At 54.4% G+C, this 118,178-nt stretch overlaps 5 protein-coding genes across 7 annotated transcripts; 3 read left to right on the top strand and 2 right to left on the bottom strand.

Annotated features, from left to right (window-relative positions):
• Window positions 1-10,291: 10,291 nt before the first annotated feature.
• CTNNBL1 (catenin beta like 1) lies at window positions 10,292-51,724 on the top strand. The gene is made up of 16 exons (XM_034066915.1): window positions 10,292-10,321; window positions 16,089-16,277; window positions 18,116-18,222; window positions 18,488-18,627; window positions 21,839-21,936; window positions 23,902-23,995; window positions 24,881-24,972; window positions 26,737-26,809; window positions 27,080-27,138; window positions 27,566-27,714; window positions 32,172-32,353; window positions 40,291-40,388; window positions 41,387-41,467; window positions 46,697-46,834; window positions 47,320-47,392; window positions 51,510-51,724. The coding sequence occupies exons 1-16, from the start codon at window positions 10,292-10,294 to the stop codon at window positions 51,596-51,598; spliced, it is 1,692 nt and encodes a 563-aa protein (XP_033922806.1). The 3' UTR covers window positions 51,599-51,724.
• Window positions 51,725-56,775: 5,051 nt separating this feature from the next.
• On the top strand, window positions 56,776-67,773 carry VSTM2L (V-set and transmembrane domain containing 2 like). 2 transcript variants are annotated; one of them, XM_034067229.1, is made up of 4 exons: window positions 56,776-56,978; window positions 63,733-63,902; window positions 64,719-64,769; window positions 66,532-67,773. In XM_034067229.1, exons 1-4 carry the CDS (start codon window positions 56,870-56,872, stop codon window positions 66,823-66,825), a joined length of 624 nt encoding a protein of 207 aa, XP_033923120.1. In that variant the 5' UTR covers window positions 56,776-56,869; the 3' UTR covers window positions 66,826-67,773. The 2 variants fall into 2 exon arrangements, with proteins under 2 accessions (XP_033923120.1, XP_033923119.1); XM_034067228.1 differs by having other exon boundaries at window positions 64,716-64,769.
• Window positions 67,774-69,700: 1,927 nt separating this feature from the next.
• Window positions 69,701-84,121, bottom strand: TTI1 (TELO2 interacting protein 1). 2 transcript variants are annotated; one of them, XM_005141266.3, is made up of 7 exons: window positions 81,752-84,121; window positions 81,110-81,295; window positions 80,190-80,338; window positions 79,259-79,399; window positions 77,656-77,860; window positions 76,848-76,935; window positions 69,701-71,037 (listed from the first exon to the last, which is right to left on the bottom strand). In XM_005141266.3, exons 1-7 carry the CDS (start codon window positions 84,042-84,044, stop codon window positions 70,827-70,829), a joined length of 3,273 nt encoding a protein of 1,090 aa, XP_005141323.2. In that variant the 5' UTR covers window positions 84,045-84,121; the 3' UTR covers window positions 69,701-70,826. The 2 variants fall into 2 exon arrangements, with proteins under 2 accessions (XP_005141323.2, XP_033923067.1); XM_034067176.1 differs by lacking the exon at window positions 79,259-79,399.
• Window positions 84,122-84,225: 104 nt separating this feature from the next.
• RPRD1B (regulation of nuclear pre-mRNA domain containing 1B) lies at window positions 84,226-101,084 on the top strand. The gene is made up of 7 exons (XM_034067177.1): window positions 84,226-84,479; window positions 85,739-85,868; window positions 86,889-87,022; window positions 88,957-89,069; window positions 90,533-90,659; window positions 91,207-91,382; window positions 98,701-101,084. The coding sequence occupies exons 1-7, from the start codon at window positions 84,329-84,331 to the stop codon at window positions 98,848-98,850; spliced, it is 981 nt and encodes a 326-aa protein (XP_033923068.1). The 5' UTR covers window positions 84,226-84,328; the 3' UTR covers window positions 98,851-101,084.
• Window positions 101,085-102,949: 1,865 nt separating this feature from the next.
• Window positions 102,950-113,900, bottom strand: TGM2 (transglutaminase 2). The gene is made up of 13 exons (XM_034067203.1): window positions 113,667-113,900; window positions 111,857-112,036; window positions 109,735-109,977; window positions 108,558-108,676; window positions 107,857-107,985; window positions 107,195-107,375; window positions 106,303-106,438; window positions 106,117-106,220; window positions 105,801-106,040; window positions 105,431-105,703; window positions 104,321-104,481; window positions 104,026-104,162; window positions 102,950-103,666 (listed from the first exon to the last, which is right to left on the bottom strand). The coding sequence occupies exons 1-13, from the start codon at window positions 113,674-113,676 to the stop codon at window positions 103,510-103,512; spliced, it is 2,070 nt and encodes a 689-aa protein (XP_033923094.1). The 5' UTR covers window positions 113,677-113,900; the 3' UTR covers window positions 102,950-103,509.
• Window positions 113,901-118,178: the final 4,278 nt, after the last annotated feature.

Below are 118,178 nucleotides of genomic sequence, written 5' to 3'. Positions count from 1 at the left end.
CTACTATGCCCATGAGACTGGACCCCACTGGGGACAAGGCACGGGGGAACTGGGCTGGGCTGGTGTTTCTAGCCCGGGGGCTGATGCTGGGACTCCATGAATAAAGGGTGTTGCAGCCCAGTGGCCCGCAGGCCAGGGCCGGGACACAGTGCTCCCGTGGCAGGGATGGGATATGGGTGGTAACATGGCTGCTGAAAGCATGAGCCTTGGCTATGGCCTCCATCGTCTGGGCTGGACGTGTGATACCTGTGCAGTCCCTGCCGGATCTGTGCAGGGACAGAGCCCACCCAGATCCTGGAACAGCAGCACTGCTGCCATTCCAGTGCTGCCAAACCTGTAGTGCTATCCCTGCTCCCAGGGCAGGGGATGCCCCATGTCCCATTGCAACTGAGCTGCTGCTCCCGTGCCAGAGGCGCTTCCCTTCGAGGGCCATTGCCCCGATCTGACAGTGTGATTGCAGTGCCCCAGAACGTGGCATGGCCTTGGTGCTGGTGGTGAGCAGCCAGCACAGGGACACTGTGAGGATGGATGCCAGCAGCTCAGCTGCGCTGGGGCAGCAGGATGGGAGCAGGTGGGAGCCCAGGAACAGGCAGGTGGCAGGAGACGAGGGGGAAACCACAGGGAAGGTGAGATCCGTGGGGAGCAGTGTGGGTGTTGGCGGATTTGCCCAAGGTTGTACCTTGGCCCCAGTGTGCCCAGTGGCTGCTGAGCGGCCGATCCGGCTGGAGCTTCCCCCAGCCAGGCAGAGCTGTTGGGGAGTCGGCATCACTTTCCGGAAGACAGAAATGCTTTGGCTCCTGTCCCCAGTGCGTGGCATTCAGGATGCTGCCGTCCCCACCCTGGCTCTTCCAGGCACTTCCTTGACAGAGGCTAAGGATGGCTGTAGGGAGCGCAGGGCTCTGCCAGCACAGCACTCCCATCCCAATGCCTGTCCCAGGGGGGATCCTGCCTGGGGACGTGGGATCAGCAGCCCTGAGCCCAAATCCAGAGGCTCTTCCCTGCAACATCCCTGGGTGGCAGCACCTGCCACGGCTGAGCCTGGTCATGAGGGTTGCACCTCAGCCCTGCGGGTGACTGCAGCTCCTTCGTGGAGTCTCCCTGGGAGGGAGTGTGGTCAATGATTAAAAGGGCCAGGGAAGGTGCCCCCGACTGGGTAACCAGCAGGGGAAGCTGGGAACAGTGGCAGAGAAGGACACCCCTTGCTCTGGGAGACATCAGGCCCCGGCAGTCACAGCTCAGGGTCCCCACTCTGGATGCATGGGCTGATGTATGGGCATTACTTGACCTTGCCCAGTCCCAGGGGCCCCTGCTGGGGCCCAGACAAGCACCCACTGGCAGGGGAATGCTGGTGCACACCACAGGCTGGGGGGGGGTCCCCACCATGCTGGTGCTGCCATACCCCCTCCTGCCTGTGTTGCCCGCACCGTGCAGGCCACGACAGCCCCTCTTCGTGCTGCAGAGCTGGAGCCTTGGTGGGCTGTGGGGTGCCCGGAGCTGAGGAAGTGCCTGGCTCTGTGCTGGTGTGATCACTCTGACCTGCTCATCCCATGCAGGATCCCAGACTCAGCCCCACAGCTGCCCCGTGCCCCTTGAGCACTCACCATTTTTGGCAGGAGCCGCAGCATCCGGCTGTATGTGGGTGCACAGGGCGAGGATGCCCAGGAGCAGAACGATGGCAGTCTTCATGGTGCTTCCTGCAGGTACCGATGGGCACTGTGGGTCTCTGGGGTTTATATGTGCGTGGGGCTGGGGAGGGGCTGCGCACACATAAACCTTCATGTGCCGAAACTCGGCTGCAGCTCAGTTGTGCCCGAGGCAGCGACAGCCCCACATGTTACTGCCTGGGAATCATTTACCAGAGCCCCGCGCAGCTGCAGCAGCCGGGCTAGAGCTGGGGTGGGGATGGCAGCACCAGAAACACTCTGCCCAGGGCACAGGGAGATGGGGCCATGAGCTGGGGCTTCCCCCATGGCCATGGGGAGCCTGGAGGAAGGGGCTGGAGCTCTGGGGCCTGGGAAAGAGGGGGCAGGGGGAAGGTTGGTACATTCAGAGTGGCCCAGAGGGTGCAGATGGGACTTCTCCTGTGACTGCAGGAGCTGGGGTTGCTGGGGCAGACCTGTAGGTAGGGGTCAGAGGGTGGTCGGTCCCCTCACCAAGCTGTGGGACTGAACACCACCAATGTGTCATGTGTCACAAGTGATTAGATGCGTTCATGGGGCAGGAACTGAGCAGGAGAATAGTCTTGTGTGGCAGTGGCCGTCCTGGCAGCACAGCACAGAGCAGCTCAGGGTCTGTCCGCAGCCATACCCACACACAGACCCGGTGCCTGCCTGCCCGATCCCAGTTCAGTGCCCGCATCTCCCAGAGCTGCAGGTGAAGCTGACGTCCCATGGGCGAGCCTGGCCTCGGGGAATGCAGCCTGCGTGACGTGACGTGCCAGGCTGGGTGCTCCGAGCACCATTCCAATGTGGGGACAGGTGGGTGGCTGCTGCCGTCATGTCCCAGCAGACGGGTGCTCTGGCGGGGTCAGCACCGGGGCTGCCTTTCACCTCCCCATGCACGCATCTGTGAAGTCCAAGGTTAACACCAGGAGCCCTGCGCAGTGAGGGGTGGCTGTGATGAGGGTGAGGCTGCTCTGTGCCCGCAGGGAACCTGCGGTGCTGCCACTGCCGTGCCCTGACCCCACCAAATGGGTTTGCACCTCTCACCCTGCCCCACCGAGTAGCTAAGGTCGGGCAGAGGCAGTGGGGAGACGCCGGGGACGGTCCCTGCCCCGGGGCTGTCACAAGGCCAGCCCGGCTGGAAGGAGCTGCCTTTGGGCTGAGGCCAACGTGAGCTCTGCGGTCTCGTTGGGGGTTTTACAGCTCAACGATCGCATCTCCCCACTTGGGGAAATTCCTGTTTGCGTCATCCCTGCTCCGAGCGGCCAAATGCACTTCTCGTTACTGAAACTGTGCATGGAACAAAGGGGCCGTTGGCCAGAGACCCAGGGCTGTGGGAGCAGTCCTGTCCCTGTGTATGTGCATGGGGTCTCTCTAAGCGATGCCTCTGCCCTGGCGTGGCACCTGCCGCGGTGCTGCGGTGCTGATGCTGGGAGCCACCAATGTCCCTTGAGCAGTGCCCGGTCCTTTGGCTGGTGCTGGTGGCTCCTGGCTCGGAGGGGCTTCAGCCTCCCCCCGGCTGCGTGCGCTCATCCCGTCCATCAGCCGCGGTCCGTGTCCCAGCGCAGCACCCGGGTTGCTGCCGGCAGAGGAGGCTCTTGCTCCGTCAGAGAGCGCAGGGCTCCCGGCAGGTATTTAGGCGGCCACGGAGCTCAGGCTGCTCCCTCGGGCCGGTTCGGGGGCGGACGGGGCAGAGGCTTCAGCAGGTCCGAGCGCGGCGCTGCCCTCATTGCATGGGGTGAGGAACCACCTTTGGAGAGCCCCAGCTCGGGCACGGCTCGGGCAGCCCCGAGGAGCTGGGGCCGGACCGGTGGGTGATGCCTCCTCCGGTGCTCCCGGGCAGGGCTGGGGCTGGAGCTGGGGCTGGGGGACCTCGGGCGGTGTTCGCTCAGGTTCTATCCCATCATTCTGGTCAGTTTGTTCCCCGGTTTTCGGTGGGAAGGCGGAGCAGGGCTCAGTGCCAAAGCCGCGGCACCCTCCCCATGGGCCCCTGGCAGCTCTGCAGGCACAGGCAGCGAGGAAACAGGAGCAGGGGAGATGAAAAACCTCCTCAAAGTGTGGTCCATTTTCCAGCCCCTTCCTCGCCTGCTCTGCTCGGTCCCAAGCGGGCGCTGCCGAGATGAGAGCCCCTGTGTGGGGGAGGGATGGGGCCAACATCTCATCCCAGCACCCTGATCCCCATCCCAAGCATCCTGACTCCTGTCCCCAGCCCCTGTTGTGCTGTGCCCCACAATCCAGCTCTTGGGGTTAATGGCACCAGTGATACCATGGAGGCTGCTGCTCTGTAACAGTTCTATATTAGAGCTCTGATCCATAACCACCGGCTGTGGTGGTGCCAAGATGCTGGTGTGGGGAGGCCGGGGCTGGGTCGTGCCGATGTTCGAGGCCTGGCAGCAGCCCTATGCCATGCATGGTGTGCCGGCTGGCGGCACCGGCAAGCAGCCTCCCAAAATGGGGTTTTTATTACAGCCATACATCACCGCAGCGCCTGATGCGGGCAGAAGGCAGTGATTTTTCTTCGTGGTTTACAGACAAATGAGGGGAAGGAAAATTGATGTGAACTTTGCTACAGCGAGAGGTCGGGTGCGGGCAGGGAGCTGGTTATGGATGAGCTGGGGGTTGCCTGGTCCCTTCTCCTGGCTGGGAGCACTGCAGCGGCAGGGCCGGGGGCATCGTGTCCAGTGTGGGGACTGTGCTGCAGCTCCAGGGCTGCAGGAGGGGGAGCTCCGGCTTTCCCAGCCCCCATTGCCCGCACCATGTCCTGAGCAGGCAGCTGTGCCCGTCCCTGGCTCTGGGGATGCTCGGAGGGATGCTAACGGGGAGCATGTGGGCAGGGTGATTAATTCCAGCCGGGATTCATTAGTGCTGCAGACGCGGTTTGGACGTGCAGCGTCGGGTGAGCTGCTGTCAGCGCCTTCTGGGGACAGCTCGGCTGCTTTTACCACGGTTAAAGCTGCCTCCAAACGCCACAGTCCTGCCCAGTATAAGATAACAGTTAATACCCTCCAATAGCACCTATCAGCTTCTCCATGAGGTCCATAAATATTAATACAATTCTAATTAGTTCCTTTAAATTACATTACCTAAGTGAAGCGTTTCCTGGGCAATAAATCAGTGGCTGTTCAGCACTGTTAAGCAGATCATGTGCTCTCCCCTCCTGTCCCATGGCCAGTCCTGCTTGCCAGGGGATGGGGCCCACAGCAGCCTGTGCTGTGCCATGTGAGGGCTGATGGTGCTCCTGCCTTGGGAGTTTCCAGCTGTGGGATGGGAAAGGGGGTGGGTTTTGGGGCTGGAACAGCCATGAGCTGCTGTTTGCTGCGATGCCTTCCTGCTGTGCTCGAGGGCTCTCCCAGCCATATCATGACAATGCAGCTCTGTGTGGGGAGGATGCATCGTGCGGTGGTTGCACTGGAAAGGAGCAAATACCAAACTCATTTGCTTGAGGAGAAATTAATACAGTGTGAAACACGTAGTGGGTGATTTAAGAAGTGAATTTAAAATCCCAACACAAATAGATTTTGTTATAAGGTCAGAGGAAAGATTAAACTCTCCAGACAAGCACAGCACTTGCCATTTCCAGCTTCGTTTGCACCATGAATATTTGGGGCTGGTGCCATGTCCCTGCGCTGCCCACGTGGGTCAGATCCTGCTGACCGTGGAGAGGTGATCTCAGATCCAGGAGAGGTGCTGGGCAAGCAGCAATGTCCTGGCGTGTTGCCATTTCCGGCTCTTCTTCCCACTGCCCAGCAGGGACCGGGATTGATGGTAAGAGATTTGAAAGGCTCCGAATGTGGAGGTTGTATCACGGAGCCACCCCATCCATCACAAGGTGTCCATTATTCAGTAACACCCTGCACGCTGGGCTGATTTCACACCTTATCTGAACCCAGCAGCTGTGCCCTAAATCCTGAGCAGCAACTGTCTGGAGGAATTCGGCTGCCTGTGTTCAAAATTAGCGTTAGCATCTATCATTTCCCCACACCAAATGGCTTTTGTGTCGGCACTTGGCAGCACTCATCTGTCACCAGGGCTCTGGCTGCCCAGGTCTGTCCCCTCTCTGTCACTGTTGCAGGACCCCTCAATGGTAAAACATCACCCAAAGGACAAGTGAAGCTGTTTGGCCTCTCCCTTCTGCCCGGGCTGGTGGCACCACCAGCGGTGAGCACCTCCTCCATCCCCTTTGGCATGGCCTGGCTGTCCCCATCCCTCCATCCCCAGTGCAGCCAGGCACAGCCTGCAGACCCTGTCTGGGCACGTGGTTCGTGGTGCTGTGATGCTGTGGTGCTGGGTCCCTCCTGGCTGCTGCTGCCTGCAGCTGTCCCTGGCGAGGAGCTCCTGCCAGGCAGGCAGTGCTGGAGCTGTCGGTGTGATGAAAAGCCTCCTGCAGCAATGCAGATAACATACAAGCACAGGTCAGGCGAGGCCTCTGTAGCCCATCCATCAGGCGCAGCAGCTACAGGCGCTCCCTGTGCCACCATCTGATGCACGTTATCCGGCACAAATGTGTTTCTTCCCCCAAGGTTAAACGGATGAGTGAGGTTGAGGCACTGACAGCTCCGCCTGCCCCGGTGCGAGCGATAAACGAGCTGCAACAACCAGAGGGAGAAAAAAGGGTTTGTTTTCTGTCAGATTCTCCTTTTGATGGTGCTGGCACGAGGACAGCGGCAGCACAGGGACAGAGGACGGGGATCGGCTCCTGGTGTGGCTGTGGTGGGTGTTGTCACAGCCACGGTGGCTGTCACCGGATCACCGGTGGTGATGGACGGGTGGGAGCGAGGACTTGCCGCAGCTCTGGAGCGTGTGCTCAGTGCAGCCCCAGCCCGGTGCCAAACTGTGCCCACTGTGTCCCTGCCTGCTGCCGGTGCTGCCGCCGCTGGGGCTGAGCACGGTGCCGCGGTGACGCCAGGCCGGCGTCCTGCCACGCTCAATGTCACACTTGGAGCCTGTCAATGTGAAGGTTTGCGGGCGATAAGCGATGGCGCTGTCAGCCCCGGTGCTGATTTACCGCAGCGGTGCCACCGGAGCGAGGATCCGGCTTAATCTAAATTGAAAACTACTCAAGGAGAAAAATAATTTCATTGCTTCACGTGGAAGGGGAGGGGGAGAGGAAAGGGGAGAACTGCACAGGGGGGGGGCCTGGGGCTGCCCCTGCCCCCCACGGCTCTGCTCCCAGTCCAGGCCAGCACCCCCAGCCCATCAGTCTGGATCTGCAGCATGGAATACTGGGGTGGCTGGGAGTGGGAATGGGAATGTGTGCTGTGTCCTGTGCCAGTGTGAGGCTTCTGGAGCACGGCCACTTCAGTATGGGGGTTCCATGCTGAACCCCAGCGTTCAGGAGGTCAGGATTCAGGTCCGCAGGAGTCATTTTCCATTAGCCAGGAGCTGGGAGGGGAGGCACAGTGTGGTCGCAGCCCCACTTGAGGCTATGGCACAGGCCCCTGGTGCTGGCGCAGGCCCCTGGTGCTGGCACAGGCAGGGATGTGCTGCCTTGCAGAGAGATCGGGAGTGTGAGCAAATTCTGGAGCATTTGCTGAGCTGGGTAATAACGCGCCCAGTGAGCTGCAGCCAGAGCACACAGACAAATTAAAGGGATTTTTTTCCCCTTTAATTTAAAAGTCACCGTTGGGAAATCTCCGTTGGCCACGGAACTGATTTCCCCCCGGCCGCCGCCTGCAGAAACCTTTAATTCTGATTGTCACACTTTGTGGAGTTTAACTCGAGGAAGCAGAGCCATAAATAAGGTGCTGCTCTGGCTGCGAGTCTCCAGCTGTGCAGGGATGGTGACAGCACCAGTATGGCAGGATGGGGATGGGCCTCCCACCAGGACCATGGCAGGGGTTGCCTGGACCCCTTTGGCCTCGGAAGGCAGTACCAGGGAAGGTGTCAGAGGCTGCAGGTTTGGCTCCTGGCTCTGCTTTGTCACTGGGGTGCTGTGGGGCCGGAGGAGGTGCCATGGGCAGCCTGGGGCTGGGGCATCTCCCAGTGCCTCTGGTCCCTGCAGCCTGGTGGAACGAGTGTGTGACCTGTGCTCTCCCTGCTGGGGGTTTGGGAGGGAGCCGCCTGGCAGCCTGACCTGGTGCAGAGCTGCTGTGAGCTCTGGGAGGTTCCATCCGATTGCATTTCACTCTTCAGTAATTTCACATTTACAGGTGCAATTAAGAGGCCAGCTCAGCGTTATGGAGCCATCAGTGTGGAGAGACCTGAATCCTGACCGGTTCCCATGTGTGTTCCCATCCCTGGCCATCCGCCTGTCCATGGTCACACCACGGTAATGCTGCAGTAACAGGCCTCGACTACATTAGATGTGGGTTGTTTAACTTCAATGCTGCCTGAGCCCTTCAGGTGGTGGCACAGGGCACAAGCAGGGGGGAGTGGTGGTGTTGAATGGTGGCCACAGCACAAGCAGAGCTGGGTTGGTGTCGTGTTTGTCACCCCAAAACCCTGTGTTTTACAGGCAACCCACTGATGTGGCAGTGCTGGCTGGACCACGATGCCCAGGACAGCACCAGCAGCACATCCCTCCCTCCCGCTGCAGTGGGACATGGCTGAGAGAAGCCATCTTTCCCTTTAAGCTTCCTCCCAGTTTAATTGGATAGCTCTGAGCCCTGGCTCATGATTTCTGCAGCAATTTGGTCTGAGATTTCTTCCTTTGCCTCCATTATCCACTCTGATTAACTGAGCTGCCCCTGTCAGCTCTGCTCGGTGGTGCGGGGATCGCCAGCGAGAACCTGTTAAAATGCATGAGCCTCTCCTGGACAGTGATGCCCAACTGCAGGGATGGGGTTGGGGCTGCGGGGGGGCCCTGTTCGGGGCTGGTGCTGGGGTCCCGCGGGGTGTAGGGCTGCAGGCAGGGCCCCCCCATCCCCCGTACTGCGGCTCATTTCACATTCCAGCTCCAACTTGGTCCCTTTTTTCCATGTTAATAACCCTGAAAGCATCCGGAAGCGCTGCAGCACCCGTGGAAGAGAGCTGACATCATTAAAAAGTGGCTTCAATCAGCCTGTTTTCCTAATGGTTTGTCCTATCAGCCCACCCGGCCCCGCACCCCCGTGCTCCCAACCCCCTGAGGCGTCATTTACATTCCTTAATAACCCCTCATCACTATTCATGACGTGGGGAGGGCAATAACGGCTGAGTGCACAGCACTAATTCAATTTCGGCGAGGCTCGGTGTGTTTAGTTAATCACCGCGGGGCCCGGGTTACTCCGTACAATTATTTATTCAGAATTAGATCTCAAAGCATCTGGATTGAAACCTGAGCTCGGGATGAATGCAGCCGGGATTGGGCTCAGTGCCGTGCTCGGGGCAGCCTTTGAGGGTCACTTCTGGGTGCAGAGAGGGGCTCTAGAGCAGGTGTATGCGGGCTGGGGTCCTGCCTGCAGCAGCAGCACGGCCGGGGGGGCTCCACCTGCCCCGGCTTCGCCCCCAGCTGTGTCCGTGGGCTCGGGGTATCCCCCGGACGGGAGGCGCTGGCCCCGCTGTCCGGTTCCCATTCCCGGCTCTCAGCGCCGCTGCTTTCGCAGCTCCAGCTGCCGGGTTTGCAGCCGTCAGGGTGAGAAACGGCTCCCGAGCTCCTGCACCTTCCCCCCGAGGCTGCAGGCTCCGGCGATCACGTTGTATTTAGGGCAGTTAATGCAGCAGCCGCTCACATTCCTGACTTGGTTTCTCTGAACGTTCCTCCCCTCCCCAGTCCTCCGGGAAGCGAATCACGGTGCTCCATCCCTTTGTCTAACGAGGAGGCTGCAGGCGGGAGGTGCCGCCCTGAGCGAAGAGGATTCATAGATCATGGAATGGTTTGGGTTGGAAGGGCCTTAAAGCTCCTCCAGCTCCAACCCCTGCCCTGGCAGGGACCCCTTCTACTGGAGCAGCTGCTCCAAGCCCCTGTGTCCAACCTGGCCCTGAGCATCCCTGGTGCCTCCTGCACCTGCGGCCTCCTGCCACACTCTGCAGGTTTTACAGCCATGGGGTATTTGTTGCCTGGGTCAGCGCTGCTCGAGGGACTGTGGCCGTGTCCCGGCTGGAACGATCCCAATGCTCCCACGGCAGAGGAGAGGATGTGGTGATGATCCCATTACCCCATCATCCACACACCCCCAGAGCTGCGGTGTTAACTGTGCATGACGGACACCGCTGCTCTGTAACGGAGCCACGGGGCACAGGGGGCACCGCTCCAAACGTTATCTATGTCCTCATCCCACCGGGATGTGCTCAGGAGCTGCGGGAGGTGCAGTGTGGAGCATCGCGGCTCAGAGCCGGTTCTAACGCTAACCCACAATAAATCCGGTCAGACTCGGGCCAAGTCCCTTTAATTGCTCCCATTTGTTAAGCTGATTAACAATGATGAGCGTTCGAACGGTTCCAGCGCAGCCGAACCCGGGACTCGGCGGAAGGATACAGGAACACGGGGTTACCGGTGGCGCTGCGGCCCGCGGAGGCCGCCGGGACCTTTGCCCTCGGCAGCCCATAATAAGTAGCCCCGGCTGCTTTACGGCGGTGTCGTGCTGTTGGCCTCTCGCTTTCCGGCAGAGTGGCGCTCTCCCCGTTCTCCCGTGCTCCCTGCCTTACGGCACGGTGTCGTGCGGCCCCGGTTGTTGGCGACAGTTCCGCGGCGGCGGGGCCCGGCCGGTGCCATGGACGTGGGGGAGCTGCTCAGCTACCAGGTGAGGGACGGGAGGGACGGGACGGGCCTGGCCGTTGGTGTCGGTACCGCCGCAGGGCCTGGCCGTCGGTGCCGGTACCGCCGCAGGGCCTGGCCGTTGGTGCCGGTACCGCCGCAGGGCCTGGCCGTCGGTGCCGGTACCGCCGCAGGGCCTGGCCGTTGGTGTCGGTACCGCCGCAGGGCCTGGCCGTCGGTGCCGGTACCGCCGCAGGGCCTGGCCGTCGGTGCCGGTACCGCCGCAGGGCCTGGCCGTTGGTGCCGGTACCGCCGCAGGGCCTGGCCGCTGGTGTCGGTACCGCCGCAGCTCCACGGCTCTGCCGTGCGGAGCGTGCCCGGTCACGCTTGCAGGACCCCGGGACGGTGCCGAGGCCTCTCCCCGCCCGGGGCACGAGGAGCCCCGGTGGGCGCCGGTTACCGGGGCTCCCGAGGGCCGCGGCCGTGTTGCTGCCGGGCCCTGTCCCGAGTGAAACCAGCGCCGGGTTCTGCCCTGTGCTCTCGCTCTTCCGTCCCCTCTTCCCGGACAAACCCGTGCGGTTCTCACCGGAGCCTCGGGACAGTTCCCGTGTACCCTGTGTGTGTTCCGCTCCCGGTGTGGGGCTGTTCCGTGTTCAGAGCCCGGTGCTTTCACTGCCTGGGGCTGGGTTCGCATCCCCGGTGGCTCGGGGCCGGTGCTGCCGTTCTGGGTGGCAGTGTTGGCTGGTACCTTAGTGCCGGGCGTCATCCCAGCACCGGAGCTGTGTGACTCCATCCATGTCTTGATTCCATACACGGGATTCCTTATGGAATCCCTTCCTACGTGCCCCCGGTGTGTGTTGTGTGGACACCGTGTGTGGTCAGAGGTGGAAGGAGCCTCCTGCTGCAGAACACGTGTGTGTGTCCGGAGGGTGCTCCTGGGAGGTGCACGGGGGGGGGGGATGTTGGAGGTTACCTTTGAGCCTGGGAATTTCACCATCTCTGAGTTCAGACCTCCCAAATCGGGTTAGGGTTGGGGTGAATACAGGTGAGGGGAGTGAGGAGCAGGAGGTGGATAAACGGCTGTGCTGGGAAATGGGATTCCCTTCTGCGAGGGCTGAAAGATGGGAACGGGAATTGGAAGGAGCAGGTTTTGCTGCTTCTGACCCATCAGGTGTCTGCCATGGCTGGTTCAGGATCTCCTTTACCATTGCTGCAGGGGTGGCACTGGCTGTTGGGGGCGGGTGTTGTGCTCCTCAGCCCTCTGATTTTAATCTCTTGCTGCAGATGAATCTGTCTCCTCAGCACAACCCACAATAATTGCTTTACTCTTGCAGTGGTTTGAATTTCTCTCCTCTAAATGCCTGATCTGTGCCCTTGCTTAATCAAGATGATGTTCTCCCTCGCTGCCAAGCCTGGTGTGGAGGATTTTGGGCACTGTGCCACCAACTCAGCACCACATGTGGGGAAAAGGAGCCTCTTGCAACAAAAAATACAATTAAACAGCACCTGGCAGTTTATACAAGCTCAGGAATCCATAAACTTTATGTGTTGCTGCAAAACAGTTGCAGATGGTCTGAGCTGATGGTTAAATATCGCTGCTGTTCTGCCCAGCTCCTGCTCTGGTCTCCCATGACGGGGGGTAACAGGACAGAGCCAACCCTGACTCTTCCTGGAGATCCCTTCCAGTTGGGAGTAATAAAGGAGACTGCTTTAACTCCCATTCAGTGCAGCTCTTGCTGCTGTGAGTGATCATTACAAACTGCTCATTTTTTAATGCACTACTGGTAAACTCAGCTAACAGAAGCAGCAGCAGATAAGGGGTGAGGTTTGACTGGGGCTGGGCCATCTGCTCATTGTGGGAATGGGCTGAGTGTGGTTTGTAGTGGGATGAGTCCCTGTGGATCAGCAAAGGCACAATGATTGCTGCTGCTGTAGCTCATTCCCTGTACATCTGCACTGGAATGGGTGCCCTGGTGCAGGGGCCGCTCAGCTGTGTAGGGTTTTGACTCGGTGCCTCTCATCCTGCTTGTGGATTCAGACATGGAGCTGTCACTGGCCCCATGTCTGCGTGTACTGCCTGGTGTGCTGGTGCATGGGTACCCAGCTAAGCTTTTAGTGTACTTTTTGCTGTGTTATCCCTGGCCATCAAACCAGGGTAGGGAAGGTCCCGGCCCTGCAGGGTCTGCGCTCCTCAGGGTGAGTCTGCAGAGGATGTGGTTTCCTTCTCTCTGACAGTAATAATCCATCTCCATGGGAGTACAGTACTTGTGTTTCGGTTGCCTCAGCTTGTGTGAGTTTGAGCTCGTGGGGCTTGCTGAGGTTTCTGGGTTTTCCTGGTACCAGTTCCCAGTTTTTAACGCTCGGATCCTGCACCATCCGAAGTGTGGTGGTTCAGGAGCAAAACCCAATCAAATTGTGATTGATCAAAGCTTGGTTCATCACCAATGCTGAGCACAAAACGAAGTTAGTGAGGATGCCTCTGGAGCCTGGGTCTGGCTCTCAGGTCCTGCCCTGGCAGCTCCGGTGGCGCTCGCTGCTGTGGCAGCTCAGGGCACACTGCGGCCGCTGCAGGAGCTGCATCACTTAGGAAGATTGATTTCAGGTTTCATTAACAATTTCTGAGCTCGCAGTAACGAGGTTACGTACAAAGCAGATGTCTCAGTAATGTGAAACTCCATTACTGAGGCTCCTCTAAACCTGCCTGGTGCTCAGAGGAGGCTGGAAGCAACTGGGAGCCTACACAACATTCTTGGATCTGATGGGGTGCTTAATCCTGGTATTAATGTGCTGTCAGTGCTCTGAGGGAGACTGGGGCCCTGGGCAGAGCCTGTCCTGTGGTTGGGGTACGGTTGCTGCCATGTCTGCTGGGTGCTTGTGTTCCAGGGGCTGTGACCAGTGGGTGCTTCTGGGGCAGGTCTGTGCACACCGAGGGTCTGTCCTCACTGCAAAGCACGTATGGCTGGGTCTGGGAGGGAAAGGTAATTCCCTTCACCAGTCACGAGCTTTTGTTTACTTGTATTTTATAAATGTCAGCTTCTTAAAGCCCTTTTGTATTTGCTGCTTTTTGTGTGGTGATATCAGTGTTAGATTGAAATGAAAATGTCTTTGGAATAAATTACTGTGAATGCTCCGCACTCAGTGGAACGGAATTAAGCTTAACTAACAAAACAATTCCAGGCTGCTCTGCTTGTGCCTTTCCTGATGAATCCCAGCTCCTTGCCAAATGCACCTTAGCACAGCTGATTATAAACCCCACATTTCATTTAGCAAATGATGAACTTTCCCTTCCCTACCAGAAAGCAAAACTTGTGCAGATGTGCATGAAGCTGTGACACTGTTTAAATGAATGTGTTTGGGCACAACATCACTGTGCGGATGGTGGGACACTGGCACAGGGTGCCCAGAGAAGCTGTGGCTGCCCCATCCCTGGCAGTGCTCAAGGCCAGGTTGGACACAGGGGCTTGGAGCAGCTGCTCCAGTGGAAGGTGTCCCTGCCCGTGGCAGGGGTTGGAGCTGGAGGAGCTTTAAGGCCCTTCCAACCCAAACCATTCCATGATTCTCTGGTTCTATGGCCATACACCAGTGTCAGCACTGCAGTGGATGTGCTTAATTCTTGGTGGTTGGTGACAGTCCTCGAGCAAATGCAAACCTCAGGAGAGTCAATGGGCAGAGACTGATGCTCACCTTGAACCAGCAGCCCCTGACCATGGGGGTGCCTCCCTCCAGCCTCTGTTCCTTGGTTTCAATAGTGCTGGAGAACAGCAATATTCTGAGTGAGGTTTTGCATAACATCAATAACAGAAGGAAAAACCTTAATGCCCACTTAATGTGTTTGCTGGGAATTCAATTACTGCCTATTGCTGCTCTGTTGCAGCATTAATAATTGCACACAGGGCAGCTCCATAATTTATCATAATGATTCCTGGGATGTGTGACAGAAGATTCCTCCCCCCGACAGTGCACAAATACAAGAAGGATAAAGCAGTTGAGATGAGGCAGGATGTAAATGCTGCTGCTGAGGATGTGCTTGGAGGAAAGGGCTTGGTGGCATGAGGGAGTTTTCATTTAGGTTTGTTGGGGTGATGTAGCCCCTGCCCATGGTCCCCCCCTGCGTCTGACACCCCCGGTCCCTCATTACAGCCACGTCTCACTGAGGGCTTTGTTCCTCTTTTAATGCTTAGGAATGAGTGTGGGGTGAGGCTCTGACCTCCTGGACACAGAGCAGCCAGGGCAAATCTTGTGGGGCCTTTTGCTAGGGGGTTCAGGATTCCCTGTTCCTGTCGCTGTGTGTGATGCTAATCTGTCATGGAGGGGGTCGGGATGAAGTGGCTGCTATTGAGTGAGGGGAAGGACGGGGACCTTTGTGTCTGTAAGGGCACCGAGTAAGGAACATGTATTTACCACAGGTTGTTCCTTAGGTGATTCCTTTAGAAGAGCACCTTTTCTCTTTATTGGGTTGCTCATTGCTTGGGGAGGGTTTGAACTCCTGGTTGCTGACAATGACACAATTGTTCCTAAATGGATCTGTGAAATTAGACTTTAATGTACCTAGAAGAGAAATAATAGGAATTTGCTTTTAAAAAAGCCCCAACCACCCCCCCCTTCCCAACCCCTTCTGGCAAATGAATTTTCATTTCAAACAATCTCTGGGTATGTGTCTACTTCCCAGCTATTGAATTATGAGCTGAGTAACTGCTTTAAAAGTGCATGGGAGCACTTCAGAAGAGTTTAAAGTCCAGAATGTTCTGTTCCTAATGGAAGTGGGAATGGCAGACAGGATGTAGGGAGGAAGGAGATGGATAACGGGTTTGAACAGGTCTAGTTGGGGCCAGCACCGAGAGCTTCAATCTGTGCTAATCAGGAGCAGAAACTTGATTCTGCCTCTCCCTGAAGTGGTGATCACCTGGTAACCCTGCGAACAGCCAGTGCCAGGCTGCTCCAGCTGGATTCTGGGTGTACCGGGCACTTTGGGGCCCTCTGGGTGCTATGGGCATTTTGGTGCTGTGTGGGTGAAGCCTCTTGTTGGGTTTTGTTTTACATCTCCCCCAGAGCAGGGTTTTCCTTGGAGCAGAGCTTTCCTTTGCTGGCCTTCCTTTCCATGGAGGTGAATAGCTGCTTGATGCTGGCCTGTGGTGCACACGTTGGGATTGGGATTGCAGTGGGAATGTTTTATGAGCAGTGATGGGAAGTCGAAGTATTTTTCCTGTGGTCATTGTTCCTAACACACAGGCTGCTTTCAAGTGGTAAAGAATTAAGCTTTGTTTTCTTGTAGGTGTAAAGTGTGGGCTACTCTGTTCCAGCCTGGTTGTCCTTCAGAAAACTAAGAGGCACCAAACTTAATATCCTTGTAGTGCTTGAGGGGAGAGTTTCTTCTTCTATTGCAAATGCTGCCATCTGTTTTTGCCTAACTGAAACCACAGGATCAGGGTTAATGGACTTTTTCCTTGTCCCTGGCAAATTACCTGCAATTTTGACAATTAAATAGAAATTGTGGCACAAACTCATGGGTCAGTGGCTGGGGCTGGACTGCTGCCTCGGAAGCTGCAGCCTTTGCCTGCGGAGATGTTTTCCTGGGAATGGTGTTCATAGATCAAACAAGGTAGGATGTTGACACAGCTCTTGGCAGAGGCATTCATCTGCCCATGTGATGTTCCACTTCACTACATTAATTTCCTTTCCCATTTTCAGAGCTGTTGAGCGCTGTGTAAGCAAATGTTTGAAGCAACTTGTAAGAATGTCCTCAGTGTGGCTTGTAATGCTGGAGTTGTGCCTTGCAAGGGTTGCACTCATTCCTTTCCTTTCCCTGCCTGTAGCCTAACAGGGGGACAAAAAGGCCCCGTGATGAAGAGGAAGAGGAGATCAAAGCCCGTCGGAAGCAGGCGAGCACACGGGAGCACGGCCGTCACCGGGAAGAGGAGTCTGCTGCGCTGGAGGAAACGGATGACGAGAAGAAGAAACTCCTTCAGATAATTGAGAGGGATGGGGAGGAGGAAGAGGAGGAGGTAAATCACCAGTGTCCTGGGGGAAAGGGGAGGCAGGGAAAGGAGCAGGCACTAAATCACTTCTCCGATATCCATTTCTTGGCGTGCAGATGATGAGACCAAGTGGTGATTTCCACATGCTTCATGCGGTGTGAGGTTATGGTTTTACTTCCCTGCCCCATGGAGGGGTCATGAATTCCAGACAGGGCTTCTCACAGATATCCTTGAGGGCTTAAGGGGGGGCAAGAGGGAGGGGGAAGGGAAAACTTTCAAGCTTAATCTCTGCTTTAGGCTGGAATTGCCTCCTAAAATGTATTTTTAGGAAGCAGTTTGTGTTTGATCCCATTTCCTCACTGCTGTTCCTCAGTGCCCCAGCCATGCAGCACCTCCCCTCTCTGGAGCTGTGCAGCAGCAAATAACCATTCTGCTGTGCAGGAAAGGTCTTGGGTCAGAGGGCGGGTGGCAGCTGTCAAGGGTAAATGATTTCAAGCCTTTGAGACAGAAATCCAATGCAGCATTGGCCTTTCTGCCAAGGGGCAGGGAAAAGATCACTTTATAAATGTGACACGTGGATTGGTATAAATCTTGAAGATATTTGCTTCCTGCTGCCTGGTTGATGAAAGCCCAAGTGATGCTCAGCACCGCAGGATCACGTAGGTTTGTAAAGTATCATTGTTCTCTGTGCACAGCATTGCTGGCATTCCTCTCTGAAAGGCTCCCTGGTTTTTGATGTTGAGCTATTGCTGTGGCAGTGGTTGCTGATAGCAAAGGATAATGCAGGATTTCTGTATGGGTCAGCTCCTGTGAGATGAATGGGCTCAGACAAGGTCCTCTGACTGGTGGAGCCTCGTGGATTTCTGCAGTGCACAAGTCCCTTGTCTTTGTCAAGCAGACTTCACGCATCCAGACATCTTAAGGGCTGACTTCCAAGGTTCCTTTAGACCCAAAGTCTCTCATTTATTATCTTAAATGCAGTTGATGTAAGCGCCATTAAAATGTGCTTTGTAGCATGGAATCTGCTGCAAGGAGCTAATCTGTGGGACGCCGCAATACTGAATGCAAATGAAATGAAGATACAAATAGAGGAGAGGGGAGAGGTTCCACAAGAAATCTGTATTGGCAGTGTTATAATAGAAGTGCACTGAAGTTGTGAAGCCGGGAAGGTGGGAGCAGTGTGTTTGAGGCGCAGGAGCTCTCAGTGCTGTGCAGTAAATATGTGCTGCCAGCTGAGAAACACCCTGGAAGCACTTACAGAAAAGTACTAGAGTAAAATATTGATTTATTTTTTTGCCTTCTGAAATGAGCTGTGAAAGCTTAGCCAGGTGAGGAAAACACAAAGAGCATAAACTGAGGGTGGTTAAATGCAGAGCTGCGCAAGGAGGCAGCACAATGGGCTTCTGGAAAGAAACCGTCCATGGGCATGAAATGTACTCTGGTGCATCAGAAGCTAAAAGCCTCAAGAGGTGCTTAATGGTAATAATGGTTATGGAAGAGCAGTGAGAGGAAGATGAGCCATTGCAGGGCTGGTTTGGGGTTCTTCGTTGATGCTCAGGGTCAGAAAGGGTCAGGAGCAGTTCTGGTTCTTTTCCAAGATCATTCCATCATAAATCCTGGTTTAATGACAATCTGACTTACAGGTTTTTACTCTCAGAAACTTGCTCAGGTCTGGGTTGGAGTAAATCCACAACTAACAGTAACAGTGTGGGGGTTTTGGCAGGTTTCTGACCCTGCTGGGGTGGCAGCTTGTTCCTGAAGGGTCTGAGCCAAGCCACAATCTCACCACATCACTGTGCTCTTGGTTTTTCTGGGAGTTGTTCCAGCCATCCCAAGCTGTTTTGTGCTCTCTCTGGTTTGGTAAGGAGGAGCCTTTGGATGAAAGTTCAGTGAAGAAGATGATCCTCACCTTTGAGAAGAGATCTTACAAAAACCAGGAGCTGCGGATCAAGTTTCCTGACAATCCAGAGAAGTAAGATTGTGCTCATCCCCTGCTGCCCTTTTCCCTTTCATTTTAGGTTTCAGCCCTGAATCAATTTCTTGACTATACATGTGTTTTTACTTACACAAGGCTTAAGTAACAGCAGTTATAACCGTGTTGTTCTAAACTGTATTTGAAACTAGACTTGTTGACACGTCTTGCCTGGCATCTCCTGGAGGGTGCTGGGCTGTGCTTTGAGGAGCACTGGGCACTGAACATCTTTCCCTTTTCCTTGACCATATTTGCATCTCCCCAGGTTCATGGAGTCTGAGCTGGATTTAAATGACATCATCCAGGAGATGCACGTGATTGCCACAATGCCGGACCTGTATCACCTGCTGGTGGAGCTCAACGCGGTGCAGTCCCTCCTGGGGCTGCTGGGCCATGACAACACAGATATCCTTTGGTTGCTAAAGCAGCTCTCGTGAGAGAGGCTTTCTGCAGGCTTTGCTGGAATCTCCTATTTCCTGCTCTTACAGGCTCCCATGTTTTTCTCTTCTCTCCCACCACACTGGATTTATGTCGTCTTTTTTTGTCCAAGTGAAAGTCTTCTCCCTTCCAGTAATATTGATTCTGCATTTTTTCAGTGCTGTTATTCTCCTTTCTTGTTTTATAACCCTTTCATCTGGGTGTGAGTGGCTGTGTTAGGGTGTGGGCAGATGAGAGCACAGGAAGAGCTGAGGTGTGGGTTTAGCAGCTCCTTGAACTGTGAACAGCCCTTGTCTGGAACAGCCCCACGGAGAACAGAACCAGTTTATCCCTTTCTCCTGAGGCTGTCACACCATCAGCTGGTTGCTGTGGGCTCCCTCATTGCAGTGCCATGCCTTGGCTTGTAGGTGTGGTGAATTCTTAACGTGCCCACACCTTCGCTTTGGTGTGCTCAGAGGTTGAGGTTTGAGTAGGCCCTCCTGTTACGGAAATACCAGAGGTATTTCCATGCTGTGTGCCCATCCCTTCTGCCTCTGACCATCTGAGGACGTTCTGGGGAGTTTTCTGTCTGTGCTGTCAGAGACTTTGGTAGCTTTGAACAAGAACTGTGTCATTTTTTGGATATGCTGGTGCCTTGATGCTCAGCCGATAGGTTGAACTATGCCTGGCTTACTGCTGGGCACCCTTTAGAAGCAGAGCTCAGCCTGTATTGCTTGGTGCATATTCTACAGTAAATGAAGCTGGGAAATTGTGACAAGATGTGGGAGCTGGTATGTCTGTGTCCTGACAGACGCTGGTAGATGGAGGGAGCAGTGAAGCCCAGCAGAAAGGGCTCTAGATGTAGACATGGGACTGCTGCAGCTCTTCTTCTTCCTTTTTTATTGATTCATTACCTTAGAAAAGTGATTTATTCTTTATTTTTCTTTGTGTGAAGCAGCAGATAACACTGACCAGCTCTTCTGGTGTGTTTTGAAATAGGCAATGATAAAAGGACCGTTGGTTCTGAATGTTGTGGTCTGATGCACAGGTCTTGGTTTTCTTTTTTAGCCCTTTTCCTTAGTGCCATGTACGAAGCATCCATCCTTCATTCTTTCTAAGTGGGGGCAATGATCAGCAGGTGGAACCAAAACATAAATATTTGGTGGCATATTGATTCATATTAGAAAGAGTGCTTGTGTATGTGGGTGTGTGACTGGCATCTGCCTGAGCCTTGGTGTGGTGAATGCTGGTCCCTGCAAAACACCAGCCACCACAGGTTCCCTTATCCGTGATCTGGAATGGGAGTCACTCTCAAGTAAGCATTTGTTAGGGATTTACTGCTGTCCCATGGGAAGCTCCCACGTGCATGACCAGCTTCATGGCTGCCAGCCTTCCAGATGTATTTCTTGCCAGGCACTGCAGGTTTTTGTGTCTCTGAACTTCTCATTCACAGGGAGGAGATGAACTCTGCAGTAACAGAGCTGGTCCAAGGCTGGGGTGCATGGGAATGGAGCTTGCTGTGTTCTGTCAGCCATGGAGAGCCATGTCCTTGGGTCACTGCTGCTGTCAAACTCTTGTCACAGTTTCCACTGTGAACTCTTTTTAATGGGTTTGCAGCTTGCCTGACAGTCAGTGCAGGGCTGGGGATCTGGGAAAAGTGTATTTCTTGTTCTAAAACTGCCACAGTGTTTTCAGACCCATTGGAAGCAGGACACAGGCTGTAGTAGTGCCTCTCCTGTGTGCCACTGCTTGTGTTCGGCGTACAAACACTGATGGGTGAGGCATCCAGACAAAACTCAGTGGATTCAGCTCAAGTTTTCTAATGACTTTTTGTTAAAACAAATAGAAAAGGATTAAAAAAATACTTCTTCAAGGAGAGAACTGAACAAATGGCTCTTCAGATGCAATTAAATGTGGTGGCTTGAGGAACTAATGCAAGGGGACAAAAGCAATGTCCAGGGGGAGCAAGTAATCTGCTGAGTGATTGGTGCAGTTTTATACAGCACAAGTGAATGAAAGATGATCGCCAGTGAGATTTAGTCATGACAGACAGAAAAGCTTCAAGTGAGTTTTTGCTTTTCTATCTCCTAAATTTTATAGGACGACAGATGCTCTCACTGGAAGCCTCCACAGAAGCTCCCTCCCAGAAGCAGGGCGAGCTCCTCTGCCTGCTGAGCTCTTTGCTGAGCTCTCTCAGAAGAGCCTGGCTCTGTTGTCCAGCAAGACATGTCCTGTGTCTCAAGAAAATGCCAGATGATTTTGACTTGGTTGAGGTGGGGATAAAGGCAGTGGTGGTGTTGCTGCTGCACGTCTTCTGCAGCACCTAGACACAGGTTACTTGGGGTTGGGACAGGCAGCTCTGTGAGTCTTCCCTGAGACTTGGTAAGTCCTGAGATTTCATACATCTTGCTAAGAAAAGGTGTATGAAAATGCTTCTCCTACCACTGCTCATCTCTGAGCAAATGTACAGGCAGAGGGACCAGGAGAATCCTTGGCATGGGCCCTCTAAAGACATTCATCACCAAGCTGTGATGAGGACGTGCTGAGAGCTGTGTCTCTGGTTCTGCTCCAGCAGGATTGATCAATGTGTCTGTGAGCACAGGGAAGGGGGTCTCATGAGGTGCAGAGTGTCTCATAGAACTGTGTTATGCAGCCCAGAGTTAATGAGTGGGAATGGGGCTGGCAGGAGCTGTGCTGTTCCCTGAGCTCCATGGAGAGAAAAGCGTGCTGTTCCCATTGGGTTGGGCAGGGGGAACACCCTGCTCCTGCAGCTGCTGTGTTGGGCACATCCTACTGGGTTAGTGAGGAGACTGCTGAGAGCAGGACACCCAAATCAGGTTATTGAACTCATTTCTCTGCTTACATCCAGTCTTACAGACAGTGCAGGATGGCCTCTGGTTACACCAGTGCTAGAAGTTTTGATCTGAAAAAATGAGCATCACCAAGAAAGAGCAATGTTGCCTGATGCAGCGAGCACAGGCACATCTGGCTTTACCATTCTAATTGTTGGGATTCCTGGATTTGGTGCTTTCAAGGACTATGCTGATGCAATCTCTGCTCTTGGCTCTCGTGTTCCTGTGTCCACAGCTGCAGTATTACCACTTGTTTTGGATCATGTTGGGAGTATGCTGAAACAAGCAATCTGCCTCAGATATTAAATGTGTCTGCCCCTCTGTCAGTTGTCCTTAACGCCTGGCACATGTTTCCATAGCAGTGGTAGACTTGCTTCAAGAGCTGACGGACATCGATACTCTCCATGAGAGTGAAGAAGGAGCAGAAGTCCTCATAGACGCTCTGGTACGTTGTGACCTCCAGGAATGTCAGTGCTTGACGTCTGCTGGAGCACTCCTTTTTGGAAGGAACACGTTTGTATTGCAAAACCTGCATAGGCTGGAGGTTGTTTTGTGTGGGGAGGGAGCCTGAAGTGATGTTTGTGCCTTGGACTGTGTCCTGCTGAGCTTCATTTGCATTTCTCTTCCTTCTTACAGGGCAGGGGTGACCTGTTCACCTGTGAAAAGCTGAAGTTCATGGCAGGGCTCTGATCTTTATCTGAAGGACAACGGGGCCACCGTGAGCTCTCAGTCTGTCCTCTTGCACAGGAGTCAGTTGCCTTCTACCCAGGAACTCCTGTTTCAAACCCCAGATCTGTGCTTGAGCTGGAACGTTTTGTTATAGGGAGGGTGTGTGGTTTTCCTAACAAGAAGTACAAGTTTTCATTTAACAGAGGAATGCATTTTACAGGTAGAGGAGGGCTCAGAGGCCATGATCCTTTTTGGTGTAGAGGTTAGACAACCTATGTGCAGCAGAGGCTGCATGGCTCACTCTCCTGCCTGGTTAACCCTCTGGAGTGCCTCTTGGGCTCTGTGGTGGGGGACTTCCCCTTTCCTGGCATCTGGGCTGGATGCAGGAGGAGGATGCCCTCTGGAGAAGTGATGCCCCCCAAAGCCTGAGATCTGTGGGTCTTGCGTTTGGGCAGCTCCTGCTGGCGAGTGCTGCTTGTCTGAGTCCCTATGGCTGTGCCTTGTTCTATAACTATCATGTTGAGATTGGACGAGTGGGAATTAGGGGTTTTCTTTGTTTGGCTGCTCTGTTCAACAATCCTTTGTGTCCAGTCCCTGTAGTGTTACCTCCAGAGGTTAAAGATGGTGGCCCCGAGCTATGTTCCTCCAGCTGCCCTCTGGGCTGTTGTAATTACTCTCCTTTGTGGGCAGATTGATGATGAGGTGGAGAGGAGCTGCTGCAGAAGATGTTTTCTGTGAAGTGTGCAGAGAGGTAGTAAATCAAGTGAAGTTCCTTCTTTGTTTCCCTTGTCACTGATAATAGCAGAGTTCTAGAGGCTTTATTGTCCTCTTTGAAAGGGACAGGGCAGGCACATCCTGGGAGAAGTGTTTAGATCTCTGCTTTTGAGGTGACTTTTTCTTTCTTTGAAGAAAGTGGGTGTAATGCTGTAGGGATCTGGGAAGATTGCTGCACTCCCTTCCACACCAGCTGATACTTGGACTGCTTCCCTGTGTTCACTGGGCCCAAAGCTAGTAGTTAGAATGAGAAATGGTATTTTGTTTAACTCTCCCAAGCTCATAACCTCAATGGGAAGTTAGTCAAAGTCAGGTGGACTCCACACAACTGCAGCCTTAAAAGCACACTTAGTACTTGTGCTGGCTTTCTGGGGAGGAGGCCCCAGCTGCAGATGTGGGTTCCTGCTCGTGATGTTGATCTCTGGGTCTCATTGGCTTGCTTGGTTCATTCAGCTTGCTCGGACCAAGGGAGGCTTCCACTGGTCACCATTCAGCTTCTGGATGTGAGGCTGTGTGTGTGAGCATCTGTCCTTCAGGTTTCTGTACCTCCTAAGGTGGAAGATAGAACAGAAATATGGGCAAACCAGTGGAACCAGTGGAAACGGAGCTGCTCAAAGGGCTGCCAGCCTGCACATGGTGCCTCCCACTTGGCATTGCGAGGGATTATGCATCAATCAGGCTGGTTCAGGAAATGAGACTGTGACAAGGTGCATGTTTTCCTCCAGATGTTTTCTGTTTAATCTGAAACACAAAAGTTGTTTAATTAATTAGGGCAAACACAGCAGCAGATCTACCCAGTGATTCCTTTGTTTCCTCAGAGATTTTAGAGCAAGACTGCTAATGCCTTCTGCTCGTGCCTGACAGGATGCTTCAGTACAGCTTTTATTATTAAACCCCCATTCTCTCTCCTTCATCTTCCTCTTTTTCTTCAGTCATCCTTTATCTTTTCTCTTTCCCTGGTGTTCAGGTGGAGGGCCAGGTTGTGGCCTTGTTGGTCCAGAATTTGGAGCGCCTGGATGAAAGTGTGAAGGAGGAAGCTGATGGTGTCCACAACACACTGGGTAAGTGGCTGCTGCCTGTCACTTCTTTCTCGATGTTGTACAAAGGGGGTGGGTTATCCCTCCCCTTCCTTCCCTCCCTCCGTCCCCTCTGAATTGCCCAACACTACCATTGAGGACCTAGTGCAGCTTTTCAAGCACAGCTGAAGCTTGTGGCAAAGCCTTGTCCCCTGTGCCAGTGTTTGGTGCCTGACTGTTGGTAAGGGGCCTCCTCCCAAAGTGGGTACACAGGGAAGTGCTGCCGCACAGCTCAAGCTGCACCAGGAGATCTCCATGGCCCCTGTATTTGCTCTGTTCTTACTGTGAGCTCTACTCACTCGGTTACAAGAGCTGTTTATATCTTAGCAATATATTTAACTTCCAGATAGTAAAACATTTGCATTACCTGTAAGTACATGATTACCTCTCCCCAGTCTCAGCACAGCACAGTAACTGCTTTGCAGTGTGTGGCTGTTATTAGCGTTTAGACCATAATCTGGGACTGTCATCTCCCAAGGACTGGAAGAATGAGGGTGACTGGAAACATGAGGTTTGGAAGTTTTGCTGCTGCTGTTCCTGTTAGTTTAGTTCTGAGCAGTGAGAACTGGGAAGTGTCTTGGGCTTCTTCCAGCAGGAGCTGGTGTCACACTGAGGATGGGTTGGGTGGGCAGTGTGAAAACAGGGTATTGTACAACTGAGCCGGAGTCTCACCCAACACAAAGATGGTTTTCTGAGTAAGACATGAATGAGGAGAGTGGTGCAGCCCTGGCAAAGCAGTGTTGGTGCAGCCCTGGCAAAGCAGTGTTGGTGCAGCCCCAGCAAAGCAGTGTTGGTGTAGCCCTGGCAAAGCAGAATTGATGCAGGCCAGAGCTGCAGGTGGGAGCCTGTGTTCTGTGTCTTTCTTTTCAGCCATTGTTGAGAACATGGCAGAGTTCCGTCCGGAGATGTGCACAGAGGCTGCACAGCAGGGCCTCATGCAGTGGCTGCTCAAGAGGCTGAAGGTGAGTTCCTCTTCCCCTGTCATTTGGGAGACAGCCCAATAAAAACTGACTGGTTGTTGGTCTGGAAGCTGCTGTGATCCACACAGTGCTTGGCACAACTTGAAAGGCACAAGGTTGTTTCTTGGGGGTTATTCTGGCTGTGTAGTTATAACACTTGTGAATACAGTGAATTCAAACCTTGCCTCAAACTGGGGTATGTCCCTTTTGACTTACTGTGAACCAGCAAAACTGAAGGAGTTGGCCAATGTGTAAGTACCATCATATTCCTTAGCTCAAGCACCAGTAGTGCCAGAACTCTGCCAGTGCCCACCTTCCTCCTCCAGACAAGTTAGTATGAACTTACACCACCATGTAAAATAAGCCAGTTTTGTGTGTGTGTGTTGCAGAAACCAAGCTAAGGACAGCAAGGCAAAAATGGGGGTTTGTATTGTCTGTGGTTTAGTTTAAATGAACATGATTGTGTCTTGTCTTCGTGTCTTACAGTGTTTGTTTTCTGTTGGCTTGATTCCTGTATGGTGGATTTCTGGTCTGTGGCTGAAATTTGTAGGGGTATAAAAGCTGACAACCAGTGAACCGGGGAACTAATACAAAACACTTCATGCCTGTGCTTCTTATGTTTCTAACACTTTGGGTTTCAAGTGGTGTCTTTGTTTAACTGCTGCTGGTGGCTTTTTCTTTGAACTCCTCTAATTGCCTTTAGAATTTGAAATGTCTTTTCAGTACCCTTAGCATCCTATGGCAGTGAGCTGCAAAGTGAGCTGCTCTGTCCTGTGTGAAGAGATGCCTGAGCATCCCCTGGAAATCCTGCAGGAAAGGAATAGACGGTTCAGCCGTCTCAGAACTAGGGAGGGAAATGTAGCAAACAGATTCTGGCCTTTCCTAACCCTGTTAGTAAGGCCTTGGCACTCCTATATTTTAATGTCTTTATGGTTAAAGGCCTCTGATTCACAGAAATCCCTCAGCCATGTAAGTGTGCAGATACCCCTCTATGCACCTCATGTACTCGCCAGCCAAAATAACCTATAATTTCTCACTACAGGTACTAGCATAATTGTATTCCTTTTGCTCAAAAGCCTAAAAGTGAAGGTAATTTTAGCTCAGGAAGGTCTGTGCTGCTGCCAGCTTCATGATTGCGCTGGCAGCTGAAAGGCTGAGGACCTGTGGAGAGCAGAATAACCACAGCTTGCATTCCTCAGTGTGGTGCCACCAAAAATGGATGTTCAGGATGTGGTGCTGAAGGTGGCTGTGCTTTTTCTTCAAATTCAGCAATTTGGTTTCATTATGATTTCTATTGACATATTTGAGTTACAGAGGGAGCATAGGAAATGGAAGTGCCGTGACTGTGCAGGCTAAACCCACTTCATGTTCAGTGAGTGGGACATCGCGACCCTTGTCAAGCTCTACAGTTTCTGTTTTATGTCACTGAAGTATGGTCTGAAATTCAGGTTTTGGTGACAGTGCAGCCTTTCAGAATAGGAATGAGCCCAACATGCTCATGTAACTTCATGGTTATACTGAGCCAACTTGGTCAAACCTGCTCATGTAGGACAGCAGAGGAGGTATTGGAGCGTTCCTACCCCTGTGTGTGAGCACAGCCCCAGCCTGGAGCCAGTTATTGCTGCTTTGTCACAGGCATACTGCAAAATCCTCATTGTATTTGGTTTAAGTGTTGCTCAGATGCCTGGGGATTTGATTAATGTGTTCTTGAAATCAGTGAAGCGGTGCTGTACCCTGATGGGTCTCTTGTTCCTCCTTCACCAACAGGCGAAGATGCCTTTTGATGCCAACAAGCTGTACTGCAGCGAGGTGCTGGCTATTCTGCTCCAGAATAACGATGGTGAGACGTGTCTGGTATCAGCATCCTTTTAGGGTGGGAGCCAGGCTTCTCTCTGACCAAAGCAGCACTCCTCTGCCTCTGACATCCTCTGCTGAGCTCTTCCTGTGCTGTGCTCTCCTGCAAACTCATGCATCCTCTCCTTCTCTGCGGCTTTTGTACTCTGTCAAGCCGTATTGATTTTGTTTGCTGATGTATCAGTGTTAGATGGCTGTAAAATCTGACAGTTAGCTTCATTTTTCTCTCTTTTCCCCTTCCCCCACCTCCGTCTAGACAACAGAGAATTGCTTGGGGAGCTGGATGGGATCGATGTGCTGCTTCAGCAGTTATCTGTGAGTAATTCCTGTGTTGGAGGCTCCTGGGCTGGGTGGGAGGAGGTGGAGCAGGCTCTGGGTGTAGCACTGCCCTGGCAGGCAGGAGATGCTGAAGCACTGCTGTGCTGTTTACTGGTGGCATCATCCCTGAGTGACTTGCCCAGGGGTTCTCTGGTAATGAGCTCATCCACGTGCTTTTGTGAACCGCCAGTGGTGAATTTGCCTTTCCCTTTGAAGGGCTGTGTGGCCTTTAAGTCACACATCAGTCAGTAAGGGGTAAGGGCAGCGGAGTTATAAGAGGGAATGCACTGATGATGGGTACAATTGCTGGCTTAGGCACATCAAATGCTGAAGGCTTGTGATAGAAGATGTTCATGTGCCCTACAACGGTGTGCACTACAGTGGGCCCTCCATTTAACATAATTCTGCTTTCTTTGTCATGCAGGTGTTTAAACGACACAACCCTGGTACAGCTGAGGAACAGGAAATGATGGAGAACCTTTTTGACTCCCTTTGCTCCTGCCTAATGCTCAGCTCCAACCGGGATCGCTTCCTGAAGGGTGAGGGTCTACAGCTGATGAACCTGATGCTGAGGTACCCACATAACTGTGGTTTTCTTGCCTGCCTGTGACATGCCAACACATGTTCTGGCTAGATAGTTGTGCTTTTCTGTGTCTAAAAGTTCTCTGTTAGCATATTTGTCTTTCTGTCTTTCCAGCGTGTAAGCCAAACCTTCTCAGACATAAGCTCCACTCTGTCTTTAGCCCTGTTTCCTAAGAGGAGTTACTATGGAGCCTCAGGAAAGTAACTGTGCAGATGAGTGGGGCAGACCCCCAGACAAAAGAATGCCATGGGTCAGGCCACTAATCCCCTGAGGGTTTAAGAGCCCTGTGAGAGAGAACCTTTGGATGTCTCTAGGGAATATGGTTTACTTTTGTTGCCAATTGAAGCTTTGCTGTGCTGTGTGTCCTCCAGTTTCTGTGGGTGCTGATACAAAACCTGGTTCTGTGAAGTGGGCACAGGTATTTGTTCTCTTGTGTGTATTCTGTCACATTGAGTCACCAGGGCTCCTCCTCAACCCTCGCACCATCCTGCCTTGTGTCCTTTGTGCTGGCTGGCTTCCTCCAGACTGTGGGGTTGGTTGGGAATGCCACCATGAGGTGCTGTGCTCCTGCAGAGTGTGGCTGGCTCATGTGCAGCAGCAGGGAAATGAATAAAGAACCAAACATGGATTACTCGGACGGGAGCACTGGGTGTTCTTAAGGCTAATTAAAGAAAAGCTCCAGAACTAAGACTGAGAGGGGAGGCTTCCCCTGCCTGAGCACTAAGCTGCTGAGGCAGCCTTGCAGAACTAATGACTTGGAGTTTTTGCCATGTGGGTGGGACTAGCATTCAGTTTTTAATGGCTTTTCCCCCATTTTTGGGCTCTGCTGTTTGCCACTTTCTGCACCAGGATCCCAGCTGGAAAATTAGGATGAGGAAATTTATTTCCTGGATACATTTCTCCTCACCAGTAGTTGCAAAGGGATTAGGAGGGACAAAGCATGACTGAGCTGCCAGCAGCAGTTTGTCTAGTGAAGGAGTGTCCCAGACCTCAATCTTGGGTTGCTTTGGGACCTATGGATGGGGTTGGTAAAGTGACAGTGGGGAAGAAAAGGTAACAAATCATGAAATACATTCTAGAAGCTTCTATCACAGCTGCCCATAAGCCCTGGCTATACTGACAGTTGATGGGCTTGTTTAACTCCTACTTAGCTGATGTAGGTTAGAAGAGCTGAAGCTCTCAGCTGGCTGCTTGAGCAAACAGTGCTTTGGTGAGGACACAGAGCACATTTCTGGAGCTTTCAAACCACCAGAAAAAGCCAAGTGCCTGAGAACTGACTCTGCAAGGGTTTGTGGTGTGTTTGCTTGTGGGTTTTTTACATGTGCTAATAGCCAGAAGATATTAGATGGCTGTTAATTCTGTTAAGCACTGTTGTCACTGGAGTGTTCTTGGTGGATGTTTAAAAGCTCCTTGAGCTGCTCAGTGTTTCTTGGGCAGTTCTGCTTTGGGAACAGCAGGCTGTTGTTGTACATGGGGAGGGAGCTGTGGTAGCTGTCATCTGTGGCTGCACAGGAGCATCATGCTCCTGTGTCTTCGTGACCCCTCCTGATAAGCAAGGCAGAAGAGCAGTGCTACACTGCTGTGATTGACCACCTCGCCCACAAACAAGGCACAAGTATTTTTCTCTGCTGTCGGTGTCCTCTGAAGGCTGGGGGCAGAGATCTGTTACGTTTGGGTGTTGCTTTGAAGGTGGTTAATCATCGTACCATGGTCTGTGCAGATGAAAGGACAAATAAGCAAAGTTGAAAGTTTATTGATGTGATGCAAGATAGATAAGCTGTGTGAGAATGAAGATATTGGGCTGGGATCTCCGTTACTGCCTGTGAGAACACAGCATTCTGTATCTCATGCTGCCTGATCCATCTGCCCAGCATGTTCTGTTAGTAATGGACCTGCCCACACACCTGCAGGGAAGTTGAGCATCTTCCAGCTGAGCGGGTAGCAGGCTTGAGAGATTCCTGTGGGCAGTAATGGAAACAGGGCTGTTTGCTGCTATGCTGAGCCTTAGAATGTGTGGCCAACAGTAAAAGGGGATGTTGTGCTATGTGAACGTCTACTGGTGTATGGGGAGATGGTGATAACACCTGAAAATGAGCACACTTTGTGTGATGGGCTTCACATGCATGTCCATAGCAATCAGTGTCCTGAGCAGGGCTTCACCAAGCAGGAGGTGAGCAGAGGGATCTGGGAGACACCAGACTGAGCAGGATGGGACCTGTGACAGCAGAAATGAAGCAGATTTTGAAGGAGGGGGAGAGCATGGGTGTCTATCATTGTTTGAGCTGCATCTTCACAGCAGCAGAGGCTGGTTTACAAAGCATGAGGTGGTTTATCAAGGTGGGAGCCATGATAGCATAAACATGAGGTGGTTTATCAAGGTGGGAGCCATGATAACATAAACATGAGGTGGTTTATCAAGGTGGGAGCCACCAGTAGGAAGTTTACAAATGTCACATGGAATAAAATTCAATTTAATGCTGTTAGGTCAGGAAGCACTCTCTAGAGCAGAGCCCCTGAGCCTTGGTAACCTGACTGCAGTTTACCTTACAGAGCCTAAAGAAGCCCAGGTGTGTAGTGTCAGTTCCTCGCACGGTGACAGGAAGCTCCTTGGTTTTGCTGTTAAATCATGTTAAGGTTTGAAGGAGAAGCAGCTGCTCTGTTCCCAGGGGGAGATTCTCTGTTGCATGGGGAAAACCGTGTGTGGCTTTCCCAGTTATTAACTGGGAGCACATGAGTGTGCACAGGGATGGATGTGGCAGAGGAAGCTCATGGCCATGTACATGGCTTGGGCAGCATGGTCTGGCTCTGTGGCTGCTCAGTTTCTTCACACTGGGAAAGCATTTGCTCTGTGCAGAAGGGTGAGGACAGGCAGCTCCATCCAGCTCCCCAGAGCTCAGCTCCAGCCATCCCAGGGTACGTTTTTTATGACATTAAAATCCTTTTATGTTTTCTTGTCCTGCTGTTCCTAATGACCCTATGGAAACTTCAACTGTCTCTTCACTAAATCTGGTGGTTAATTAAACGGAACCATTTTATGCAGCACTTTTCCAGGAAATCTGATGTTTTGAAAGTGGGAAATTGTGTTATGCTAATGTGGAAAGTCCAAATAATGTTCGTACCTCTTCTTTTTGAAAGAATAAATGTACCAAGAGAGTTCTCTCAGATGTAAGGGTATTAAAAGGACAAAAACCATGGTTAGCAAACAGAGTTGTAACTTGGGGTTCCCTGTGAAGACTGAGGTCACTCCCTGTCTGGTGACACTCGTCTGTACTTGTCTTTGAATGAATGTGCAGCTAAAAGTTAGGTCAATAAGCACAGATGAGACCAAGATAAACTGCTTGCCCTCTGGCAGAATAAATATTTCACATAAAATCAACTCGAGACAGTCCAGTCGAGCAGTTATTGATCTCTAAAACCTGAACTTAAACCATTGCATATTCCAGAGGTCAGCTCTCTGCAACCTTCCTAAATGCTGATCAATATGCAGCTACTTCCTCTGAAAACATCTCCTATATTGTCTGCCCTCAGAAGTGCTTTATTTTTAGCTGGCGGTGGAGGGCAGGAGTGGTGCTGAGCTCCCTCCAGCACCGCTCTGGGGTTGAACTGAGCTGCAGCACACACCGTGCTTTCAGCACAGCTCAGTGCCAGTGGGAGCCCTGCAGCTGTGCGGGGCACGGCAGCTCCCCTCTAGGCAGGGTGTTAACACAGGCTTCTCCTTTGCCTGTTGTGAGGGGTTCGTGAAGGGAAGCGGAGGCTTTTCTGTTCACATTGCACAGGATGTTTTCATTTTTCCCTTATAAATCCCTCAGTTTCTGGCTTAAGAGGTACTGGACATTTTGAGAGCGTCTCCAGACCAGCCCAGTCACGGTACCATTCTGAACCCGCATTAAACCGGAACAGCCCAGAATCTCTCTTCATTCCTCCACACGTGACTTCTGGAGATGGGGTTTTCTTCATTACAGCTGACCACCGAGCTCTGCTTGCCAGGCTTACTGCTTTATTGAATTGAGTTATTACAAGATCTAAATCCTGATCATCTTGGTGTGTCAGGATGTGCCTTGTGTACCCAACCCAACTCCACTGCTGCTTTGTGCTGCTCTTTGCAGGGCGGTGAGGAAATAACTTCTTCCCTAGCCAGGAAATAAATAAGAAAATAAAACCATAGCAGTAAAGTATAGAAAATGAAATAAAAATGAAATAGAAAATAAAAATAAAAATAAATAAAAGACATTAAAAAAAATAACCAAGCCAATATTCTCAGCCACAGTTCTGAGAAGAGTATTTGTCAGTATAATGGTTTGGCTTGAAGAAAATCTTTCATAGAGCTTGTGGTTGGGCTCTTTGTACTTCCCTTGTCATAGCCCTTTCCCTGTCCATGCTGTCTCTTTAACATAGTGTGGTCCAAAGCTCCCCATGTCCCTGAAAAGTTCAACCTGCCTCTTTTCAGAGAGAAGAAGATCTCCCGCAGCAGTGCCCTGAAGGTGCTGGACCACGCCATGATCGGACCGGAGGGCACCGATAACTGCCACAAGTTCGTTGACATTCTGGGCCTCAGAACCATCTTCCCTCTCTTCATGAAATCACCCAAAAAGATAAAGAAAGTTGGAACAACTGAAAAGGAACACGAAGGTGGGTGTGCTTCAGATCCTTATTGCTGTGGTGGTGGATGGATGGTGAGTGTCTGATATGTGCCTGCAGGGAGGGAGCAGCCCATCACCGCCTCCTCAGGGCTCCTCCTGCCACTGGGAACACGCTTGCCACTTCCTTCTGGTATCAGCACTTCTGGCAATTCCATTTCATGTGCTGGTAATAAGTTATTTTACTCCTGTAGGGTCTGTTGTTTGAAGCTCTGACTCTGATGCAAAACTCCTTTGAAAAGAGTAATGAGGCAACTACAAATGTCACCTCAAAAGCAGTGTTTTCATGGCTCTGAGCACTGAAGTGTGACTCAATGAACATCAAGCATTGCAGAAATAAACTGCATGCTTTTGAAGTTGCCTTTTTTTTCTTTTTTTCCTCTCCCTTTTTTCTATTTTTTTCCTTCCTCTCTCCCTGGAAAAGTGCTTTAACAGGAATCTGAGGAGCCTTAACCAGAGGAGCTTGTGCAGGACTGAATCAGGGTCAGTCCCTTTCACTTCTGCTAATGTCATGGGTTTTATTTTGCTGATAATCATAGAATCCCAGAGTGGTTTGCGTTGAAGGGACCTTAAAGTTCCTCCAGCTCCAACCCCTGCCATGGGCAGGGACCCCTTCCACTGGAGCAGCTGCTCCAAGCCCCTGTGTCCAACCTGGCCTTGAGCACTGCCAGGGATGGGGCAGCCACAGCTTCTCTGGGCACCCTGTGCCAGCGCCTCAGCACCCTCACAGGGAACAGCTTCTGCCTAAGAGCTCAGCTCAGTCTGCCCTCGGGCAGGTTCAAGTCCTGTCCCTACAGGCCCTTGTCCAAAGCCCCTCTCCAGGTTCCTTGTAGCCCCTGTAGGTACTGGGAGCTGCTTTAATGTCTCCTGGAGCCTTCTCCAGGCAGAACCAGAGCAGCTCTCAGCCTGGCTCCAGAGCAGAGCTTGGAGCATCTTCCTGGCCTTGTCTGGACTTTCTTGAGCATGTGGCTTGTGATTAACATGATGCACTGCCAGTGAAGCTTGAGGCTTTGTGTCAGTTTGTCACTCAGTTCTGCAGAGGGTGAATGTTGTCAGGAGCTGGAGAGCGTGAGGGGGTCTCAGGCTTTTCTCATATCCATCCTTAATTCTCACAGCAAGCCAAGGGAAAATGAATTGGTAACAAAACAGGATCTATAACCCTGTGTGTCCTGTTGTGGTGCTGTCCTCGCAGCTTGGGTAGAACCAGTGTTCCCCAAAGCAGAGGCAGGAGGTGTCCCCTCTTGTGGAGCTCACTGCAGAGCATCTGCTTGTTCTGCTCTCCCCAAGCACAGGCTGGTGAGGAAGAGGAGGCCAGTAGCTGTTTTCTGGAAACCTCTGCCCATGGTGAGCTGGTGCTGTTTGTGCAGAGCACCATGGCTGAGAGCTGCTAATGCCACTACCGAAGGCAGCTGCAGCCACAGAGGTGGTTCTGCTGTCTCTGTCTTGACCATGTGCCTTGTCCTAGACACATAATGGTGGGGACAGAATCTGCTGTGTGCTCTGGGGTGTATGTGGTAAAATGGCAGAGATTGGTTTGATTTATCCAGGCTGTGTAATAACATTGTGGGTTTGGGTGTTAAAATACCCACTTGTGCTCAGATGGTGGATTTAGGGGGTGCTTTTGAAATCTTCATTTGCCACATGAACAGGAGGTTGCTTAATTCTGCTGTGGGAAAGCTTGAGCTGGAACATGAGGCTCTGAGCAGAGGTCTGGACCCGTGGCTTGTGTCATTGACTTACATTTCCAGTTTGGGAAGGCAGGTTAAACTCTGTCTCACCTGCTTGGTCTTGAGACTGCAGATGACATCCGAGTGCAGCCTTGGCTCCTGTGAGGATCAGGCAGAGCCTGGAAAGCTCTGCCAGGCCTGATCCTGCTGAGTCTGTGATAGGAGAAGAGGCAAATCTGCCCTGTGGGAGACCAGCGCGATCCGTGCATCCAGCCTGTGCCTCCATCTCCTTAGTATTCAGAAGAAATGGAGGACATCAAGATGAGGCTGAAATTGGCTTTATTAAAATAAACTCTCCCTAAAAGGCTGGGGCAGTAAGGTCCAATTTTCTTTGTCTTGCATCGCTGGGCAGGTGAGTCCCTGCATTTCTAAAGAGGAGTTAATTGAGACGTTTTGCAGGTCCCCAGAGCCTTGCAGCCGATGTCCCAACACGTGTCCAGCAGCACAGTGTGGCTTTACTTGGTTAAATGCTGCCCAGCAGTTCCCTGTGCTTGGGGCAGCGCTGTCAGCCCCACTGACTGGGCAGGAATGGTGCAGAATGGGGTGGGGTTGGTGGCCTCTGCGCTGTGTTATTGTCTTCTGTGTTATTCCTTCTGCAGCAATCCTTTTTGTTATCAGAAAGGATGCAATGGTCAGTCCTGTCTGTCTGCACTGTAAAAACTTCATCCTGTGTTCCCAGTGTTTAAAAATACACATTAAAAATGAATTAGCATGATGCTCTTCCGCTGCAAGAGCATTCCTCTGTGTGTCCAATGGAGGAGAGATTCCTTTACAGGATTAACCAGGAGAGCTTTGTCGCAGAGGCCTCAGTGTTTGTTAAAAGCAGTTCTAAGGAGCTGTGCTGTGAATGGATCCTCTATAAGGCCACTGGGTCACAGACCCAGTCACACTGCAGCTACAGAGTCCTTAACGGGCTGGTGCCCCTGGAGCCTGGTTACACCTGCTTAGAGGGCAGCTATGCTGAGGCATTCGGTGCTGGGTGAGGGACAGGATGGCCCAGACAGGTATTTGTAACTGCAGCTGTCCCCCCACTGCTGCTCTGGGTGTTCTCACCTGCAGCAGCAGCAGCAGTGCCACTGGTACCACACAGGGCTCGGGGATGCTTTTGCTGTGCTTCACTGCAGGGACTCTTCTCATCTGGTGCTCAGTCCTTAGAGCACAGAATATCTCCTGTGTGACTGGGGGTGGTAGGAAAATACTCCCCTTGTCTGTCTTTATGGTGGTGTTGCTGTTAACACAAGAGTCAGTCTATAAAATACTGTTTATTTTATTGTCCTGAGGGCGGTGTTCTGCATGTGGCAAAATAACAAATACCCTGGTGGAAAAAACCTCTCCCTGTGGCTTGGTGAGCTTTATTTATTAAAGAAATTTATAATCCAAATTAAATTTGATAAAAATATCTCCTCTGTAATGCATTTTTCTCGCTTTAAAAGCTCCTGTAAAGGTGTCACTGCTGCTTAGCTCCAGTTTAAACACTGTCACTGGTTAAAAATGATTTTCCTCTAGGGAGCCTGGGAACAATTTTAAACCCAAACTGCACATATTTATGCTTTATATACACTGTGTAATTAGGAAACAAGAGAGGGAAAAGTTCTTAACTATCGTTATGGATGATCTGAGCCTGAGCTCAGGCTGGTGGTGTCTGGCTGCGTACGTGTTATCTGCGCCTGAATTTTGCCTGACTTTGTACAGATGATGATCTGAGGGGGTTGGGTTTGGGAGAAAAATCTCATTTGAAGCAATTTCCCTTTTCCTGAGGCACTGGAGCAGCTCTAAACAGAAATGGTTTTAGTTGATGGCAGGAATGGGTTAGAATTCTCTCAGGTCTGTGGTGTCCAAATACCTGCGAGTGCCCCAGGTCCCAGCCCTGGAGCTGGGATGGAGATGGGAGCCAGCCCATTGCTGTGGTGTGCAGTGTGGCCTGGGCACGGGGCACTGTGGGGCTGTGGGATGGTGTTGGGGGTCATAGAGTCCCCTCAGTGCTGTGTGGAGTGGGTGACGGGGCAGAAATAGCCACAGGTATTACTGCAGAGATGTCTAATTCTACCTGATGCTCGGTGTTGGTTTCTGTGACTGCTCCTGGTGAAGGGTTGTGATCCCTCTGGTTGTGACCCAGGGGTGTTGAGCCAAAGGCTGAGCACTGTGCATGAGGTATAGTGCAGTGCACTGTGTGTGAGGTATAGTGCAGTACACTGTGGCTGAAGCTGCTTCTTGAGGCTTATCTGTGTGGTCAGTAACACACTGTTGTGTAACAGAGCTACCTGTAGTGAGCATCAGTAGAAAGGTAGAGGACAAACTGTGGAGATGTGATCTTGGCTGGTGTGAGCCATGGGGCTGCATCAGACACATGAAATGGTGAGATCTGCCCTGTTCAGGTGTCCTGATGGAGGCCCTGTGGGCACCCAGTGGCCTTGCTGAGCTGGAGGAGTAGAGATCAAGTCTCTGGTGTGTGACCACAGGAGTGAGCAGGAGCTGGACTCTGGGTGGTTCCTGGTGTAAGTACAGGGTAAGGTTTGAAATGATGGTTCTGTTGTGACCTCTGAACGTGGGGGATACTGTGTGTCTGTGCCAAAACCTGCTGCTGCAGAGCTGAGGCTCAGCTTGTCTCCATGTCCATGGGGCTGCAGCAGCTCTTGGAGCTGGAGCCTGAAACTGTCAGTCTCAGTGAGCTAAAGATGGAGAAAACCAAATTCCCTCTGAAGAGGCATCTGTAGTGCAGCAGTTGTGACCTGCTCCATGTGCTGGAGGTTCTGTGCTTCCTCAGGATGGTTATTTCCAGCCTAGTTTTGCCCACTTGGAGAACCTAATGAGGTATAAAAGGCTGTTTGTCCAATTCATCTTCATTTAAATGCCTTCTCTTGACTTAGATGTCAGGTTTACTTAGGAATGCTTAATTTGATAACCTGAGAATTAGTTCAGCCTACTTCCAAATGAGAATTCCTATCGCTGTGATTTCTTGTCCGTTCTCCCTCTCACAACAAGGAGATGCTCAGCTGTATGCCTGTGTGAAAACCAACAGCAGAAACCCCATTTCTTAGTAAATGTGCTCCTGCTCCTGTGTAACAGATGCTGACAGGCAGCAAAGCCCCTGGAATGAACCTGCTGCAGAACCAGCTCCCCGGGCATGGACCAGTGAGAAGGCAGGCACAGAAAATGTCCTGATGAAGAGTTATCTCTGAACTGGCCTCTCTGGCAGCCACAGGGAAGCGCTGTCATTTGGTGCTCTGCTGAAGTGGGTACCTGGGGAAGGCATCAGCCTGTTTAAACAGAGCTTTATTATGCCAATTTGTTATTTTACCGTCAAGCCTCCAGGACGCGACAGGAATCTGATGGGAGTGAGCCATGATGCTGAGGGCAGAGTTAGATTTATCTCAATTAGTGCTCCCTGCTACAGGAGCACCACAGGAATAAACTTTCCCAGTCAACAGAAAGAATTCTGTTCCATGTCCAGCTCAGAGTGGCATTGTGCATGGAGCTCTTCTGGCCTTTCCAGGTCCTGCTTCACCCATCAGTAATGTCAGTGTTCTACTGTTGTCAGTGTTTTAAGATTTATCTTGGCAAAATACTGTGATACTTGAGAGGGTTACTCTGTTAGATCGCAGTTATTAATGCATGTGAGAACAGGGAAGCTTGTTAGATGCTGCACCACTGCAGTAGCATGACCCTGAAGAGCAGTTAGTCTGCTGCAGCTTTACAAGGCTGTACTGCAAACCCTCTGTTGGAATGCACCTTACATGCGTCCCAACCCAGCCTGGAGGAGTGGTCTGGTCTTTGTGATGTGCTGGGGCTCCATCCATGCTTCCCAGCAAAGACATCAACTATAGAGCTTTGTGCTTAGGAAGTGGAGACATTTCTGAGAGAGCTTTTTCTCTGTTTCCCCTGGTGTTTTCTGGAGACTTCCTTAAAAGACAGAAGGCTCTGGGGTGAATTCTGCTGGGTTCACCAGGATATCACCAGGATACCCAGGAGCATGCTGGCCTCTACACCAGTGCTGCAGGGGAGTGGGCTGGGAGGCAGGTGTCTGATAGAATGACATGTAAAAAATAAAAGGGGGCGATAATAAAGGCAGAGGAGGGTAATGTGGCTTGATGTGACAGGACCTCCTGCTGCTGCAGCTGCCAGTGCCAGGCACAGATTCATCTGTATCCCCCCTGCCTATGCCCAAGTCAAGATTGATCTGATTGGGGTGGTTTAAGCACGGCTGCATCCTGAAGCCTCTGTGCCCGTCTGGAGAGGGAAGAGCTCCCGGGAGGGGTGAGCCTGACCTGGGTGCAGGAGCTGCCCTGTGTGCGGGTGAGAGGCACCTCTGACCCCCCCGTGGAGCTGATGGTGTTCCCATGGAGGGGCTCCTGCCGCAGCCTGGCTCCCAGCTGCTGGTCCTGGGCTTTCAGAGCGTGTGGGGCTGGGGGCAGTGCCTGCCTCTGGCCTTGGGTGTGGATGCTGAGGGTCATGGGGGGCTCCCGCAGTGCTCAGGACACCCCAAGGCAGCGCCCCAGCCTGTGACCTGTCTGCAGCCCAGGGTGGATGAGGAACAGCACCAGCTGCTAACCCTGCTCCAGAGGGGACCCGACCCTGGGCAGGTGCTCTGGTGATGGACTTGTGTTGTTGGGGTTTGTTGGCCAGGAGCTGCAATAGAGCAGAGCTGTGCTTTGGGGGTAGGATGGAAGGCACCAGTGCGTTTCTTTCAGGAGCTGATAAAAAGGTTTATCTAGTTTAGAGATATTTCTGCAAAATACTGTTGAGCATCCTGAGCAGGCAGCTGAGCCTCTCCCGGGGTTCTGGAGTGATGTGTTGAAAGGATAACCTCCTGCTTAAAAAGCCTGTGTCAGCTGCTTCAGGCTTCTCAGTAGTTATAAAGGTTTTACTGAAAACATGGATAAATACCTGCATGTGCACCAAAGCAAGAACGGTGGCAAAACAAAAATGCATTTCCTGGTGAAATATAGTGTAGGAATATTCCAATGAGTGTTGAAAAAAGGCAATGAAGATACATCATTGGTGAGAATATGACTGCTAAAATACTGTGTCAACACTTCTAAACACTTCCAAGAGAAAGAAGGTTGGAGGGGAAGTAGTGTGAGATGCAGAGCGCTGCCTGCCTCCTATAGCAGCAGCTGCTGGAGTGGATTGAACAGAAGTCTCCATTTTGCTGTATCGTTATTTACCTGGAGCAAACAGGATCTTACAAGGATGTTGGAGGCTTTTACAGTGTTTTTAACCTATAGCCTGTATTTGGTGGTGGTTCTGTGGCGTGGTCACTCCTGTGCCATGGGCAGACCTGGAGCTGTCACCCTTCATCCCTATTCCCTGCCCAGGCAGAAGCAGCCGTGGCTCTGAGACCCATAAACCTGTTCTCCACCCACTCCTCCCCATCTCTTTGGTGCATGAAAAATCACCACCACCTCGGGCAGAAATCTGTTTCTGGAAGGAAGCCCCATTTGTTAGTGGCTAACGGAACAGGGGTGCCTGTGTGCTCTGTGCCACAGCGTGGATAGTGCATACAGAGGAGAGGGGCAAGGACAGGGCCAGGCAGCCTGTGCAGCTTCACCTGCCTGTGGGGGCTCCCTGCAGATGTCTCTGTGCCACTTGTCCTTGTATGTGGTGCCATTGATCACGGCTGCTTCTGGCTCCAGGCAGCACCATGGAAATGTGTTAGCATGGCTCATGGGTGGGAAGGTGATGATCCCTTTCCTTTGCACGTTGTGTTTTCCTCTCTGAATGGAACCGGTCTCAAGGCCCTTCCCTCCCCACCACCGTGGGTGAGGAAATGTTTATGGTCTTAACCAGCAAGATCCATGAGGACATCTTGGAGAAGCTGCAGCTGTGAATCTGTCGAGGTGTCCACAGCATGAAGTCTAAAACCCTGCAGCCTGCGGGGCAGAACCTGGGCTTTATGGGAGCTGCTTTTCCAGGTCACTGAGGATGAGCAGGGCTGTGATCAGTGTGGCAGGAGTAAGTGCACAGGACCAGAGGGGACATCCCTGCCTGGGCTGTGCAGGGTGAGCAGCTGCCTGGGTGCCTGACAGACTTCCTGCTCCTGCTGCTCCTGCTCTGCCTCCTCACACCAGTGATGGGACAAGACCAGGGTCTCCTTATCAGCAGCTACACACAGGAGTGCAAGTAGTAAATTTAATGGCATGTTACAGAGCAAATAAGCCCCCGTTCCTGATCTCAGCATGCAGTTTTCATTTTGTATCTCCAGAACATGTCTGCTCCATCCTGGCCTCCCTTCTGCGAAACCTGAGAGGGCAGCAGAGGACACGGTTACTGAATAAATTCACAGAGAATGACAGTGAGAAGGTGAGTGCTCAGTGTGTGACTGCAGGCTGGGGCTGCCTGACTGGGAGGATGCTCAGTACCAGCAGGATGCCTCTTTGTGCTCAGTGAGCTACTGAACAGCCTCGTGGTACCTGCTGCAGGGACTCACACTCTCATTTATGGTGTTATCCAGAAGCTGGAGGACTGGAAGTGCTGTTAGCATGTGGCCTCCCACATCCCAGGGGCTTGTTTCCTCTCGCACACAGCAGTAGTGATGCTCAGTCCCAGGCTGTGTCTCTGCTGCATGCTGGTGGTGTAACACATTCCATGGTTTCACATCGCACGAGGTCTGAAACCAGGGCAGTGGGGAAGGTGCTGATGTTTCTGGTGCAGCTCTTTTGCAGGGAGTTGTGGGATTGCTGTAGTACACGTGTAGCATTCCTCATTCATCTCCTAGAATGTGTCCCTTCAGTGGTGTTTACTCTGGGAGATTCGTTCCAAAGTGGTAGTGGTAGTGGATAGATCAAAGAGCTGTGAGACAGAAACAGCAGCTTTTGCAAACCAGTAATCCCAAGGGGTTTGTAAATTCCACCACTGGGGAAATACTGGTTTCTTAGTACTCCTCACTTAGTGTGTTTTAAGGGTGTTCTTCATAACCTGCTCTGCCGCTTGCAGACTGCTTCCAATTCCAGTACAGAGGAGAGCAGCAAAGCTGTAACATGCCTGGTATATCCTATGTAAGCTTGACCAAAGAAACTGGGAGAGCCACAGCACAGGGGAGTGATCTGGGGCCCTGTGTCTTTGCTGCCTTTTAGCTGGAGCTGACGAGTGCGTACTGTGACTGGGGATTGGGTTGAGCTGCCTGCACACTCTGTGCCCATCTGACTACATCCTTCCAGAACATGTCCCTTCCTGTGAGTGACAGTCACCTGCTCCTCTGTGGAGAGTGCAGCTGGAAAGAAAACAGAATGGCATGAAGCATTAAAGGTGATTGCATTGTTCTTTTCTCTTGCTTAGGTCTCTCTCTTCTGCCTTTGCAGGTTGATAGGCTGATGGAACTGTATTTTAAGTACCTGGATGCAATGCAGGCAGCTGATAAGAAGATTGATGGAGAGAAACATGTATGTATTGCTTAAGTTTGCTAGCTCATGTCTAACACCTCTGCACAGAACTTGTGGCTCAGGTGGGGTCACTCTTCAAGCTGTGCCCTTATACCTGTGCTGTTAGCTCCTTATTCTTGTTGCCCTGCTCTCCAGCTTCCAGTTAACCTCATGTAAAACAGGCTGAGAACTTCTCTACAGCAAATACTCTTGGCCTTTTAGAGTGAATTTTACCAGGAGGGCCTAAGTCTGTGCTGAAGTTTGCTTTCATTTTTAGTTGGCTGTGATCTTCCTTGGTCTGGCAGATGGAGAGTAAGTGAAATGCAGAGAGACAATTACATACTCATGTGCGAGGCCTCCTACCCTGGTCTTCAGAGTTCCGATCAGCTGCGAGGAGGCGTCTATGTTGATTAGTTAGAGGAGGCTGGAGACAGAGGCTGGTGAGCTCCCTGTGCTCCCTGCACACCAGCAGTGAGCCATTTGAATGACACGAGCCTTGCTACCACACAGCACTCTCTTGGAACCGAAGCTGAGCAGACTTGTGAGAGCAAGCGAGCTGCTGGAGTCAGGAAGCAGCTTGCAGAGCTGTTAGCGAGCTTGGCCAGCTTCCCACAAGATTATCTGTATCAACACTGAAGAGGGTGTGAGATTGATTAGCACTGACAGAGAGTAACGGCTGCAGCACGTCACAGTGTGCTTGGTGTGCCACTGGCTGCAGCCCCACAGGCTCCGACACGCAGCTTGGTGCCCATGGGCAGGCCCCGGCACCGGGAGCACTGCGAGGGTATCGGAGCAACGCTGCTGCTGCTCACAGAGGCAGGGGGTGAGTGATGGATGAGGTGAGCCTGCTGCCAGCATTGGGCTCCATATGCACAGCTGCAGCTTCACACATGAATGGTGGCCTGAAGGAAAAGAGCATTTACCCTTTCCTGCTATCCCTCCGTGCTCTGCTCATCTCCTCAGAACAGAGCAAGGAATTAATTGTTCTTTCCATTTCAGTGTTGGGGTGTGGGTTCTAAACTCAACTGGAATGGGTTTTCCTGGCTGAAGTCCTGTGGTGTAATGGCAGCTACAGTACAGTATAGGAGCCCCTCAATGCAACAGGCTGAGCCAGTGCATGTGCCCTGTATCCAGAAAGACCCTGGAGCACTCTGCAGCTGTTAACTCCTGTAGCAAACAGCCAGCACAAAGCAGGGGTGAAGGGAATTTGAGTGTGAAGAAGCTTGTGTAGAAGCTCTTCAGTTAATAAAATGAACCCATTCATGTCTACTGATGCACAGGAGAAGAGGAACTAAAGAACCTCTGGTTTTCCTCCTGTATCCAGAAGGCCACTGTGCTTTGGCCACACTGTTGGTCTCTGTGGGCTGGAAGGGCTGGAGTTCTTCTCTTAGAGCTAAGAATAGGATTTGGCAGAAACATCTCATATCTGCAATATATTAGGCACAATGGATATGACAGACAATGCTGAGGTTTGTTTCTGGCTTGGAAAACTCTTGGAATTGCCATTTGCTTTGTTTTGTAGTGTACTCAAATGTACAGTGGGACATGGTCTCCAGAGGTCTGAAGTGGCTCGAGCATTTTCCCCATGCAGAAGGAGTCAAAAGCCATCATTCTATCCTTCGAATCACAGCATTGCCTGGCTGTGACAGGATTTATGGAGTGCTTTAATGTTTCTTGTTGTGGCACATGAATCACTGAAGTGGATGGGATGAACACTGGGTCCTTTAGGAACTGCTGTGGCGTCTGGGGGATTTTGACCTTCTGCTTGCAGTAAAGGACACAGGACCCCAAATTCCAGTCATCCTTCTCTCTGCCCCTAAGAAAATGGTACCTTAAGAGATTTTACAGCTTCAGCTGTGCTGACGAGAATGAGATCCCAGTCTGAGGGCAGAGTATCCTGGTGTAAGTCTGGCATTACAGGAAGTGAAAGCTGATTACACAAGGCAGGACCGAGTGTTTCACAGCTGCTCTTCCATCTCTGGTCGTGCAGCTGGTATAAGAAGCTCCTGCAGTTCTCCTCCTTCTGTCTTTGTGTGGCTTATTTCAGTGCTGTGGATTATAGCCCAGCTCTTCAGCCTGCAGTGAAGGTGTGGGGACAGCTGAGGGTGGAAGGGAAGGAATCACTGAAGCCAGGGTTTATGAGGAGGAACCTGTAATGAAACCGCATCCTTCATGTGGCCAGTGGAATGGGATGGGGGCCCTTAGTGGTACCCACTTGTTTGCTGCTGTGGAATCTATTCTCTTTTGATCAGAGGTGGTAATTACCCATTACCCATGTGAAACCTGGGAGCAAAGTCCATGTGTGCGTTTGACACCCAGTGCCTGTCTTAGGGCTTTTCTTAGAGTTTTTAGTTAACAAAACCCAGGAGATACCTCCTCCACCTCTGAAATCCTTTAATTCTTTCCATAGGAAGTGGTGGGAGATCCTGTGCTTTCAGCTCCCTCCAGAAGGAGGGATAATAGCAGGCAGCAGCGGTAGCCTCAGTGATCTCTGATGGTGGCAGGAAGAGGCAGGAGATGGTTTCATGGTTTCACAGTTCCACAGAAAATTATGCTCAGCAGGTTTATTCAATAAAATATTCTCACCAGACACTTTGCGCTGTAATGACTTACAAATTACATGCTAATTGTGCTACAGTTAAGTCATTCCACCCTTGAAAGGGAGAGGTGGAACTCCTAGCAGGAGAGCAGTGTCCACACACTGGCATAGCAGAAATGGGAGTTTGTTTAAGATGGTTTGGGTTGGTTTAGGAGGACAGAGCTGCCTGGAGCTGCATCCAGGTGTGAAAGCACCTTCTGAGCCCGGCTGCACCACTGCCCTTCCACGCAGTGCAGACACACAGGAGTAAGGGGAGAGAAACTCCATTTGGTGTAAGAGACAAATAGGAATCGTTTTGTACTCAGTGTTTGCAGCCTTCTCCTCTCTGCTCACTGGTGTTGGCCTCACTATCCAACCTGCTGAGGTGTCCTTTGTTCTTGCCCAGCACCCACCCTTGCTGTGGGTGCTGGGGAAGGTGAAGGATAAGGAAGGAGGAAGATGAGGAGAATCTTTTGGGTCCCACTGCAATGATTCTGTGAAGCAGATGTGATCTCTTATATCTCATTGGCAGATCCATTGTGTCTTTAGGTTTTGAGTCTCTACTTGACACCCTGAGGCCTGTCAGTCCTGCCTCATTAGCGTGAGAGGCTCATTTTAGCTTCACAGAAGCCCATCTTATTGCTGTCTTCTCCCATCAGCAAGGGGCATCTCAGTACATATTGTTGGCAGATTAGAAATGGCATCTAAGCGCTCATTTGGAGGTTAGAGCCTTGACAGCTTTGCACGGGAGACACAGTAGAAAGGTGACTGGGACTGGGCTGGAGGCAGATCAGCATTTACAGGGTGCATGTGGCTTTAGAAGAAAGGCTGTGAAAGGCGCCTTAGAACCATGCTTGTCTTCTAATTCATATCTGCCTCATTTACTGGTACAAAATAATCTCGCTTCTCCGTCGAGAGGGGCTGTTAGAGCTGTCACCTTCCTGCTGTAATCAAGACAGCAGTTGCCTGGATCCAGCTCCAGTCATCGCCATGCTGGGATGGGAATGTGGAACAGACACAGGCTTTGTTTCCTGCTCTGGAGGGTCAAATCCTGCCTGTGGAGGTTTCTCTGTTCAGGAATGTGGCACTGCTGAGAGGAGTAACCAGAAGCTGGTGTGCAGAGGAGGGTAAGCTGTAGTTCAGCAGTGCCAGCTTTGCCCTCTGCCTTCAGTGGGGTTTCTGATCTTTCAGACAATGCTCCAGCCTCACTGTTGTTCAGCTTCAGAGACCAGGTTGGATCAGACTCCTGTAATCTGACATGGATGTGGGGTGAGGAAGGTTGCTCCTTGCATATCTTTGTTTTACTGGCAGAAGGTTGCTTGCAGGGTCCTTCCTGTGCCCATAGTTTTGAGAACCTGGAGTAAATCCCAGTTGTGCAGATGCTGGAAGGCACAGGATCTGGTGCGGAAGCATCGCAGAGAAGAGCCAAAGCAGTGACTTTATGGCATTGGTAAGCAGGTGTTGTCTGTTAAACTCCTTTCACTGCAGGCTGGGTTTCTGGGAGGAAAGCAGTGTTTTGTTCCTCTCTGCCTCCTGGGGGCAGCTGTACTTGCAGGTCACTTCACCAGCTCCCATCACACTCTCCAGTGGGAAGTGCCCAGGGTTAGTTTTCCTTCTTGTGCCTGGAAGACTTTACCTTCATGTGAGGACTTGGCCACGGAAATCTGGTGGCTTGGGTCCGTGCTGGTGCTGGTGACCTTGTGTGTGTTTGCAGGAGCCACCCCAAGGAGCAGCACTGAGTGTGTGGGTAAGGAGCTCGCAGGTGATGGCTCTAATGAGAAAATATTGCTCTGCTGGAGTGTGCCCACCTGCCAGACGCTGCCTAATAAATCACAGGGGCTGCAGGCAGGCAGCAGGGACTGACAAGCTGCTTCCTTTGTTTAAGAACAAAACCAAACCCCCAAATGGAGGAGGTTGCCTGTGCTGGCAGCGATTCCTCCTGTCGTGTCCATGAGGATGGGGAGCAGGGTCAGCTGGTGACAGCCCTGGGCAGGGAGGCTGCTCCTGCAGGCTGTGAAGGAGATGCTCTCTGAAGCCAGCTGATGGAATGACCTCGTGTGTTCTGGCTTTGGCCTCTGCTTGGGCAAGTCTCACCAGTGACCACTGAAGGAGCAGGGGAGGAACGAACCCTCAGCATTGCTGTGGGAGCCAGTGGTTGAAGCTGGAAGAGCAGGGCTGGGCACAGTGAAGCTGTGCTTGTGCAGAGCTTTCCGACCTGTTTATTCCTTCATCAGTCGATAATGAAGTTGGAAGCCTGATAGGTCTTTGAGTCGCCTGGAGTCACGTTCTACACTGCTTAACAGCACCCTCAGCTGGCCAGTGGAAGGGCAGGTATCTGCTCCAGGTGCCAGGGGACCTGGAGCTGAGAGCCAGGCAGGTGTGTGCCACAGGACCAGCCTCTGAGCCTCCATTTGGAAATGCAATTTGGTGCTTAAATTAGAATGTTAATGTTCAGCTGGACACACTTCAGCAGCAGAGGCAGAACCTGGGTCACAACTGGTGAAGTGTCTGTGAATGGGAATGAATTATTCACAGTGCTGCTGTGGTGAGAAGTGTCTGGAATGTGTTTGGGGTTCCTTAAAACCACAAGTGTCTCCAGCGTTTTGCCACCCTGCTGGGAGGTGCCTGGGGAGGCAGAGAGCATCACACCTTTCCTTTGTGCTGCTTTACAGGACATGGTGCGTCGGGGAGAGATAATAGACGATGACATGGAAGATGAATTCTATCTCCGTCGCCTGGATGCTGGTCTCTTTGTTCTACAGCTCATCTGTTACATCATGGCAGAGATCTGTAATGCCAGTGTTCCCCAGGTAAAGCTATAGACAAGGTTGGCAGATCATCTGTGTTTCCATCCATGATACAACAAGACTCTACATCCTTGCAAATACAGCCTCGGTGAATAATCTTCTCTGTAATTCCCTTTTTGGGAGGAAACCTCCTCCTTATTTCACTTGTGCACACGCAGCTTCATCAAGTTGTGGCAGTCAGGGGGGCATGAATGGGTAGAGGCTGAGAATTGTCACAGAATTCGTACAATACCCTTTGAGTAAGGTCAGTGCAAAATACTGCAGCTTTAGGGGTGTGACTGCAGGGGGTTTGTGACACTGTTATGAGGTTACGTGTGCCACACACCTTCCTGTATGGTATGTGCTCTGAGGCTATGGACCAGGAAAGGCTGAGTGGGTGTTGTGGTGCTCGGGGTTTCTGCTCTTCCCTCAGAGTGGTACAGATGGGGTTGTGCATGGGGTTGTGTTGTACTGGAGACTGATTGCTTCTCTTTCCTGTTCCCTGTCAGATTCGTCAGAGGGTCCATCAGATTCTGAACATGAGAGGCAGCTCCATTAAAATTGTTCGACACATCCTAAAGGGTGAGTTGAGATACACATCTTGTGGATGTGTCTCATCCCTGCCAGCACAGCCTGGTCACCACTGTGTGGGATGAGCCTTCACGTGTAATTCTCCTTGATTTCATGAGCATTTTCAGGCAGCAGCTGAGTAGTGTGCTGAGGTATGGGCAGGGATGGAATCACCCTGGTAAGAGCTGGTAAGACCTTGGAGTTAGGCCACTTGCTGTTGTCTGCTGTCAATGGATGGCACATCACCTCGTGCTGCCATCAGCTGCACACTGGCTGGAGCTCGCTGCTGACATTAACACCAGAGTCAGTATTTAAGGGAAAGGTACTTGCATGCTGAAGAGAAGAATAGTGGAGTCTCATCTTTCATTAACGTGGCCCTGCACTTCACCATCTGCACCATATTAGGATCTGTGGTGTATTTGTCTTGTTCTTAGTGTCAGATTAATATGGATTATAGCATTAAAGTATCCTCTGTAGCTTTAAAATGTAGCTGTTGTGATTTGCAATCCCAGTTTTAAAGTACTGCTTGTTATTTTTAATGCTTGTGTTGAGTTAGAGCAGCGCTGGTTTGAGCTGTGGCTCTCATCTGCAGCAGACGCAGCCGATTGAACTGGGCAAGGAGAGGACAGGACTGGGATTCAGGAGATCTGCTGACCACAGGAGGTGCCTCCTTGCTTAGCAGAGGCTTGAGTCTGCTCCCGAGGGGCTGTGTTGGTTTTGGTGAGGAGTCCCTTTCCCTGCTGGAGAGGAAGGAAGGCTGCAGTGTCTCCGGGGGTCCTGGGCTGTGGTGTTGCACTGTCTCCTCCTTAGGCAGTAACAATGATGTTCTCCTGGGTCTCTTCCTGCCCCCACCCCAACACTGGCAGCTGCAGGCAGCTTTTCTCTTGAAGATTCTGTCTCCCTTCCCCTATGCAGGAAAGAAGGGGATCAGAAGGATGGCTGGTATGACAAAATTAAGAGTGATTTTCTGACAGTGAGAGATTACCTGCAGCTATAGGCAATCTCTTTGGCTCTTATCCTTTGCCAGCAAGTGCGAGTTAATGCCTGCTGATGAACAGGGGGACTGGATAGGGTGTCCTTTCTGATTTTGATCATGATACTTGACAATACCTGCTTCCAAACTGCCCATTTCCAACTGGGAGCATGGCACACGTCTCCTTTCAGGTCCCCGCACTTGACCAGGGCCATGGGTGCCCATGGGGTTTGTCTGCACACCTCGCTGCACCCACACACCTCATGCTCACGTCTCTGCCTTGTTGATTTACATGCTAAGCTGAATTGGAGGGCAGCTGCATTAAAATTTCATCTGGTGCCTCCTTTCACAGACAGTGACTTGCATTGTGAGGCTTTTTCAGGGGTTTCAGTGTGTCTCACAGGCTGGGGTGTTCTCCTGCAGGTTTGGTACTCAGCAGTGCTGTGTTCCCTGCCAAAGAGGCCATGCATGGCTTGTTAATAACACAGGTGATGGACACAGCATCTGGGGCTCTGTCTGCAGCTCTCCCCAGCTCTGACACTTGGCAGTTCTAGAGACTTTTGCCATCGCAGTAGACAGTGACCTTAGAAACAGATTTGTGGTGGGTCCTTGTGCCATGGGGCCCAGCAGATTCCTGAGCACAGGAGCAGCACTGAGCTCACCTGCAGCCTGCGCTGGTGACACGGGAGTGCTGCAGTGGTTACACACCAGTGCCCAGATCCAGCAGCTTTGACAGAAGCAGCACCACAGACACGGAGCTGCTCCTCTGGAGGACTCCGTTAGTGGGATGTGGTTGCCTGTTGCAGCGGTGGCTTTGGCTGTGGAGCTGGTGGTGTGTCCAGGGCAGTGGGGACACCCCCAGTCTGGCAGCTGGAACTGTACCCCTCTACCCCAAATGGCTGAGAGGAGCCTGACTCCTTGGCTGAGCTGTTCCAGGCCACCCCAGCTGCTCCCAGGGCACATCAGGGCTGCTTTATTTTTACTCCTGGTTCAGTGTTGCTGCTGTTCAGTTTTTATTTTCTATTTTTGCATACTAATTAGCTGCTTGGTTTTTAGTTTGATTTTTATGGCCTACATATTCTCCATGTTTCTCTGGCAACCTGACAGCTGATGGATCCCTTGGGGTTGCTCAGAATTACTTATGATGCAAGCGAGGAAGCCAGGCTGTTTTCCTGTGGTAGGGCTTTCAAGGGGGGGAAGTGGGCAGGGGACAGCTGAAGGCTCCTTAAATGCACTTCTGCAGCCTGACCATTCCTCCTGCAGCTCCTTTGCCTGGGAAGATCAGGTGTTACTTGCAATGGGACAGTTACTTCATCCCGTGGAAGAGAATGACTGACCAGTGTGTGCTTGGCTGGCGATGTTCTGCAGACTGGTCTTCCTGACAGCAAGTGGTGTCTGTGTTCCGTATGGATCCGGATACAGCCCATGGTACCTTGGGAGCTGCAGGCAGAGGTGCAGACCTCCCTCCCTAGAAGCACCAAGACCTGGTGCCCAGTTAAACATGTGCTTTCAGTGCAGGTAGTAGGCACAACAGGGAGCCAGGAGGGTGAAATGCCTCCTGAGCGGTGCAGCCCAAGCTGGCTAGCACAGGTAATCCAAAAGCAAAGGTAGGAATGTCGTGATCACTGTGCTGAGTCTGCCCTGTGGTCCCTCAGTATGTGCAGCTTTATAGCTTCCAATATCCATTACCAGCTTCAGTATTTCCCTATTGATTTTTACTGTTCCATAACCATTGTATTTTATCTAATGAAGCAGAAACCAATCTCAGGTCCTTTCCCTTTGTGCAGCCCCAGCACGTGTCTGCTCTGGTTAACTGTGGGCAGGGGGAGCGTACGTTGGATTGGGGTTTTTGGTGCCTCACTGAAGAGGTGGGGTTTTAAAAGGTAAATACAGACATCCTCGGTGCGAGATTTCTGTTGGGTTTTAAGCCTGATGCTGGGGTTTACCTGGTCTCAAATCAGCATCTGGAGGTACAGGTGCCCTGTGCTGCTGCCCCTGTGCCAGGACAGCCAGGGGGTCAGGTTCACCTGCAGCAAACCTCAGCTCTCCCCACCTCCTCTGCTTACAGGTACTGTCATGGTCTATACATATTAAAAGGATTTCTCCCAGAGGCCCTGGCAAAGAACTCCACTTCTTGTACGTGGAGAGGGAGAGCACATGCAGGAGACTGGCACATCAGCCAGCTGCTCCCTGTCCTCGCTCTTTCCACTGCTCTTATAATAAAGGCTTTGATGGGGCTCAGGAACATGTAGTGGTGCTGAACGTATGAATATTAAAAGCAAACTTTCTACAGCAACTTACCATTGAGAGGCTGAACACAAGCTCTGTTTGGTTAGGAAGAGGGGAGGAATGTGGGGAGCTGGAAGGTGCTGCCCGAGCAGGCGTCTGCTCCTGTTTGCTCAGCTCCAAGCCTGCTTTTCAGTTTTCCTTTGTAAACCTTCTTTGGGCGTGCAGGTTATGGTGGCAGGAAGGAGGGAGCTGCTGACTTCAGATAATGAGTGCCAGGAAGCAGAGCTGGGGAGGAAGCCTTTGGTTCTGTGGTCTTTGGCTGTTTGTGTGGATGAGCAGGGCTGTGATCAGGGTCTGGTGTCCTCTGCTGAGGACAAGGAGTTTGTTTCATAGTTAGATCCAGGCTGGTGTTTTCTTCCTTATGGGGTAGAAGCACTTGTAGATGGGATTGGTCTCTGCTTGACACAAAACCCTCCTCTGGGCTGCTCGGACCATGGTTAACCCAGGGTTAGGAGCGTTCATCAGCTCTGTGACAGCCCTGCCCTGGGATGCAGGGTAAGGGGACCAGCAAACCAGCGGGTGGGGGGGGTGGTGGCAGTTCTTGGGCTGCCAGAGGCCGGAGCTGGGATGTCAGTTCAGTCAGTCCCAGTTCTGCTGGGATAATGGAGGGGATGGGAGCGCTGGGCTGGGGCCTTTCTGGTGCTTGGAGTGCCAGGAGCAGGAGGTTCCTGCTGCCACCTCTGCCACAGAGCTCTGTGAGGGGCAGGAGGTGTTTATTACACAAAGCTTTAACCCTGGGGATGGGGAGAATCAGTTCCCGTTGGGGTGTTGGCAGTGGATACAGGTTTAGGCTCTGCTCTGTGCATGAGAAGCTGCCATCCCTCAGTGTCTCACTCAGCCTGTGCCTGTCTGCTCTGTCCCCTGCAGAGTATGCCGAGAACATCGGGGATGGGAAGAACCAGGAGTTCCGGGAGAGTGAGCAGAAGCGGATCCTGGACCTGCTGGAGACTTTCTGAGGCCTCGAGGTCTCAGCACCTGGTTCTGCCTCTGCTGCCCCTCCAGCCTGATTGCACCAAAGCCATGTTTCTGTGAAACTGCTTCTAACTGGGATCTGGGACATATTAAAGACAGTTTGTTTTTAACTCCTTGTCTGTTACAAGCAGTCTGTGTGTGGGATGTAGCCTTGTACCTGGTGTGGGGCAGCTCAAGGTTTGTCTTTGTCCCCTGGGTCCCACTGCAGTGACTGGTGTGAAGCAATGGACCAGTCGATGTGTTAGAGGTGGGGGGGGTAAGAGGAAGCCCAAATAGCTCAGGAGACTTTGCAGGTTATTCCAGCCCCATACACTAATGTAAATGTCCAACCTGCTGTACCGGTATAAACTGGGGGGGCTCAGGTGTTGGTATGTGCCCAGGCCAGAGGCTCTTCAGCAGCAGGGGGCACCCAGAGGCCAGCCCCATTGAACATCCCAAGGTCATCAAAGGTGAGTTTTGCATGGCCTCCAGAGGGGATGCTGGAGTGAGTCTGGGTTATACCTGGGGCTAGGAGGCAGGAGGGGTAATCCATGCCATTACCAGACTGCACTGAGAGCCTTTTGTGGTCAGCCTCAGGTCTTGGCTGTGCTTGTCCTGTAGGAAATGAGTGTTGGGACTCTGGATTGTCAGATCAGCCCTAAGCTCCCACAGAGGAGACCCCCATGGGGCAGACCCACAGCTGCTCCCATCACCTCCCGCACTGGCCATGGTGCTCCAGCCGTTGCTCCCGGTGGGACAAGAAGGAGCTGTGAATATGTTCCTGCATCCTCCTTTCCTCTGCCGGAGTTAATGAGTGCGATCAGGAGCCATCAGGAGCCATCAGGAGCCATCAGGAGCCATCAGGAGCCATCAGGAGCCGGTGGCTCCGGCAGTTTGGGCCCTGCCTCATTTCCAGAGATTTGCATGCTGGCAGCATTCATTTTTTATCTCCAAGAAAAATGCATTGTCAGGAAGCTTTAAGGCTGCTTCAGCTGTGGCTGCAGCGCTGCTGGCATGGGCCTCCTGAGCGCTCCTGTTCAGGGATCAGCAGCGATGTTCTGGCTTCAGCAGCCAACAAACAGCTGCAAACCCACATTTCTGGGGCAGAAGTTGTTGGAATTCCTCATGTCTTTGTTCTGTTCTCAACCAGAACAGGGTAAGGTTGTTCTTTCCTCCATTTCTCAGCTGTGTTCAGGGTTGTACTTGAGCCTGGGAACTGTTGGCAGCACAGCCAATGGATCTGTGGTCACAGCTGGGTTCTGGTGTTCCTCCTGGAGGAGGTGCTGCCCTTCCTGCCTCACGGTACCTGTGTGCCTCTGGAGCCAGAGGAGATGCTTGTGGGATACAGGAAGGAAAATGCCTGTGTCTACCTTGAGCCCAACCATCTGTGACAGACGAGGATGCTCCAGATGCTGCTGGGGAGTTAGAGCAGATCTTGTTACTGCAAGTCAGGCTTTACAAGATGGATGGTGAAATCTCCACTTGACAACGTTGGGATCCTCTGTGTGGTGCTGCCAGAGGGGCTGGAGCTCCTGACCCTGTCTGGGGTGCACAGAATGGGTCCTCTTGTGCAAAAGAGCAGGAAAACCCATTCTGTGTCCCGAGGCAAGCTGGGGGCTGCTGGACTGGGGCTGTGGGGGCTCTGACTCCAGCACCCGGCACAGGCAGGGCTCAGAGCACCCCGGGACCATCGCAGCCCAAAGCTCGGCCTCTTCAGCAGCTTCATCCTCTGGGAAGCATTAAAGCATCACAGCTCCTGGTACTTGTGCCTGGAGAAACCCGTCTGTGCTTGGGGTCCCTGGAGTGTGCAGGGAGAGCCCAACCTTCACCGCAGCCCTCACTGGGCTGTGTCTCTGACTGTAAACGGGTTTGACTAAAGAGGTAAATGAGAAGTTAAACAGAAGGAACATGATTGATGAGCGCTGGATGATTGGGAGGTGGGAACAGGGGATGTCCTGCAGCTGCAGCATCACTCTGTGCCTGTCCCCTCCCCTGCAGTGGGACCTCAGGATGCGGTGCTGGGGGCTCTGCTCCAGCAGGAAGCCCAAAGCTGCTGCATGGGGACAGAAGGGTGAGAACTGACTGAGGAATGTCCTGACATCCCCACAGAGGCTGCACTGAGGGCACAGGCACTGCCAGAACTGGGGAACAGACCTTCCACAGCACAAATAAGTCACCTCAGCCACTGATTGTTGGAGGAGTTTGTCATAGTTCTGTCCTTCTAAGACCTGGGTTTCAGGGGAGGCTTTTCTCATCTGGCCATCAATAATGTGGAGGGGAAGGGGCTGCGGTGGGTTTGGTTTGTTGGGTTTCTTTACCTTTGATTGGTTTTATTTTGGTCCTTAAAGCAATGGTTTGGAAAGGGGGAAATGGTCCTGGAATGATCGGCAGCAGTGTCTGCATCCAGCACCTGCTGCTGGGCTCTGCAGGGCAGGAAGGAGCTGGAACCAGGCAGGGTGTGCTTGGGAGGAAGAACTCTTAGTGAGTGATATCCCCTGAAATGCAGCCCCCAGCAATGTTCTGCTGTTCCAGCAGGGCTGGGTTGTGCTCCGCACCAGGGACCCCCCGAGGTGCTGTCTCCGGGCTGTGTTGCACCGGGATGAGCCGTGGAGGAGGCCGCTGCTCTATGTCAGAGCTGCTGTTTTCCTGCGGCACGCACAGACCTCTGTGAATAATCTAATAATGCAGGAATGTCAAACCCGGCAGTGGAAGGAAATCCTTTTATACAGAGATTGTCGAGTCCCTAAACAAGTATCAGAAGTGAGCTCGGTGTCAGCACGGAGGGTGTTTGTTCTGCCCATCACGAGCAGCCCAACCTGCGGCCCCAGGCAGCACAGAGCTGAGCACTGGCTCCTGGACATGGGCACAGCCCTGAGCCCGGCCCCATGGCTTATGGGGCTGCAGCAGCTGCCACCCCTGGGAGTTTAGGGGCACGAGCAGCAGGAACCAGAGCACAAGCTCTGCTGTGTTCAGAGCAGGGGGTGTGTGGGTGCCTTCAGCTTCCACTGTCTGAAGTAAGCACAGGCTTTGGGCTGTGTCAGGATGAACATTGGCAGCACTTGGCTGCCAGCAGGAGCAACCAACCCAGCCTGGTTTGTGTCTGGGTGTCCCTGTGGGTGCCACCAGGGTCACGGTGGTGTTGCCACCGGATCCCCCCATCTCGCACTCTCCCACCCTGAGCAGAACCACTGGCACGAGGCACCTTAAACAGGAGGCAGGGACCCTGGTGCTACCAGAGCCAAAGAGCATTTCATCCTTGACAGTGAGTGTTTGGGGCCTTGCTCTGGCCCAGGAGCCCTGCAGGGGAGGCACCACCTCCTCCAGTGCAGCAGTGAGGGTGCACGTAAGGGACCTCAGGTCCTGCTGGAGCTGGAGCTCTGCAGTTCCCTGCACGGGGTCCATCAGGGCTGCGTGGCCACTGCAGGCACCAGCTGCTCGGGGCCTGTCCACTGATGGATTAAATTGAGGAGGAGAATGAAACCTTCCGAGTGCACCCAAGCCAGGCGGGTGCTTGGCTGCTGCCCGTCTGCCAGAGCCTCTGTCCATTTGTCATCCTGCTGCGGTGGCAGAAAATCAGCTGGAAATGAGACCTAATTCAGGCTCTGCAGCTGGAGGTGTTCCCGGCTCCGAGAGGGATTTATGCTCCTTGCTTCCTTGTGCCATGATTTAACCATCCCTGATGGAGGATCCTGGCAGGTTCCTGCCCCTGATGTGCAGCCTCAGCTCCCACCACCCCTTGGACAGGGGCTGTGGGACCTGGAGCAAGGACCCCTGCCTGGGACACCCATGGGTGATGTCCCCACTCACCCCACTCCCCTCTGTGGCCGGTGGCAGAGGATGGGCAAGGGCCACGCAGCACCGCGAGGCTGGGCTGCCCCGACCACGGCTCCTGCTTGGCCTCAGCTGCTTTTCCTCTTGCACTTGACCCTGTTCATGGAGCCTGTATTTTGGTGTGTGGGTTTTTGCCTCTGGACGTGACTCTGAGCTCAGTTTCTAGCCCAGATCTGCTCCAGGTGATTTCCCTTGGGAAGCCAGGGCCCTTCACTGCTGTCCCAATGCGGGACCCTCTGAATTCAACCAGCCACAGCTGTGGGTGCTCTTATGGCAGCTTCCTCCTTCCCCCTGCTTTTAACTGTAGAGAGAGTAATGAGCTCGGGCAGGGATCGATGTTCTCCTCTGCTCTGGGCTTTATTCTACAAGCAGAAACCCTGCAGCAGGTAGAAGTTCTTTGAACCCGGGGTCTGTACTGCGGGTATGAGGCAGTGCAGCTCCTGTGGGGCACAGCTGGGCTCCTCCTGCTCCCTGTGTTGTAGCTGGGCTGCAGGAAGGGTGAAGACAGTTTGTGTTTTCAAGTCCGATTTAAAGGATCACTTTGCCACAAGCATCTGTCACCACATGGCAGAAAACACCTGAAATAATCTGATTTTTACCGTTTATCTGGAGCTCAGACACCCTTCAGGCTGCCACATGGCGCACAGATAACACTGTGTGTGTGTATGTGAGGGCTGCGCTTTGCTCCCGGCCCATGTTTATGCTTTTAGACTTCAAAATAGGTGTGAATGGTGCAGGTTGTGGTGCCCCGGTGCTGATGTCGTGCAGGTCACGGTGCTGTGGTGCCACCAGCCGTGGGGTTGGGAAAGCCCGGCCCTGGTGTTGGGTCTGGCCTGGAGCTTTGTGTGGCTGAAGGGCAATGGGCACCGTGCCCGTGGCATTTAGGGGCAGGAATGGGTTTGCCGACCCTGTCCCGGTGGGGTTACCCGGAGCAGCCCCTTTGCCCCCTCCCCGCTCAGGCCGGGCCGGGGGCGGCTCTGAGCCCCCGTGGGCCCCTCCGGGTCCTCCTGAGCAGGATCCCGCTGGGACGGGAGCTCTGGGGTTACAACGAACGCACCCGCGGCCGGTGCCGGGGGAGCCCCCGAGGGTCCTGAGGGCCCCGATGCCGGCACCGCTCCGGGGACCCCGCACCCGGTACCCCCGGCTCCGTCCGCGCTCCCGACGGGGGCTCCGTGCCCGGCGCTCCCGGGGGTCCCGGGGGGGTCCCGGGGGGTCCTCACGGCCCCGCCCCCCCCGCGCACTTTAAGAATGAACCGTGGGAAAAACTTGTCGGGCGCGCGCGGGGCCGGATCCCTCCGCCGGGCGGGGGAGGCTCCGGGCGGAGCCGCGGCACAGCCTCGGTGCGCGGCGCCCTCCGCGCCAGAGCACAGCTCCGCAGCGCAGCCCCGGGGACACGGCTGGGGCCCGAGCAGCGCCGGCCCCGGGACGGCCGCGGCCGCAGCACCATGGGCGGCCTGGGCCTGGCCCTGGGGATGCTCCCGTACCTGGGGCTGTACCTGCAGCTCGGCGCCGCCTCCCGGCACCCCCCGTGGGACGCCCCGGCCGAGGGCAGCGGTGAGCGCGGGCGGCGGCGGGGACGGGGCTCGGCTGCCCCGGGGGGGGGGGGGGGGGGAGGCGGCGGCCGCGGAGCTCCCAGGGCTCGGTCCCACCGGGGCCGTCTCGGGACGGGCGGCGGAGGGAGGGGGGGGGGAACCCGGTGTCCGCGCTGGGCTCCGGCAGCGGCGGCGGCTCCGGGAGAGGGAGGCGGCTCCGAGCTGGGGTTGGGCTCCGGTGCTCCCGTCCCTGGGGCCGGGGGGCGGCCTCTGCCTCCGCCGCTGCGCTGCCGAGCCCGGGGCTTTTCACCGTGCGTCCCCCTGCACACCCGTGCACACCCCGTGCACCTCCGTGCAAGTGTGCGTCCCTGTGCAACCCTCTGCATCCCCGTTCATCCCTGTACATCCCCGTGCACCGCCGTGCACCTCCCATGCACCGCCGTGTGTTGCCACCCGCCCCTGGCAGCGGGAGCCACTCTCCCGTCTCCCGTTCCTGCTCTGCCAGCTCCGGTGCTCGGTGGGTCCGTGGTGCTGCCAAGCCCGGCAGGGTCCAGCCAGGAGCTGGGATGGAGCCGTTCTCTGCATCCCTGTATGAAACACTCTCCCAGGCTGGGGTAATTCCCACCCATGGGGCACTGAGCAGGTGACAGGAGGTAACCCCCCCTCGGGAAGAGCAGAGACCCTTCTTGCTCCCTGCAGCTGACACAGGTGGGTTTAAATCTGAGCCCCAGCAGTGGGCACAGGGCGCTGGGTGCCTTTGCCCCCATTGCAGCCATTACCCTCACAGGGCTCCGGGGCTGTGGCCTGCGGCAGGAGCAGCTCCCTGCCCCGAGGAGCCTCCAGGCTCACCAGGCTCTGGTGCCCACGGGGACACGGTGCATAGTCCAGCGGGTACCTGCCTGTCGGGGCAGGGATGCTCTGCCTTGTGCTGGGGGAGGAATGCAGGAGGGTTTCTGGACCTGCCGGCCTGGCGTGCCGTAAGGAGATGTGGGCAAAGAGCCTCCATTAGCGGCTGCTCCCCTCAGAAATTCAGCAATAGGCAACTAAATAGTGAAATGGTCGCTGAGAGGGAGCAGGGAGCCAAGGAGAAGAGATATTCTGGGAGGGCGAGTGCACTTCAGAGCCACATTACAGCTTGCTACTATGAGCAGTTCTGCAGCAACTCACTTAATCACAACAGAAACCTTTATTAACGATACTGAAAAGCAGTGAATAAGTGGGTCATGTATAATAAGCCATTTGTGTTCAGTAGGTGAATACCAATTTGATAAAAGCTGTGTGTGTTGAAAACCTGTATAAATCCCTGTTTAGCCGATCAGAGATTGATCATTTCATTAATCCCTGGTGGAGCTTCTCCTCCGTGCAGGGCAGGAGAGAGGCCAGGGATGATGGGATGGATTCATCTGTGGCCAGTGGGGCCGGTGTGGCCCTGCCAGGCTCTGCCCGCTGCAGGCAGCACCAGGAGCTCACTGCCATCCCTGCCCCGTGCCGCCGAGCAGAGCAGCCCCTGCAGCCTGGCCCTGCCATCGCTGTTACCTGTATCCTGCCCGCAGCAGATGCAGCGAGGGAAGGGGCTGGGAGCCGTTTGCTCTGCAGGCAGGAGCCATGGGCAGCCGGGCTGCTGCCAAGGGACGAAGTCTCGGTCAGAGAAAGTCCTTTCCTTGCCCCCACAGTGAAGGCTCTGCCTCGAGCGAGGATGGAGCGAGGATGGAGCAAGGATGGGCTCCGTCTGCCCTGCGAGAGCGCCTGAGCCGCAGGCTCCTTCCTCAGCATCCCTGCCCACAGCGCTGCTCTGCTCCGCTCTCCCCTCCCGTCTCCGCTCTCTGCTCAGGCTGGCGCCTTCAATTATTCATGCCCCCCATTGCAGAGCCTCTGCACGCTGGGCTGATGCCATCGCCTGCGAACCGGCGCTGCCTGGGAAGCTCCGGTCGGCTCCCGGTGCAGGGCACGGCCGCCGCTGGCTGAGCAGCTGGAGCAGCAGCGGCTCCGTGCCCGCATCCGTCCTGAGCACCGGGGGCTCACCGGCTCTAGGGCCGGGGCTGGGGCCGGAGGGAGCCGAGCCCTGCTCCCCAGGGCGCTGCCCTTCTCCCTCCTCTCACACCCCATGATTATTCTATCAATTACTTTCACAAACACTTTGCATTCTGCCGGATTTTTTCCTGCTTCCTGATGGGAATTCTCCACCCGAAGTGTTTTTCCTGCTGCTGTTCGTGCAGTCATTCAATGCAATTACTCCTGACACTTCTCCTCATCAAATGTCTGTGCTTTCTTTTCCCTTGAAGAGGCTGACAGACGATGGGCCAGACACTGGGAATTATTACGTTAGGACAGTGACAGCTAATTTTAATCATAACGTTCCCGGTGAGTGAGGCAGCAAATCCAACCCACGGCCGGGGCAGCTGCATGGGGCTGGAGCCACCAACAGCACCGACCGGGGCAGGATGGGGACCTGTCACTGACGTTCTGGTGCATGGAGCAGGAAGGACTCACCTGCCTCGGGATGGACAGCCCCTCTCAGCCCATCCGAAGATGGCTCTGGGTCCATCAGGCTCTTCTCCATGGCCATTTCCTTGGCTGTGGGTTCATCTCCCATCCAGCTCCCCCCTTCCCAGGGCACCCAGGGAGCACTGAGGCCAGGCACTGGGTCATTGGCTGGGCTTGGCTGTGCCAGACACATCAGTGCCATGCACCGTGTGCTCCAGATGGAGCTGGACCAGGATGATCCCACCGGAGGTGGGGTGGGCAGAGCCAGGTAGGAGGGTGCTGTGCCCACGAGCACAAGGAGCTGCTGGCTCTGCGGAATGGGAACCAGTACCATGAGCGGTGTGGGCAGTGCTGCCAGTGCTGATGGCCCCTGGTGCTGAGCATGAGGCTGGGGATGCTGACCTGCAGTGAAAGAGGGGATTGTGAGAACTGGGGAGCTCCAGGCAGCCGGGGCCAGGCTCTCACTGCCAGTCACTCACTGCCAGTCTCTCACTGCTATTCTCCTGCCTGGGCAACGGGAGGGTGATGGTGAACGGATGCAAACAGCTGTGGGTTTGAAGGTGAATCGAGCTCCCCACAAGGTGAGCTCCGGCCTCACGCAGCCACTCGAGGGGTTTGGTTGCATTCATGCTGCAAATTTGAGCTAATTCTGCTGCTAATGTGACAGTAAATAGGGGCAGAGAAATGGCTCTCCCGGCCCCCGTGTGCCGGAGCTCAGCCTCACGCTTCTCCTGTGATGGCAGCGTTGGCAGAGGGGAGCAGGGCTCTCGCTGTGCCGGATGGATGCTGGATCCAGCCCGGCTCTCATCCTGTCCCCTCCGGCTGCTCCCTGTGCCCGCTCTGCCCTCGCTGGTGCCATTGGCCACAGCGCTGCTCTGTGTGTGCGCCGGTTTGTGGCCATGATGTGGTTTTGGTGACCTGGGGTCAGCATCCCTGTGAGAGGCTTGTCCGGAGGAGCCGCATTCCCAGATGGTCACTTGCAGATGGGAAGAGGAGGGGGGAGCAGCAGTGCCAGCAGCCCCCGTGTCCAGGCAGCAGCCCCCATGTCCAGACATCATCCAGCTCCTGCTCCTGCATCCATCCAGGGTGATGCCTCCTGCGCCTCCCTGGGTGACTCCTGCACAGGGAGGATGGAGGCAGCTCTGGGTGTTGATGGGGTCCCACACCTGGTGCTGGTGGGCACCCGCTGGCCTGGACATGGCTGATGACAGTGCCTGGGAACAGGCTCCATGAGGGCTTGAGGTGCCCCTTGCCCCAGGGCTGCAGTGGCCACTTCCAGAGCCGCTTCCTTCCCGCAGTGCCTCCCGGCACCATCCCAGTGCCAGGGAGTGGAGAGGAGGCTGAGCCCACAGTTAGTCCATGAGTGTCTGGGCTCCCAGAGCCATGATAAACCAGGAATTATGGCCAGAGCTCTGCGGAGGGGAGAATAAACCACAATAAACCACATCTGATCACAGCCCAGGGCACAACAGCAGCACCAGAGGGAGGGACGAGGGGTGGCAGAGGCTGATCTGGTGACACTGTCCTGCACCCTCCTGTCCAAGGTTGCCTCCTCTTCCTCATCCCCCTCCCTTGGTGCCAGGGGCTCCCCATCCTCCCCCAGCCCTTCCCCACCACCCCTCCAGCCCAGCCATGGCTCTGCCAGGGGCTGCTGTGCTGTCAGGCAGAGAAAGGAGCATCTGACTGAGCAGTGCTGCGATGGTTCAGTGGGGTTCACAGCTCAGAGCAGGCGAGGGTACGAACGGGTGATTCAGAGGCATTTGCAAGTGTCCAATCCATATTTCATCACCCTCCAATCCATACTCACACAAACACCAACCCCAGTGCATGCCCGTGGCCCTGTTTAAGCTGCAGTTATTGCCGCTGGTGCCTTGGGGAGGCTGAGGAAGGCAGCAGGGCCCCTTGCAAGGCTGCACCAAAGCTGGGCAGGGAGCAGGGTCCTGCCGGGCTCCCAGGGGCTGCAATGGCCTCATGTGGTCTCATGTGCATGGCCTCATGTGCCCAGTGCAGGGGCTGAGCCGTCGTTTCCAGGTCCTGGGGTGATGAACAGGGACTCCCCTTCCCCACAGCCCTCCTGCCTCTGCCGTGCGGGGCCGTGGCAATGAATCCTGCCCGCATGGGGAGCAGAGCAGCAGCCTCTATATCTCCGGTTTATGAGAGCACCAAGCTGTCCCAGCAGGCGTTTTCAATTCCGTTTATCTGTGTTTCCCCATTGAGTTCATTTTATTTCCCCTGATTTTTGTTTCCTGCAAGATTTATTGATCCTGATTTCCCCAGTTTATGACAGGCACCAGGCCATAAACCACGCGGCAGCCAGCCCAGCACCGGCCCCCCTCCCACTGCCAGGATGCGGCACCGAGGGCAGTGGTGGGGAGAGGAATGGTTCTGAGCGGCTCCAGCACCAAACCCCATCCCAGCAGTGCTGCTGGTGGGAGCCGGGTCTGTGCCAGCAATGAGGCTGCTCATGGCACCACCACGTTCTGCTCTCATGGTGGGGACTGTCCTGATGTGGCTCCGGGGCTGGTGGTGACCCTGCTGCCCCTGATCCGGGTGTCCTGGGGTGGCTGCTGGGGTGTCCCTTGGCACTTGGGTCCTGGAGCCCCTTCCCTGTGTGGGGAGCTGGGATGGAGGGAGCGGGCAGTGAGGCAGAGGGGAAGGATGAAGAGTGGGGATGTGCAGGGAGGGAGGAACCAGCTTCACCTTCCTCCTGCTGTCAGACCCTGTTGTCCGTCCATCCATCCATCCATCCATCCATCCACAGGCACTTTATGCCCTGCCTGTCCCGAGTTCCCAGCGTGTCACTCACAGCTGTGACCTTGGGGAGGTGAGGAAGGGCTGGGGGAACCAGTGGGGTCCATGGTGCCTGGGGGTGCTGGGGGGTGTCCCCATCGGAGGGACCTGCCCTGCTCTGGCTGTGCTCTGGGGTTAATTAACACACAGGCTTCCCAATTAAAACCTGAAAGGAGGGAGGCGCTGATTCAATCAGACCTTTTCTCTGCTCAGCTGCCAAATCCCATCAGTGGGACCACACTTTAATTGTGTTCAGAGTAAGCTGGACACGGGGAAGGCAGGGGCTGGTGCAGGCTCTGCCAGGACCCTCTGGCTTTGCCCACTGCTCCTGCCATAGGGAATTCTGCAGAGGAGAACCCCATCCTGAGCTGGGGCTGGGGAAGGGGGGGTGAGTGTTGGCTACGGCTGGAGATGCCTTTGCCATGGGCTGGGCAGTGCTGGACCCTCCTGCCCTTCCCTCAACCCCTGGTGCTGTTCCCGGCCGGATTCCCCCCCCAGCACAGACCCCCCTGGATGCTGGTGCTGGGTCCTGGGCAAAGGGGCTGCAGGATCCGTGCTGGGAGCCCTGCGGGAGCCCCAGGTTGGTGGGAGTCTTGTGCTGGGTATTCCCCTCAGTTCCCTTGCTAAGATGGATTAAAGGCAAGTGATAAGTATATGGGATTTCCATGTGTCCGGAGGGACCAGCAGATACTGAAGGTATTAACTTTTCTGTCTGGGCTGATGATAATTCTCTTTCAGAGGGGATCAGGGCTCGGTGGGAAGCTGCTCTGCTTCCGAACGGGCCTGGATCCCAGGGGGCTGCGGTGGCACCGGAGGGACCCACATGATGGCTGTGAACCGGCAGTGCCGGTGGCACGAGGTGGCTGGTGAAGATGGGAGGGCAGAACCAGCGGGACCCTGTCCCAGCCCCACAGCATCAGGGGCATGGGGGGCTCTGGCTGTGCTGGTGCTGGAGGCTCAGCCCTGTCCCTGTACCGTGCTATGAAGGGGCTGCACAGGCTGTGGGGATGGCATTTACCAGTGCCCGCAGTGGGGCCGCAGTTCCAGAGGAGCAAGGATCCCTCCAGAGGAGATGAAAAGAATTCTAATTACATCTCCGAACAATATTTGTTTTGAGCAAGGCAAGCAAACCATATGGCATGTGGAGAGTGTTGGGGCCGCATTAAACACGGGTTTGTTTTTCATCTGTGCTCTGATCTAAGCGGATGCTGTGTTCATTTGTGACACCTCAGAGGTGTGCTGGGGCCCTGTCACCCTGGGGCAAGGTCCCAGGGGGAGGAATGGGGGGGGCTCAGGGGCTTCTACTTCTTCCCTTTCCTCCCACTGCCCCTGGCAAAGGGCTGGGGCTGGGTCTGTTTGCCCAGGACAGTCCCAGTGCTCCCGGTGTCCCTGGGGTCTGTTTGCCCAGGAGGGTCCCAGTGCTCCCGGTGTCCCTGCTCTCATGGCATCACCATTGCTGTGACACTGGCACATCCCCACAGCCCCTGCTCTGTCTCCTGCAGCCCTCTTCACCGAGACCCCCCACGACATGACGGCCCAGGCCGGTGAGGATGTGGAGATGGCATGTTCCTTCCGCGGCACCGGAGCCCCCTCCTACTCCCTGGAGATACAGTGGTGGTACGTCCGCAACCACAAGGACTGGGCGGACAAACAGACGTGGGCTTCCAACCAGGTAATGCTCCTCATGCTCCCCATCCAGCAGCACCAGCACCAGCACTGACTGGTCCTGCAGCACCATGTGGGGTGCACAGCATCCCGCTGCACTGAGGATGCTCCAGTGCACAGGACTGGGCTGTCCTGGACACCCTTTCCAGTTATCCCATCCCTGGTGACTGAACCAGGCAGAGGCTTTGCCCTGGAGCTTTTGCCTTCTCCCATCTCATCACAACTGCCCTTGCATCCATCCCATCCCTACATCCTCCCCCCACACCCCCTCCCAGCCTCCCTTGTTTTCCCTATTTCCGTGTGTACTGGTCTCAGCAAACAGCTGTCTCTTTATTTCTCTTTCTGTTCACACAGAGATAAGGGCCAAATAATGGGAAGGCAGCTTTAGGTATTTTAATGAGCCTTTATTACTGTGTCTTTGGCAGAGCTGCTGCTGGTATTACCATAAATTGAGCAGCATGGGGAAGCTGCCGCTGGCTCAGAGCTGCCAGGGGCTGCAGGGCGACGGGTGGTGGAGCAGGCATCGAGCCCAGTCCAGGTCATGGGGAGCACCCACTGATGGAGCTGGATGCAGTGGGGACCCACGGGCTCCTGTGGGGACCCTGTGTCCTCCAGCCACAGAGGTGCTCCCTCCCATCCCCATGTGCCCTGTGTGGCTCCCACCTGCCCAGGGTGTCCATGTTTGCCCCTTCCCCTTCTCCCTGCTCCTTTCTCCTCCTCCTCCATGGAGCAGCCACCCCAGGCTCCATTGGGCTCCTGCCTCCTCCATGCTGAGCTGATTTCTCTTCCCTCTCTGGTCTTTCCCATCCCTCTCTTCCAGCAGCTGAAGGTTTCACCGCAGGAGGAGCCTGGGAAGGATGCGACTAAGATAAGTGTGAGTGGGGATAATGGCTCCTGCAGGGGATGGGATGGGGTGGGATGGGGTGGGATGGTTCCTGGTGCCCAGCGCTGAGCAGGGCAGGGAGCAGGAGGGTCCCCAGGGCTGGTGCCTGTGCAAGGCTGGTGCCTCAGACACGGTGTCCTGGGGCTGGGGGGTGTCAGGGACTCCTGGCACTGGGGCTGCAGCCTGGATGTGAGCCCCAACCGGCTCCTGTCGGCATCTCGGGGACACGCTGGTGCTGAGGAGGAAATGAATCTGATTTAGTCAGGGATTGGCATCCCAAAGCCTTTTGGGTTCACGTGAGCAGAATGAGGAGATGCTCCTCAGTTCAGTACATTAACTGCTCCCGGCCTCCCACTGCAGGCATGACCCCCCCGGCCCTCCCTGCCTCGGGGCTCCATGTCTGGGGGTACCACTGAAACAGCAGCCTCAGAAGGTGCTTCCCACCCTCCCCACTGCAGGCTCTTCATTCACCCTTGCAGGGCACAGGGTCCCCATGGCAGGAGGGTGAGGCAGGCACTGGGCTGGGCTCAGCTCCACTGCTGTGTCCAGTGCAGGTGATGTGGGTGCAGTGTAACTGGGGGTGTCTGAAGTGCTCGGGTGCAGTGTAACTGGGGGTATCACCCCCTGTAACTTGGGGTGCAGCAGCTCTGCTGCCTCCTGCAGACCCAGAGAGGAGTGAGTGTCCAACCTGCTGCCTTCTGTGGTTTGGATACCCCCAAACAGAGGCAATAAATGAACATGGGCACAGGCACCACGAGCCCCTCTGATAAACCCACGTTACAGCCACAGCAGCAGCTGACTGAGAGCAAACAGCAGTGCCAGGCGGTGCGGGATGATGTAAACCCCACAGAACCCACCGCGTTGGGCAGCCCTGGGCCAGGATTCCTCTGCCAAAACACACTTGGTGCAGGAGGGGCCAGCGCCAGCTGTGCCCAGATGTGGTTGCAGCAAACACAATGGGTCTGGGTTCACTTCCCACCTCATCTTGTGTTCTTTAAGCCCTGTTTTGGAGCTGAGCACGGCAGGCTGGGGGCTGAGCTGGGGTTGGGCACTGCAGTGTCCGACTGGCCTGACCTGTCTGGGGGTCTCTTAGGGCAGCAGGAAGCCACAAGCATCACAACGGGTCATAAACTCATCCCTGCCATAGGCATGGGCTGAGGCTGGGGCAGCTGTGGGGCAGCGGCTCCAACAGCAAATGGGGCTTTCCTTGCATTAGTTCTAACTTCACCTCGGTGCCTCCTGGCTCTGCGGATGGAAGGTGGTTCCTGCAGCTCCTTCAGCACCAGCTCCCTCACACCAGCACCTGCAGCTCATCTCCCCCAGTGCACAGCCCCTGCCCCATCCTGGGCACGGCTCGGAGCCTGCTTGGCCTGTGCCCTGTTCCTAAACACCATCAAATCTTCAGCTAACAAATGCAGCAATGAGCAGGAAAACTGCCCTTGCCGTCCAGTGTGATTATAGGGAACAGAGCCAGGGCCTCGGGGGGGGCCATAAATGTGAGTTATTGACCCAGCCCAGCAGCAGCCCTGGCTCTGAAGAGTGAGTGAGTCTTACATTTCATGGGGTGATAAATACTGAGAGAGAATCAATTTGGTAGGAAAGCCAATTACCGGCACGGCTGCTCATTGATGCCGACCCCGCGCCAGGGATGGCCCAGCCCCGGGGTCTGGGGTCCCCCTGCTTTCCACATCCATCAGGGCCCCACGGAGCAGGCACTGCTCTGGTGTCAGGGTCTGACCCCCGTGTGCTGCAGGTGGTCAAGGTGGTCGGCAGCAACATCTCCCACAAGCTGCGGCTGTCGCGGGTGAAGCCGGAGGACGAGGGGACGTACGAGTGCCGGGTGATCGACGCCAGCGACGGCCGTGCCCGGCAGCACAAGGTGAAGGCGTTCCTGCGCGTGGAGGCACCGGGGGGCACGGGGCACCCGCAGGACACGCAGCCGCAGGGCTCGGAGCCCGGCTCGGGCCACGCTCACCACCAGCATCACCACCATAAGGCCGGCAGGGAGCTGAGGAAGCGCTCGGCAGACACCTCCTGTGCGCTGTAGGCCGGGGGATGGCACAGACCCCCCAGCCCCGGACTCAGCGGAGCCATCGGGGGTCCTGTACCCCTGCCAGAGAGCGGCCCCACTGCCCATCCTGCCCATCGACCCCCTTGTCCTCCTCTTCCTCTTCCTCCCACCGGGTCGGTCTCTTCCCCAGCCCCATGGTAGCGGTGCCAGGGCTCGGTGCAGGAGCAGGACCGTGTCCATGACAGGGGCATCACTGGGGCTGGTGATGGTCCCCATCCCACTGGTGCCAAGGGGGGTGCCCTGTTGTTTGCGGCCACCGCGGTGCCACCGGCCGCGTTGTGCCCCAGCTTTGGTGCCCGGTGGAACCCTCTGCCTGTGGGACCCTCGTTGCCCTCCCTTGTGCTTCGCAGAAACCTCCTCCTGTGCCCATAGGAGCCCCAGTTTAGTTGCTCTGTTCAGCCCCTCTGTGTGTATAAGTTCCAGCATCCATCTTACAGACCATGTGAATCACCCCCCCCTGCCCTGCCTCCCCCAGAGCTGCCCCAGCACATCAAGGCTTGAGCTCAGCAGAGAAGGACGGTGCTGCATGCTCTCGGCATGCTCCCGGCACGGCTGTGGTGCCATGGGCTGTGCCGCGGCATTGCCCAGCCAGGCACTGCCCGCGGCCCCCATGGGAGCTGTGCCATGGGAGCTGGCCCTGCTTTCACACATTGCTCCTCCCTGCCCTTTGCATTCCATGGAGGAAGGGGGCTTTGGTCATGAGCCCCATCTGTCCTCGCTCTGTCCCCACTGCCGGTGCCACTTGGCCAAGCATCCCTTCGTCCTGCGCCACAGCACCGCACTGGGCTGGGTCATGGGTTCCACGTGGCTGCCAATGGCACATGGGCAAACACCACTGCTGGGGACTGGGCTGTGGGGAGGGATGGGAGGGTCCCAGTGTCCCTGTCAGGGTGCTGGGTGCTGCTCCTGCCGCACCAGACCTGCTGCAGCTAATAAAGCTCTTTAATGAAGCCTCTGTGGGTCTGCGGTCTCTGTGCCTGGAAAAGGGGACATGGCTTTGGCACTGCCTTGGCTGAAAAGGGCACAGTTGGTGCTGCCCTGGGGCTGGTGGGCTGGGGACAGTGGGATGGGATTGGGGTGTGGGTGATGATGTTCATCACCTGCAGCTGAGGGCTCAAAGCATTTAAAAGCTGCAGCTGGGAAGCTCCCCTCCCTGCTCTGCTCTGGCTGGGAGGGGGATGATGCTGCCCCACGGATGCAGGATGCAACCAGGACCCAGGTGAGCTGGGCCTGCCCCACATCATGGCCATGGGGAGCTGGGTGCTGTGATGAGGCTGGGTGGGCTGCTGGGGTCTGGCCCCTCTGTGCTGCTCGGCTCCAGCTCCAGACCCTGCCTGGGCACCAGAGCAAAGGCCTCCCCTCTGGCCAGGCAGGAGGTTGGGTCCCTGCAGTGGGGTGCTGGTGCTGCCCCTGGGTCCATCTGCCCCCCAACTGCTCCCCCGTTCCTTGCTCCCTGGGGCTCAGCTTTGCTCATCTGAAGCCGTTTGTCAAGGGTTAGAGGAGCAAAGCGCCGGGGGCTGAGGACGGGCACGGGGCTGCTGAGGACCACGGTGCTGCTGGGGACCGGTGCTGCTGGGGACCACGGTGCTGCTGAGGACCGCACCAGGAGCCCGGTCCGGCAGAGCAACCGGCACCGGAGCCGGGGTGAGAGGGGAGAGGGAGGCAGCAGCTGCCTTGGAGGGGAAGGAAGGGGCAGAGCTGGCTGGGCAGGGTGGGAGGCTGCACATCACCTGCAATGGAGAGTGAACAAATCGCTGTGTGGAGGAGGCACCGCAAAACCCAGGGCCGAGGTTTAAAAAGAACGGGGTTTATTGGGGGAGATTGATTTGGCTGAGTTCATGGGAGATCTTTGGAGTTGGAGCCGAAGGAGAGGGAGCTGCTGGAGATGTGGGGCAGGCCCCAGCACCCCTGCTGGCAGCACCTGACCCACAGGCTCTGCCCTGGCTCTGTGTGTGCAAGAGGTGGCTGGACACGGGTTTCTCTGCCCCTCATCCCTGGGGAAGGTGCTTGGGGCAGCCCCACTCCCTGCACCTGGGGGGGGCTGAGCCCTCCCTCAATGGAGCTGGGCACCCTCCGCACCCTGGTCCTGGCACGTTGGGTGCTGCTCAGGTGCCTGCCCTGGGGGATTCGGGCAGGGCAGGGGAGCAGCCCCCGGCTCACTTGTGAACGGGCTGAGCTTAATATGCAAGTCACTGCTGGGGAGGAAGCAGCCTCATGAAAATGCCATTTCCACGCAGTCACTCTTCTGGCCATTATCCTGCTTCAGACAAAAGCAATTTACTCTGCCTGTAATAAAGCAGGGGTGATAACGAAGCTGAGGAGAGCCGTGACAGGCGCTGTGACCGCGGTGCCATGGGGGGGTCTGGGAGAGCCGTGACACCGGATGAGGGCACTGGGGGTCTTGGTGCAGTTGGATGTGCTGGGGCTGGGATGGGGGGAGCTTGTCTCAGTGCAGGTGAATCCAGAAGGATTCTGCTTCCCAGAGGGACCAGCTCAAACCACCAGCACAGCTGCAGAGGGTTGATGGGAGCACCACATGAACCTGAGGGGTAAGCTCCACCAAGTAAGCAACCCCCAAAACTGTGCCAGTCCTGGGGTGCTTTGGAGCCCAAAGGCTTCCTCTCCCACCTCTCCTGTCTCCCCATCAGCTCAGCCCTGCAGGGCACCTCTGTGCAAAATCCAGCCCCATGTTAAGCAATCAGTGTGTGAAGGGCAGAAGCTGAGCTGCAGCCCTGTCCTAGCTGGTAAACACTTGTGTGTTTCCTGGAGGAGCAGCCCCCTTGGGTCCAACCACCAAGGCACGTTTTGGATGCTCACCCAGGATCCCCAGCAGTGATGCTTGGAGCCTGTGCCATGTCACAATCAGTTTATTGCTTTGGGTTTTGCCTTTCTGAGCCTGCTCCCACACTCACAGTCTGTCCCTTTGCTCCCCCAGCACAGAACTCTCGTGGGTGCTGCAGCTGCCGGGAGCTGCTCGGGGTGAAGGAGCTGAATGGAGATGTGGTCTGGGAGCAGCTGGCTGCAGATTGTTCCTGTGATGGAGCCTGGAGGAGCTGGAGCTGCAGCGGGTTCCTGTGAGCTGTGTGTGTTCCGAGGGCAGCAGCAGAGCCCAGGGACCGGCTGTCCCCTCTGCTTGCTGCATTGCAAACTATGGCACTGCTGTGCTCACACCTCCTGTCACCTCTGACCACGGCTGCACCCACCCTGGAGGCTGCACAGGGCACAGGTAGGTACTTCATCCAGCTCCCTCAGGGTGGGTGATGGAGAGGTCTCAGAAATGCCCTGTGGAAATGGCAGGTGGTTTCTGGGGCAGGAGGAGCCTTCACTGGCTTCAAGCTGTCAGCCAGGGCTGGGTTTCACTGACACAGCTGGTCACGCTCCAGTCCTGCTCTGTGGTGGGACTTGAGCACAATGCAGTCGCCTGCTCTCAGCAGCAGCCTTGATGTTCCTCAGATCTGTTCTTGCTGGGAATACTGGTGAGGATTTACTGGAAATGCACTTTAACTTTTGTGATATCAACTGGTTTTACAAAGGAAATGGCTTTAATGCACCCAAACTGGATCCTTTCCCCGTGAAGGGTTAAGGCCAGAAATGTGCCTCTGAGTTGTCAATGCTGTCAAGCAGAGAACAGGAGAAAGGATCCCAGCTGCGAGGAGGTCAGAGGAGTGGGGTGGCTGCTGGATCCCAGCTGTGAGGTCAGAGGAGTGGGGTGGCTGCTGCAGGGCCCTGGCCAAGGATCCAGAGCTGGGAAGTAACTTCTGGAACATGCCTCGCTCTCGGTACTGAACCCTTGAAGCAGACGTGCTGTGCCCCCAGCACCAGGCCAGCAGGATCGGAGCAGTGTACTCACCTCAACTGCTGCTCAGAACAGGCAGCCCCTCCTGGCCCCGCTGGATCCGGGCTCCAGATCCTGGCCTCTTCCCGGCTGAGCTCCATCCTGGCAGCCCCTCTCCGGCTCCAGCCACTTGAGAGCTCAGTCACGGAGGTGGCTCCTGTGCTCCATGTTCCTGCAGCCGCTCCAGCAGCAGCCGCACGTTGTCCGTCAGCTCATTCCGCTGCCTCCCCATCCCTCCCAGCTTCACTGGCCGCAGGCTGGCGTGGGGGGGCTCGTACCCCTGCAGGCAGCAGGTCTCTGTCAGCAAGAGCCATGTCCGGTCAGGGTCCACGGCCATTAAGTGGAAGAAAACACTGGGAAACGGTGGGAAGAAAGGAACGAGTGAGAAGAGCTTCTGCCTGGCACCCAGCAGGGCCCTCAGCTGAGCTGTGGGATGCTCTGATGTGCTGTCAGCTTGAACAGAGGTGCAGTAGAGAGCACCATTACAATGGCTCCTGTGCTCAAGAGAAGACAGTGGAGCTGTTTCACAGCTACTGGCAAGTGGGAGGAAAACTGTTCTGAGGGAGCTATGGACGTCAGCCCAGCAGCTGCTGAGTGACTGACCCAGGCTCTGGTCTGGCCAAAGCCTGTCCCAAGCACTGGGAGGTGACTGCAGCGTACGCATGTGCTGCTTACACCCAGGATGCTCTGGATCTGCAGTGCTCCTAAAGCAAGGTGTGGATGTTGGTCAGAACCCTCTCTGCGTTTGGCAAATGAGGGGTCAGCCCACTGGACTGCTCTCCCTTTTGGGTGGTGAACACAGGGGGGTTCCTGCGCAGCTGCCACAGGTAAGGTAAATGCTGTAGTGAGGGCATTGTATCCTAATCCTTATTTGCTGCCTCCAAATTGCCTTCTTTCTGCACAGCACCTTTCACAAAGCAGGATTTTCTTTAAAAGCAAACAAACCCCACACCTTCCTTAACAATGCAATGGAGGAGGAATGGCAGCTCCTCTAATGCTTTTCATTGTGTTGGTGATGGTTTTCACTGTGAATGTCAATACCTCAGGTAAGCCAGGGGTCTGATCTCTGAACAAGCACCCTCCTGCCTCCAGCTGTGAGCCCCATTACAAAGCCTCTGGACAGTCCTGCTGGAGAGCAGGAAGCTCCCAGGAGGGAAGGGCTGGTTTGCATTTGCACTTGCTCCTTTCCCCTGCCAGCTCTCCTGCTGTAACCTCTGGGCTCAGCCAGGCCTCTCTCAGGGTTTGAGCAGTGGCATCCACTGAAATCATGGGGCCATGAGGGAAGCAGTGGGGTGAGGCAATGGGAGGGGCAGAGGTGGGTCTGTCTGTCCCCACAGCAGCACCGGACAGAGCTCCCCCCTCTAAAATCAAAGATCACCTGCTACAAAAGCCACACAAAATGCAGACCTCACTGTGTCCAAGCTCTCTGAAGAACCTGTACTCCTCAAGCAGGCTCATTTCCTACCTAAACCAGGTAGGAATCCCGTTTAGCAGCTCTCTTGTCAGGGAGAGCACAGAAATGAGAAGAAGGCACTAGAAAGCTCCCTCACCTCACAACAATCCTGTGGCTGGGTGACCCTTACACCATGAGCAGTCAAAGCTGTTGCTTCTCCCTGTCTGCCATTAACCCCTCTCCTGTCTCTCGGCGCAGGTCTCTGCACAACAACGTGGGGAGATGCTGTCCCTGCAAGCTGCTGGCAGCATCCCCTCCTGTGGGTGCTGTGGATCCTATCGGTCTGCTCCGGAGCAACCAGCCTGGATGTGCCCCACAGCCATCGGCAATGAGCCTCCTTCCTGGGAGCAGCTGGATGGAGGTGAGCTCACAGGGCTCCTGCATCCCTGGCTTGTTCCTGCAGCTCTCTGACGGGACATGGGGACAGGCCTGGCCCCAGGGGCAGGCTCTGCACCTCCTGCCAGCCCCACACCAGCTCTCCAAGCTGCTGGTGCTCGCTTGGCCGTGGCAGTGTGAGTGTGCTGCTGCCAGCAAACAGCAGGTCCCAGTGGCTTCCCCAGCTCAGGATGGGCGCTGGGCAGCTGCTTGGGAGCAATCCTCTCTCCGTATGGCAGGGCAGATAGGGCCAGGCAAGATGAATCACTGTGAAGTAAACATAGGAATGGGGGATACTGTTCAGCTGGTTTCTGCTTCTCCAGCATGGGCACAACCTGGGCTCTTGGTATCCTTCTAGTACCTAAAGGGGTTGCAGGAAACCTGGAGAGGGGCTTTGGATGAGAGCTTGTAGGGACAGGCCAAGGGGAATGGCTTGAACCTGCCCAAGGGGAGACTGAGCTGAGCTCTTAGGCACAAGCTCTTCCCTGGGAGGGTGCTGAGGCGCTGGCACAGGGTGCCCAGAGAAGCTGTGGCTGCCCCATCCCTGGCAGTGCACAAGGCCAGGTTGGACACAGGGGCTTGGAGCAGCTGCTCCAGTGGAAGGGGTCCCTGCCCATGGCAGGGGTTGGAGCTGGAGGAGCTTTAAGGTCCCTTCCAACCCAAACCAGGCTGCGGTTCTGATTCCCAGTGAAGACCTCCTGCTCCCCAGCCTCTCCCCATCAGCTGCACTGGAGAGAGAGAGCCACCCCCAAGAACTTGGTGGTCCCTGGAGACCTCCACAGCCTCTGGTGCCGCAGTGGCCTGAGGTGTGTGATTATCTCCGCTAACCTGGAGCGCTCTGCGGCTTAAAGAACAACTTGACTTTCACATTTCAGACTAACGCTGGGGTAGTTTCTAAGCAACCTGTTTCCATGGCAAAGAATCCTGGGGTTAATCCAAGTTTGTTTTCTGGTGTTGCCTTGTTTTTCTTTAAACTTAAATATAATTTTATCGGATTTTGCTTGTGCAGGTGGCTCCCAGTGTACTTGAGCCCAGCACGAGACTGATGCCTGTCAATCAGTAGGCAGTGAACTACACAATCAAACCAAAGGAGGTACGCTGCTTGACCAACTCCCAGACCTAAAAAGGTCCAAAAATAGTTCCTATTTGCTCCTATTGCACTAAACCACTTATTCTACCAGCACAAAGCAGAGCGTGGCTATTTTCTTACCTTTTCCCAAGCTCCAAGCAAAGCCAGGGCACAGTGGATGGGCTGGCAAAGGACAAGTCTGGCTGCTGCATCTCTGCTGAACATTAAACTAACAGGCTTCAGTAGGCACTGGGGAAATGATTTCTGGAGAAAACCAGGAGAAAGCCCCATTCCTACCCAGGTGGTAGATGCAAGGGTCAAATGGTAAAACCTCCAAAGCTCTGAGGGTGCATTAGGAATGGAGTGTGAATTTCCAAACAGCCTGCAAAACGCACAACTCCAAAGCTGGCATAGGCCAGTGACAACTCCTTAGACCCTTTCCCTTCAGTTTCCTTTTCCCTGGACTGAAAAGCTTGTCAGGAATGATACAACTTAATGGACTGGTGAGAAGCTCAGATTTACACATGGGGATTTTGTTTGCACCATCTTCCCCCACCTTGTTCCAGTGCTTGGGCCCCACATGCTCCCTTAGCTGCTTGGGGGTTCTGGTCACTGTACCTGCAGTGCACTGCCTTATTCTTAATGGTAGGGCAGACACAAGCAGTGCTCCCTGGCTTCCCAGGCTCTTCTGCAGTAGGGTTGGTTTGGGGTTTTTTAGTGTTTTAGGTTGTTTTGGTGCATTTTGTTTTTCTCAGGCTTTGGAAAACACTCCTCTCCTGGAACCCTCCCAGCAGTCATCTCACAACAAAACCCATTGTCCCATTTTCTCCTCCTCAGCCATGCTGGAGTCCTTTTTCCCTTTTTCCCCAGTGTCTCTTTTTGCCTGGTGAGTATAGCATGAAGCTGCAGTTACAAAATTCACTTACTCCCACTGCTTCACCTAATGAAACTACAGGGCTCCATAAATGGGATTAAGCAGCCTCCTTGGGGCATGATAACATTCCTGGATGACAGCCAGAACTCCCTTGGTTTTTCTCTTGTGGTTCCAGCACCTTGGCTAAATTCCTGCTCAGCCCTTCGCATACCTGCAGGCTCCTCACCCGCTCAGTGCAGGGAGTTATTGGACTTTGTAAGACCTGACCTTGTTCTTGGCAGGTCACAACTCATGAGTTGGGTAAGAATCCAAAAAGCTGAGCAAAGGCCACTTAGTATAAATCAATATGGCAAGCTGGTTCCAAATATCTTTTTACCTTGTGTGATTTCTGCAGTGATAAAGCTGAGTTATGTGACGTATGTTGGCATTCAGGCTGTGGCTAAGATTAGTTCTGGCCCATCTGTTTTTAGAAGCATTTAAAATGCAGAATTCTTCATGTATCAGGTGATAAGTGCCCTTGCCTGGATGGAAAGGGCCTTACATGTGACAGCCTGTGTCAATTTGCAGGATTGCTTTCAGGCACATGGAGAGCAAGGAAAGGACTGGAGCTTACAGGAATGTGGTGCTTGAGCTGCTGGAGAAAGGAAATTGAGGAATGGCTGAGAAGTGATTCTTATCTGGCTGAAGCCTTGTATCATGTATCCTAGTTAGAAGTGATTGTGGTATGCTTAACTCTGATCCCTCCAGGCTCCAAGACCAGGGATCAGACAGGACTAAACTAAAACAAAGAGGAATGAGAACTACAGGTACTGCAATAACCATGGTTAGTATCAGGCCAGAAACAAAGCGTGCCTCAGTGCATGTATGTGTCTGGTCAACACAGCTGCACAGTGAGAGCTGTTCACAAAGGCCTTTCTTTGTTCAGTGAAATGTGCAGTGCATCAGAGGCAGAGGAGCAGTGTAACATGTGGCATCTCCCTTAAAACAGAGTAAAAATAATATACAGGAGAAAAACGTTGCTTGCCCTGAACTTTACTGCCCTTTTCCTCCAACAGCCATGAGCATCCTTCACAGCACAGCTTCTAATAACCCCATCACATCACAGGGCTCAGGCAGCATTTCCCCCCAGCCCTACTGGGGAGGGAAATTGCACAGCTTTTCAGACTGTTTTGTTAATGATTTGAAAGCTTAAGGTTCCAAACATCTAGATGGATCCTGGTGTTCTGCTTTCCTTCCAGCATTGCTTACACAGATGAAGGCTTTATTGTGCTAAGGGTATGCAAGCCTACAGTGACGAGCCTCTCGGCAGAACAAACGCTGCCAAAGCCTGCTGCGATGCAATGAAAGCCACGAAGGTAAAAATAAACCTGCTCTCCCCAGTGCAGGAATACAAACAAAGGCTCAGCTACAGCTTCTGAGCACGCTCCTTCTGAGCTGCTGCCCAGCCACACAAAGCCCTTCACCCCATGCACCTCGGAGGCTGGCGCTTGGGGAAGGGAACGGCAGCTCTTGTGTTTGCCCTCTGAAGTCTCCACACCCGCTGAACCTGCTCCCTGCTGGCTCCCTCCCCATAGGCAAGGCTGCCCACACAGAGAGGGGGGAGTTCTCCCCTGTCCTTCAGCAGGGACAGAGAGGCACAGCTCAGCCATTCATGTTCTGTAACTGGGCTGGTTTTGCCTGCTGAAATCTCTGGCCCTGTGTCCAGGTGGCAACATATGACAACAGCAATTTCTTATCCTGACAGCAGGAACATGCTGAGCAGGATCTTGTACACCAAGCAGCAAAGTATGTCTGTCAACACTTCATAGAGTTGATGTGTGTTCACCTAAACTGTTTGTGCTCTTCTAGCCTCTCCCAGAGCAAGACTGGTGCCAAAACTGACAGCTTCCTGAACACCTCTCATCCACCTGGCAGAGCCCCAGTTGATGTCTTCACAGGAGCCCAGGGAAAATGGAAGGATAACAGAAGTAAATCCCCAGCCTGCAGAAGGTATTATGTGATAAAATGCATGGGAATGTCTGGCACATCCTCTTGCATAGCTGTCTTGCCCTCTGCAGTTTTATGCCACAAGTGGGCATAGAACCCCAAGTATTCCCACATAGGAGGCAGTTAGAAAACAGCAAGTAGCTCATCTTCTCCCTCTGTTCCCAAATGCCCTGCAAAGAAATCTGAAAGTAAGCTGAGGCTTGTGGGCACGCTACCCTCTACCTCATTTTGGGTCGTAGATGGTACTTAACCAGAGAAAGGGGCTAACTTCCATGATACCCTGTTGTGCAGGACTCCAACGTGCCAGAGGGAGGAGTGGGAAAAGTGCCAAGGGAAAGGGGCAACTCTGCTGCCTCTGTCCCTCATTATTTGTACACCTGATATAAAGGCATTTAGGAGACATTACCTCTGGGCAGCTTCTTGCAGTTTCCTGGGTTGCTTGGCACTGAGGTAAATCAGGCAGGCATCTGTCACTTTATTGAGGTCACTCTCGCCTGCAGAAATGGAACAGAGAAGAAGGGTAGGAGGCAACTCACTGCAGCCTGACAGCATCAGCTCTAAATTGGCAGCAAGAGGCTTCTGAGCCTTTGAACTGTCTGACCCAGAGCTCTTCTGACCTCGCCTTTTGAGCATCTTGCTGCCAAGCTAGGAAAGCAATCAAGGGCATTGAGAGAGGAAAAGAGCAACTGCCCAGCAAACCTTCTCCCCCACCAGAGTCAGCTCCAGGAATTTAACCTAGAAGAATTTCAGAGGGTTTCGTTCTGTAGAAGAATGCAATGTGCTGCATTTGAAGGGTCACCCAGAGAGATGCCCCAAAACGGAACCAGGCAGATTAGCCAGAAGTCTTAGCTGGGCTCCAGTTCTTCAGTTAACTGAGAACAAAGCATGGCCCAACAGGCCCGGCTGCAGCAATCCAGGAGCTCCACTTTGTACCCACTTCTCATATACAAGTGAGATGAACAGTCAGATTCTGCAAGGTGCTGGGAATCTTCTCTCCCATTTGTCTCTTGGGGGAGTAAAGAGCAACCAGCCCCTCTCTACAGAGCTCTCAAAAGAGGACACATGAAGGACCTGAATGGGATGAGGCTGGAGAAATCAATCCCATGCAGGAGCAGAGGGCTAAGAAGCAACTGCAGGCTTGGTCAGTGGAGCTGAAAGGAGAAGAGGTCAGACTAGCAGAGATCTCGCACAGCCTGTACCCCCCTGGTACTCACCCATGTCCAGCTTCTGGCACAGAGAGCCCAGGCCCTGCAGCACAGCCAGCTGCAGCTTGAAGGCGAGCGTGTGGGTGTACACAGGTCCTGCTCTGGCACTTGCTGGGGCCTGGCTGAGGAGGGAGCTGGTCAGCTTGGGCAGGACATCTCTGGAGAACCTCGGCCTCAGGAAGTCCCCACACTTCTGAGCCAGGGTACACAGCACCTAGTGAGGAAGCACCAGTTACTGGAGGGTAAGTGCACAGAGGTCTGGGAGGAGCCCAGCATTCCACACCAGTGTGGGGACATGGCTCTCCTTCCCCTGGGTGGTTTCATTGCAGCTGAGGGCAATGTGACCACACCTGACATGTTTTCCATAGGGAGCAGAAGGTGAGTGCTCAATTGAGGGGCTGAGTGACCTGCACCCTGCTTTTGTTTCACTTGACCACCTCCCAGGACTGCCCTTCTCCCAGCAGCACAGTAAAGGTAGGAGCAGCTTGTCAAGTCTCACTCAGAATTGCTGGAGGAGCCTCTGACAGATGATGCCATTAAGATATAAATCCCCTTTGTAGTGGAAAGAGGCCACCTCTACAAATGGCAGTGAGGGGAAACACTGACTGGCTACAGCCCAGGCACCCAGCACCATGGGTGTGTGCCCAGGAGAGAAACAAAACTGGCCTAGAAAATGGCCTTAAATACATGTGAAAAGGAAGGAGGGATCCATGGGCCCAACCCATGTGGCCATAATACTCTTTCCTCTTAGAACTTCACTAAGCTTATGGTCTTAGCATGCAGGACAGATACTGGCCATGCTGTGCTTGGTTTACACCGATACTATGCCTCCTGTCTGAGATTTAGGAAGGAAGATGTCCTGGGGGATTCCTTATACAAAACCCAAGTCAGTGCTAACTGCAATGACCCCTCCAACTTTTCAAGAGTTGGTTTTTGTGTAGTGATCTCTCCCTCCTTTTAGGGCAGGCAGTGTGAGGTGTGGTTACTCTGAAACACTAGTGTATGGCTTCCTGAATTTGGGGAATCAAAACTCTCATTTTATTCACACTAAGGATTCCAAATGCATCTCATTCTGCAGAGTAAGCCCTGTGAAGCCATGGGCTGGCAGCCTCTGGAAACATGCTTTATTGTCCAGCTGGTGAATCAGGAAGAGAGTGCAGTCAGTTGACATGGTTGGGAGCTCTTTAATAATGTAATTATGAGGTTAAGTCTTGGCTTAACCTCTCCTCTCCCAATACCTTGATTGTGAAAAAAATCCCTTCTTTTCAGTCTTAACACTGCCAAAGGTGTGCTGGTGCTGGCTCCAGCAAGGGCAGGTTGTACCATACAGTGCCTCTGACAGCTGCTTAGGCTGTAAAAGAATTGTTTTCCTCTTCCCTGCAATACCCACTACTATTGCTCTTCCCCCCAGGAACAGTGTCAAGGTTTTATCTGTGGACAAGCTGCAGTGGGAGTGGTACAAGCCTTCCCTCTGCAGGGTGGTGACCCTGTGTTCCCAGCCACAGTTAACACCACTCCACAGGCTCAGTGCTTCTCTCACGGGCAGAGCAATGCCTGAGCACTTGGCTTCCAAGCACCAGCTTGAAGGCTCTTGGCAGCCTCGCTGCTGTACCTTGAAGGCTCTGAGCACTGCCAGAGGGTCATCGCTGATCAGACGGGTGACGAGAGCTGGCCAGACACGGTGAGCCATGGGAAGCAGATGGTTTCCGTGAGGATGCAACACTGTTACACAGAGCTCCAGCACATCCAGAACCTGGGCAGGAGGAGCAGGCAATAGACCTTGAGCATTGCAGCTCCAGGCATCCAGGGGAATCCCCAGTGACATGCCAGGAGAAAGGAGGGTTTAATACAAAAGGGTACAGCTTTGCCTAAGCATGAACTGGGATAACTGAGTAGTGCACAGACCATAGGCCTGGTAGGAAAGGGACAAGTAGCACAGTAACATAACCTGTACTGGGCTATGGGGATGGGCTAGAACCAGGGCCTGATCCTGCAGGCTGAGCTGTGCACCAGGACCCTGCTCCTGGAGAACAGGAGCAGGATCACCTGGCAGGGCTGGGGCCCTGGTGACAGGAATCTGGGTTATGTCTCACTGCTGCATGTTCTGTCTCACTTTGCAGTTCAAAAGGAGGCCACCTTCAAAGGATTTTCATAATTAAAAAGCCCTCACCCCAGGCATTTAGTCCTGCTTATCATCCCCAGCACCTTCCAAACTGATCCTGCCTGTGCACTGCAGGCTGAGGAAAGGGGATGGAAGAAAGATGCTTCTGCTTCCTCCAAGGCTGAGGCATAAGACTCGGCTATCACGAGCAAGCATAAGGGAAGGTGCTTATGCAAAACCACCCTGGCTGCCATTCCTAAACCAGACAGCTCCTGGAAAACTGTTCCCCTTTCCCCTGGCAGACTCAGGCACTCTCCTGACCGAGCCTATGGCAGCACTGACCTCCCTGGGGCAGGAAGACCCCCATGCCTGGTGCATGTGCTGACAAGCACCAGCCCCTTCTCGGCCACCACCCATCCCCTTGGTGCTGGTGCTCACCCACCTTGAGCCGCACACGGAGGTTCCTGTCAGACAGCAAGTGGATGCACCTCTCCAGCACATCTTTGGCCAGCTGAGCATGGCTGGGCAGGGGAGCCTCTCCTTCCGTCTCACAGTTGTTGGGCTCTGGCTTAGCAAGGGGGGGAACCTCATCTGGAAGGCAAAACCATTACTGAGGCCATGAAAATGACTTGGAAACTCTGGAAGATCACAACAGCCACCCACTACTACTCTGCGGGCTCCCAGGTGAGGCCTTTGGCATTTTAAAACACATCTAGATATAGGCAAGTCCATGCTTGAGTTCTGTGAGCCAAGCGTCAGGTTCAGCTGAGTGTGGGACTCGGGAGGGTTTGCTCTCTTCACTGGACAATGCAGCTGCTGTGACATTTGCAGGCTCTCATCACCACAGACTTGTCTGCCATTGATTTTTATGAGACGTGAAAAGCCTGGGTATTTAAAGCTGAAGTGTTTAAAGGTCAGGATCGCAGCACAGCCCAGTAAAGACTAAAAATTCCTTGTATTTGTGTCTGCAAGGCCTGTCAAGGACAAATGAGAGGGGAGTGGTGGCATCATTAGCCAGAGAAAATGGTACAGGGATTCCCAAGGGAGGGTGAGGAAAAACACAGCAAGATCCTAGGAAGAGGAGACTGTTATTAGGTAAGGAAAAACTGTAGTGTGCTTGTGTCTGAGAGCCACACAAGCCTTGATCTGCAAGCACTGCACTCCCCCTGCACAAGAGCACAGGAAGAGCACCCAGCAGTGCTGTGTGTGAGCCAAGGTCAGCTCAAAGCAGACCTGAGACTGCCAGGAGGGTGCCAGAGCTTCAGCCTGGGCCTGGGTTACCCGTGGAACAAAAGGAAACCCAAGAGGTCCCCATCTTTCTCCAAGTGTAACATGCTCTTCTCCCCCCAGCACAGCACTGACCTGCATCCTCAAACCCTGAGTCAGGAACATCGCCCTCTGCCATCTGCTTCTGCCTGATGTAGTCCAGGAAGAACTGCTCCATGTCTCGTGCTGTCACCACCTGTGGCCCTGGGGGTGAGGTCCTGTTCTGGCACTCGGTGCTCTGCTGCTGCTGCTCCTCACTGCAGGATGAGCCAAACCACTGCACTGCAAGAGAGGAGCTGAGATGTCACTGAGCAATTGGGATCCCCTCCTGAGGCCAGTAAGGTACCACAGGTTCCTGGGGACAAACAGGACTCTCCAGTCCCATGGGGCTGAACTACAGAACCAGGCACCTGCTGTCACATCACTGTGACCTTCCTCATGGGATGAGAACATTAAAACCCCGCTATAAAAAGGACTACACTCCACGTGCTTCTGCAGAACACTTATGGGAGCAGTAAACCCATCCTTTCTCAACCACTAAAGGACATGTTTCTTCAGGCCAGGCAAAAACCAGTTGTGGAGAGGGGAAGCTATTGGCCACCTTTTCTTGAGAGCTGGCCCACCAAGCAAAGCCAAGCTGCCACCACCTCAGCTACTTGAAACCTCCCATGGCAAGTCAAAAGGCCAAAGACAAGCCCCCTTAGACTGAATTACATGAAGTAAAGGTTGTTCAGATACCTAAAGCTGTCATTAGTGAGTGCAGGACCCCGAGGAAGGTGGAAGCCTGGCTGTTGTAACACTGATCTAGAGTTGACAGGACATCTTGGATAACGTCTTCTACCAGTGGCAGCAAGCTGGCATCTGAATGCCTCAGCATAGTGTCCAGCACCCGGGAGGCGTGTGGCTGCTGCGCCAGCTGGCGCAAGCCCAGAGAGATCCCATTCACCAGATAGTCAGAGTTGTCATTAATCAGCTGCTGCACGGAGCCATAGCCACAGGCCTCGCTCATCTCTGCCAGCGTCCCCAGCGCTGTCTCACTGATGAGCAGGGTCTTGTCACCAGCCTTCTCCAGCACTGGGTACAGAGCTGTCAGCAGCAGCAGCCGGAACTCCTTCCCAAGGACAGCAGCAAAGCAGCCGACCCCTTCCAGCTGGATGCACATCTGCCAGATGTTGCTGTTCATGGTGCGGGTTGCTGCGTGCAGCTCTGGGGATGGAAGGAGAATGGTGCTGCACACCCCCCCGGGGTGGGCAGGGAGTCCTGTGTGGTGCACAGGGTGCTGCTCATGGCTGACTTCTTCTGTATCAATGCTTGTGATCAAATACCAATTTGCCTGGTCTGTGTACTCGTCGAGAATGGATGTTACAGACGCTTTGAGATCATCCATGTTCGGTGACACTTCCCTTTCCTGGAGAACATCCACCCCCAGTCCAGCAGCTCCTGTGATCAGCTCGTTGAGGACCATGGCCGCCTGCTTTCGGTACATGGCAGATTCACTGTACAGCCCCATGAAATGATCCACAAGCAAATAGAGGTTCCCGTAGTAGCCAAGAACACGACACACTTGCTGAAGGAGCTGGAAAACCTTCTCCTCTGTGAAGAAGCGGAAGTATTTCCTCTGGCATCTGCCTTTCTGCACCCCAGGCTGCAGGGAGTCCTCGCAGCCCCAGCGTCTGTCCTCCACTATCTTCACGTCCGTCACATCCAGCTCCAGCACCTGCATCAGTGCCTTGGACAGGCGGCCCAGGTGGGATGTGGAGTTGAGGACAACGTTAATCTTGGGGCCCAGCAGCTTCAGGTAGCCGAGCAGCAAGCTCAGAGTGGAAACCTTGCCCATGTCATCCTGAGAGTTCATCAGGCGAGGAAGTGCTGTGGCAAGGGAGTGGAGGTTCTCGGAGAGGACATCAGCCAGAGCCCTGCTCTGTGCTACCATCCTCTGCTCTGCAATGCTCTGCAGAACCTCGTTACACCTGCTCTGGACTTCACTGCTTTCATCATTAACCAGCCCCACCAAGGCCTTCAAGAGGTGAGTGAAGGAGCTCTCCAGCGAACGGCTGCAGTTCCTCAGTAAGTGGTGGACCAGTTCCACCAGCTCCAGTCTCACTTTCCAGTGGGGGTGAACTGAGGAGAACTCAACCATTTTACAGAGGAGGAGAGACAGTTTTTCAGCTGTGCTTTTGCTCCAGTCAGGTCCTCTATGGACCAGTATTTCTGATAGTCTGCTTTGATTCTCTGGCAGCTGTTCTTTGCTCTCTGGGACTCTGGCTAGCTGTGCATCGGCCATCACCAGGCCAACGATCAGGTAAAAGAGTCTGATGGCAGCAACGGTGGGTTTGTGCCCTTGTTTGATGTCTGCAGTCACAACCCGAGACAGGGCAAGGGAAACCCCCGGCAGAAAAGAAGCAAACAGATCCCCACATTGCTGTGCCTCGTCCTCACTCAGGGGCCGGTGCTGCCGGCAGTCACACTGCAGCACCACGACCTGCAAGCACTGCAGCGCAGAGACCTTGAGCTGCTTGGCTCTCTCTCGCTCCGCCAGGCCCAGAAGCAGGGACACGGCGCAGCCGAGGAGCGGGAGGGTGGATGGTCGGTACAGGGACAGGATCACATCGCCCGAGGCCGAGTGCAGCAGCGTGTGGAGCACCTCGGTCACCGCCAGCTTCACGTCCTCGGTGGGGGCGGCGGGGCCGGGACCGGGGCTGAGGCCGGGGCAGGGCCCGAGGCAGGCGCAGAGCTCGGCGAGCAGCTCCCGCAGGAGCCGCGGGCTGCGCACGGCGGTGGCCGCCAGCACCGAGGCCATGCAGTGCAGTGCGCTCTGCACCAGGCGCTCCCGTCGCGGCCCCGGTGCCCGCAGCGCGGAGCGCAACGGGAAGAGCACGTACTCCTGCAGCTCCTGCAGCGCCGGGCCGCTCACGGCCGCCAGCCGCGCCGCCAGCCGACACACGTTCTCCGCCGTCTGCACCCGCGTCAGCTGCACGCAGGCAGGGCGCAGCGCCCCGAACGCGTCCCGCGGGGTGTCGAACACGGCCATGGCCGCGGCCTGCCCCGGTACCGGTGTCGGTGTCGGTACCGGACACGGCGGCAGGAACCCGGCGCTGTCACCGCGCCATGAGGAAAGTCGCGGCCGGCCGCAGTGCGCATGCGCAGCGGAGCCGTGGGCGCCGGCGCATGCGCTGTACGCATCCCCCGTCGCTTCGCGGCTGTGCCGTTCCCCTCCGGCGATCCGTAGGATGCCGCCCTTCGACCCGCGGCGGCGGCGTGAGGGGCCGGGCGGCCATCTTGTGCGGGCGGGCGGCGGCGGGGCCCGGGCCGGCCATGTCCTCGTTCTCGGAGTCGGCGCTGGAGAAGAAGCTGTCGGAGCTCAGTAACTCGCAGCAGAGTGTGCAGACACTGTCGCTGTGGCTCATCCACCACCGCAAGCACGCGGCGCCCATCGTCTCCGTGTGGCACCGGGAGCTCCGCAAAGGTACGCGCGGCCCGGGCCTCGGGAGGGGCCGTGCACCGGGCTCCGGGCCTCGGGAGGGGCCGTGCACCGGGCTCCGGGCCCCGGGAGGGGCCGTGCACCGGGCTCCGGGCCTCGGGAGGGGCCGTGCACCGGGCTCCGGGCCTCGGGAGGGGCCGTGCACCGGGCTCCGGGCCCGGCCTGCGGCCGCTGTGACTGCTCCTTGGGGTTGGTGTAATGAGGCCGGGGTGGGAGCGCTGGGTCCGCAGCACCGGACGGGCTGTGGGGCAGAGCTGAACCGACCCCCGCGGTGCTCGGTGCGCAGCCGTGTTTGCTTCTGTGGGGCATGTTTGGGTTCGTGTTCTCCGTTGTAGAGCTGCACTGAGGGATCCGAGGTAAGCAAAGCAAACCATGGTGTGAGGCCTCTCACACCCGTGTAGCAGCATCGCCCGGGAGCAGTTTGTGCTTTATCCCTCGCAGATTCACTTAACTAAAGTTAACCGCTGGTAACTTCTCGGTCTGTCCGCTGAGCAGGAGGTGCTTGGTGCCCATGTTGGTGCCGGTGCCCAGGCGCAGGCAGCAGCGTTACTGCCTGGAGCAGGGGATGCTGTAGGGAGTCCTGGAGCAGCCCCTGTGCAATCGCCAATCGTTACAGTTCCAGCGCATTAAATACACCGCAGAGAGAGCTGAGCAAGGCCTGCAGTGCAAACGGGCCTTTTGTTCTCTGCCTCATGTGTGCTGCACTCCGGAGAGCAGCATCTCCCACCGGTCCTGGCCACGGCAGCACAAACTGTGGTGCCAGCGTGGGGAAAGCGATGGGATATGGAGGAAGTGTCACATTGCCTTGACCCAGTGTTGCCTGGAGCGTCGTTGGGTGTCTACAACAGCTTCCCCTACAGTTTCACTCTGCTCTGAATCAAGTGGTTCTGTTCTGAGGTTTTCCCTTGAAGTTGGTTAATGAAAAAGCAAGCCTATTGTTCTGTGAATTTGCTGGTGGGTTGCAGCATCTTGTTTTAATCGTGTGTGAAAGTGACTTCTTACATGGCTTTCTTCAAAGAAAAACCCAGCAGAAATAAGGGGAACGAGAACCACTTGTTCAGGGCCTGGGATGTGCCTGAGCAATGTGGAAATAGTTAGAACTTTGTTTTTAGACTGAAAAGCTTTCAGCAACTTTGTTTAAACCATGTTAATGGGTCTGGGTGAAAGAGTGGAAAACAAATGCAAACTCTCTCACTTCCCTTCCTCTCACTTCCCCTCTCCCTTCTTTTTGTTCTGTTTCCCAGCAAAATCCAGCAGGAAACTCACGTTCCTCTACTTGGCCAACGATGTCATCCAGAACAGTAAGAGGAAAGGCCCTGAATTTACCCGGGAATTCGAGTCTGTTCTCGTGGATGCTTTTTCTCACGTTGCCAGGTGTGTTGCTGGGTTATGTGTTTCTTCATCTGTTTTCTCTAGAGACGTGTGTTCCTGTTAATGGAAGTTGAATTCAGTTGGAGTTTGGTGTCCTGGTGCTGTTTCGGTCTCAGGGATGCTGGTGCTCTCTGTGCAGTGGAGGTTGGATCCTCACTGCTCTGTGGCCAGGAACTGTTTACTGTTAATATTCCTCCTGGGGCAAACCCTGGTGTGACTCAGCCCCTCACAGCTTCCCTGTATGCAGCTCCCTGTGCTTTGTTAGCACAGGCTCTTGCAGGTCTGCTGTGGGCACTGACACTGAGTACTTGCAGGTGTGTGTTAAAGCCACATAGTGAATGGCTCTCCCCATTGTCAGGAGCTGGTGTTTTGGGTTCTCCTCAGTCACCTGGGTCGAGCAGTTTCTCTTTTGAGTTGTCTGCTCATCAGCCTCGTCATTAGAGGAAGGAAGAAGTTGATGCCTAAAAGGGAAGCATTGCTGCAGCTTCAATCCTGTCAGAAATGGACTGTGCTGTAGCTAAGATTGTCTCTAAATGGCACAATAATTCCCATTATCACAGCTAAACAGTTCTGTGTTGGAGTGTTTAGTGGCTGCTTTCTGGGTGAGTGTGCTGTATGGCTGTATTTATGTGCCTAATGATCCAAACAACCTGCTTTTAATTGGGATGTTAGTGACTGAAACAACTGTTTAAAGTTAATACTCTGCATTGTAAACGTGTCAACTTGGGGGTGGTTTATAACTCTCCCTGCGAATTCTGACTGATGGTGAGTTCTTCCTTCAACACTTTCCCTGCCCTTACTCTGGGGGTGAATGTGGGGCACTTGCAGGCAGTCTTTGGTTCCAGTGAAAGGGGAAAATTGGCCACAAATGTGTTTTGCACAGTTTGTCCTGGACAGTATGAGAGATTCTCTCCAAACATGCAGCTAGTGCAGCGGATGCAGCTGCTGGGTTAGAAGATGCTCTCTTAAAACATAAGGAATGTTTCTGAGTTGAATCATAATTATTTTCTAATCTTTGAACAGAGAAGCAGATGAGGGCTGCAAAAAGCCCCTGGAACGATTGCTTAATATCTGGCAGGAGAGGAGTGTGTATGGCAGTGAGTTCATTCAGCAGCTGAAGCTCTCGATGGAAGACTCCAATAGCCCCCAGACTAAAGGTAAATGTTGCTTTTCTTGTGTGCTTTGGTTTTACACTGGTGCATGTTTCAGTGGATATTCTGTGAGGAATGGAGCTCAGGGCTCCTACAGCTGAGCTGCTCATGGGGAATTCTCAGGATTGGCTTCAGAGGAGGCTGATTCTCCTCAAACCTGCAGTTCCAGTCTGCAGATGTTTCCTTGTGACTTGTGGGTGGCAGTAAGTTGAACTGAAGGTTATGTCTGCTGCTGCTCCTGCAGCCACACTGCTCCAGGGCTGCACTTTGGTGTGAGCACAGGTGAGTGGGATGCAGGGAACTGCTGCGTCCTCCTCGAGAGCTGAAAGTGTCCCACTGCCTCTGAGAGCGGTCAGCTGGGTCATTATAATGGGTTATTCAGTATTGTTGGGGTTTTCATTCTCATCCTGGTTTATTTTGCATAGTTACTGTATTTTATTATGTTTCTTCAAGGACCTTTTAGTAACTGAAGGCTGGAATATATATGCCCAGGAGCTGCGCTGGTTGTTTTTCTTATACCAGCTGATGTCAGCTGGGGAAGACAAGAGCTTTGCATTGTTTAACATCATTATAAATTGTGGTTGGAACCTTATTGCTGCATGAGACAGATGTGAGGAACTGAGCAGAAGCTTCTTGCTCAGTACTCTGCTTTTATACAGCTGTGGCAGATCCTGCCTCTTGCCTGAAAGGGTTTAACTGGTCAGACTGTAGTGAAGGGGGGGGATAAATGAGTAACCTATGGCAGGGTCACTGAAAATCGAGTGTTTTGGTCAAGGGGATATTTGGCTACTCTGTAGCTGAAGGAGTGTCAGCAGTGTTTTCAGGTTAGCTGAAATCAGGTTGCTGCTTTGACCACCTTTTGCTGTGCTCCCCATGGAGGTGTGGTATACTGAAAGTTAGCTCAAGCATCCGTGAAGTGCCCTTGGGCTGTTCTGAGGTTGTGAAAGAGGCAGATGTGTCTACTGGAGATGCTAATTAATACAGAATGAATATGAAAATGAGCATTAATATGAGACATGCATGTGAAGACAGACACCTGTGGCTGCAGCTCTGTGGGTTTTCACATGCTGCTTCAAGCAGAGTTACTGCTGAGGCCTTCAGGTTAAGCTGGAGACCAGCTGAGCTGCCCAGTGGGTTGTCTGCTCTCTCTCAGCACAGAGGAGGTCTCTGTTCCGAGAGGTGGCAGGGGATGGTGCAAGTTGTACTTGCCTACACCTTATAGCTGGTGTTGAGGTTTCCCTGTGGCCTGGGTGCAGTGTGTAGGAGGCTCTTGTCATGAAAGGGCAGGATTTACATGCCTGAATTCCTGTTGAACTGAGTAACTGGAGATTTGAAACTGTTAATTCAAGGTATGGAGGTAAGAGTTTCAGAAGTGTTTTAAGGTGTAATCTAAAGAAATGATACTGTGTGTCCAAGCAGCAGGCAGGGATTTGTGGGGGATTGGCAGCCTCCCCTTGCTCTGTCCCCTCCTCCCTTTGGCATCAACCGGTCCTGCTACTGTTACCTTTGCAACTTAAAAACATGTACACAGAATCAAACTGTTCTGGGGGTAACAGACCTCTCCCTGTGGAAACAGAATAAACACAAATGTTTCAAGAACTGCCTGTGCAGGACTTCCCTTGATGAGAAACTTTGTTCTTGTCAGGGTAATAGGAGGGACTGATGTGGTATTTCGGGCATGAGGGAACAGCTCAGGCCTTTCCATGAGTGTGACTGTTGCTGCCTCCTTGTCAGTTCATTGTGCATATGGCAAAATCAACCTTTATTGTTGTTTTGCATGTGAGTGTTTGGAATACAATGCCAACATTAGAGGCCACCTGTGCTCATCCCTCTCTGTGGAGAGCTTAACCATCAGAGCATCTGCTACCACGGTTTTGAAGCAGAGGTGGTTGAGGTGGGTAGATCCAGCATCCACATGAGTTGCACATGTGTGTCCTTAGTTACAGAGGAGAAGAAGTCTCTGAAACGGACTTTTCAGCAAATACAGGAGGAGGAAGATGATGATTATCCCGGGAGCTACTCACCCCAAGACCCCAGTGCTGGGCCACTGCTGGTATGTGGACGGGTTTTGAGTGGGAGCAGTTCCCAAAGCCACCTCCTGTGGTGCAGCCACAAGGTGGGGCTGCCAACAAGGGCAATGCTCATGGGAGGTTCAGCTGGGGTTGAAGTCCGTGGGAAACAGATTCTTCTTCATGTTGAAGTCTGGGGCTGCTCTGGGTGCTTCCAGGAGGCTGAAGTGAGCTCTGGGTCACTGCCAGTGAGGAGCCCCAGAGGACTGCTGGGAGATCAGACTGTGTTAAATTCCTTGCCAGATCAGTGTGTGATCTCAAACCCAGCGTTTTACCAGGGCTCAAACTTGATTATTTTTTGCAGGACATCTCTTTCCATGAGCTATTAAAAAGCCCAACTGTTAATAGAATAGGAAAAGCAGTTCTGAGGAATTTGGTTTGAGGCTGATGTGAGTGGTGTGGGAAGAATCAGAATTAAATAGAGGGTCATTCTGACCCTGCTTGAGACTAAAAAAAAGCATATGTTAAACCTTTGTGTATTTGAACAGGCTGAGAAAGCACACCATCCATCTGGTAACTAAACACTGGAAAATGACAATAAATAACAGTTGTCAAAGAAATAAGTGAGGAGGTTTGTTGTTTTTACCTTCACAGGCCTCCCAGCTTATGGTTTCTCTGGATGATGAGCATTGTCTTTGTTCCTGTTGGAAACCATCAGCAGTTTGCAAAGAAGCAGTAAATGTTCACTATGAACTTCCAGAGTTTTTAGCTAAAAAATAGTTGCCCTTTTTTTCCCCTGTGTTTTTATTAGTTTCAAACTATTGAGATCTGGTTTAAACATCAGTGAGGGTGTTTGCAGGGCTGGGGGACCTATTTCAAGGACAAAGCACTCCTTTCTCCTGCTCAGGGAGTCTCTTTCTCCCTTGTTTTGTTTTCTGAGCAGGGAGGAGATGTGGTGAGTCAGGAGCTCCTCCTTAGGTTGTGCTCATCCACATCCTTCTGATTTAAGCCAGGTTATGATGTTCCATGGCAGGTGACCAGGTACTAAATGCTGAATCTTCTGACCATGGAAACCTGACACAGTTTGATACAAGTTTGGGTTGGTTTTGCTGTGTCAGGACGTGCCTTTGGGGCAGAACAAAATAGTGACGTAGCTCCTGCTAATCTGAGAGAGAGCATCAGGGGTGCTCAGCTGAGAGCTGGTGTGTGGCCGAGTACTTCAGCTTTGACTGCAGTGACCACTTCTCTTCATTGAAATGAGAAGTTTCCCACTGCAGAGCCTTAAAAATGATGTTCCTACTGGAATCCCACTTAAGTCCCTAAGCACTGGGTTATTGTGAGCTTGGGGAATACTCCCTGTGTTTGGAAGCAACAGTTTCAAAGTTACGTGAAGCAAATATTCCAAAGTGCTTGCTCTCGGAGGTGGGTGACCTTGGATGCAGTGACCACATCCCAGGGAGCGCTTTTAGTGGCTCCTGGTTTTCATGTTGGCCAACTTGTCTCCTAGACTGAGGACTTGATCAAAGCCCTGCAAGACCTGGAAAACGCAGCGTCAGGAGATGCCACCGTGCGGCAGAAAATTGCTTCCCTGCCTCAGGAAGTTCAGGATGTTTCGTTACTGGAGAAAATAACAGGTATGAAGCTGGCAGGTGAATGAATTTGGGTGCAATAACTTAGAAATCAGAGTGTTTTTCTGTTTATACAAGGAGCTGTCACTTGTTCACTCCTTTATTATATACTCTTGCAGCGTCCAGCTGTGCAGACCCCTGTGCAGTTCATGTTTGCTTGTACTGATGCATCAGGAGCTACTCAGAGAAAAGAGGAATCTCAAAGTGCACACCATGATTAAATGTGAAACCCACCTGGTGTGTTCAGCCGAAAGTACAGCCTGATGGTTTAGTGTAATTAACCTCTTCAGAGGGGCTGACTTCATAGATTTGATTCCCCCCTCATGCCCCATTAGTGACATCTCTGCAAGGATAAATGCAGTCAGTCGGGTTGGTGTCTGCAACCACTGCTCTTGAGCCATTGGTGCTGCCTTTTTCCTGTATATCCCCTGTGAGAACTCCTGTTTTCCTGTCAAGCCCACAGTGTGTATGTGACCAAGATGCTGCTGTGCGTGTGGCAGTGTCCAAGCCAGGAGGTTTCACACTGTAACTGCTCTGAAACTTGTGCCCACAGACAAGGAGGCTGCCGAGCGCCTCTCCAAGACGGTGGACGAGGCCTGCCTGCTGCTGGCTGAGTACAACGGCCGCCTGGCTGCCGAGCTGGAGGACCGGCGCCAGCTCGCCCGCATGCTCATCGAGTACACCCAGAACCAGAAGGATGTCCTCACGGAGAAGGAGAAGAAGCTGGAAGTGAGTAACAATGGCACCAGTGCCAAGAGGGCGACTGTCCCGCTTTACTCCTGATCTGGGTATTTCAAGCTATTTCAGTTCTGGGTGTTATCTTTCCATATGGAGTGAAACAGGGCTAAGATATGCGTGAAACAAATCTGGAGAAGACAAATCTGTTCTGACATTCAGTCTAGTAGACTCAATTCAGTTGGACATGGAAGGTTCAGAGCTCCATTCTTGTTAAAGAAAGAAAGGCTTATCTGTCTTTCAGTTTCTTCAGACTCACCCTATCCTTTTTATGAAATCCCCATTTAAAAAAAAAAATTAACCTCCCTTTGCCATAATTATCTTTTTATTATTATTGCTTGTTTTGTTGGTGGATGCCCCTCATCTGCTTTCCCAGCCCCTATTTGGTAAGGGGGTGGAGTTCAAACAAGAACTTCTGGTATCTATCCTTTAACAGCCACTCGTGCAGCTTGGAGTGTGAGCTGCTGCTGGGGACAGGCTCTGGAAGGAGCCTGTGCTGTGGCAGGCACAGGCTGTTTGCTGCCATGACAAACCTTATCCTCTGGCAGCCCTGCAGCATGTGCTGGGGCAGATTTCATTCTGAGTGTTTTCCTCCCTGTGTGTGTTTATGCTGGAGTTCCTCAGTGTCTTGTGACTGTGAACATGCTGCTTTTCCAGAGCTGGGTTTTCCAAATGTGCCAGGCAGGTCCTGACTCAGCATTCAGGATTGGAATGGGTACTTGGTAACTCTCTCTGATGGTGTAGCCTGAATTTCCTCAGGCGGAGTGTCTGTGTAACAACTGAGTCATTAAAGGCACTTTCAGACATGGGTATGGAAGATGCTATGAACCCAAACCCTGTTTGGCACCTGGTTTGTGAGAGAATATAGTGGAAGTGTTAGGTCATGGGTTTTCCCCTTGCTGAAAGGAGGACACATGTCTAGTAGAAACACGAGTATATGGATAAATCTATAAATGGCAGACCTATTGCTGTTTACTCTTTCAAGAAGGCAGGGATAGGCAGCAGAGTGCTGCAGAGCAGTGCTTGAAAAGCCCAGAACAAGCCATAAATTTGAGTCAGTTTGAGAGTGTGAAATTGAGACATTCATCATGACAATGCTGAAATAAAATTTCTAATGCACTTGCTGAAATGTTATGACAGTTGTGTTGGGCTGTGATTTGGAAAATGTCCTTTTGGGAAGGAATGTTACTTGAAAATTGTAACTGCAGCAGACACAGGAATGTCATCCTGAAAAGGCTGAGCTACAGCAGGAATAATCCTGCTGATGGCAGCAGGACAGGCTGCTGGCCCACTGTTTAGTGTGAACAAGTGTTTTACTAGGCTGAAAACTAAAGAATGATCTGATTAGCTATCTGGATCTCATTAAATACCAGTTTAGGTTGGATTTTGTCATGCTGCCAAACCAAGGTGGCCTTAGTGCTGTAGAAATCTCATATGAGTCACAGGAAGTGCCACTTTCCTGCTTGACATGAAGCACAATTCATATTCCTGTCAAATCCCAGCTGAGGGCTGCTGCCTGGTGAAGGCATTGCCTTGTTCTTGGGCTGTAGAGGGTTAATAAATGGAGGAAGATGTGGGTTGCAGATGTGACAGGCTCTATCTGCTCATCAGATTTGTTTACATCTTTGATGTGCTGGCAGCACATACTGTTATTGATGAGCCTGGTTTGTCCTTTGTAGTGCTGAAAAGTATTTTATGAGAAGGAGCTGGAATTCTGGTGGCAATTAAGAACGTTTACAAACCAAACCATTTACTCAGGCGAAAGCTGAAATAAGAAAACAGCTTAAGCCAATGTAATCATACACATCTCCTCAGCGTGTGCTTTGCTCTCTCGAGGGATCTCTTCCAGAATCTCTGCTGCTTCTGACTATGAGTTTTTCTCTTGTGCCGTAAGTTCCCTGGCTCTCAGCTGAGGTGGCATTTCAAGGTGGAAGGCAGTTTGTTCACTTGGCTGTCCTAGTCCAGCCAAGGCTCTGCTTGGGGAGAGGGGTGTCTGTCAGTAACTGGCTCAGGGCTTTAGTTAAGATATGAAAATGTCTCATTTGGAAATCCCTGAATATTTCTTGTACTTTATTTACTCACAAAGCAAAGTCTTTCACTGTGATAACAATGGAAGTAGCTAATCCGTGTCTTTTGAAAAGCAGCTTTTGCAGTCTAAAGAGCTACAGTTGCTTCCTAATCCTGTTAATACTGTCCCTTGACACAGCAGATTCTCAGAACATACATAAACTCAGTCTCTTGTGTGTCTGGTGGGATAATACTCAAACCCCAGGACACAGAGGAAAAAAGCTCTTTAGTTGAGGGGATGCTGCTGAGAAAGGTGCTGTTGGGCAAGGAGCTACACTGCAGCATGGATACAGATGGGGGTGTGTAAGGATTGAAACAGCATAGTGCTGGGAAGCCCTGGAAATCTGAAGGGAGAGAGGTGGCACAGGGCCTGAAGATCAGGACATGGACAAACTGCTTTTAGGGTAGCAATGGAAAACGTAGTAATTGGGACTACTTTATCACTACTTTATTGTGTGGAAGCTGTACCTGAAATGACCAGTAATGATAGGAAATCTGGGGAGAGTTATTTTCATCTAATGGGGAGAACAGGGGAAAAGTAAAATAGAGAGGAATGTACTTTTGGAGTTGTTTGGATTTGCAGTTAGTTCTGGTGAGTTCTTCCCCATGTCCTCCCAGTACCTTCTGGATCTGCCTTTGTAAAAGGTGATGTGAGGAACATACTGCAGCATGTACAGTTTGTTCTGTGTAGTGCATTGTGTCAGGGGTGTGTGTACACAGCTGTGTTGTGTGTATGCATATGGATGCAGACATGGAGAACATGCTGTATCCAAGATCCAGGTTAGGGGAAATGTTCTTGATTGTTGACTGCTCCTGACAGGTTGTGACTTGAATCCTGCTGGGAGCTGTGGGGCCTTCACATCTTGGGGCTTTTTAATATTCATGGCTTCAAGGCACCTTTAAGAAGGTGTTAAAACTGTGCCCATAGGAACTTGCAGTGCCTCTTTGGCAGTGCCTCTCTGCAGCCTGAGGTGCAGTCTCACTGAGCTGCCTTTTCTGGGCCCTGCACATCTTCTTGAAATATGATGTAGTTCAGGGGGTTAATGTGCAATTTATTGCTGTGCTGCTTCCACTGCTTCAGCTTTTGCTGCATGTCACTGCTGGATGCCTCTGTGGCTGCAGCTTTCCTCTCAAGAATTCATGAGCTCTGGTGTGTTCATTTCAGTGGTTTAGGCAGGGATCAAGAGGTGAAGTTTTAGTTTCTCTGCCAGGAAAGGAGACTGATGGTGTTTCTCATGTGTGTGGGTAGCTGGAGGGAGCTGTGGGAGCCAGGCAGTGGTTCATGCACTCACTGAGAGGGTCGTGACTTTCTGCTTTACAAAGCTTCTCATTTTTGGTAATTGTTTCCCAACACTCTTTGCATTGGTCATTTCTTGTAAGTACACTGTCAGTGGGACATTCTTATTTAACATGTGTTAGGAGTATGTTTGAGAAGTACTTCAGGCTAAGAGGCAAGCAGCAAAAGCTGAGGGGTACCCAAGCAAGCTGCTGTAGTAGAGCTGTGTGCTTCATGGTTTTAAATAGGAATTTTATATGAGCACATATCCCTCTTTGCTCTCAACTTCACTCTCTTCACTTCCCATCTCTGACCCTCTGGGGTGTTTTCCCTGACTTGTGAGGTCTTTCCCTTTCATACACCCGGCTCAAGCAGCAGCAGAGCAGACGGACTGGCTGCTCTTCCTCTTCGCTTTCTAGATCCTCATTAACACCCAGCCAGCTGGTTTTCAGTTGATGCAGTTCCTGTGATGACTTCTGACACGTTACTGCCTGACCTGGCACAGGAATGGGAGTGTCCAGGGCACATTCTAAGCTAAAATAAGATGAAGCCTGTGCTGTGTAACTGGCCAAGGTGAACCAGGTTGTGTGGAAGGAATTCCCTGTTGTGTCCATTAGTCAGTTTTACAAGGTTCAAACAAAGCTTCCTGTGAATGAAACACTGTCAGGTTCATTCAGTGGGGTTTAATTCTGATTTTGCATTTGTTTCGAGGACTCAAGATCTGTCACTTGGCTGCTGTGGGTGTAGGATGCTGCATATGGGAAGAGAATGTTGATTAGCAAAAGCATTCATGTGGCACAGCGCCAGAGTATTTCTGTATCATCCTCAAACTCCTGCTTACAGCAAAGATCTCATTATTTTGTCTAATAGAAGCGAATAGCATCCAAGTACTATTAATCTTAATGAAAGCCTACCTTCAGCAGGGCCATCAGCTGGAGATAGGGCACAGACAGGACCATGGGAGGCAGTGGCTGCTTTCAAGTACACTTCATATTCTTTCAGCTTTATAGAGCAGAGGGGCCTTAAGAAGGGATCTGCAAGATACAGTTTTAGAGCATGTCATGGGCTACGTGAAGAGCATAGATTCCCATGAAATCTGCTTCCAGAGTCCGTGGTGGCAGAATGTGGCCACAGCTGGAAAAAGCAAAGCTCCTGAGCCTGGGAGAGGGTTATGTATGTCTGCTTCTGCCTGTTCCAGGAGCAGCTGAGGTGTGTTACTGAGCAGTGCAGATGGCAAATACAAGTGAAGGGGCCTTGCACCTCATACAAAGGTTGCACCTCCTGGTAGGTGCTGCTTCTGTGTTGCAGCAGGACTTCAGGATTCCTTACTGGTAGGAGCAGCTGCCCAGCAGCGTTGGGTGCTCTCCAGGCTCTGCCCTCATGCCCATGTTCAGACCCTTCCCTTGGTGGATGCTGTGTGGTGGGGCTCCAGCTTGGACAGCGCTGCCTGGCCTGGCTCTGGCTGTTGGGCTCTGGTGTCCTCAACAGCTCTGCCACAAATCACACAAGGTTTTGATAGCAGAGCAGATGGAAAACGTTAAGCATGCCGAGCAGTCTGTGTTGTGTATCCAGGCTGTCCAGCAAGAGCTCATCTCTTCTAGGAAATCTTGGTTCCTGGATTACTCCCTTAGAACATCGTTCCCATTCCTGAATTCAGGGATGTTTTTCTGAGCCAGAGGCTTTAGTGGTTTGGGGGTTGTTGCTCCATTTACAGTTCTTCTGCAGCAAAACTAATCTGCAGCTACTCACTTCTGACACTGGCATTCTTGAGGAGGTGCTGCCCTTTCTTTCCTGGCTTGATATCCATCACTCCCTGACAGTCCTGAACTACAGCTTTTTAATTTACTGCTTCTTTTAAGACAGTTTTCTGGTGTCTCGGATCCAGCCTCTTCCACCTCCTCTCTGTGAGCGTTTGGGATGCACTAATACAGTAACTGGTTTTGCTGTCTCTGTCCCACGTGTGCAGGAGCTGGTGCTCTGCTCTTGCCCTGGCCCACATGGAACAGAACACTCCTGTTACCAGCCCACTTTTTCCCCTCCACTGGCTTCCCCATTCCCCTGGAAGGTGCTGGAATTCAGCACTGCCCTGGCTTGCCTCTTTACCTGCTTTCACCCTCTATTCATGCTTAAAACTCTGGGGGGATTTCCTGGTTTTGTTCTGTCTTCATAATGTGACTTTCTTGACTTGTCTCCCTGTTTAAGTATTTCCCAGAATGGCATGGCCAGGGATGTCAGGCCTTGTTAGTTTGATCCTAGTTTTGTCTTTCACTAAATCAAATCCTCACAGTCCTAAATGAAGGGATGCACCTTCCCCTGAGCTGGTGGTGTTGTTGCCCTCCTCCAGCCTCAGAACAGTGCCCTTGGGTTTACAGAGCTGGTAGAGCTTTGTTTGAACTTGGCCATATCCTGTGCACATTAGGGAAGTGTTTGTTATGGTGGCGAGTTGGCTCACGGAGCCTCATAAAAGGATTTCAGTTCGAAACAGGCAATTACAGAACATCCTTACTTGGTGCCAGCAGGATTTTATGGCCTATTTCTGTAGCTGTTGTGGGTATGGGAGTTGTGGTGTAGGGGTATGTGAGTTATGGTGTAGGGGTATGTGAGTTGTGGTGTAGGGGTATGTGAGTTGTGGTGTAGGGGTATGTGAGTTATGGTGTAGGGGTATGCGAGTTATGGTGTAGGGGTATGTGAGTTATGGTGTAGGGGTATGTGAGTTATGGTGTAGGGGTATGCGAGTTGTGGAAGCTGCCTGTGCTCTCACTGTTCAAAGTCCTGAAACACAGCGAGTGTAAACTCCTTGCTTGTAACCCCACAGGAACTGCTGCGCTTTGATATTTGGGGAAGGTGAAGAGACTTTTCCGTCACTGAGAAGGTCAGAAAGGCTGGATTAAAGCTGTAAACGCTTCAGAAAGATGTTGTGATTAAATGTGTGCCTTGTTGTGTTTGATCTTCAAAGATAAACTCCTCTTTTTGTCAAGTAATTAAGAAATGAAAAGTGAGTGAATATTACAGCAGATTCTATAGAAGCCCCTTTTGTATGTGATTTTAAAGCTCATTCTTTCCTGCATTCTGGAGCTGCCATGGAAAATAGGCCATGGGTAAAGATGGGAGCATTCCAAAAGACGTGATGTGATACTGGGGTTTTATTACTTAAACAGCTGTCTTTTAATTAAAACCTGGCTTTTGAGACTGTTTCAAAGTTTGTGATTCTAAACATTTATGTAAGTTACCTAAAAATCAATCTTTAATGGAGCTTCTGCATTGGGTAACATGGATCTGCTCTGCAATGGCCTTAACCAGGACTCGCCAAGGTCCAATTCATTCTTTCAGTTTCAGGGTCCAGACTCTTCCTCTGTCTTCCCATTACAAACCACTAGTCACTGTTAGCTGTGTCTCTTGGATCACAGAGGTTTCTGAAGCTGCATGAGTGTTTCTTGCTGGGTTTTTAATGCTCAATCCAGGCCTCATTTGTGGAAAAGCCTCTGGAAGTTTCCTCTTCAGGGGTTCCTGCTTTTCCCTCTGTAACAAAATCCTGAAAACTTTGGTCTCTGCATTTTGCTTGGTTTCAGTCCAGTGTGGATGAGTCTGGTTTACATGCAGTGATCCTGTGTGTGTTTCAGTGTTTGCGGATGTGCCAGTGGCATGGTAAGCTGCTGGGGTTGCTGATGTGAGTTGTCCAACAGCTTGTGGAGGAGACCCCATTTCACAACCAAGCTTGGGCTTGATTTCATGACCTGAAAGGGAAAACTGGGTTATTTAAATAGTCAAAATTGATCAGGCTTGACATAAAAAGAGTATTTTAGCAGCATGGATGACAGGGTGTGTGGTCATGCCTATGGCTGCTCCGAGAGCTAATGCCCCACCACCTTCCCTTGGAATCCTCACCTGGAAAATACTCATGGCTTAGCTAGAAGCACTGTTAATGGACCTGTGCTCAATCTCCATTATTCTCTTGTCTCTCTCTCTCAGGAATATAAACAGAAGCTTGCTCGGGTAACCCAGGTCCGCAAGGAGCTGAAATCCCACATCCAGAGCCTTCCCGATCTGTCACTGCTGCCCAATGTCACGGGGGGGCTGGCACCTCTGCCGTCTGCTGGTGACCTCTTCTCAACAGACTAGAACAAACCGTGTCCCAGTTCCCAGTATTACCAGCAGAAGTGAGAAGACTGGTGGAGACTGGAGCTCCGGCCCGCCAGGATCTCCAGTGGGAAGGAACCTGCAGACCCTGCTTTGCCCCTTGGCTGCTCGTGCTCCCCTGGCTCACATTGAGGGGAGAGCGAAGAGCGAGGCTTTGTGAGCTCCACAGCGAGTGGGGACAGTCCCATCTAGGCAAACTTTTCTCCTGTTTTTCCATACTCTTTAGTTGCTGTTTGCTCTTAGCAGTCGTTACCCCACAAAAGTCGTGTGAATCATGTACATACCTACCTGGGATGTTTCCAGAGGAAGGCTGACCCATCACACTGCTCCTCTGTAGAAGCATCCTGTTGTTTCTGGAGGAGTCTGCCCTGTTTGCACTGGGTTTGAGCCTGGAGCAGGAGTGGCTGATGGGCTGCCAGGGCCGGGTGCGTGTGCCGCACTGCAGGACGAGGCAGCTGCTGCTGAGCAGTGGTACAGAGCAATGTTATTGTTGAGCCTGCAGTTCCTCCGTGTTGTGGCACTGAGGGGAAGATCCTTCCTGTTTGGCTTGTACAGAAATTGAAACTCAGCACAGGCAACAACAATGAGCAGCTTTCCTTTGTGATTAGGGATAGCTTCAGAACTTACCCATCTGAGCAGCACAGAGCTGGGTGGTGCCTCGGTGAGAGGGGAAGGAAGGTCTGTTCTGGCTGCCCTACATTTATACCACATTTTTCCTCTTCATTACATGAAATGTGATGCTCCCAAAGCTTTGGTTTAACGACTGGAGAGGCTGGAAGGGTGTATTGCAGCTGCTGATGGCCCTGTGACCAGCACCTTCATTGACTCGTGGAATGGCTGCGTTGAAAATACTATTCTCTTAGTTCTCTCCATAGCTTCAGTGAAGTTGTTTGATGCCCAGAAGTTAAATGTGGTATAAATATTTATTTATATAGAACATAGGCCCATATATATGCACATACCCTGTATGCACATGTACCATGTCCCTGCGTGTAGATATTAGAAGGATGTACTTAAAGGATGTACTTAATTTTGTGTCACAGAGTATCGTGGGTTGAGTTTTATAATCAGGAGAAGTAAAAACAAAAAGACAAAAAAAGGAGAAAAGTCAAATTTAAAACACTTAATTCCATTCTGCTGATGGCTTCGTGCGGTGCCTGGCGTTCCAGTCCAGTTTGTGGTAGGTCTGACAAGCTGGACTCTGATCACTGAAAACCATTCCAATCTGGATAACCATTCTGTTCCAGTCTGGGTAACGCTTCTGTTGCAGTTTAGCATCTCTCACTAGGAAACCTGTATGAAACCTTTTCAGTTTCTGGCAACGCTGGACCTGGGAGTGCAGGTTTGGTGGCAGAGGCTGAGGTGAGGCTGTGTCTGTGCCTCCCTGTCAAGGAGGGGAGAGGAGCCCTGTGGAAATGCACAGCTGGTGCTGCATCCTCCTCAGTTTCACAGGTTGTTTGTAGCCTGCTCAGTGCTCAGTTAAATGGGTACTGCAGCGTTTACTGGTCATGAAGCTGTTCAGAAGCTCTCATCCTTTCCCTCCTGACCCTTCCTTTGTCCTTGTTTGAGTCCTCGCCCCCCACGGCCAGCCCAGAAACATGGTTTTTCTCTTCAGTTTACAGGGACTCTTTCAGTGGCAGGACTGTTCCCTCGGTGAGTCCGTGTGATTGTGCAGCCCCATGGCCCAAGGTGATGTAGGTAAAGCACAGCTTGTCCTCTGCTCTTGCCAAAAAGGAGGAGACAAACCCCAAACCTTGTGAGCCCAACCCAGCGCCTGCTGCCAGGGCTACCCCAGAGCTGATTGAACCAAGTACTTCAGGTGTTGATGGAACGTGTGTCACTGAGGACACCAAACAATGAGACAGGCAGAGGCGCTGGCTCCTTCCTGGGCAGCTCTGTGGGAGTTGGCTTTCAATAGAGATGCTTGGATTCCTTTCCCCCAGTACATGTGTGTGGTTTATTTTGCTTAATTTAAATGAAGTCTCGTGAGTTTTGTTTTCCTCTTTGGGCAGAGGGCCTCTGGTGAGCTGGTGGCAGCCGCGAGGTTGAACAGATCCCCCCAAGCTGTGTCTTGTTTTTGTTTTATAACAAAAGCTTCAATCTGTATATGAACCGATGTAGGAATTAATTTAGACATATAGGCTGCCTGTGGTGGCAGCAGTATATTCTCAGCTGTCTCATAGATATCTATTTTTGAATAAAGAGGGTGTCCTTGACGAGTGCTGCTTTGACTTTTTGTGCCCTGCAGGCATTGCTCGGGGTTTGCCCTTGGATCTGGGGTTGGTTGGAGACAGGGAGGATGCCTGGAGCTGCCGTGGACAGTCCCATCGCCAGCGGAGTAGCTGCTGTGTTCATACATAATGAATTGGGGTTATATGGGGGCCATGTGGATAATGACTCCTGGGGAGAGTACAGAAGCCAAGCTGAGCAGGCTGCTGGAGGGCAGCAGGAGCTGCACAGTTGTTTCTTCACTTGTGTGTTCGCTGCCGTTAGCAGCTTTACCAAAGGCTGCTCAGATGGATCAGTGCAGGCGCAGCTATCACATCCTGAGGTTAGGGCCTCATCTCTTCCTGGCCCACTGACCAGAAGCTGCCCCTTCTGCTGTGGGTGCCTGGCTGCCTCTCACCGCTCCCCTCCTGGTCCCTGTGTGTGAGTCCAGCCCCAGGAGGATGGGGACCTGGGGGCAGCAGAGCCAGGACTGAGCCCAGCGGCTGCACTGGTTCCTCTGGGGCTGTGTGAGGGTCTGGGCAGGCTGCTGGAGCTGTAACTGCTGCATGGCCATGCTGAGAGGTGCATCTCTGTGGTGTCTCCTGGGGTCCTGGAAGAGAGGGATGGCTTCCATGGGAGCCCTGCCAGCTGGGGGTTATGGTGTGCTTTGTCTCCTGGTGCCTCAGGTGTCCCCTTGGTTCAGGGGGTGTAAAATGTCTATGTTGGAGCTGTGCAGAGGAGATGGGATGGCAGATTCCCACTGCCTCCTGCTCGCTTGTGCTCTGAGCTATGGGAGTTCGTTCCAGTCTCAATCCATCACAGACGGTAAGTTAAAGGTCCTCAAGTCTGAAATGAGCTCACGGTGACTTCCTGGGGTCAGCATCTCCAGCGAGCTCAGGGGTGTTAAGAACCTGTCCCTGCCACAGGAACCCATCACCTTGGCCCTTGGGCTGATGCTGGATGGGGAATTCTCCCATGCAGTGGGTGCTGTAAACGTTTGATTTGTAGTTTATCTCTGGTAGAGCAGAAGTGTCAGCCTGAAGGAGGTGGTGCTGGGCAGCCCTGGGCACTGCTGGATGTGTGCAGGGGAGATGGCCCTGTGGAGGTGCCTGTTCTGTAGGACTGCTCACACTGCTCTCACAGGCATCAGAGGATGATGGAGGTGTGTGAGGCAGACACCTGCCTCACATGGACATGTTAGAGGGGTGCTGAGTAATTCATTATGCTCTGCAAACAGTGTGGAAGGATGCTGAATAATGGGGAGAAGCCAGCCCCAGAGAGCCAGAGCGTGGTGCCAGCCTGCAGCGGCTGCACTGGGAGGCTGCCAGCAGCCGGTTCCTCACTGGGCAGCCTAGTGCTGAGCTCAGATGGATGGGAGCGACTTCAGAAATAGCTGTGCTGATGTTTATTATAGCAGGGCCCAGCTTGGAGCCGCAGAGCTCAGGGTTATTTTGAAGCAGGCCTGGAGCAGTGTGAGCCTGGCTCAGCAGAGCTGGTGATGGATGCTCTGCACCGTGGGGCTGTGCAGCATGGCCCCTGCTGGGGCTGTGCTCTTAACTCCTTCGGGCCTCGCTGCTCCTCGGGGCTCTCTGTGCACTGGGTCTGCCCGAGGGGAGACTGAGCTGAGCTCTGAGGCAGAAGCTGTTCCCTGTGAGGGTGCTGAGGCGCTGGCACAGGGTGCCCAGAGAAGCTGTGGCTGCCCCATCCCTGGCAGTGCTCAAGGCCAGGTTGGACACAGGGGCTTGGAGCAGCTGCTCCAGTGGAAGGGGTTGGAGCTGGAGGAGCTTTAATGACCCTTCAATGCAAACCCCTCTGGGTGCTGGGTGAGGAGCTGCTGGTGCCTCCTCGATGGGGGCTCAGGAAGAGCCGGGTCTGGCTTTAAAAGTGAAAAATAGAGTTTTTATTCAGTGCTTGCACAGTTAATTCCTGTCCAGGTAACATCCCATCCCTCACTGCACGACGGCTGCAGCGACAGGAACGGTTATTGAAGCCAATACCTCACTTTACCTATGCAGCAGGTTATATGCAGTGTATATTCCTAGAGCTATAAATAGATCTGTTACCTATGTATGTAGCATATAAACAGCTTTGTGCTCACAGTGTACAATCGTTCTGTACTGACTGCATTCAATGGCACGTGTGAGCACACCGAGTGCCATCAGTGCTGGACAGGGCTGTTCTGCTCCTCGGTGTATGGGATCTGCCCTGCGGCCGGGGCTGTTGGTGCTGCAGCAGAAGGACGGGGCTGGCTCGGGGGTTTCTGCTGCGCTCAGGCTGGTGCCCCCGTCCCCTCTGCTGCAGCACCCAGAGCCCTGGGCTGGGCTTTGGCCATCGTCCATCCTTCCATGGCTGGGGCTGGCTTGAGCTGAAGCGAGCAGGGGGCAGTGAGCCCCGGCTGGGGGCGCAGGGTCTGCAGCGGGTCCCTGGGGCCGCTCACTTGGGCTGGGGAGCGATGATAACATTGCGGTAGCCCTTGACCCCCATCAGTTTGTCGCACTCGAAGTCCACCATCAGCTTGTGCATCCCTGCTTGGGGCGGCACGAAATCCACCCGGAACCTGGCTTCCTCCTGCGGCTCCACCGGCTCCTCACTGGGGATGGCAGGGGCAGTGGAATGGGCAGGGGTCAGTGGGGTGCCCCACCAGCATCCCTGCACCCTGTCACCCTCCCTGCACCCCATCACCCGCCCTGCACCCCATCACCCACCCTGCACCCCATGACCTTCCCTGCACTCCATGACCTTCCCTGTGCCCCATCACCCTCCCTGTGTCTCCAGTGCTGGGAAGCCAGGACCCCCATGGTGCAGCCAAACCCTCCCCAGCAGAGCTGCTCTGAGCCCCACATCCCTCATGGACCAGTGTATCCGCAGCTCCGGCTGTGCCCATAGCAGAGCCAGGCCCTGGGAGGGCTCTGGGCACAGAATCCACCCGCCCCATTCCCATTCTCTTACAGCTCCTTGATCCGCTGCCCGCCGGTGAGGCCGGCTCCCTCCACCACGAACACACAGTTGTGCAGAGGCACTGCCAGGGGGTTCACCAGGCTGACCTCAGCCACCAGCTTCCTGTTCTGCATCGGCTCCCCTAGGATCTGCAGGCAGGAGGGGTTGGAGCCTGAGCCTGCTGGGGCTGAGCCGGCTCCTTGCAGTGCACATCCCTGTGGGTGCAGGCCCTGCTGCACCAGCCCCAGGTCACTGGGACCAACCCCATCAATAGGGAATGTCCCCCCCAAACCTCCTGTGTCCTTACCCTGATCTTGATCTCCGGGTTCTTGACGTAGACGTCCCTGACGGCCACGATGATGTCTCCGGTCTGGTACTCGGTCAGCAGAGCCACCACCTTGATGAGGTTGTCCTGGGTCAGGCTCTCCCCGTACTTCTCATACAGGATGCGCAGGGGGATGCTCCTCTCTGGAGGGGAAGCAGAGCGGGGTCAGGGCTCACCCATGGCCCTGCACTGGCTCAGTGCGGTGCTCAGGGCTCCTCAGGAGCTTCTCCAGGTGCCTCACAAGGTCATGGTGGGGCTGGGTCACATTGGGGTGCCCTTCACAGCCGGTGTTGGCAGCCCCATTCCCTGGCAGCCTCCTGCGCTCAGCCCTGAGCAGGGTTTACCCCAAAGCCCTTTAGGGACGGGGCTGCGGGGTGCACAGGGAACGCAGCTGGAGGCAGCTGCAGAGCCTGGGGCAGGGTCCTGGGGATGCTGGGACTGCTGGAACCGAACCCCAACATTCCCAGGGCAGGATGTGAAGTGCTCAGCTGAGGCTGGGGCTGCATGGAGAGGGATGGGTCCAGCACTGCTCCAGCTGGGGGCAGGGGCTCCTGAAGGGCTGCGGTTGGGGGGCCCTGGGCAGGAGCTGGGGGGGAGCCTCAGGGGCTTGGATTAAAGCTTCAGGGAAAGTGACACTGGATTTAGTGGAGCAGGAACATTTGTTATTCCCTTAATCCAGCTCAGCAAACACGGAGCTCTGAGCACTGCATTTGTCATGGGCCAGCTAAGGGGATCTTGGCACCGCACTGGAGCAGGGTGATCGCGGGCAGCGGATGTGGATCCTGCTTCCAACCCTGTCAGCTCCATGGAAAACTGACATGAACCAAAGCACGAGGTGGTGGCACCGGTTTGTGACTGCGGCAAAGGAGGTGCCGGAGCCACCGAGAGCCCCAGCACGGCTGCGACCTCCTGGGCACCGAAACAGCGCCCGCAGCTGCGCCGGCTGGGACCAGGCTGAGCTGGGGTCATTCCCACTGCTGCCCATGGGGAACCCCACAGAGCTGCAGTGGGGGGTCCCTGCCCCATGTCTGTGCCCTGGGGCTGCAGCTGAACACAGGAACGGCTCTGCCCCAGCTGCGGGCACATCCTCACCTGCATAGGGCTCCAGGCTGAGGTTGAGCAGGTCCTTGATGCCACACTGCGGCCCCACGGCACCGGTGGCGCTGGCAGTGCGCGCACACAGCATGAGCCGGCAGCCGCGCTCCTGGTTTGTGTTGTTGCTCACCACGGCGAAGACGTCGAAGTCGCAGCCGTTGTTGGCACCCTCCGACAGTTTGATCTTGAGGTGCAGACCCTCATCCTCCTCCCGCAGGGAGCTCGTCTCGTGCTCGGCCTTCGCAAACACCTCTCGCTCCTTTTCAGACCCTGCAGGGCACAGGAAGCTGTGGTTCCAGGGGGGGAATGGCCCCACTGCAGCTGCAGTATGGGATCGGTTCCCCACATCCCCCAGTGCTGCCCCTACCCTCGGGGTACTTGTAGGTGTGGGTGATGTCCTCCCTGCTGTCCCTGCCCACACTCTTGGTGCTGATGTTCTTCCCCACCACCGAGGAGTGGATGCTCTTCTTCTGTGAACCATCACGCTGCACTACCCAGTACACCACATCCGCGTTCACCTCCGCGAAGATGAAGGGCACATCATACTTGAGGCGCAGGTCACCCTCCTTGATGGCTCTGACCGGAGCCGGCCCACAGCAGAAAACCCCTGCGGGGACCGGAGCCACCATCACCACCCGGTGCAGTCACAGCCGGACAGCCCCATGGTGCAGTGTGTGCTGTACCTTCACTCTTCTCCTGCGGCGTCGGGTCCAGTGCCTGCCACCCATCATAGCCTGGTGCCAGGTCTGGACGCGCCATCCAGGACTCCACCCAGCAGTGGAAGTTCCTGCAAGGGGAGCCAGGACAAAGGGGTCTCAGCCTCCCCCATCACTCACTGGGCTCCAGGGGGTGGGCAGGGGGGTACCCACCAGATCATGTCCCTGGAGCGCCGCTCCTCCTCCCCGGTCTCATTGAGGTAGCGGTCGATGACCAGGTTCCCGTTGGTGTCGTGGGCTGAGTTGTAGTTGGTCACCACCCGACTGGGGACCCCCAGACACCGCATGACTGCGGGAGCAGGGCAGGGTGAGCTGGCTCACATGGATCCCGTCCCACAGAGCCCCAGGTTCACACAGCTCCTGCCCTTCCCTTTCCCCCTCAGTGGGACAGGCCCCGGGATGAGCCAGCTCCCACAGTCATGCAGGACCCCATGCATGCAGCAGCACGCTCCAGCCTCTGACTGCATCCCGCAGCTGCCTCGTGCTGCAAGCAGGGCTCCCAGGGGCAGGGGTGGTTGTAACACACTAAAGGATGCTGCAGACGACTGTGAGCCCAGCAAACCCACTCGTTTTCTGCTGTTCCTGTCCCCCAGAAAGGACCTTGTGTATCTGTGATGTTTAAACACTCACACACGAGCACAGCCCCACAATGCAGTGCTTTGCTCGGAGTGGAACCATGTGAGTGCATGCACAGGGCTCAGCAGAAGCAGCCCTGGGGTTTCCTTCCCTTTTGCCCCAGCCCGGCTGCCCCATGGCAGTGAAATCCCCTGGTCCCAGCGGGTACATGACTACTGCAGTGTGACCTTAAAGCCACTTCCCTTCCCTGCACTGAGCCTCCAGCCCTCTGCAGGCAGCACTAATTGCAGAGCCAGAGCCCTTCTTATCTTGTTTCCCTTCGTTTCCTGACAGCTCAGAGCTGAACTGCAAAGCATCCCTGCAGGCTGATGGCAACCGATGGCAACCAGCGCCTGCCACAGCACAGGGGAGGGCAGGGGGGACGCGGTGACCCCCTCCTGTGGGCAAGGGAGATGGGATCTGCTCTCACCGGTACAGGCCACGGCAGCGAACACCCAGCACTGGCCGTACTTGACCGGCTGGCAGCCCAGGTTGTTCCACCTCTTGAGAATGTCCACGCTCCCGATCCAGGCCATGGGGCTCATCCCATCTTCATAATGGTTGTCCCAGCGCCCTGCCAGTACCCCCCGGTCCTCGTCATTACAGTTCACCTGTGGCAGGACAAGAGCGGCTGTGATGGATGGGGATGGAGAAGTGATGGATGGGGATGGGGAAGTGATGGATGGGGATGGAGAACTGCTGGATGGGTGCTGGGCATGGAGGGGCAGGAGCCGGCAGGTGAGGGGGGAGCTGAGCCTCCCCCCAGCTCACACACACAGTCACCCCATCCTGCAGCCCTGTAAGAGCTCACTGGGATGCAGGCAGCCATGGTACAAGAGCATGCAGAGATGCATTCATCTGCGTCCCCCCATGCTGGGGATGCACAGGGGATAGAGAAGCCAGAACTGGGATGCACTGGGTGGGGATGGGTTTTACAGACACGTCCTCCTGCCCGGCTGTGTCTGTCACCTGCAGGGAGCAGAGGCTGCTCCTGGTGTGGTGTGTGCCCACGTCTGCTGATGCTCTCCTCTTAAGAGGCTTTACACACTTATGGCACATGAGAGCAAGGGGAGAGCCTGTGTTGGGACTCACCATGGCGCTCACCACCCTGCCGATGTATGCGGGGTCATTGCGGCGCGAGCAGTCCTTGTTCTGGTCCCTCAGGAATTTGGGGTTTGTGTCCAGCAGCTTGAGGCAGATGGACAGGATCCCATCCTCGAACTGGTGCAGAGCAGGGAGGAAAGGTGTGTGAGGTCCCCATGGTGACGGGGGCTCTCCCACCTCCATGGTGTGAAGCCCAAGGGCTGGGGCTGGATCCTGCTTCCTGCAGCTGCCATACAGGAATCAGGACCTGACCTCCGGGAAAACCAATGACTTCCCATGGTGATGACTCACGGCCCTTCCCTGAACTGAGATGTGGATCCCATGAGCACCCCCAGCTCCCAACAGCACAGCTGGAGCTCTGGGAGGGGTCCAGGGCCCCCTGCACTGGGCCCCAGCAATGGGGGGTGGCAATCGGGGCGCAGGCACTGCCTTATCGGTGCAGCCGGCACCGCACCGGGAGCACGTTATCGGCACCAGCTCCTGGCACAGCTCCGATAGGAGCCGCAGGGACGCTCCCTTGTGCTGCCTGCTCTGAACTCAGCACATCCCCTCTTGGAAACAAGACCTTGGTTTGTCTGTCCCATGGATGGGCTGTGTCCCCTCAGGCGCTGCCTTTGGGGTGCTCCAGCCCCATGTCCTGCAGTGCCAGGGATGGTGCTGGCCTTGTCCAGGGGTCCTGTCCTGCTCACCTGACCGAAGTTCCAGGGGCTGGAGGTGATGTAGTCACGGGTGCCCTGGTAGATGAGCCCCTGCTGGGACAGGACATACTCCCGGCGCTCATCCTCATCCCGCAGGAAAACCGTGTCCTCTGTGGGGGAGCAGGAGATGGGGACAGGGCCCTGCCTTGTACTCCCCCACCCTGCGCAGGGTCCCCCCACCCCAGGGCTGTGCTGGGGATGGAGCTGTTGGGAAATGAGGTAACAGGGGCTGGAAATGCTCCCGTCTGAAAAGCTTCTGGAGAATTCCAGCCCAGTTTGATCTGAGCTGGCAGGAAATGGTCAGTGGGTCTGTGCTTCCCTGTCCCATTCTTTCGCTTTCTTTCCTCACTCTTGTTTTATGGGGTCGGGTCTTTTCCCAGGAGGGGAAACCTCCCTGGTGGAAGAAGTTAGCAATGGGAATCAGGAGCACTGTGTGGGATGGCAGCACAGCTGTTACTGCTGAGGAAAACCCCATGTACTGGAGGTGCTTTCAGAGCAAAGCCCAGAACGTGCATCCCAGCACCAGCCCTGGGCAAGAAAAGCTTCCTAAAGCCCTTATCTCTGTGGAGCCAGCACAGGGCGTTTGGGATCCAGGAAACCGGCCGGGAGAGGTGTGAGCACCAGGCGGCTCCTCGGGGCACAGGAAGGATGTGGATGGATGGAAACCCCGTTGGTTCTTGCCCAAGGCCATCAAACCGCAGCTCTGAGCTGCCCTTCGGACAGGATGCCCCCATTCCACCGGGTCACTGACACTGGGGAACACCCACACTGATCCCTGAGCACACAGTGGGGGCTCAGCCTGGGCGGTGGGGCCAGGACAAGTGGGGGCAATTAGGAGCAATTAGGGCAATGGGAGGCTATTTATCACCCACCCACCCACCCAGGAGCTGCTGTCGGGGCTGCTCAGGGCATCAGCACTGCAGAGGTGAGCTCCTGTGGGGCACTGTGGGTGCTGGGATGGGGTGTTGGGTGTGTGGGTGCTGGTAAAGGGGCTGCACGTGTCCTGGGGTGGGGACGGGGCTCGAGGCCCCCGACTTGCTGGAGGTGGAAGCAAAGTGTGGGTTTCTGCTTGGACTTGAGCTCGGGGCAGGGCTCAGGGGTCTGTAGCAGTGGAAGGCGCACAGGGATGCTCCCATGAGAGCTCCCAGCATCGGAGGTGATGCCTCACCTGGGTGCCAGGGGTTAAAGAGCAGCACAAAGTCCCCGAGGAGGTAGCTGGAACCCTGGTACCCCGTGGAGGCCTCCAGGGTCAGGCTGTAGCGGCCGACACGGGCACTGGTGGGGGAGCAGAGTGAAACCGAGAGGGACTCCTCATCCTGCTCCTGCATCACAGCACTCCAGCCCGATTCCTCTGGGAAGTCGGTCATGGCAAAGTGGGACCTGGTTCCCGACGTCTCGATGGGGCAGGGTCCTGCCAGGGAAGCACAATGTCAGCTCTCGGGGCTCCAGGGGGGCTGGGAGCTCTGCATCGTGCGTGCTGCACAAGGGGACCCCCCCCCACAGCACCCCATGGTCCTGCCGTGCCCTGCACCCTATGGTGGCTGCCCCGACGTGTGCTCTTGAAACCCTTGGTGTTTGGGAAGGGACAGAGCGAGGGACTCGCCCCACGGGTGCTCCAGAGCCAGAGAGCACAGACCCTGGTGCTCAAAGGGGAGCTGCCAGGTCCCTGTGCATCCCGCTCCTGCCGCACCCCCGGCTCCAAGCCCTATTCCCGGCAGTGGGATGCTCTCAGCAGGGGCCCCGCTCCGTGCGCACAGCCTCAGGCGTTGCTGCAGACGGGGATTACATCAGTGTCCAGCGCTGGAGCCGAGGACAGCGCGATCCCTGCGCCCGTCCAAGCCACCTGCGCCCTCCGGCTCCGAGCCCTGCTCCGGGGGGTGACACCGCCAAGAGCGGCTGCCGGCGGTGCCGGTGCACAGGCAGGGCCGGCCGGGGCCGCGGGGCTGCTGCTCCCCTCGGCCGAGCACGGCCGGGGCTGGTTCCCTGCTGGTTCCCTGCCAGCCTTGGCCGCAGCGTGGGCCGGGAGCCAGCAAGGCACCAAAAATACTCATGAACTCATGAGAGTGACACAGTTTCTCCTTCTGGGGAGGCTGAGTTGAGCAAACCCAGCAAGGGACAGTCTGGAGCCGTCATGGGATGGGCATGGACCTGCCTCCTCCTCCTCTTCCTCCTCCTGTTCCCCCCTCCCTGCCTGCAAAGCCAGCAGCATCCCCGCAGGGCCCCAGCAGCCTGAGCAGGGCTCCTCAAGCACTGCTTTAGAAACATGGACTCTGTTCTTGCACGGACTCATTCCTCCCTTTGCAGTGGGAGGTGGCACTTGGCCCCAGTGGCATCACTGTCCTGGGGGGGGAGCAGGCCTGGCAGCCCCTGACCCGACAGGCCTATGAGTCTGGCATTGGATGGGATGTGCTGGGATCACCTCCGGTGTGGCACCATGTGCCTGTGTGAGAGACAAAGCACCTTTGCCCCTGTTGCACCATGGGGCTTCCCACGTGCAAAACCAGCTTTGGACTGCCTGGGATGCAGCACAACCTTGTCACAGTGTACAGAGCCCTGCACAGCTGCTCTGGCACTGAGGGCAACAGGGAGCTGCTGGTTCAGGTTCGGTTCATGTTTGTCACCCCACGGTGGGACTGGAGCGAGGAAACACAGGAGCAGTTTCCATTTGCATTCTGGCTGCAGCCCCAAAATAACTATTGCCTAAGGAAGGGTTTCATCTCCCCTGGCTCTGAGCTGGCAGAGGCCAAGTCCCTGCTCACTCACTGTGCCCAGCCCTGGCCACAGGAACAATGTCCCCAGTGTCACTGCTGCCGGTGGGGCTGCAGCAGGAGAAGCCCCTGAAGTGGGGCCATAGGGACCCACTGGATGTTGCTCCTGGGTACCTGCTCTGGCACCGCTCGGGGACTGCAGTGGGGCCAGTTGCTTGGGGGGCTCAGTGGGAACGCTGCCATACTGCAGGTTTTGTTTCCTGAGCAGATTGGCTCTGGGGCTGTCTGAGTGATGGGGTCTGGGGCGGCTGTGTCAGGAGACCCTCAGCAAAAATCCTGTTCCTGAAAGGATTTGCTTTTGCTGGTGTTTCTCAGCAGGGTGAGAGATTTGGTGCAGCCCCATGCCTGGCTCGGCCATGGGAGGAGGAGGCTTTCTGGTCTGTGTATTGCTTCTCTTCAGCTCTGCCTTGGTTCAAAAGCCAAGCTCAGCACTAGGCTGGGACAGGGGCTGTGAGATGGGGCAGGTGCCCCTGTGCAGGCTGTGATCCCGGGGCAGCTCAGTCGGGGCCCGGTGCCACTCACCCGTCTCCACATTGAAGGCCAGTTTGTCCACCCCATCCTCGTAGGCCCTGCCCGAGAAGCGCAGGGTGATGGTGAAGGGCTGCCCGCGCCGCACCACCAGCTGCTGCCCGCACATGGCTGCCGTGCGGTGCTCCCTCCCGTTGCGCTCGCTCTGCAGGTCCCACGTCTCCAGCACCAGATCTGCAAAGGCAGCAGCGGGTTCAGCTCCTCCCTGTGCCCGGTGCTGGCAGACAGCATCACTATGGACCCCTGCCCTGGGTATGGGCCTTGGTGCTGGGGTTTAGAGCTGCCCTCCCAGCCAAGCTCTGGGCTCTATTTCTTGCTCCATGGTGCTGCCCTCCACAGTATCATCACCGAGGATGGGCTCCATGTGCTGCCTGAGCTGTTCCAGCTCTGTGGCTCTCAGCATCCTGCACTGGAGCAAAGCCCCACTCCAAATGAGAGCTGCTGAGATAGAGAATGCCAGAGATGCTTCTGGTAGCTCTCTGCTCGGTTACTGCTCGGTTACTGCTCGGTTACTGCTGGCAAATTGGTGAGACCGGCTGTGAATCCGGTGGCAAGGAAGGTGTTTGATTGCCGGTCCCAGTGCTCTGCCCTGCTCTGCCTCCAGCCCCGTGTGCCGGAGCGGCTGCCAGAGCTGTGATGTTGTTCATTGTCACTCAGGACCAGTGACCTGGGAGGCTCTGCTGGCACTGGGTTTGTTGCCAGGATAAGCTGAAGCATTGAGCGCAGGGCACATGGGGAGTTCGGTGCTGGCTGTGGGGCACATGGGGTGATGCTCTGCTCATCACCCCCGACCCATGCCTCCCCCTGGCTGAGCTCTTCCCGGTGCCAGCAGCAGTGATCCCTGAGCCCTCCTCGGGCCGCTGCCAGATGGAAACAGCTGGCCCTAACCTCGCTGTTCCAGAGCCAAATGCTCCAACTTTCCATGCATGGGGACCCCGCAGTGTGCATCCAGGGGGGCAGCTGGGCCCATCCCCAGTCCCACTGCACTGTGGGAGCTGCTGTGACAGTGGGACTGGCCGTAAATAAGGCAAGGTCCCTCCAGCCAGTCCATCAGGACCCTGGAGTAGGGACAGCACAGAGAGTTCCCTTCCCCTGGTAGGCAGAAGCAGAGCTCTCTGCTACTGCATATGAACTGTGTGAGCATAAACCTGACCCTGAGCCAAGTGTGCTGCAATGAGTGTGGTCAGAGCACAGGGCTGGGGCTCCTCCTCATTCCAGTGTTACCGTCCCGGGTGGATTCGGCAAAGAGCAGATTTTAAAGTGCAGGTGCCTCTTCCCAAACTGATCCGTGCGGGATGCAGCTGTGCAGGAGGCAGAGGGGCCCCGGGCACCCCAGACAGGGCTGGGCATGGGGCAGGGCGATGCCGGCTCGCCCGAGGGCTGCATTCCCATCGGTGTCACTCAGCCCCGTGTCCTGGGGGGCCGGGGGGTGCCTCTGCCCCTCGCACCGGCTCTGGACCCCCCCCTCCTGGAGGCATTTCTATGGGGCAGCAGCGTTACTTCTGCCTGAGCCTCCAGAAACCCTTAAACCAGGGTGGGACGTAGGCACATGTCCCTGCCCCCGCTGCCCCCGCTGGGCTCCATTAGCAATGAAAGCTTTAAATAGCACAGACTTCATTGTGCAGATACCGCCGGAGCTCTGGAGCTGCGCAGGGGCTGCGGGGTGGGACTGGAGCAGACCCTGCACAAACCCGAGTTTGTCTGGTTGAGCCTTTCCCGTTCCCTCTCCCCTTCCGCTCCAGCTGGGAATTCCGTGGTTCACGGCTGTGGGGAACCTGCGAGGAGGGGGGAGCGCCGGTCTCACCTTCGGCCATGGTGTCCCGGTGCTGGTCCCGGTGCTGGTGTTGATCCCGGTCCTGGTCTCAGTGATAGTCCCGGTGCTGATCCTGATGCGAGCCCTGCTCCCAGTGCTGGTCCCGGTGCCCCTCCGCTCCCTTTATACGCGGCCGCCGCTCACACCCCCGCGGCCGGCGGAGGGAAGAAAGGGAAAACAAAGTTTCCAGGAAACGCCGTGCTCGGGTCCCACCTATTCCAACCACCCAGCGCCCGGTTCCTGGGCCCCCCCCCGGCCGCAGCCCCGAGCCGCCCCCCGGAGCCGCCCCCGGGCCGGGCTGCACCCGCTGCCGGTGGAGAGGAGGGGAAGAGGAGCGGAGGGAGGAGAGGGGCTGCGCCGCTCGCACTGAGGTGCCAGAGCCTGGGGAATGTTTTCTCCTTATAAAGTTCCCTTTCCTCAGTGCCTTATCTCCATACCCGGCCATTCCTGGCGCGGATGCAGCTGCTCGGGATTGCAGTCCCCCTTCCCGTAAATGCATCCCTAACAGACGCAGTGGGCAGAGGGAAGTGTGCTGGAAACTTTGCTGTTTGATGGGAAAATGTGCTGCAAACGTTGCTGTTGCTCCAGGCACGGTGCTGTGGGAGGTGAGCAGGGAGCAGGGGCTGATGCTTTGCTCAGCAGCTCTCAGCCCCCACATCAGCCGCTGGTCTCTGGCCCTATGGGACCACCAGTGGTACCCCTGGGATTGCCTGCCTTGGCCTGTCCCTCCCTGTGCCCCCCAAGGGTGACCTGACACCTTGAGAGTGTCACAGCAAGGTCTGAGCATGCTGAGAGCAGACACCCAGGAGCAAGCCCCATGAGCTGGGCACTCCTGGTGTGGGTCATGCTATGGGGGCACATGGCTGATTTTGCAGCAGTGCTGCCCTGTGTTATGGCAGAGGGACTATGGAAGGGCAGCATCTCTTGGGAAGGAGCTGAGTTGATGCTGGTGCTGCGGCCATGGCCGGGAGCTGCTCCAGCATCACCACCTCTGGGGGAGGCTGGAGCCAGTGCAGCAAAACCCCACTGGGGGCAAGCCTGGGGCAGCTGGGGGTAATGCAGAAGCTGTCCATGCACTGCTCCACCGTGCTGTGCACCGGCTCCCTGGGCACCAGGGGCACAGGCGTCCCTTGCCCTGCTGGGGCCGAGGGAGGGCTGGGGGCAGTGGAGCCCCCATCCCCACCAGCAGCCAGTTCTGCTAGCCCCACTCCCAGTGCTGCTTCCTGGGTACAAGAGCCCTTGCGGTGACAGTGTTTGCGCTCACACTGGAGGGTGCAGGGTCCGGCTCTGCCTGTACAAGCCCGTGCTTCCTTCCTTATCCTGTGTGAACCTTGGATGTGCTTGGTGTGCACACTTGGCCTCGTGTCCCAGACGGGATGTGTTTAATCTGCTCTGGGTAATGCGGCCAACAGTCCATAATGGCACCAACTGCTGCAGAGCCATTGCGAGGAGGCTCTTCCCACTTGGATCAGCAGCAGGAGTGGTTCATTGCTGTGAGGGGTGTTTGGGGCCAGGCAAGTCTTGTGCTGGTGCTGCTCAGGCTGCAGGGACTCATTCCTGTCCTGTTTTCTGGCCAAGCACAGAGTGGGAACAACGGAAAGTGTCTGTCCCTGCTCCAGCATCCTGTCAGGAGAGGCAGGGCCCGAGGGCCCGGCTGTCCCCAGGGGTGTCCCAGCACCTCAGTGAGGGAAACCTCCCTTGTTTCCTGTGTTCACCTATGCAGAGGCATCTGTCTGCCCAGGCCCTGGAAAATGCTGCACATGGACGGCAACCACAGCGGTGGAGCTATTTTTGCTCTCCTGGGTAGGACAGGGCTGCATTAAGAGGTGTTTGTGCTGCTGGATGCCCAAAATACCGCATTGCTCAAGGTGCTGGGCCGAGGCCTGCGCCTCCCCTCGCACCCACCCGGCCTGGAGCCGCTTCAAAGCACCGGCTGTGCCCTCCCGGCCCCGTGCGGCGGAGCCCGTGTTTGCTTTGCTGGGTGTGTGCCGGGAGCCGGCAGCGCCTGCACGTCCGGACCCAGCTCTTGTGCTGCCGATAAACACGGCTCAGGGGGACAGAGGCTTCCCTGTCACCTCCCGTCCCCCGCGGCCGGCGCTGCTCCAGCCCCGGAGCGCTCCGGAGCACGGACGGGCACTGCCTGCGGCTCTGCTTGCACAGCCCTCGGGGGGACCCCGGCGTTACCGCATCCCTGTCCGGGGGATGGGTCCGGAAAGGGGCCGGCAGAGCTGGGCTGGGACCTCGGGGAAGGTTAAAGGGTGAGAAAGTGATTTCTGCCCATGATGACGGGGCCGATGGGAGCGTTCGTGGCTGACCACAGGGATCCTGCACATGGGATGCGGCTCTGACACCTCACACATCGGAGCTTGGAGGAGCTCTGATCTGTGAGCATGGGAAATACTGCACAACCCTGGGGGTAAAGGTGCAGCTGCTTGTACCTGGAGGGACCAACCGAGGGCAGTGGCAGCAGACAGGGTCTGTGAGGACACCGCACTTGGAGCCAGGAGCTTTTCCTATGGGAGGAGTGGCTTTTCCAGCTGGCCCCACAGCCAGGTCCAGGCAGCCCAGTGTGCTCCAGTGTTGCAATCTGGTGGAAGTGTCCTGGCGGGGTTGGAGCATCCTCTGCTCACAAGTAAGGATGTGCTGGCGGTGGCAGATGCTGGCCTGGTGCTGGCTCATGGCACTCGGCATGCACTGAGACAGAGGCTGTTCCTGAGAGGTGGCCAGAGCCAAGGAGCTGAACCAGCATCACCCAGAGGGGCAGAGGCTGATAACCAGCTTCTGGGGACAGCCCTGGGGCAAGGCGCTTCTGAGGGGAGCTCAGGAGGGATTTGTTAAACCCCGTCCTTGTTCTTAGGCCAAGTCTGTGCTTTTATTCAAAAGCAAGAACCACAAACCCCTCCCCTGTCTCATGATAAATCCTTTCCTGAGCTCTGCTGGGGCAGGGTTTTCCCACTGCCCTGGTCCACGCATGAGGCAGCCCCAGGGCAAAGGTACCTGGAGGCAGCAGCAGTGATGGGAGCAGGGCAGATGGGTGCTGGTGGCCTCAGGGTGGGTGTGAGGCCTGTCCCATGCTGGTGTCCTGCGGTGCAGGAGGGTGCTGGCAGGGGAGCTGTGGGCAGGGTAAGGTGCTTGGCAGCCTGAGCACATTGAACCTGGTGTGAGCTGAATTCCAGTCTCCCGGTGTCATTTCCCAGCAGTTTGCTGGACCCCACCCAGCTCCCCTGCTCCTGTGGTGCCAGTTCCATCGCCCGGCTGCAGACAGGCTCTGGTGGGTGCTGTGGGACGGAAACCACAGGGGTCTGCACCTCCCAGCATGGAGCATCGTGTGTGCGGGTTCCTCTGTGAGGGCACCAGTCCTGATGTCAGTGCCTGAAGCTGGGATCCCCACAGGACACACACCAGTGATGCACTTCCCCGTGCAGGGGGTGATCCCCACCCGTCTGTCTGTCAGCAGCACCACACTGGTGTTTTCCAGCAGTCCCATGGGATGGGGCAGAGCTGGGATGCAGGGAGCAGCTGGGCTGGCCTTGCTCAGCTCGGAGCACACTGCAGCTACGATCCACCCTCAGAGCTCGACCCTTTGGTGTTACCTTTCACCCTTCCTGTTTTCCCAGAGGAAAACCAGTCCCAAAGCATTGCTCGTTTCTTTGGGGTTTAGTTTTATATGGCCACCCTGTAGCTCCCCAGGAGCTCAATGATGGGTGAGACCCAAGTTTGCTCTGTTGGAGCAGGAGCTTGGAGATAAGGAAGCTGCTTTGGGACACGGGTGCCTGCAGCCACTTCCAGACCCCTGGTGAAGCCGAGGATGTTGCTTCACGTTGCGGTTGTTCAGCCTCCTCTTGCCCCAGAGCTCGGTGTTTACCTGCTGGAACCCGGTGTCCCAGTCACCCCCAGGAGGGCAGATCCAGGCACGATGGTGTTTCCTCTGTGCCAGGGCCAAGTCTCCATCCTGCACCTTGAAGTGCCTGGGGCTGTTTGCAGCTGAGCCCGGTGCCAGGAGCTGCCACCAAGGGAAGGGGCCCGTGGCAGCTCCACTGGCACCAGAGCTGATGGGGGCCCGGATGGGGGGTTCATGTCCTGTTTGTGGTTGTTCCTGTGCCACCCATCACCTGTGCCTGCATACCTGGGATGAGGGCATGGCCATGGCTCTGGCTGGGAGTGTCACTGCCCCAGTGCCTCTTGTCCCATGTCACTGTGGTTGAAAACTCAGTGTTCCTCCTGCCCCCACAGTCTGCAGGGCAGCGCTTGACGGGAACTTGGCAGTGAGGAGGAGGATGAAGAGGAAGAAGCAGAAGAGAGGGGTCCTCAAGTACCTAAAGAGGTCTTGCAAGAAGCCTGGAGAGGAGCTTTGGACAATGGCAGGTAAGGACAGGCCAAGGGGAATGGCTTGAACCTGCCCGAGGGGAGACTGTCTCCAGGCAGCTTTTGGCATCTTCTGCATTGATCATTTATTGCCTCTTTTCCTTTGGAAGGAAGCCTTTCCTGGGGCATTGCAGAGCC

This window comes from Melopsittacus undulatus, chromosome 10 (genome assembly GCF_012275295.1).
Source record: "Melopsittacus undulatus isolate bMelUnd1 chromosome 10, bMelUnd1.mat.Z, whole genome shotgun sequence".
Taxonomy (NCBI): Eukaryota; Metazoa; Chordata; class Aves; order Psittaciformes; family Psittaculidae; genus Melopsittacus; species Melopsittacus undulatus.
The sequence above is the reverse complement of the archived record's forward strand: the minus strand, read 5'-3'. Positions and strand labels throughout refer to the sequence as shown.

Bases quoted from the DNA above. Each gene is read 5' to 3' on its own strand.
- CTNNBL1 (XM_034066915.1), top strand. From the start codon at position 10,292: ATGGACGTGGGGGAGCTGCTCAGCTACCAG. The intron at 27,715-32,171 runs GTACCCACATAA...GCCTCTTTTCAG, and splicing joins CTGATGAACCTGATGCTGAG to AGAGAAGAAGATCTCCCGCA. The intron at 32,354-40,290 runs GTGGGTGTGCTT...TTGTATCTCCAG, and splicing joins AACTGAAAAGGAACACGAAG to AACATGTCTGCTCCATCCTG.
- VSTM2L (XM_034067228.1), top strand. From the start codon at position 56,870: ATGGGCGGCCTGGGCCTGGCCCTGGGGATGCTCCCGTACCTGGGGCTG. The intron at 56,979-63,732 runs GTGAGCGCGGGC...TGTCTCCTGCAG, and splicing joins CGCCCCGGCCGAGGGCAGCG to CCCTCTTCACCGAGACCCCC. The intron at 64,770-66,531 runs GTGAGTGGGGAT...CGTGTGCTGCAG, and splicing joins AGGATGCGACTAAGATAAGT to GTGGTCAAGGTGGTCGGCAG.
- TTI1 (XM_005141266.3), bottom strand. From the start codon at position 84,044: ATGGCCGTGTTCGACACCCCGCGGGACGCGTTCGGGGCGCTGCGCCCT. The intron at 81,296-81,751 runs GTATCTGAACAA...CCTCTCTTGCAG, and splicing joins CTCACTAATGACAGCTTTAG to TGCAGTGGTTTGGCTCATCC. The intron at 77,861-79,258 runs GTACAGCAGCGA...CTTCCTCACTAG, and splicing joins CAGTGCTCAGAGCCTTCAAG to GTGCTGTGTACCCTGGCTCA.
- RPRD1B (XM_034067177.1), top strand. From the start codon at position 84,329: ATGTCCTCGTTCTCGGAGTCGGCGCTGGAGAAGAAGCTGTCGGAGCTC. The intron at 84,480-85,738 runs GTACGCGCGGCC...TCTGTTTCCCAG, and splicing joins GCACCGGGAGCTCCGCAAAG to CAAAATCCAGCAGGAAACTC. The intron at 91,383-98,700 runs GTGAGTAACAAT...TCTCTCTCTCAG, and splicing joins AGAAGGAGAAGAAGCTGGAA to GAATATAAACAGAAGCTTGC.
- TGM2 (XM_034067203.1), bottom strand. The intron at 109,978-111,856 runs GTGAGTGGCACC...CTTCCCTGGCAG, and splicing joins GGCCTTCAATGTGGAGACGG to GACCCTGCCCCATCGAGACG. The intron at 106,439-107,194 runs GTGAGAGCAGAT...CTGCTCCCGCAG, and splicing joins CGCTGCCGTGGCCTGTACCG to TCATGCGGTGTCTGGGGGTC.